We start from the raw sequence: 144,179 nt of genomic DNA on the forward strand, positions 1-144,179 counted from the left end.
AATAACCTCGAAAGACTACTTATTACTTTATTATGTTCTTATATTCGTAATCTGAATGGAAATAATTATATGTAGATGGATTTGTAAGTGCCATGCCAAGAAATATATTGCAGCTGTGCCAGCCATCATAAATTAATAGCAAGATCCAGGACATGAGAACACAATGTATACAACTTTAAGAACTTTAGGATGAATGGATATATAAGAAATGTCCACTATTCCTTGACTTTCCAAATGGAAAATTTCTAAAGAGCGAGAAGAATATGTACACTAGGGCTTGTAAATTAAAGCAATCCAAGATGGTATGCACTATATAATTAGATATTTTAGTTAATTTCTAATATTGTATCTTATATCTTTTTGAGTTGTGATTTATATTGTAAAGACTCGAATTCTACATGACCGATCACATCTTCAAGAAAAGGGCAAAGGGCTTATGGAAGATCAAGGGGCTGATGAAGATGAAGAGGATGATGATGATAAAGGGGCAAAAGTGCCAAAGAAGGTTACCGTGAATGAAGAGAAAGAAGCAAAGGTAGGAGAAGAAGAAGAGGAATCTGATGTCTCTGCATCAAAGAATGACAAAAGCGATTCTAAGGATAACCCTCGGCCCATCAAGGCAACCCCAAAATTTGATGAAATGGATGATGCAGCAACCAATCAAGGCACTCTTTTACTTGTGATTGATTAGTTTTATTATATAAATAGTTGGGATACTAACGTAGATGATTTAGTTATGGGTCCATAGATGCTTGGCAAGAGGTGAGGGGTTTTTATTATTACATAGTTGGAATACTAACATAGATGAATTAGTTATGGGTTTAGATAAGCTTGGTAAGAGGTGAAGAGGCGAAGCACCAAATGCACCATTTGGACATAATAATCCACCTAGCCAAAGTGTTTTGACACCAATCCAAATTAATTTGCCACGTAGGATTTTACTAAATAGTAATGCAGCAACCAATCAAGGCACTCTTTTACTTGTGATTGATTAGTTTTATTATATGAATAGTTGGGATACTAACGTAGATGTTATGGGTCCACAGATGCTTGGCAAGAGGTGAGGGGTTTTTATTATTACATAGTTGGAATACTAACATAGATAAATTAGTTATGGGTTTAGATAATCTTGGTAAGAGGCGAAGAGGCGAAGCACTAAATGCACCATTTGGACATAATAATCCACCTAGCCAAAGTGTTTTGACACCAATCCAAATGAATTTGCCACATAGGATTTTACTAAATAGTAATCCCGATGTCATGTATATGTGTAGTGCATGTATTTACAAAATGTATACTTTGTAGGAGTGTTTCAGTGTACGCTCTTTATAGTAGTCCTTTTCCAAGCATGTTGCAACATCAAAGTGCCAGCTCCTCTATTGTTATAGAAGCCTTGGTGCTGACACATGTACTAATTAATTGTGTAACACGTGTAATAATAGTAAATGTGTGTCTTTTATATCGTGTAATGAGATGATTAATGTTGTGTAACTCTTCTCAACATAGTGTAGCAAGACATAGTTTTTTGAAGGTGAGAGCATTTCTTGGGGATCCTTTCGAGATGGGCTATGCAATTCAGAACCAAGGGTGTCCAAAGGAGCTAGCACATCTTTTTGATATGTTACAAAGCCTGAAAGAGGCAAACTAGACCTTTAATCTTAAAGGTGTCAATACAAGCACAAGATATGATTGTTTTGTAGTGAGGTTGCCCACAGGAGCTTCCGTTTATGGCTACTCCGATGACATTATCCCACCGTGAAATCTCTGGACATGTTAGTTGAGAGATTTTTCAACATTAAGACCTTAGGTGTTATTGTGTTTATGTTGGGTACAAATTCTCATGTTTTATGTCTATGCCATGTAGATGGAGGCAAGTCTTATTGCTTAAGATTTGTGAGACCATCCTAGACGACAATGGCTCCCTTATTATCATTGGTACTATGTATCAAGTGACAACCATGATAGGGAAGGCCGAGCCATATGGTTTTGTATTAGACACCCTACTGAATGTTCGGTGTACAACGAAGATAAGAAAGGCATTTGGACAAGAGGTGAGCAACACTAACCGTAGAGGTGCTTATGATTCTCATAAAAGGTTGCCATTAAACATCACTTTTTGTTACAATAAATCATCTCATTCTCTTGTGTAGACACCTAGACCTGTCTTTGGTGTGTGTCTCTCTTTCTAACTCTATTCCTCTCTCTAAGTCTCATTCTCTCTCTCTTTCTAACTCTCTCCACCTCCCTCCCTCCCTCTCTCCCTCTCTCTCTCTCTCTCTATATATATATATATATCTTTTTTTTTAAACTCTCTAATTCTCTCTCTCTCGTGTTGCATTCTACCGACGTTAATACATCTCTCTCTCTCTCTATAACTTACCCTCTCTCTATAACTTTCTAACCCTAAATCTCTCTCTAACTCACTCTCTCTCTTTCTCTCTCCATCTCCATCCCTCACTCTTTAGCTCTCTCTAACTCTCTCTCTCTAGAAGAAAGAAAGGGAAACTCTACCACGTGGGGCAGTTGGGGGCATCTCTTAACAAAAGAAGAAGAAGACTCTAACTCTCTTGCTAACACACTCAAACTAACTCTCGCTATTTTCTCTTTCTAACTTTTATCCGTGGGACAGCGCTCTTAGTTCTCATATTACCCGTGTCAAATCTAAATCTAACTTTTTTTCTGAGATTTAAGGCCTCCTTATTTTATATATAAGAAATGGGAGTTGGGGTGATCCAACGGCTCTAGATCTATCCAACTAAATTTGGCAATCCAACTATCCGTTTAGCCATTTCGCATCTCTCTCTCTCTCTCTCTCTCACTCTCACTCACACTCAGGTCATGGCTATGGCGGATCGCCCATCTCCTCACAGGCTGTGGAAGTTCTCCTTGTCTGCTAAGGCTAACGGTATCTCTGCCAAACTGCATTTCGCGTCAGGGCAAAAGAAGCAGCAACAGGGCCTTTTCTCCTTCTTCTCCAAGAAGAATAGCTCCCATGATGGTGCCTGCGATGTCTCTCTACGCATCAGAGCTCACCTCTTCTTCTTGAAGATCAAGATCGCAGCGGGGAGGCTTCGAGAGCTCAGGATTCAAACTTGGCATCGCTGCAAGAAGGTCACTGTGTTAGATATTAAGGGTTTCCAGCAAAACACACGAAAACCTACACTACCACCTCCTCCTCCTTCTTCATCTGCTTCCTTTGCTTCACAATGCTCGCAGTTTTTTATGGTAAACACCAATCAAACCCTATTTTTTTTAAAATATTTAATATTGCAGAAGAGACTTTTACCTCTATTGATTTATTGCACTATTATACACTATCAGTTCACTGAATATATTTAGTACAGAGTAAATGATTGACGTTTTTTTCAGTATAAATCTAAAATTTTTAGTTTTCCTTCTTGATTCGAGATTCTGCAGAAATAATTCTAATCAGTTTCAGTAGTTTTTCTTAATTGAATAGATTTTACAGAGTTGAAAGTAATCAATTAATTCTTTTTGGTAGAATAAAATTATAGTTTGTTTTTTTGGCAGAAGATTATAGATTATATGAACAGTTAGATATACATTTATAGATGTACAGATGCATATATATATATATATATATATATATATATATATATATATATGTATGTATGTATGTATGTATGTATGTATGTATGTATGTATGTATGTATCTACAATAAACATATGTATATACAAATATACATATGCGTACATATATATATATATATATATATATATAAATGTTATGTTATTAACATGAACATATTTGTACAGGTGTATACACTTGTATATACATATAAATATGTGTATAAATGTTATGTTATTAACATGAACATATTTGTACAGGTGTATACACTTGTATATACATATAAATATGTGTATGTATGTATATATATATATATATATATATATATATATATATATATATATATATATATATATATATACATATATATATGTATGTGTGTATTCATTTTCATATATATACGTATATGTATGTATGTATGTATGTTTGTATGCATGCATACATGTACAATATATACAAATATACATGTGTACATATATGCTATTAACATAAACATATTTGTACAGGTGTATACATTTGTATATACATATAAATATGTGTATGTATGTATATATATACATATGTATGTGTGTATACATATGCATAGGTATATGTACATAGATACATATGTATGTGTGTATACATATGCATAGGTAAATAAATATGTATGTATGTTTGTTTGTTTGCATGCGTGAAAGTATGTATGTAGAGTATAGAAATATGTGTGTGCAGATTAAATTAATTGGACGGTTTGTAATTATCATTGAATTTTTACTTACACAATGTGCTAGGGCCAAAACAGCGTTCTTTGCTCATATATAAGATTTCAATGCAGGGATCATCATCCTCACCTTCTGCTGAGAGATCATCATCAGTGTTGTCGCCATTCCTCTTTGTGAGGCGGAAAAGAAAGGGAAGTACCTTTGTTTGTGGTGCAGGTGCCTTTGTTCTGTTTCTCTTGCATCATGCCAGTGCTAGGGCTCTTCATTTCCCTGCCTTTGTCAAGGATGCAGGTTTGTTTTTAGTTGGCTTCCTCGTCAAGGTCTTTCATGGAAGATACAACATTGTTGGTTCAGGTGCTGCTCGACTATGGCAAGGCATCCAGAAAGCTGCCACTCTGTGCCAGGTAGGAACTGCCTTTGGTCTCAAGTAAACTTTTTCGTGTTAGGACAAGAGCAAGCTAATTGAAAATGCCTGACTCATCATGCAGATGGTTTTATCAACATTTCAAGGCACGTTTGTCGTTAGTCGATTCATCGTTACAGCAGTCCTCACTGTTTTGATCAGCTTGATATTGGTGGTAAGTTCTTGTTGAACCATCATTGTGCATGACTGAGTGTATGGCTTAATGACATTGGATTTTGAGAGAGAGAGAGAGATCATGTATGGCTTTGACATTGAAGTGTCTGCCGAGGTCAAATACGGCGCATGAGACCTTGGCAACATTTTGTTGTGTACACACAAAGAGTGGAGCATAAGGCTGTGTGCATGTGCATGTGCGTGTGTGTGTGAGAGAGAGAGAGAGAGAGAGTGTTTAAGAAAAGGCTATGTGGGTGTGCCTTTTCACTCTCATGTGTGTGAGAGAGAGAGAGAGAGGGGGGTATTAACGTCGGTAGAATGCAACACGAGGGCATATATGAACAACGGTGGGACTTGAACTCGGGTGGATCATGTGAGAGAGAGAGAGAGAGGGGGGGAGGGGGAGAGAGAGTGTTCCCTGGTATCAGTATGTTGGGGCGAGAGCTGTGTAGATCTACAAAAATTTCCAGCTCTATGCTAGGGTGTAAACATGTCTCTCTTCCTGTGTGGTCACATCAAATTTCAATACTGGGTGGGTTCTACATCAGAACTACTTTACAACATCACGTATTTTTCAAAGTAAGAGCGTATAGATGAAGTATTCAAAGCACAATTGTTTATGCTTGGCAATGCAGGGGAAAGCAAATAAGCTGCAAGATTTATTGACCAAAAAGGAACGCAGCAGCACACTATTCTTGCCAGCAAGAATATTCCTTAGGCTGCTGTTGGTTGCGAGACTGGTTAGTTGAACAAAACTCCTCCTCAACTCTGTAAGTATATGGATTTTTTTTTTTTGCTGTGAGAGAGAGAGAGAGAGAGAGAGAGAGAGAGAGAGAGAGGTTATATATTAAGTGGTGGTCTATTATTCTAAATATATATATATATATATATATAGAGAGAGAGAGAGAGAGAGAGAGAGAGAGAGAGAAGTATGAAGTGGTGGTCTATTATTCTAAACAATTTTGTCATCTCTGTACTAAGCTTCGCATTGCTTTGGGCGTTAATTAACTTTTGATGCATTGATTTTGTATAGCTCAAACACTTTTGGGGTCATATAGGCATGAAGTATGCCTTAATTGTTGTGTTGTTGCTCGCTTTATCGAATGCACTCTCGCGGCTGCAAAAGTACCTTTGAACCTGTCATCTGTAGAAAAAAAGCTGGTTAGTTGGACTCACTGCTTTTAAACTGTCTCAGTAGACATCATTACCATGAAAACCAGAAGCGATTAATATTTGACATCGTTTCTTATGGTTGAATTCTTCAGCTCAGAAGAGTTTTTTTGGTGCTTCAAGGGCAAGAATGATTATGGGATGAGATATTGATTGAGGTTCAAGGGCCTTACAAGGGTAATTTCTTTGGTGCTTTGATTGAGGTTTAAGGGCCTTACAAGGGTAATTTCTTTGGTGCCTTGATCAAGTATAGTTTTGTATTCATTAATTCACCTGCAGCAGGTAAGGATTGGGCCATAGAGGAGATCACATTCCAGTTGGCACTAATGCAGCAGTCATGTGCAATCATGGCGCCACAAATGTGCATGGCCATCACAGCCTGTGGTAGGCTAGGCACCTCAAAAGAGCCACACGAAGATATGTAGAGCAACCGGCCCACGATATAGATATGCTGAAATTGATGTTCTTGTGCATATGGGACTATGTGACCAGTTGGCACCTCAACATGGGCGCACGAGTTTACCAAGAGCGTGGACTGCTTGGACACGGTGCTGCATTTCAACATGACACACCTTCCTAAGCATGGCAGATTGATTTCACAAGGTAGTCTCTCCCTCCCTTCCATATTCATAATTTTATGTTGGAACTCACTATACAAATTTAGCAGTGCATTTGCAATAGCAAGGCTGTGGTTGATTAACTGCCGGTTTTAAGAGATTTTCTGTAACATTTATGCATCCTACTTACACTGCAGCTCATAAAAATTCTGGACGAATTCCAACAGCCATAGCATTTTGAAAAGGCTTTACAGGCCATAAGAAACAATTTACAAGTGTTTCTGAAAATATAGCCTAGAGGCATTGTTTCGAGGGGTATTTCAATCCACTACTCGCACTGAATGGATCACAGGGGTATTTCAATCCACTACTCGCACTGAATGGATCACAGAGCGCCCCCCCCCCCCCCCCTATGACCGCCATCTAGACTAAATAGAATAGAAGGCAACACCCTCTTCCTCCTATGGCCCAACACCTGAAGGCTCGCTTGTTCAAGAAAAAACCCTAACCACAAGTAATGCTCCTCTCTCATCATCTAAAAGACACTCAAAATTCTTCTAGTCAAGTATTGTGGTTGCGGATCAAAAGACACTCAAAATTCTTCTAGTCAAGTATTGTGGTTGCGGATCTCTCCCAGCATGCCCAGTGGTCTGCCAGTATCATCTCTGATAAGGTCATGCCCAGTGGTATGACGTAAAAATATCCGCATACTGCTCCAAGCTTGGATAATGAAAGAAACCACTGGGGAGGATGGGGGCGGTAATCTGCCTTAGAGAAAGCAAAATGCGTGTTGTGCTTCTAGTCACCACCACTTACATGGACACATCTAAGAATATGGTACATGGAGAAATCCTTCCAAGGCTTAGTACTAGGAAGGAATGCTCTAACCACCAACTTGCAAAGGAGGGCTTTGCATTGGATCTTTGGATCAATGATGTTCAATCTCTCTTCATGCCCTTCATGTTGAGAAAGGATAATAGTTTTCCAAGTAACTCTGGCCTTGGTATTTGACAAGGTCATAGCTAAACGTTTCAGTGCTGAAACGAAACGTTGCTGAAACGATTCATTTTAGAATGAAACGTTTCAACACCGGGAGGTGGCCAGTGAAACGATGGACCGAAATGATTATTATATACATAAATTTTAAAATCTGAAGGTTGGGGGGACCAAATCTGAAATTTCAGATTTGGGCTTCCAATTGGAGAGAGGAAGTGCAATCTCCCCCTGCAATGTGGGGGCCCAAATCTGAAATTTCAGATTTGGGCCTTCAAACTTAATTACTATAATAGCGTACAATCAAGAAAACAAAAGTATCAAAATCATATAACCAATCAGTAATTACCAAACAGAAGTTAAAACTACAAGTCTACAATACATTATTGATTGCATCCATGGACAGTGATTTCCTCATACTTAGTCATATATGTAACATTGAAAAAAAGCATGCCTCATGAGGTCATGTCATTGACAAGTCATAAGATCAAGATTTCTAATAACTTAAAGTTTTAACATGATTTAGTGGCAATGGGCATGCACGACTAAATAAGAAATGTAATAGTTAACTTGGTATTACTGGAGTCCAAAAAAGAAAGTGCAATACATCAAAAAAGACCATGACACAAATAAAGTCCTAGGCTCTCCTAGCCTAGTCACTATCATTACTCACACTCAAAGGGAGTGGGAGTAAGTCTGGAGGGTAAAGGATCCATCTCTCTAGTCCATCTAGATGGATTGTCTACATCTCCACGACCTTCTCGGGCGGGTGGCTCCTACTGCAGATGTCTCTCCAATGGATGTCTTCTCATGAGCACGGTGTCATTTGCACAGTGTGTATCTACCGTGTGCTATACGCATGCAAGACTAGTTTCGAGGCTTGGGAAAGCTTGGAACTAGGCAGGTTGATTGACGAGCTGAGTTAGGAAAATACTAACGGGCGGGCACCCAAGTATGGACGGGCGGGCACCCAAGTATGGACGGGCGGGCGCCCAAGTGTGGACGCCCGATGACCGGCCAAGAGCCTATAAAAGGGTGGCCAAGGTTAGTTATTGTATTATAGAGAGTCTCGCGAGTTTGTGAGAGCTCAATGGTCTTGGAGCTTGGATCTAGTGGTGCAGACGTGCACCTGCTTTATATATCCGAGGTCGGCATCGATCTCGAGGCCCGCGAGGGCAGCTTCGTGGCGGTATGGGATGTCGCGAGGAGGAGATTGGTCGGTACGTCAGCCTAGTTAGCTCAGCTCGTGGCTCGGTGGGGACAGCCAAGACTGTGGGCTCGCCCACGACTGTCATGGTTGGGAGGTGAGTCAACCCCTTGCTTGTTTGTTGTTCGTTTGTTTGCAGGATTCGAGTTTCGAACCAAGATCGATCACGAGGGGATCCGTGGGGATTTGACAGTGGTATCAGAGCATACCTCGTGAAATGAGCAAGTCGGTAGGTAGAGAAGAAGAGGTCGAAGAAAGGTATGTGTTAAAAAACTTGCTGTTTTTTCTGTGCATACTGCAGATTTCAGATTTAGTATGTGTTTTTTCATCATCAAAGACACCCATGTTGATGGGAGATGGTAGATTTAGAAGGGTCGCTTGCTTTGCAAGGAAGAGGAGATGGTAGATTTAGAAGGGTCGCTTGCTTTGCAAGGAAGAGGAGTCTTGTTTGTGCAGTCGCATGAGAGAAAACAGAAAAAAGAAAAAAAAGCAGGTTTGCTTTTCTGGTTCGAACGAGAGAGAGAGTGAGAGAGAGAGCGTTTGTGCGCTGGCAGGTACTGGCGTTGTCTATCGAAGGCTGGCGGGTCTCTGTTGGCGGTCCTGCAGGCGGGCGCATGGGCCTACGTGGCCAGGCAGCCAAGCCCATGTAGGCGCCTAGGCCAGGCGGGTAGGCGCCCAGGCCAGGCGGGTCTCTGTTGGCGGTCCTGCAGGCGGGCGCATGGGCCTACGTGGCCAGGCAGCCAGGCCCATGTAGGCGCCTAGGCCAGGCGGACAGGCGCCCAGGCTAGCCCAGGCCTACGCAAGTGCTCTAGCCAGGCAGGCGGTCGGCTCTATGTTGGTAGGCGGGCCCAGTGCAGGTAACGGCTGGCACAGTCGCATCCTGCCGTGAAGGCGTCTGTAGCCCATCTGCTGACGACTGCATCCGCCGAGAGACAAGCATGCGCCGGCAGCTTCAATCGACGGCAGGCAGCACACCGACGGGTTATTCCAGGAGGAGAAAAAAAAAACAAGGAAAGCACGTTTTTTCAAAGCTTTCGTTTTTTTTTTGGGTTTAATTTTTTTTAAAGTTTTAAAAGAACCCTCCTCCAAGGTTTCCAAGGTGTTTTGTTTTTTTAAGACAATAGAATATATATATATATATATATATATATAAAATAAAAAAAACACAAAAGCAAAGCAAAAGCTAAGCCTAGCTTTTGGAGATTTTTTGGCTTTTGGGAAACCTTTATAAACCCCCTCAAGTGGGCTTCTTGCCACACATCTCTCAAGTTCTCAAGTTTTCAAGCTCTCAAGCTCTCAAGTTCGCTCGCACTTTCACTGTGCAAAGATCGAATTTTCTCTCCACGTCCCCTCTTCACAATGTCGACCTAAGAATCAGAGTTGGAGCCCCTTGTGGAACGCGAAGGCTTGTCGGCTAACGAAAGGTACCGATGTCGATCTTTTTGACGATTTTTTGTCAAAATCTGATTTCCAAGAGTTCAAAGTAGCTCTTGAAGCTTCTTCGACGGAACGTCAGGCACAAATCGCAGCCTAGATGTAAGCTTTGCAGAACTCCATCGCTCTCTTGATCACTACCCTCTCTACTTTCTCGGGTATGGATACCTTGGCTTTAGCTTTAGGCCCCAACATTACTCCGGAACCGTTCGGGGGCGAGCAAAAGCAGCGAACCAAGGAGATCGTGGACACGTGGCTACATAAGTGACAAGTTCACTTTCAGTTTTATCCATATGATGATGGAAAGAGGATCCAGCAGGTTTCCTGTCCGGCAAAGCTTTGCTTTGGTGGAAGGAACTCAACCCTAAGCCAACGACTTGGGCACAATTTGAAGATATCTTTAAGAAAGAATTCTTCAAGAAAGAGGATGATTACGATGTTGTTGTCCGGTTTTCAGCTTTGACCATGACCTCGTAGCACCTCACTTATGAGATCTACCTCTAGAAGTTTCGTGACTTGCAGATGAAAGCTACAAAGATGGATCCCACTACTCTTTTGGGATTTTTCGTAGTAGCTGGTTTACCCGATTGTACCGATTACAGGTTAAAAATAACAAATGTAAAACTTTGGACGAGGTCTTTCATTCAGCTCGTATGTAGATGATACGATGGTCTCTTTCAAGTCGAAACCCGTTATCGAGCAGGGGAACAAGCATAAAAGAAAGTTCTCCGCACCTATGGCTAACGCGACAGAGGAAAAGTCTTCGGACCAACCTTCGAAGAATTCAAGTTCGACACCAGCGAAGAAGAAACGACTCCTTAGGGCTTTAAAGCTCAAGAAGGAAGGACGTTGTTTTATCTGCGAAGAAAAAGGACACATGCGTAATGAGTGCCCGAAGCAAAAGGGTACCAAGTCAAACGCAGGACCTAAGCCAAAGGTAGCTAACCAGTTGTCTTTGACAGGTACGTCAATTACTGTACTTTCTCGCCCTAGTACTTGTTCTGATTGTCTGTTCAATTCTAAGGTATTTGGCTTGCATGATCTTCTCCGAGTTTATGGAGAAGTGAATGGCCATAAGATTCACATTCTTTTAGACCCTGGCAGTTCGCATAACTTTGTTAACTACAAACTTGTGCAGAAATTGAGTCTTGATACGACACTCAGCGACCATACCTATGAGGTACGCCTACCTGCGGGAAGGCAAGTTTGGGATCGCAAGGTGGAGATGCTTCCAATCCAGATTCAAGACTACAAAGATACTCTCTGGAATGCTATGTTATGCATCTGGAAAATGTAGACTTGTTATTAGAGATTGAGTGGTTTAAAACTCTTGACGTCCAGATAGATTGGTCTAGTCATATTTTTTCTTTTCAGCATAGGGACACCAAGTATAGTATTTTAGGTGATTGCGATCACTGTGAGATCCCTGTTCCCACCGAGCAACAGATTCGGGGTACTAGTAGCAGAAGTAGCACTTCTCGCGCGAGACAGGGGTCCCACATTCGGGGCCTTGTCAACGGATATCCGGACAAGAGATTAATCCGTCGGTTTTTCCAAAATCGGACTCGAAAAAACTTCCCTTACTCGGAAAGCACGGGCGATTCCACCAGGATAACTTTATACTCTAACGTAGTCAAGATCATTACTGATCAAGCTGATCCGATTGCACCTATAAAGGTACTCTTTCGGATCAAGGAAGAAACTTGCACTTGGATCATTGGAATCAACGCTTTTTTTCCCATCAAGAGGCACAATCGTTGATTCCTATCCATAGACCAATTACTATCCGGGATTTACTTTATCTATCGTAATAACAAAAATTGAGTCTCGATTTATGGATCCATCAGTCCAGCCTAACCCCATCCGATCCCATAGGTTAGCCAACCACCCAACCACTGTAGTGATGGGATCCAATTTGGAATTTGGTTAGGTTTTGTCCCGGGTACCAAGGAAAAGAGTTCCAAGGTCTCCTAGCCGGAAGTTCATGCAAACATAAAATTAGGCACACCACTTACACACCCAATATGAAATTGCCTTTTTCTTAGCATCAGCTAACTTTAAAACAATCCTTTAATGAAACCAAAGTATCACTGATCACAGTCTTCCAAATTATTCGGTTGATTCTCAAATTTCCCATCATTCCTTCATCAGAGTATCTATGGCATCATTGGCAACTAGAACGCTCACCACCTGTCCACTCAGGGGCCTTTTCAATAGTTCCTAGCCCATAATACTCGTCAATATAATCACTTATAAAAATCAAGATGGACTCTCGTTGAAGATCAACAAGATTAACTAATAGATCCATAAAAAGAGCCATGGACTCATCCATTGAAGACCAGCAAGGTCAATCAACCAGATCCATGACCGGTTTCAGAAAAACAACTCTTACTCCTTGTTCCAATATCTTCCTCGACGCACGCGTGGGTATCCTAGGCGACCTAGAGCCCGAGCACCGTATGGTCAGCACCCTCTAGGATCCTTCGCAGGTGACCTAGCGCTTCACTCATAGGCCGCTTCCTTGGTCCATCATCCACCGTACCGGAAGCTCACCATTTTAATCGAACCAAGGCTGGTCAAGACCTCGGCCGACTTTGCTACGCGAGACGTCCTCCATTGACTCTCCGTCAGCAGTTGCAACTTTATCAATTAGGTCTCCACGATCTTAATCACAAGACGGTCAAAATGGTTCCCCAGCATTGTTGACATAAAACAACCATTTACAAACAGCATTTACAAACAGTTTACAAATACAGTTTCTATATTAACTCTTATTTTTCCACATTATCTCTCATTAATCTACATTACTTATTCCACATTCCATTTATATGTGTACTCATCCAATCACCTCATTTTTCATCTCTTCACTTCAGATTTCTTCACATCACATCCATACATCCACATCCACACATCCACATCCACATCCACATCCACATCCACATTCACATCCATACATCCACATCTACATACTTATCTCCATTTTCACATCCTCATTTATACATCCACATCCCATATCCACATTCATACATATACATCCATATCCACATCCACATGCATACATCCATTATCCACATCCACATGCATACATCCATTATCACGTCCTCATTTATACATCCACATCCACATACATATATACATCCACATCCACATTCCCATTCACATCTATACATCCATATCTACATGCACATTCACATCCATACATCCACATCTATATCCTCATTCATATCCATACATCCACATTCATGCATCCACATCTACATGCATATATCCATATACACATCCACATTTACATCCATGCATCCACATCCACATCCTCATTCACATCCGTACATCCACATTCATGCATCCACATCTACATACATCCATACATACCCATCCACATCTACATACATACATCCATACATACCCATCCACATTCACATCCATATTCTCACCTTATTACAACCCATATACATCTTATCCCATCACATATACTTCTTACCTCATCCCATACACATCCTATCACTTCTTAACTCATCTTATCACATCCTAACTCATCTCATGTGCATCTTATAATATCTTATCACTTCCCATATAAAAATTTTACCATGGCTCCGCTGCTATGATGACTGATAAATCTCAATTTTTCTAAGGGATAAAGCTTATCTTTAAGAAAATAATTAGAATGATCCCTAATTGGATCATTAATCCCTAATGGATTGAATCATCAATATTCATGAAATACATAAACTAAAAGCATAGAAAAAAGCCATTAATTTGACCTCAAGCATAGATTAATCTTGGATTAATTTGACCTCAAGCATAGATTAATCTTGGATTAAGAAAAAACTTTATGAAAAGCTTCATTTGGATTGAGAATGGGTCATGAGTATGACCATTTCTTGAGTGAGAGAGAAATTACATAAAAATCATTTCAATTAAACATAAATGAAAATTTATGTAACTCTTAACTATCATTAATCAATTAACTTCAATAGCATTCATCAAATTATGTAACTCTTCACTACCATTCATCAATTAACTTCAATAGCATTCAAAAACCATTCCAATTAAGCTTCTCAAGCTTGAGAGGGGTTGAGAAGTGAGAAGCATTGAGAAATTATAAAAAAGATCAAAATTCACCATTTACCTTACAAATTGCTTGATTCTTTGTTCACGGTAGAGGTCCCCAATCAATCAATTGGTTAAGTATGTTGATGGAGCCACCAATGGGGATTGAAGAAAGAGGGAAGTTTTAATTTTTTCAATTTGGAGAGAATTTTAGAGAATAGTAGAAACTAGCATTATTTCAGTATAACTCTAGTATAGTAAAATTCTTCTCTCATGTTCTATTTATAGGAGAGGGAAGCTCTAACCAAAGCTAACTGAATTGTAGAATTGAATTTCGACTAGATTTGAACCTAGTTCGATTACATTTTGATTCGGTTTGGTTTCATTTTGATTTGGTTTGGTTCAAGAGAGGAGAGATAAAAATATAACATTATTTTAGAGTTTAAAACTCATTCAAGCATGTGAAATATGCGCCTCCTTTAAAGAATTTTCTTTCCTTACATATGTGTCAAAATGGAATCATTATACCCAAAATATCTCATATTTTTAATATTGCTCATAGTTTTTTACTAATAAACCTTGTACATTTTAAACTCTTCATCTTGTGTGAGCATTTACTCATTTTTGGATACCCAAAAATATCTCATATTTTTAATATTGCTCATAGTTTTTTACTAATAAACCTTGTACATTTTCAACTCTTCATCTTATGCGAGCATTTACTCATTTTTGGATACCCAAAATATCTCATATTTTTAATATTGCTCATAGTTTTTTACTAATAAACCTTGTACATTTTCAACTCTTCATCTTATGTAAGCATTTACTCATTTTTGGATATCTTCTTTTACAAATTGGATTTATCTCCTCCCTACACATGGATTGATGCTATTGGTCAATAGGAACCTTAATTGGACCATAATCCAAAAATTTTCGAAAATCTAGATCCTTAGGCTAAGGTCCTTTATACCCATTTTCAATAAATTTCAATTGCACACTGGAAAGTTCTTTTTGAATTTCTGTTTCAGGGGAATTGATTTTAATAAAATGAGAATTTTTTTTATTTAAAATTATTCAAAATCGAAATATTCTCTCTCTAGAATATTTTCTCTCTATGTCAAAATAGGCAAAGACAAGATCTTTTATATTTCTAAAGAGGGGATTGATTACAGAGGAAGATGCTGGACATTTTGAGAGGCATGGAGAGGAATCTTACACTCTCCCACTTGAAAAACGCGAGATGTCCTCATCTCGCAAACTTGGGATAATTTCGCAAGATGCACGAACATGAGACTTAGAGAAAAATTTAATTAAGATTAACCATCAAATAAAAAAGTCTCAAAGAGAGTAAGGGTCAAGACAAGAACTAGATTTAAACTTTATTCATTCTTGGAACATATACAGTAAAGATAGAAGAACTCTTTACACTTCTATAAGTTCGTCCATCATATGATCACAAAAGCAGTACTCACAAGCTGCGTACGTATAAGGTAACTCATCTATGGGAATAATTTTGTTGGTTATTGCCGCACCTATCTCAGTGGTATGAGGTGATCTAACAAAAGGACCTTTGAGAGGCAAGCCAAAAACGGGGTAAAGGCATATCTTCTGATGAGGAAGAAAACACGCTAGTAAGAAGACCCGCTCAGAAAAACTAAGATGCCTTGATCTCATGATGCAGTAGTATCGAGGATCCAAACCCAAAGCTTCAATAACCATGGCCAAGCGGACATTGTTACGAAAGTGCTGCTGTCCCCAGGGTATTACTCTAGTTATGTCTTGATAGGTCCGCCATTTGGTCTGAGCTACAGAAGCTCCTAAGTGAGTAAAAAGTGAGCGCTCATATTGTTCTATAAAATCTTTCTTCACAGACTCGCGTCTTGAAGGTGAGAAATCATCATGGATAAAACTAATTTCTGTTGCCAAGCCATGAAGGAGATTAAGAAGAAGAGAGATCGATGGAAGTAAGATTACTGTGAGCGACAGGTAAAAGTTACGACTTATATCAAGGAAGGAGCTAGTGTAACTTAGAAGCCAACGGTATCTTGTCACTGAAGTTTTACTGTCTTTCCATGATTTGGGTTTGGCACATATTTCTATGAAATACATTAAGAACTTTGAGATGAGGAGGTAAAAGAAGCTTGTAGGCTAAGTCACCTACTTTCATTGAATTCAGATATAAGGCCGTATGGTCAGCACCCTCTAGGATCCTTCGCAGGTGACCTAGCGCTTCACTCATAGGCCGCTTCCTTGGTCCCTCATCCACCGTACCGGAAGCTCACCATTTTAATCGAACCGAGGCTGGTCAAGACCTCGGCCGACTTTGCTACGTTGACTCTCCGTTAGCATTTGCAACTTTATCAATTAGGTCTCCACGATCTTAATCACAAGACGGTCAAAATGGTTCCCCAGCATTCTTGACATAAAACAGCCATTTACAAACAACATTTACAAACAGTTTACAAATACAGTTTCTATATTAACTCTTATTCTTCTACATTATCCCTCATTAATCCACATTACTTATTCCACATTCCATTTATATGTGTACTCATCCAATCACCTCATTTTTCATCTCTTCACTTCAGATTCCTTCACATCACATATCATATATTCACATCCGTATCCACATCCATACATCCACATCCACATCCATATTCAAACTAAAAGCATAGATAAAAAAAACTATTAATTTATTCTCAAGCATAGATTAATCTTGGATTAATTTGGCCTCAAGCATAGATCAATCTTGGATTAAGAAAAAACCTCAAGCATAGATTAATCTTAGATTATCCCAGTATTCTGTTGGGTTGACCAGAATATAAGGAACCCCATAATAAATTGGATCTTAAGAAAAAGAGTTGTCCTCTACTTGGCGAGATGAGGATATCTCGCACTTTTCAAGTGGGGTAGAATGTAAGATTCTTCCCCCAGCCTTCGAGGTATACAGGAGTAAGAACCTCTCTTTCTGATCTTATAATTATTCCCTCTCTAAAATAAAAGAAAGATTCTGTTTAAAAAAGGAAGACCCTTTCCCTAGAATATACTTCTCAAGAGTCACGCCTGTTTTAAGGATTCAGAACAATGAGTTCATAAGTAAAAATCGGTGTTTTGGATACCAAGATTTTGGTTTTCATTCGAGTACGACCCAAAAGTTCTTTATCTCTTGGGGAGTATAAGAAGTTATTCCCCAGATATTGTGGACCTTATACCTGAATTCAATAAAAGTAGGTGACTTAGTCTACAAGCTTCTTTTATCTCCTCATCTCAAAGTTCTTAATGCCTTCTATAGAAAATTGTGCCAAACCCAAATCATGGAAAGACGGTAAAACTTCTGTGGCAAGTTACCGTTGGCTTCTAAGTTACGCTAGCTCCTTCCTTTATATAAGTCGTAACTTTTACCTGTCGCTCATAGTAATCTTACTTCCATCGATCTCCCTTCTTAATCTCCTTCATGGCTTGGCAAGAGGAATTAGTTTTATCCATGATGATTTCTCACCTTCAAGACGCAAGCGAGTCTGTGAAGAAAGATTTTATAGAACAATATGAGCGCTCACTTTTTCCTCACTTGAGAACTTCTGTAGCGCAAACCAAATGGCAGACCTATCAAGACATAACTAGGGTAACACCCTCGGGTCAGCAACATTTTCGTAATAATGTCCGCTTGGCCATGGTTATTGAAGCTTTGGGTTTGGGTCTCCGATACTACTGCGTCATGAGATCAAGGCATCTTGGGTTTTCTGAGCGGGTCTTCTTACTGGCGTGTTTTCTTCCTCATGAGAAGATATGCCTTTACCCCGTTTTTAGCTTGCCTCTCAGAGGTCCTTTTGTTAGATCACCTCATACCACTGAGATAGGTGCGGCAATAACCAACAGAATTATTCCCATAGATGAGTTACCTTATACTTGTGCAGCTTGTGAGTGCTGCTTTTGTGATCATATGATGGACGGCCGGGCTTATGGAAGTGTAAAGAGTTCTTCTATCTTTACTGTATATGTTCCGAGAATGAATAAAGTTTAAAACTTGTTCTTATCTTGAATCTTGCTCTCTTTGAAACTTTTCTTGGTGGTTAATCTTGATTAAAATTTTTCTCTAAGTCTTTATTCGTGCATCTTGCGAAATTATCCCAAGTTGCGAGATGAGGACATCTCGCGTTTTTTAAGTGAGGTAGAATGTAAGATTCCTCTCCCAACTCCCTTTTGATATCTAGTATCTTCCCCTGTAATCAATCCCTCTTCAGAAATATAAAGACCTTATTTTTAACTGTTTTAACTGAGAGAGAGAAAATATTCTAGAGAGAGAATATTCAAATTTTTAATATTTTTGGATAGAAAATTATCTCATCTTATTAAAGTAAGTTCCCCTGAAATAAAAATTCAAAAAGAACTTTCCAATGTGCAATTAGAATTTATTGGAAATGGGTATAAAGGACCTTAGTCTAAGGGTCTAGATTTTCAGAAATTTTTGGATTATGGTCCAATTAAGGTTCCTATGGGCCAATAGCATCAATCCATGTGTAGGGAGGAGATAAATCTAAATTGTAAAAGAAGATACCCAAAAATGAGTAAATGCTCACATAAGATGAAGAGTTGAAAATGTACAAGGTTTATTAGTAAAAAACTATGAGCAATATTAAAAATATGAGATATTTTGGGTATAATGATTCCATTTTGACACATATGTAAGGAAGGGGAGTTCTTTAAAGCAGGTGCATATTTCACATAAGATAAGTTGAAAATGTACAAGATTTATTAGTAAAAAACTATGAGCAATATTAAAAATATGAGATATTTTGGGTATAATGATTTCATTTTGACACATATGCAAGGAAAGAGAGTTCTTTAAAGGAGGTGCATATTTCACATGCTTGAATAAGTTTTAAACTCATAAAAATTGAGATATTTCATCTCTCCTCTCTCTTCATTCAAGTCTAGTTCCAAAAAGTTAGCTTAACTGACCTAAAAATGGTCAAAAAGTGACCAAACTGACTTGAAAAATTCTAGAATCAGTTTGTTTGGTTAGGAGCTCAATTTTTCCTATAAATAGAAGCCTCCCCTTGTTACTCTACTCCACCTAAGCCAAGAACTGTGAATTCTTTAATAATTCACTAGTTTTTGACACTTCTCTCTTTCTTCAATTCCCATTGGTGGCTCCATCAACATGCTAAACCAATTGATTGGTTGGGGGCCTCTACCGTGAATTAAGAATTAAGCAAATTGTAAGGTAAGTATAGTGAATTTTGATCTTTTTTATAATTTCTCAATGTTTCTCTCTTCTCAACCCCTCTCAAGCTTGAGAAGCTTAATTGGTATGGTTTTTGAATGCTATTGAAGTTAATTGATTAATGATAGTAAAGAATTACATAAATTTTTATTTATGTTTAATTCTAATGGTTTTTTTTCTCTCACTTAAAAAATGGTCATACTCATGATCCATTCTTAATCCAAATGAAGCTTTTCATAAAGCTTTTTCTTAATCCAAGATTAATCTATGCTTAAGAACAAATTAATGATTTTTTTATACTATGTATTTTATGATTATTTTTTATTCATTCCATTAAGGGTTGATGATCCAATTAGGGATGATTCTAGTCATTTCCTTAAAGATAAGCCTTATCTTTTAAAATAATTGAGATTTATCAGTTATAGTAGCGGAGTTATGGTAAAATTTTATAAAAATTTACACATAAAATAATTTCATTCAAAGCATGAAAAGAAAATTTGCTACCATATTCTAGGAATTATCATCCTAGATTAATTGAAAGAATTTCATAGTAATCATGGAAAAATTGAATTTTTATATTATGCATAAAAGATAAATATTTTATATATAAAAGAGTTACTTTTAGCATAATTGAAATTCACGGACTTGAACTTGTTGAAATGTGAGCATTGTGATGAGCTATGGTGGATCAAACACTAGAATCAATATCATTAACAAAGTGATTAGCAAATAATTAAGATATAATTAGTGGATAATTAACAAATAGATTAATGCAGGCATGGATACTCAAAAATCAGCAAATTCACATTAGGGCAATGCCTCAATTTATAGAGTTTACATCACGCATCTAATCCCACTGATTTCTCCATGATTCACTCACAGAATATCTCCACCTTTTGCTTGATTCTCTCCATCTCTTCTCTTTTTCCTGAATCTCTCCAAAATAACTCCACACTTCCTAAATTCTCTCATTGTATCCTTTATTCTCTCCCAGTAGATTCTTCTCACCTTTTCACAGGTTCTTTCACAATTACATCTTCTCTTTTACAGCCTCTAACCAAGGGCTTGTTCCCGCACACACCCTATTCACTTGTATTTTCAACACCTCTCCTCAAGTGAATAATCTCTAGCATACCTGGACCCTATACCAAGTTTCCCTCTTACTTGATAGCCCGCGACCAGTGCCTCAAGTCCCTAAACTCCATAGTCCTTGACACTCTCTCTCTATATGTGTCCAAGGCTACTATAAGTGCCCGCGACCTTGACTAAAGTGCTCACACATACATCTACCACTTGGCCTACGTCATCCGTGGCTCAGAGGTGGTTTTACTTTGTTGGGGCAGGTTACATTGGGTTGTGGGGTCTCTCTCTCTCTCTCTCTCTCTCAAAAAAGATGATTCGACTGCACTTCCTTTGGAGCCTCCATGAAGTTTGGCGATGTCGTTTCTTCTCCATTGGGTTTGCTGTAGCAGTCTCTCGCCATGTGTCCTAGCTTTCCACATTTGTGGCAAGTGAAGGTCCTTCCTCCTTCTCTGCCTCTTCCTCGTCCTCGTCCTCGAGAGAATCCTCCTCGGGTGAAGAATGCTTTTTCCTCTCCTGCTGTTGAGTCGAGCCCTTTCTTCTCTTTGCCTCTGCTCTCTTGCTCTAGTAGAGCTGCTTCTATCTCGTGTAGCTTCAATTCAGGTACATTCTTTAGTGTTGCTACAATGTTTTCATAATCACCTTTGTCCACACTCTTCAGAAGTACAGCTAATGCTTCATCATCTTCTACCTTTTTGCCAATAGCTGCTAGCTGTTGCTTAATGCTTTTATATTTGTTCGTGTGTGATTAAAGGTTCACTTTCCTTCATGTCCAATTTGTAGAATTGCATTAACAGATTTATCTTTGAATTTTTTGCTTGTGTACCAAATAATTTATTGAGTTCATCCCATGCATCTTTTGCCCATTGTATCCCTGTGATATGATGAATGATTTCATCATTTAAACTGAGTGCAATAAGTCCCAATGCTTTTTCATTCCCGCTCTTTCACTCATTTTTTCCTCTCTCTGGGCATTCATCTCTCCCTTCAACTAATCTCCACAGATTTTTCCTCATCAGCAAATACATGGTTTTTGTCTACCATGTATAAAACTGCTCCCCATTAAATTTGGCTATTTCTTGTGCTGAACTCATGGTGATGTGAAGGAGGTCTTATCTCTTGATCCAATTTCAAGATTCAAGGGCAGTGTTTTTTACAACCCAATCTGGTGTTTAATAGATGATTACAACAAATTTATCAGCATAAAATCACCAAAAATTACACTAAATCAAGGGTAACCAATTTGTACAGGATGGTTGGAGTATCAAACCAACTCCGATTTGTAATTTGAAGTTATAGGGATCTGTATCAGATACCTAATGGTTAATTTGAATCCTCAATTGCACCAAAATATAGTGATTAGCACTGATTAATCATTGATTAACAAATTAATGCTCTGTTTTGTGTACAAAAAACAGAGTATGCGAGGAGTCCAGATCTGGTGCCTTACACTTCAAATGAGCTCAAATGCTTTCAAAGGCACCAATAGCAATGAGTCTAGTAGAGGATTAAGCCAAGAAACACAAGATTTGACCAAATATTGAAAGCTTAATCTCTGTTTTACCAAAGTCATTTGCAGATTTGATGAAGAGCTTGGATCTCACTGTAGACTTGATGAAATTGAATTCTGTCTTCACCAGCTTGTAGAGCATGCTTGAATACACCTTGGGCTAGGAGGAATTAGAAAGCTTTGATTTGTGAAAGCTGCAATGTTCATTTTCCTCAGAAAAAACGCGCTTGCAAAATCGTCGATTTCTCCTCAACGCGTTGGCGGTTTTCGCTTGCGTTTTCGACTGGCTGAAGCTCAAGGATGTTGGCTACCATATGCTAGAAGCTTTTGCCCTAATTGTGAGTGTGCAAGCTGAATGGACTCCTCCACTGGCTGGGGGTGAAGTGAAAAATAACTAAAATTTGGATTATTTTCTAATTATCTACTAATCTTGATTAATTAAATAATAGACTCATAAACTTGATTGATTCTAGGCATGGCTCTGATACCATGTTGAAATTTGAGCATTGTGATGAGCTATGGTGGATCAAACACTAGAATCAACATCATTATTAAAGTGATTAGCAAATAATTAAGATATAATTAGTGGGTAATTAACAAATAGATTAATGTAAGCATGGATACTCAAAAACCAGCAAATTCTCATTAGGGCAATGCCTCAATTTATAGAGTTTACATCAAGCATCTAATCCCACTGATTTCTCCATGATTCACTCCCAGAATATCTCCACCTCTTGCTTGATTCTCTCCACCTCTTCTCTTTTCCATGAATCTCTCCCAGAATAACTCCACACTTCCTAAATTCTCTCATGCTATCCTTTATTCTCTCCCAGTAGATTTTTCTCATCTTTTCACAAGTTCTTTCACAATTACATCTTCTCTTTTACAACCTCTAACCAAGGACTTGTTCCCGCACACACCCTATTCACTTGTATTTTCAACAGAACTAGGCGGAATTAAAGCCTTTGTTCAAATATTCCGTCAATTGTTTTTCCACGTCCTGTGCCTCGGAGTGGCTTAATCAATTAGCAGGTTTGCTTATAGGTTTTAGACCTGGCATAACTTCGATGCCATGGTCTACTTCTCTAGATGGTGGTAAGCCATCTGGCAAGTCATCAGGAAAACATCTTGAAATTCCTCTAATAAATTCATTAAAGTATCTATGTACTTTTTCTTTAATGTCTCTCTCACCTTGGAATTTTTCTTGTTTGAATCGCATGCATGCCAAACAGGGTTTTCAAACAGTGGGTCTCGTCCAAGGCTATTTTGTTTTCCTTGTTTGTCTACGCAAACATCATCTATAGTTTCATCTACGGAAACAAAATTTAAAAGAGGGTAACAAGCATATACCTCTGCTATCTGGCCTCTATGGATCGCTATGCACAACTCCATGGAGAAAATAAGTGGTGTGGCGAGGACAGTACGATCGCAAGGTAATGACTCTGCCTCCATGCTCAAAACGTAGCGTATTATGTAGGTAACTCCAAGCTAGACCAGGGCCCAAGCCATACAGCCACTCCCTGCTTAGATATACGTCTGCTAGGGCTAAGTGTATGACATGAAAGTCAAGCGGAGCCTCGTAGTCCTGCATAGATAATGGGACCCCCAATACTATGATATTCCATACCGTTTTGTCATACCCGTTGGCTAGGCCAACAGGATACTCATGATCGCTCTGGGTCTCAATCAACCCCAACTTCTTGACTAACGAGTAGTTCAAGAAGTTGTGGCTAGCTCCATCATCGATAAAAACTGTGACTCTATGGCCACCTATGGTGCCATACAAGCGCACGATGTCATGCGGACCTACAGTAGGCTGCCACATCGCTGGTGTCACCTAACAAGGATGATGCTGATGACAATGACACACTGTCACCTCTCTGAACTCTGCAGAATTGAGAGGGAGTCTCTCCATTGTATGCAACTGCTTAGAGGATTTACCATCTCTTTTGGGCTCATTGTCGCTCGTGCTGGCTTTAAGCTTTGGACACTGAGCTTTCGTGTGTCCTACATCGTTGCAATTAAAGCAGCGATTTTTCTTTCGTGCTTTAATACACTCCTCTTTTTTTTGGACTTCACTGTCTCTTTTCTTCCTGGATGGTCGCGGGTTTTTAGACCGATGACCCCCCTGTCCTCCCTGGTCCATCCTTTCCCCCTGCTTATCACTGTGGAACCCTTTTCTTTTAAGGCCTGACCTCCTCTTCTCACTACTGGAGAGATGGAAGACTCTTTACACTTGTAGCAAGAGTAGCATGATCCGCGTGTAGCTCAATCCAATGAGATTTGCATCCCTTTCGGAGCTAGGGATTCAACCCGTATCGGTGCACAGAAGCTTATCCCTTTTGGGAGAGAATGCTATGAACACCACTACCTTGACATAGACTTTACACACACAAGATCAATCTTGCCATAGCTCATTCACTCATCATCCCACTCATTCATGCATCCAATACAAGAAGAAAGCTAAGCTAATGCACACATAAGCTCACTCATAAGCACACAAGCTCAAAGCACACTTCATTCTCAAGCACTTACTTCCCTAGCATGCACACAAACCTTGAAGCTTAATGGAACTCGAAATAAACATGCATTCTCATTCACTACTCAAGCAATGCCTTGCCCATGGATAAGCTACAAGCTATGGAGAAGCTTAAGCTTGAATCCACTACCACACAAAGCCTAATAGAGAATCCACAAGCATCAACAAAGAAGCATGCACACTAGAGAATAGAGATGAGAAGAGAGAAAAACATCATCTCATTGCATTGAATTAGAAGAGCATTGCTCATACAATAGTGTAGATGGGGAGAGAGAAGAGCTTACACCTCTATGAACAAGAGGAAGAGCTAGTCTCAAGAGAGCTCAAGCACGAGTTTAGTCCAATGTGTCTTTGTGAGCTCTCAAATGAGCCACCACTATTTATACTAAAACTACTAAAACTCCCAAAACTTCCCATGTGGGATTATTCTCAAGCCCACTCCCACACTCACCTACAACTTGGAACTCTCTACAAGAGCCCTAAATAAGAATGTCAAGTCTCTTGTTTTCCTACTTCCATCTTTGTGTTGCATCCTTGCATTGATCACCACTCGTCACGCAACATTCCTCCCTTTCTATTTTGCGCACGTCCTCGAGCGCGTAGATGCCAAGGAAGAGTAGCATCTCCAGTGTATACTTGCAAGCAAAATGATAGGTGGTTTGTGTGTTCTTTTTTTTCTTTTTTTTTTGAAAGCAAAAGTATTGACAGACAATAACAAAAACAAGCAATTTTACTAAATAAGACATGGCAATAAACGTCCAATTAGCTGGAGGAAGGAAACATTGAAGCAGTGTAGAGATTGAATAGATTAGTTCAAGCCTTAATAATTACTATCTACAGCTAACTAAAGTAAAGAATGTTTTATGCCAAATGTATTGCTCTTTTCCTAAAAGGCAAAAGACAACAGTTAATCGAGGGACTATTAAGTGGAATACTGAGCCTATGCTAAGTCAAAAATGTCGGTGAAGTACTAATAAATCTAATATAATTATGTAGTGGCAGACTTTTGATATTGCTTAGTGTTAAGGTTTAATATTTTAAGCACAACAGCGACCATCCTGGATTAGACAAGCATTTCTCTTGGTGCCTTTCTGTTCTCTTTTTTTTTTTTGGACAGGACTTTCTTCAAGAGTATGTTTGCGCACCCGCGGTATGGTGATTCCTTGCTACACAAGGCATTGGTCTGCGAAAGGTATAGACCTCCCTCGCCTACCATGAATAACAAGGCAATAGGCCACAAATATATACACTTTTCTTTTATTTTTGTCATGCCAATTTTTGTTATGGAATGTTTATTAGATTGTCCCTAAGCAATGTCCTAGTAAGGGCAAGATATCCACTGACGGTCCTATGATTAATTTAGTCTCTTTGTCCTAGGTCTGGAACTCTACCTTTAGCACAAAACACTAATTATTTTGTATTGATAAACGGGTAAAAACAATTACGATCAAACTTACACTATCAAGTCTAAAGCTACTAAAATGCTATCCCTACTCTAGACCAAAGGAGATGCATATTGCCATGCTTAGTAAAGTAAAATTTATAAACAATCAAGCAACAAGAAAAATACAGAAAACATTAGAGATTGGCATGAGTTCACCTGTTTCTGTTAAAGCGCTTGTTGGTGAAGAATTGTTTGCACTTGATTGTACGACTGTCAGTTTGCGGAACTGAAGCGAAAGATGTAGTTTGGTGCTTGCATTTGTTTTATTCCGACAAAACAAACTAAAGAGAAAGAAAATTAAAAAGACAAAAAATAAAAAACATTGGTGCTAAATATCGGATTTGGCTGAGGAAAAAAACCCAATGGGAAAAAGTGCCCTGGCTTCTAGTTCTTATTAAGAGAGTACAAGTACTAGTCTTGCACTGGGGGTAGATGTATGTCTGCATTCTCAGGTGGGTGGACATCAATAGCTTCAGGATGTAAAGATAACCTAGAACGTAATCCTACCCATGGAGAAGATGGCAAGGGAAGAAGTGCATCTTCACTAACATATGGTATAGGCATAGTAGGAAGGCTAAAGAGGCACCTATGGTTTTGAAACCGTTCTAAAGACTCACTCACGTTGAGCCAAAACTGACATGTAGATTCATAGGGAAGAAGAACCTGCAAAATGGGAGGGTTTAGCAAACGAAGGGTGTCTTCACGCCATGTTTGAGCTCTTTCCTCTTCCAAGAGTCTTTGTTGGTTGGGTCCATGTTGCGGCATTATAATTGCCCAGAGACTGTCGTTGAGGTGTGACCCCCATGATCTGCTGCGTCATACCAGTGCCATAGCGACGGAAGTATGTGCGACACTGCCAACATATATGGGAAGCATTCCCCAATACCATACGAGCACAGTCGCGGCAGTGTGGAAACGGATGATATTGCTGGTAGTATAACTCCACAAATTGTCTTCCACAGCAATCCTCACCTATTGGGGCATAAAAATATCGGGAGTGCGTCTGAAAAGATGCAATGCTGTAGCCCCCTTGATGGTCAGGGTGAGTGCTATCTAGGTCCAAAGATGGACTGCATATGTCCAGCCAAGTCTCCATTTGGCTATTCTACACAACACATAAGGGAGTGTTCAGATTTTTTTATTTAATGCAAGTTGAACGGCGACCACCAGCTGAAGCACCTTTTGGCTATGAGAGATGTTGGAAGGCCGGGCACCGTCTACTTTCATGTCCTTGAAAAGGTCGGAGGGGAACGCACAAAGCTGGCGACGATGGCTCATACAATAGTGTAGATGGGGAGAGAGAAGAGCTTGCACCTCTATGAACAAGAGGGAGAGCTAGTCTCAAGAGAGCTCAAGCATTAGTTTAGCCCAATGTGTCTGTGAGCTCTTAAATGAGCCACTATTTATACTAAAACTCATAAAACTCCCAAAACTTCCCATGTGGGATTATTCTCAAGCCCACTGCCACACTCACCTACAACTTGGAACTCTCTACAAGAGCCCTAAATAAGAATGTCAAGTCTCCTGTTTTCCTGCTTCCATCTTTGTGTTGCATCGTTGCATTGATCACCACTCGTCACGCAACAACTACCCTCGGTCCTGCTCGAACCACCACGCGCACTATGGCGCTTGATGTCATCAAATGTCTGCGCATACTTAATTGCCTCTGCTAAGTCTTTAGGCTGTAAGGGCTCTACGTACTCAAGGTAATCATCTTTGAGGCCGCTTTTAAAGCCTCGCAATGTCTAGAATGCATCGATCCCCTTTAGCATGAGTACTATCTTCTTATAGTCTGAGATGTACTGAGTCAGGGATTTGTTCTTAATCGAGCACTTGTCCCATAACTCCCAGCTTCTCTCCGCCTCATTAACATGCAAAAACTCTTTTCGAAACATCGTTTCAAACTCCATCCACGTGGCAAGACGAGTTGTTAAACTCAACCACCACTTGTACGCTTTGCGAGTTAATGAGAGGCTAGTCTCTACGAGCTGCACTCGGCTAGGCTGCTGTCGCAGTGCGTGCAAGTCTGACCACTTGGCCTAGAAACATGTTGACCGAGTCCTTGTTTCTCTCCTTCTCCTCGCCCCACTAAAACTAGGCATGAATGAGTGGGATGATGAGTGAATGAGCTATGGCAAGATTGAGCTTGTGTGTGTAAAGTCTATGTCAAGGTAGTGGTGTTCATAGCATTCTCTTCCGAAAGGGATAAGCGTCTGTGCACCGGTGCACGGGTTGAATCTCTAGCTCCAAAGGGATGCAAATCCCATTGGATTGAGCTACACGCGGATCATGCTACTCTTGCTACAAGTGTAAAGAGTCTTCCGTCTCTCCATTGGCGCCGCCTGGCGAGAAGACTCAAAACCGGTTGAGAAGCTTGCATTACTACCACTAATTATTTTTGTTTTTAGGTTTAGGGTTAGCACGAGTGTGGAATCTCGGAGCTAGTGATTAGAAGAGAAAAGGTAGATTAGTATTTACTTGTGCGGTTGAGATCTACTCCCACTAATGTTTTTTTGTTTATTGCAATGCTTTCATTCATGTTTATGCTTTCCTTGGCTTGGCTTCAGCATAGCAAGACTTTTTCATTTTCTCCATAGCCAAACCTTCAAATCAATGGCCGACTATGGTAAACGTAGTGGTAGTCGTAGTCAGCCAAGGCCCTTGTCTTGGAGGGGGCACGTGAAGGCAGTCATCGTCGCCAGCTTTGTGCGTTCCCCTCCGACCTTTTCAAGGACATGAAAGTAGACGGTGCCCGGCCTTCCAACATCTCTCATAGCCAAAAGGTGCTTCAGCTGGTGGCCGCTGTTCAACTTGCATTAAATAAAAAAATCTGAACACTCCCTTATGTGTTGTGTAGAATAACCAAATGGAGACTTGGCTGGACACATGCAGTCCATCTTTGGACCTAGATAGCACTCACCCTGACCATCAAGGGGGCTACAGCATTGCACCTTTTCAGACGCACTCTCGATATTTTTATGCCCCAGTAGGTGAGGATTGCTGTGGAAGACAATTTGTGGAGTTATACTACCAGCAACATCATCCGTTTCCACACTGTCGCCGCGACTGTGCTCGTATGGTATTGGAGAATGCTTCCCAAATATGTTGGCAGTGTCGCACATACTTCCGTCGCTATGGCACTGGTATGACGCAGCAGATCATGGGGGTCACACCTCAACGACAGTCTCTGGGCAATTATAATGCCGCAACATGGACCCAACCAACAAAGACTCTTGGAAGAGGAAAGAGCTCAAACATGGCGTGAAGACATCCTTCGTTTGCTAAACCCTCCCATTTTGCAGGTTCTTCTTCCCCATGAATCTACATGTCAGTTTTGGCTCAACGTGAGTGAGTCTTTAGAACGGTTTCAAAACCATAGGTGCCTCTTTAGCCTTCCTACTGTGCCCATACCATATGTTAGTGAAGATGCACTTCTTCCCTTGCCATCTTCTCCATGGGTAGGATTACGTTCTAGGTTATCTTTACATCCTGAAGCTATTGATGTCCACCCACCTGAGAATGCAGACATACATCTACCCCCAGTGCAAGACTAGTACTTGTACTCTCTTAATAAGAACTAGAAGCCAGGGCACTTTTTCCCATTGGGTTTTTTTCCTCGGCCAAATCCGATATTTAGCACCAATGTTTTTTATTTTTTGTCTTTTTAATTTTCTTTCTCTTTAGTTTGTTTTGTCGGAATAAAACAAATGCAAGCACCAAACTACATCTTTCGCTTCAGTTCCGCAAGCTGACAGTCGTACAATCAAGTGCAAACAATTCTTCACCAACAAGCGCTTTAACAGAAACAGGTGAACTCATGCCAATCTCTAATGTTTTCTGTATTTTTCTTGTTGCTTGATTGTTTATAAATTTCACTTTACTAAGCATGGCAATATGTATCTCCTTTGGTCTAGAGTAGGGATAGCATTTTAGTAGCTTTAGACTTGATAGTGTAAGTTCGATCGTAATTGTTTTTACTCGTTTATCAATACAAAATAATTAGTGTTTTGTGCTAAAGGTAGAGTTCCAGACCTAGGACAAAGAGACTAAATTAATCATAGGACCGTCAGTGGATATCTTGCCCTTACTAGGACATTGCTTAGGGACAATCTAATAAACATTCCATAACAAAAATTGGCATGACAAAAATAAAGAAAAAGTGTATATGTTTGTGGTCTATTGCCTTGTTATTCATGGTAGGCGAGGGAGGTCTATATCTTTTCCAGACCAATGCCTTGTGTAGCAAGGAATAGCCATACCGCGGGTGCGCAAACATACTCTTGAAGAAAGTCCTGTCCAAAAAAAAAAAGAGAACAGAAAGACACCAAGAGAAATGCTTGTCTAATCCAGGATGGTCGCTGTTGTGCTTAAAATATTAAACCTTAACACTAAGCAATATCAAAAGTCTGCCACTACATAATTATGTTAGATTTATTAGTACTTTACCGACATTTTTGACTTAGCATAGGCTCGGTATTCCACTTAATAGTCCCTCGATTAACTATTGTCTTTTGCCTTCTAGGAAAAGAACAATACATTTGGCATAAAACATTCTTTACTTTAGTTAGCTGTAGGTGAACTAATCTATTCAATCTCTACACTGCTTCAATGTTTCCTTCCTCTAGCTAATTGGACGTTTATTGCCATGTCTTATTTAGTAAAATTGCTTGTTTTTGTTATTGTCTGTGAGTACTTTTGCTTTCAAAAAAAAAGAAAAAAAAGAACACACAAACCACCTATCGTTTTGCTTGCAAGTATACACTGGAGATGCTACTCTTCCTTGGCATCTACGCGCTCGAGGACGTGCGCAAAATAGGAAGGGGGGAATGTTGCGTGACAAGTGGTGATCAATGCAAGGATGCAACACAAAGATGGAAGCAGGAAGGGGGGAATGTTGCGTGACAAGTGGTGATCAATGCAAGGATGCAACACAAAGATGGAAGCAGGAAAACAAGAGACTTGACATTCTTATTTAGGGCTCTTGTAGAGAGTTCCAAGTTATAGGTGAGTGTGGGAGTGGGCTTGAGAATAATCCCACATGGGAAGTTTTGGGAGTTTTAGGAGTTTTAGTATAAATAGTGGCTCATTTGAGAGCTCACAAAGACACATTGGACTAAACTCATGCTTGAGCTCTCTTGAGACTAGGTCTCCCTCTTGTTCATAGAGGTGCAAGCTCTTCTCTCTCCCCATCTACACTATTGTATGAGCAATGCTCTTCTAATTCAATGCAATGAGATGATGTTTTTCTCTCTTCTCATCTCTATTCTCTAGTGTGCATGCTTCTTTGTTGATGCTTGTGGATTCTCTATCAGGCTTTGTGTGGTAGTGGATTCAAGCTTAAGCTTCTCAATAGCTTGTAGCTTATCCATGGACAAGGCATTGCTTGAGTAGTGAATGAGAATGCATGTTTATTTCGAGTTCTATTAAGCTTCAAGGTTTGTGTGCATGCTAGGGAATGAAGTGTGCTTTGAGCTTGTGTGCTTATGAGTGAGCTTATGTGTGCATTAGCTTAGCTTTCGTCTTGTATTGGATGCATGAATGAGTGGGATGATGAGTGAATGAGCTATGGCAAGATTGAGCTTGTGTGTGTAAAGTCTATGTTAAGGTAGTGGTGTTCATAGCATTCTCTCCCGAAAGGGATAAGCTTCCGTGCACCGGTACGGGTTGAATCCCTAGCTTCAAAAGGGATGTAAATGCCATTGGATTGAGCTACACGCGGATCATGCTACTCTTGCTACAAGTGTAAAGAGTCTTCCGTCTCTCAATCCTTACTTCAATATGAAAGGGATCTACAAAGTCTTCATCATCATTCAAGTGGATGGCCATGATAGCTGCCTTGCGGCGCTCTCGTGCTAGTGCTACTCTAGCCTTAGCTTCTTCTTTTGCTTGACTTTGTAACAAAGCTTGAGCTTTTTTACGTGTCTGACTAGCATGTATGCGTATCAGCATATCATCTGTCAGAGGTTCTTCATAGCGCTTCAAGCGGCTACCATTGATGAAGTTAGTCATTGGCTCTCCATCTAAGGTTTCCAACCTTACTGCACCACTCGCACTAAGCTCGTTAATCACAAATGGACCAAGTCCTCGCATTTTCAGCTTGCGTTTTTGTTTCTTCAATGTGTAAAGCAACACTAGATCACCTCTCCTGAAGCGACCTTTCTTCACATGCGTATCATGCCAACGCTTTTGGCGTCGTTTTTCAGCATACATGCCAATGTCTGCTAATAGCCTGTCTTCATCTAGCCTCTCCAATTCATCGATCCGTGTAGAGAATTCATGATCCGTCCACTCAAGTTGTTTTGCAACTCGAAGTGTAGGTACAATAAATTCTATCGGAAGGATAGCGTCCAATCCAAAAACTAGATTGAAAGGTGTCGTGCCTATGGACGTCAATTCGGTAAGCCCATAGAATTGAGTGAAGTTCCTGTTCCCAATCTGTTCTATGTCCCTCAACAATCTTTGTAAGCGCAGTGCAAAGAGTCTTGTTTGTGCTCTCAGCTTAACCATTTGCTTGCGGGTGATAAGGTGCTGACCTCTTATGGATGACCATAAAGTCTTCCAAAAGAAAGGTAATGACTTCATTGATAAAATGCACACCTTGATCACTCACAATCTCAATAGGTAAACCGTAGCGTGTAAACACATGTTCGTATAAAAACTTTGCAGTGGTCCTAGCATCGTTTTTTACTGTGGCTTTTGCTTCTACCCACTTCGTAAGATAATCTGTGGCTACAATGATATACTCAGCATGTGTATGGCGTGCTGGTGGTTTAATCGGTCCCACAAAATCAATTCCCCATTTGGCAAAAGCTCTAACCCCCATAATTGGTCTCAATGACATGTCCTCATACTTGGTAGGAGGTTTGGCTCTTTGACATTGATCACATCGTTTGACATACTCTGTTGCATCATGAAAAAGCGTAGGCCACCATAGTCCTGACCATAGTATAAGTTTGGCAGTTGTTTCTCCACATAAATGTCCACCCCCAACTCCTGATGAATGTGCATGAGTTAATACGCTAAGGTAATCACTCTCACAAACACAAGTCCGTAGGTTTCCATCTTTGCCCCCTTTTGTACAGCTGGCCTTCAATAATCTGAAAACTCGCTGCTTCTACCTCTATGGCTCTCTTTCTATGCCTAGGCATCTTATCGTCCGTATGATCCTGTGTCAAATACTTCACAATGTACGAACTCCAATTGGGTGTTGTTGAAATATAAAATAGAGTCACATGAGGAAAGGGTTTCCTTTGTTGACAAATTTTACAATTACGTACTCTTCTGTATCAGCATGAAGTGTTGGCCACCAATATCCTTCCCACAAAACTCTTTTAATCGTATCCTTTCCAGAGACATGTCTGCCTCCTAAGCTCACGTGGACAGATGAGATAATCTCATCATATTGATCAGGGTCAGGGCATAGACGAAGTATTCCATCTTTTTCTAATTTATACAATCGTCCAAAAAGAAGCTTACAAGGAGCACAATGCTCTAATGTCATTATTTTTTCATTGGTGGGACTAATGGAGTTAACAAATCCTGTCGTTAAAACTTGAATGATGGGTTCTGCCCATCTTGGTACTGTCTCAACCAAGAATAGAGTAGCGTCATGAATATCATCATCTATATCAATGGGTGCTTCTCCTGAAGTTATCCTGGAAAGATGATCAGTCCGCTGCTGATGCATTCTTCCCTTCTTTACCGCAACTTCAAATTCAAGTAGAATAACAAACCAGCGTACAATCCTTCAAATTCAAATTCAAGTAGAATAACAAACCAGCGTACAATCCTTCCGGTTGCACATGGCTTGTTCACAAGGTAAAGCAAAGCTTGATGATCTACGAAGAATGTAAATTTTTGGCCAAAGGGTAATGCCGAAACTTCTTCACAGCATAGATCATAGCTAAGCCTTCTCTTTCCGTGGTGGTGTAATTCTTTTCAGCATTATTCAACTGGCGGCTAGCATATGAGACTGGAAAGTCCATTTTGTTCTCGCCTGGTTGAGCTAAAATACAGCCAATTGCAAAAGCCGAAGCATCTATATGTACGTGGAATAAATTATCCTAATCCGGCGGCTTGAGAATAGGTGTCATCACTAATGCTTTTGTTCTCGCCTGGTTGAGCTAAAATACAGCCAATTGCAAAAGCCGAAGCATCTATATGTATGTGGAATAAATTATCCTAATCCGGTGGCTTGAGAATAGGTGTCGTCACTAATGCTTTCTTCAGCTTTTCAAAGGCTTCTTCACAATCCTCTGTCCATTCAAATACAACAAGGAGTGCGTACAATGGCCGTGCTATTTCAGCGTACATGTAGATAAATCTACGATAGTAGCCGCAATGACCCATGAAAACTTATACCCCTTTTGCATTGTAAGGTCTGGGTAGCTCAACAATAACAGCTATCTTTTCTGCATCCGTGGATATACCATTCCTAGACACAATGTGGCCTAGAATCTTCCCTTGCCTAACCATAAACTTGCATTTATCAGGGTTAAGGCATATGCGATACACTCTGCATTTCTCAAAGATTTTTTTGAGATGCTCTATGTGTTCTTCTCTGTTTATGGAATGCACACACAAGTCATCCATGAATATTTCAAGAAATAATCGCAGGTATTCTTTGAACACATGGCTCATGAGCCTCTGAAAGGTGGCTGGAGCGTTAGTCAAACCAAAAGGCATGATTATATGCAAACACTCCCCATTCTGTAGCAAATGCGATTTTGTGTTGATCCTTGGGATCAATAGATACCTAGTTGTAGCCCGAAAATCCATCAAGAAAACTGTATGCCTTCTTACCAGCTACCCTCTCCAATACATAATCAGTGAGTGGAAGTGGATAGTGGTCCCGGACAGTAGCAGCATTTACTTTCTTTAGATTGACACATACTCGTAGTTTTCCATTCTTCTTAGGTACTACCACAATCGGTGAAACCCATTCTGTATGTTCAATCTCATAAATAAATTCAGCCGCTAACAGCTTGTCAATCTCTTCTTTGATCTTTTTGGCAAAATTATCGTTATGTGTAAGGACGCTACTTGGACGGCTTGGCGTCTTCTCGCATGGGAATTCTATGCTGGCAGATCTTTGGATCTACCCCCTTAAGGTCTTTGTAACTCCAAGCAAATATATCTCGATACTCTCTCAAAGTAGAGATTAGCAATTCTTCCTCCGCTTGGGTTAAGTCTGTGGCAATCCACACGTTGTTGTACACAAAGGAGAGATCCAGAATGATAACAATTGCTCAGTTACCTTAGTGGCTACGTATGGAGCTTCTAATTTTGATGTAGCTTTGTCTACTCCGCTTGAGCTCATGAATGTTTGAGTTGCGAAAGTAGTACTTAAATGCCTTTGGGAAGAGCTCTATGGAAGTGGCACCTAAAGGGCAGATCCAGAATGATAACAATGGCTCAATTGCTTTAGTGGCTACATATGGAGCTTCTAATTTTGATGTAGATTTGTCTACCTCGCATGAACTGATGAATGTTTGAGTTGCGAAAGGAGTAGTTAAATGCCTTTGGGAAGAGATCCATGGAAGTGGCACCCAAAGGGGAGATCCAGAATGATAACAATGGCTCAATTGCCTTAGTGGCTACGTGTGGAGCTTCAAATTCTGATATAGCTTTGTCTACCCCGCTTGAGCTGTTGCGAAACACCTTGCTCGATCAAGGTGGTCTCCCACAAGACACCCAAGCTCTAAATGTCTACATAATATTACGAACATATACAAGCACATTGAGAAAAATCAGATTGGTTGTAAGGAGTACTTAAATTCCTTTTGGAAAGAGATCCATGGAAGTGGCATCCAAAGAGGAGGTGGTTGTAAGATAAGGGCCACCACTTTTGACAGTTGAGCGCTTTGAAGGTAGTTATGTTTGGAATTTAGTGGCATGGTGTTTGGGACACATTATACATATAATGGGTGTTCAAATGGCACCCCTGATCGAAAATCCAATTTATTTTAGTGATTGTTTCATTGCACGGAAGTTTAGAAATTTGCATTGTCCAACTTTCTTTACGGCAGTATATGTCACACATACAATGCTTAGTATTTTTCCATCCCAAGTCCAATGATCATCCCAATTCGTACATAAATGAGAGCTTAACTTGATTTATTGAGAATTTATTTTGCTATGTAACTATTTTTTATAAATATTTTTTCGCTGCTTTATATTGTAAAGCAACATGTGATTTTCTATTCAAGATCTTGGCAAATGTGAAGCTCATCATTGAAGATCCAACGGTGAGAAGTTTGACAAATATGTATATAATGTGGCCATATTTTTGAATTTCTTTCGATCTTCTATAGAAAATTCATTCAGTCTCTTAGAAGGCCAACAAAAGTTTAATAATTTAATTATATAAATTTATATGACCCTCATTGCACTTCAATTTCTTGTGGATCAAAATACTTGTCATGATGATTTTTTTTTAAAAAATGGAGTAAATTTTAATAAGGGAAGCCTATTTTCCAGTTATCTTAATGAAATTTTCACTGTTTGTTCGCCCAAAGTCTAAAATAAAGGAACCCTATTAGGCTTATTAGTGTTTCACTAGGGCCTAGAGAGTGCCATTTGTCTAGCAATTGAGCTATGGTAACATAGTCTTAGTCCTACATATACATGTCACATCATATCGTGGAGACTCCAGATAAGCATCTTGTCATCTCATCATGCTTTGTAATTATGTCACCTCAACTTAGTCAACAAGGTTGACTCCTTAAAGCCTACATGGTATGCCACATCAAATGCATACATGACTTTTTTACGTAATCAAGAATGTCCATGTTATCTTGTCAGCTCAGCACAGTCAACTTGGTTGACTTTTTTACGTAATCAAGAATGTCCATGTTATCTTGTCAGCTCAGCACAGTCAACTTTGTTGACTTTATGTGTCTACATGGCATCACAGATCATGTACATGCATGGCATTGCGATGTTACACTTGAGTATGAGGAATGTCCACATGGAGGTTCCAACGCCTCCCACCTCACCATTATATTTCGTGATTTAATTAATACGAAATAATGCATACATGATATTTCCACGTAATCAAGAATGTCCATGTTATCTTGTCAGCTTGTGCTGAGCTGACACTAAAGTCAACTTGGTTGACTTTAGTGTCTACATGGCATCACTGATTATATACATGCATGGCATTGCGATCTTACACTTGAGAATGAGGAATGTCCACGTGGAGGTTCCAACGCCTATCACCTCACCATTATATTTCGTGATTTAATAAAAATAAAAAATCATTTTAAAATAATTTCTTTAATAAAAAAATTAAAAATAAAATTATATAATAAAATTTTAAGGCTCTCTTGATTTTTTAAATCTAATAAATATTATTTATTAAATAAAATATATTTTTTAAAATAAAATATTTATTTTATTTTTTAATCAAGTGAATATTTTGATATAATGAAATAAATTCTTACTATTTAAAAATTTTATATTTGTTAAAAATCTTTTTTTAAAAAAAAAACTTAAAATATATTTAAAGAATTTTAATATTATTTATTAATCAAATAAAATTTATGTTATATAAATAAATTTTATTTGTTAAATAAATAAAAAATATTTATCACTTAATAAATAATTAATTCATCATATAAATCATGATTTGTAAAAGTTTGGATTTTATCCATAATCTAATTTAACCAATGAAATGCTAACTAGCTTGGTATATAAAGCCTAATTTTTGGAGTCTCCCTCATTCTTAGAGCTTCACCAACTTTGGAGATAGCTCCATTTCAAGCATATGTTAATCTTGTTTTGGTATTACTTTATTCTTAATAATCTTCAATTTTTTGCTTAATCTCTTTCTTTCTTACTTCTTATCATGGGTTCACAAAGTCGTAGGAGTAGAAAAAGCAATAGACAATGGGATCCACCTTGTTCATGTGAAGAGCAAGCAAGGGTTCGCGTGAAAGATAGAAGAAGAAGAGATCATGCGCAAAGCAAGGACTCGAGCATTGAAATGCATGCTGACTTCGATTGGTGAGGCATCATCTCCTCCCTCCACACATTCATCTTTTTCCATGTCCCCACTCCACCTCCTTATCCTCCACATTCTCCCACAATTCTTTCTCCACACTATTTTGAGCTCTTTTGCCACTCTTCTCTTGCAACTTACTTATGCGGTTATCACGCCACCCTCGGGCACCGCCCATGAGGTGGAGACTCCCATCTTCGGTGCCTCTCCACCCTTTGGCACCTCCTTCGAGTTTGGCACTTCTCTCTTGGTGTTTCCCATCATGCTAGCCACTCCTCCATTGGGTGCCTTTTTATCTTTGGGTGCACCATTCGAGCTTGAGACTCCTTTGTTGGGCGTCTCCCATGAGCTTGCCACTCCTCTACCCGTTGCCTCTCTAGCCTCGGATATGGTCCATGAGTTTGCCTCACCTCTCTTGGGTGATATCTATGATCTCGATACTCCTTCATCTAGTGTAGCGTATGACCTTGATGCCGCTTTTCTCGATGTGGTGCACATGCTCTTCGTGTTGTCGTCGGCACTCCTCACTTCAGCGATGCCGATGACACTGTCGACCGTGTGCTTGCCACTCCACCCTCCGGTGTCGTTCATGAGGCATCTTCTCATGGGAAATCCCTTTCCAAGTCTGGTGCCGAAATCGTATCAATGCTATCTTCGACAAGTACTTTGTTGACCTCGATGTAGCATCACAGTCTAGTGTGCTAGATGCGTTGCTACAGTACTCGCGCATGGCATAGTGTACCATTGCTTCCGTGATTTGCAATCCACATTCGAGGAGGGACGATGCTAGTGTGCTACTAAGCTTGAGGTAGTCCTACACCACAGTCAAGCGTAAGATATATCGAGATGGATTGGTTGCAAGACGTGTTCTTACACAGAGTGTTTGTTTCTAGTAGTGTCTTGCCAGGTACACATCGCGTCACTTCTCGCATACTTCAGATTCGTCGTTGAGCACTTCATGCAAGATTTGTGAGGAGATAGAGGATTTGCAGTCCACATTCGAGGAGGGCCAGTGGTAGTGTGTTACTAAGCTTGAGACAATCTTACATCATAGTCAAGCGTAAGATGCATCTAGATGGATTGCCCTTATTACAGAGTTTGTTTCCAACGGTGTCTTACTAGGTACGCATTATGCCACTTCTCGCATACTTCAGATTCGTTGTTGAGCACTTCATGCGGGGTTTGTGAGGAGAAAGAGCTTGGACACTGGGATTGAGAGTGCTCTATGGCTAGTAGTAGCTGTGCACCTAGATGCAGCCGTTTATTGGGCCTTGACATGAGGGCGCTGATAGATAGGTTTTGGGAGGACCAGTCGTGCATCACCAGAGTATAAGACCCTTACAGCGTTTGTTTCCAGCGGTGTCTTACCAGGTATGCATTGCGCCACTTCTCGCATACTTCAGATTCGTCGTCGAGCACTTCATGCAAGGTTTGTGAGGAGACAGAGCTTGGACAATGGGATTGAGGGTGCTCTATGGTGGCTAGTAGTAGCCGTGCACCTAGATGCAACCGTCTATTGGGCCTTGACATGAGGGTGCTGATAGAGAGGTTTTGGGAGGAGCATTGTCGTGCATCACCAGAGTATAAGAAGGCATTGCGACATAGGATTCGTCGTGGGGAGTAAGTAGTGAATGCCCCGGGGCTTACATTCTTGAGATGACACAGACAGAGTTGTACTTTGAGTTCAGGTTTGCACACCCTGAGATCACCATTAGCCAGCGTTCATTTGAGGCTTGCAAGCCTTGGTTTGTGGGCTACTCGAGGCAGCGTGACGTCTTTGTAGGTACCATGTTGGTTTTCATGCTCACAGTGCCAAGTGGAAAGACCGTCAGTTTCGTGCCATCCTACAATAGTTTCTTATTAGTGTACTCGTCTCTGTGGTTGCCTTCGGAGAGTAACACACTGGCACCACAACAGGAGATCCAGACAAAACACTACATTTCTGAGCAGGTATTGCATGAGACATTGCCTCATTTTCAATTTAAGGTCTTAAAGATATTTTATATTGATGTTGTTCATGAATCTAGGAATTTCTATTCTTGTGTGCTTGACTAGGTGGTCGTCATGGTGTATATTAGTTATCGGCATGCAAAGACAACAGTAGATGGCATAACGAGCACTCTAGAGGAGCGAGTCATTAGTAGCGAGTCACTTTTACATTAGTGATGATCACTCTCACAACGCCCAGTTTATGCAGCATTGCTTCTATCGTCATGATGACTTTTTTGAGAGAGCATGGAGTCACATGGACTGGGCGGTGGATATGGTTTGATGGATGCGGGGCACAATTCAAGAGTACTCGTTAGTTTTATGTTAGCTATATTCTTGGCATCGCATGATAGTCTACTAGGTGATTTGGAGCTTCTTCGAGACGGCATGGAAAGGGAGAGCACGATGGTGCGGGTGCGTGTGTCAAAGGAGCCCTCAGACGTCACCAGCTCCATTGTGACAGTGAGCGCTTTCGAGATGCACAACATGTAGTGGATTGGTGTAATGCGCATTTGACCACTAGTGGTGTCTCATCCTTCCCTTAGTGAGATGGCTAGATTTTCAGGAGGTTCTTTTGGTGTTTCGACAATAGTGTCCTTGATGGTGCTTCTCCAGATTGTGCGACTGTGGAGGATGGCACATTTAGACTACAATCCATTAGGAGCACATCGATGGTGACTACTCAACTGTGTGAGATACGAGAGTGGGCTGATTCGTGGTTGTAGCAGGTATTGAGGCCAGAGCACGGAGCATTACTTCCCATCACTTCTGATCTTCTCACACTACCTTAGGGGACATATCATGATTCTTTGATAGATATTTTGACACTGGGTGATGTTTTTACAGTCATTGTCCATAGGAGAGCAATGAGAAGGAGGTGAATGATTGTGATTATGGTTCTCATTCGATGCCCACAGCATGAGTGGTAGGTCACTACTATGCGTAAGGGCATATAGGCGCAAGGGCAGCATTGAGTTTGTGTAGTATGAGTGGAGCAAGAGGCAATCATATACTCTCATCTAGTTCTTGTTGTGAAACTTACGCTTCGACGAGTTAACAACAAAAAGGTAGGCGTCCCACGGTGGAGACTTTAGTCCAGCACGACCATTTGAGCATCTTGGAGACCTTCAGAGCTAGAGAGTTTGTGGATTCTTATTTGTTGTATCGACTACCGTGCATTTTGTATCTTTCTCTCAGTTTGTATCTTATATCCATATATATTATGAGTTGGCTTTTCACTTGTGCTCATATATATTGTATCCTTCAGTTAATGGTTTTGAGGGTGAAACTTTGCAAGTGAGTGCTGTTCGAGATGGTGGTGAAACTTTGTGAGCGGGTCCACGGGACTGTTATCTCCCCACTTGTAAAGTTTCATTGCCATCGGAGGTCGAATGGGTGGGATGGTGTGTTGCCATCTGCTATTTTTTCGTATAGTGCCCAAGGGGTCCTATGCAAAACAATAGCAGGTTTGGGTGGGGTATCATTCTTATATGGTGTTCGATGGTAGTGAAACTTTGCATATGGGTTCATCGCTCACTAAGTTTGTATGTTGGTGGATGGGCGGGACGGTGTGTTGCCACCCGCTACTTTTTTGCATAGTACCCAAGGGTCCCTTATGCAAATAATAGCGGGTTTGTGTGGCGTTTCATTATCATATGGTGTTCGATGGTGGTGAAAATTTGCGAGTAGTTCCATGGGGATGCTATCTCTCTGCTTGCAAAGTTTTATCACCACATCGGACACCGGATGAGGTGTGTTGACACACTCGGTTTTTTTTTTTTTGCAGTGTTGTCCAAGGAATCCCTTATGCAAAAAATAGCAGGTTTAGGTGGGGCATCATTATCATATGGTGTCCGATGATGGTAAAACATTGCGAGCATGATGTCCCACCCAAACTCGTTATTGTTTTTTATAGGACTCCTTGGGTACTATACGAAAAAATAGCAGGTGGGCAACACACCATCTCGCTCATTCGGCCTGTGATGGTAGTGAAACTTTGCATCTGGGTTCATCGCTTCGAATAATAATAGCGGGTTTGTGTGGAGCATCATTATCATATGGTATCCGATGATGGTAGTGAAACTTTGCGAGCAGTTCTATGGGGCTGCTACTTCTCCGCTTGCAAAGTTTCATCACCATTAGATACCGGATAGGCGAGACGGTGTCTTGGCACTTGTTTTCTTTTTTTTGCATAGTACCGAAGAGGTCCGATGGTGGTAAAACTTTGCGAGCATGATTCTCCACCCAAACCTGCTATTGTTTTGCATAGGACGCCTTGGGCACTGCGAAAAAATAGCACGTGGTAACACACCATCTCGTCCATTTGGCCTCTGATGGTAAAACTTTGTGTCTTGGTTCATCGCTCGCGAAGTTTCACCACTATCATCGGCTGGATGGGCGGGATGGTGTGTTGCCACCCGCTACTTTTTTGCATAGTATCCAAGGAGTCTCTTAATGCAAATAATAGCGGGTTTGTGGTGGGGTATCGTTATCATATGGTGTCCGATGGTGGTGAAAGTTTGCGAGCAGTTTCACGGGACTGCTACCTCTCCGCTTACAAAGTTTCATCACCATCGGACACCGGATGGGCAAGACGGGGAGTGTTGGCACTTTGTTTTTACAGTGTCCAAGGGGTCCCTTATGCTAAAAATAGCAGGTTTAGGTGGGGCATCATTATCATACGGTGTTCGATATGCGAGCGAGTTGCCATCCGCTATTTTTTGCATAATGCCTAAGGAGTTCTCTATGCAAAAAATAGCAGGCTTGGGTGAGGTATCATTATCATACGATGTCCGAAAGTGGTGAAACTTTGCGAGCGGGTCCATGAGACTCTTACCTCTCCACTTGTAAAGTTTTACCACCACCATCAGACGTCTAATGGGCGGGACGATGTGCTACCACCCGTTATTTATTATATATAGTGTAGAAGGGGTCCCCTATGCAAAAAATAGCGGGGTTGGGTGGGACATCATTATCATACGATGTCCAATGATGGTAAAATTTGCAAGTAGGTTGCATGGGGTTGTTACCCAGCCGCTCATAAAGTTATGTCACCATCAGATGCCTGATGATGGACGGGACGTTATGTTGCTACCCGTTATATTTTGCTCATAAGAAATAGTGGGTTTGGATGGGGCATTATTATCATAGTGTCCGATGGTGGTGACACTTTGCCAGCGGGCGGGTCCATGGAACTTCTTCCTCTCCACTCGTAAAGTTTCACCACTATTAGAGGGCGGATGGAACGGTGTGTTGCCATTCTGCATAGTGCCCAAGGGGTCTCCTATGCAAAAAATAGCGGATTTGGGTGTGGCATTATTAACATATGACGTTCGATGCTAGTGAAACTTTGTGAGCGGATCTATGGGGTTGCTACCTTTTCGCTCGCAAAGTTTCACTATACCATCGGACGTCGGATGGGCTATTTTACCACTCGTTATCTTTCCCCTATGCAAAAAATAGTAGGTTGGGTGGGACATCATTATCATATGTTGTCCGATGGTGGTGAAACTTTGTGAGCATGAAAAAAATAGCGAGTTTATTCTTTATACAAAAAATAGTAGGTTGGGTGGTGGTGAAAGTTTCTGAGCGTGTCCATAGGGGTTGCTACCTTTTTGCTCGCAAAGTTTGACTACCATCAGACGTCAGATGAGCGGGACGGTCTGTTACCAAGGGGGTCCCCTATGTAAAGAATAGCAGGGTTGGGTGGGGCATCATTATCATGTGGTGTACGATGGTGGTGAAACTTTTCGAGCGGGTTCATGGGAATGCTACCCATCCGCTCGCAAAGTTTTGCCACCATTGGACGTCAGATGGGCGGGATGGTGTGTTGCCACCTGCTATTTTTTGCATTGTGCCCAAGGGGTCCCTTATGTAAAAAATAGCGTGTTTGGGCGGGGCATCAGACGTCGAATGGGTGGGACGGTCTGTTACCAAGGGGTCCCCTATGTAAAAAATAGCAGAGTTGGGTGGGGCATTATTATCATATGGTGTTAAATGGTGGTGAAACTTTGTGAGTGGGTCCATGGGGTTGCTACCCATCCACTTGCAAAGTTTTGCCACCACCGGACGCCGGATGGGCGGGACGATGTTTTGCTATCCACTATTTTTTGCATCGTGCCCAAGGGGTTCCCATCATCATTATCATATGATGTCCGATGGTGGTGAAACTTTGTGAGCGGGTCCATGGGGCTCCTACCTCTCCACTCTAAAGGTTTCACTTTCACCACTACTGGATGCAGGATACGCGGAACGGTGTGTTGTCATCCTCACTATTTTTTGCATAGTGTCCATGGGGTCCCCTATGCAAAAAAAAGAGGGTTTGTGGGGCAATGGTGGTGAAACTTTGTGAGCAGGTCCGAGGGGCTCCTACCTTTCCACTCGCAACGTTTCACCACCATCGGACGCAGGATGGGCGAAACGGTGTGGCCATTTTCGCTATTTTTTGCATAGTTCCCAACAACAGATTCTCTATGCAAAAAAGGGAGTTTGGGTGGGACATCATTAACATATCGCATCCGACAGTACTCATCCGACGTCGGACGTAATGCAAAAAATAGTAAGTGGCAACACACTGTCTCCAATCCGACGTTCGATAGTGGGAAAACTTTATGAGCGGATGGGTAGAAGCCCATGGGCTCGCTCGTAAAGTTTCACCACCATCGGACATCATATGATAATGATGCCCTACCCAACCTCGCTATTTTTTGCATAGGAGACCCCTTCTACACTATGCAAAAAAATAAACGGGTGGTAACACACCGTCCCGTCCATCCGACATCTGATGATAGTAAAACTTTGCGAGCGAAAGTGTAAGAACCCCATGGACCCACTTTCAAAGTTTTACCACCATCTAATGTGGGATGGGCAGAACGGTGTGTTGCCACTTGCTATTTTTTGCATAGGAGACCCCTTGAACTCTATGCAAAAAATAGCAGGTGTGGCAACACAGTGTCCCACCCATCCGACGTCCCGATGGTGGTGAAACTTTTCGAGTGGAGGGGTAGCAGTCCCGTGGGCTCGCTCACAAAGCTTCACCACCATCGAACACCGTCTGATAATGATGCCCACCCAACCCCGCTATTTTTTGCATAGTGCGTGGCAATACATCGTCTCGCCCATCCAATGTCCGAAGGTGAATAAAAATTACGAGTGGAGAGGTAGCAGTCCTATTTTTTGAATAAGGGACCCCTTGAGTACTATGCGAAAAATAGCGGATGACAACACATCGTCCTACCTATCCAACGTCCGATGGTAGTGAAACTTTGCGAGCGCAAGGGTAGCAACCCCATGGACCCACTCCCAAAGTTTCACCGAGACGGTGTGTTACCACCCACTTTTTTTTTTGCATAGTGTAGAAGGGGTCGACCTCCTATGCAAAAAATAGCCGGGTTGGGTGGGGCATCATTATCATACGGTGTCCGATGGTGGTGAAACTTTGCGAGCAGGCCCATGGGCTTCTATCCATCAACTCGCAAAGTTTTGCCACCATCGGACGTTGGATTGGCGGGACGGTGTGTTGCCACTTGCTATTTTTTGCATTATGTCAAATGAGTCTCATATGCAAAAAATAGCGAGTTTACCTACTTTTTTGTTTTATAGGGGACCCCTTAGGTGTCATGTGAAAAATAACGGGTGGTAACACACCGTCCCGCCCATCCGGCATCCGATGGTGATGAAACTTTGCGAGTGGCAAGGTAGTTGTATGTTAATGATTCCCCACCCAAATCCACTATTTTTTACATGGAAACCCCTTAGGCACTATGCGAAAAAATAGCGAGTAGCAATGCACCATCCCGTCCATTCGGCGTCTGATGGTGGTGAAACTGTGCGAGTGGAGAAAAGCAGCCCCGTGGACCCAATCACAAAGTTTCACCACCATCGCATGCCGGATGGGCGAGACGGTGTGTCCAAGGGTCTCCTCTACAAAAAGTAGCAGGTTTGCGTGCACGTCGACGGGGCGCCTACTCCGCCAGTCACAAAGTATCACGACCGTATGGTGTGTTGCCACCCGTTATTTTTTCGCACAATGCCCAAGGGGTCTCCTATGTAAAAAATAATAGGTTTGGGTGGGGTATCATTATCATACAGTGTCCGATGGTGGTGAAACTTTGCGAGCATGTCCATGGGAGTGCTATCCCACCACTCACAAAACATCACCACCATCAGACATCGACGAATGGGTGGGACGGTGTGTTGAACCTCCTATTTTTCGCAGTGTCCAAGGACTCCCCTATGTAAAAAATAAGGGGTTTTGGTGGGGCATCATTATCATACGGTGTTTGATGGTGGTGAAACTTTGGGAACGGGTTGACCTTGCGTACGAGTCGCCTATCCCTCAAAGGCGATATAGGCCAAACTCTACATTGCGCCAACAAGTCGGACACCTAGCAGTCATCATGAATGAGTGGACAAGGCAGTAAACATGAAACTAGTGGTGGCACCCTAAAGTGTGAAACTGTGCGAGGCCTTGCACAAACAAGATAACATATACGTGGATAACTTCTCAATGTAGAAATACACATCATAATTGAATTACTCTAGAAGTGTTTGGAAGAATACTGTGCTAGTGGTTGGCTCCGATAAGAGAGCCATGACGTGTCGAAAAGACTTTGTAGCACGATGGAACAGGTGACCGATTTGCACACCTAGCTCATGCATTGTGGCGAATGGTAGCATCTCCAATCCAGGCGGTGTCCGAAGTGCATGTGGGAGACGCCTAGCTTGGTCACAAATTCTCTTGTGTTGGTCTTGAAGCACCGTGGCCAGGAGAGGGTCGACGATCATGACAATGTACCTCGAGCCCCAACACAAACTCTGCATCTAACTGCTGTGCATAGTAGACTCGAATCTCATGATGATGGGACAAGGCATCATAATACGCCACATATCATGGTAGACTGTGGGTTGCCATAATTGCATGGGTGCACCAGGCCGCCTAAAGCGGCCCTGCAATTGTCGCGACTCCCCCATCCTCGCAAAGGAATAGCTGGAATGTCCTCTCTCTGATAGAGGGTAGTCGCGACTTATCTCTCGATGAGATAAGTCGTGACGTACATGTCCACCCTGTCCACTCTGTCGTGTCTCTAGCCATGCTGTCAAAAGACCCTACATCATCGAGAGAACATAGAGTCTTCAGCATGTTCTCCAACAATGCAACAAAATGCATGGTGGAGGGATGTTGATCTCTTTGTCCGCGAAGCGGACTGCATATGAAGCCTCTAAGAGTGCAACCATCTTGAGAATGGTCTTTGGACGTGTCTCTAGCCATGCTGTCGAAGACTCTATGTCATCGAGAGAACGTAGAGTCTTCAGCATGTTCTCCAACAATGCAACAAACTGCATGGTGGAGGGATGTGGATCTCTCTGTCCGCGAAGCTGACTGCATATGAAGCCTCTAAGAGTGCGACCATCTTGAGAATGGTCTCTGGACGTGCCTCACGAGCCATGATAAAAACTGTAGGGTGCCACATAATTGAAAGTCATCTCTCTCTCTCTCTCTCTCTCCCTCTCCCTCTCCCTCTAAGAGTGCGACCATCTTGAGAATGGTCTCTAGAGACGTGGCTCACGAGCCATGATAAAAACTGTAGGGTGCCACATAATCGAAAGTCATCTCTCTCTCTCTCTCTCTCCCTCTCACGCGCTCTCTACTTCTCAATAGTTTTGTGATGCAGCTACACTTGAGGGAGATGGGATCAACAAGATACTACTACTCAGACTTTTGTAACATTCATATCAGGATAGTCATTGGGAAATAGCTAGTGGATTGGTAAGTCTGAATGGTTAAAACCATGAAATCATAATTTTCCCAGAGCTAGTTCTAAGACCTATCTTAAAGACATCATCCCCTTAGATTGTCTCAACCTATAAGGTTCTTTAAAAAATGGTTGTGCCTCGAGGTATATCTATGGGGTGGGAATTACGAGTTCTAGTTTTTACCATTTGGACTTGCCAATGCACTCTATTTTCCAGTGGCTATCCTGATATCTTGTTGATCCCATCTCTCTTGAGTGTAGCTGCATCACAAAACTATTGAGAGAGAGAGAGAGAGAGAGAGAGAGAGAGAGAGAGAGAGAGAGAGATGACTTTTCAGTTACGTGGCACGCTGTAGTTTTTATCATGACTTGTGAGGCACGTCTAGAAACCATCTCGGAGATGGTCGCACTCTTAGAGGCTTCGCGGACAGAGAGATCCACATCCCTCCACCATGCATCTTGTTGCATCATTGGAGCGCATGCTAGACTCTACGTTTTCTTGACGACATAGAGTCTTTGACGGCATGGCCTCCAATGATGTAACAAGAGTGAACGAGTACGTCGCGGCTTGTCTCATCAAGAGGTATCCTGACTACCCTCTATTAGAGAGAGGAGATTACAGCTGTTCGTTCGTGTGAGGATAGGTGAGTCGTGACAACTGCAGGGTTACTTAAGGCAGCTTGGTGCATATAGTAGTCCACATTCTATCGTGATATGTGGTGTATTATGGTACACCTTGCCCCATCATCATGAGATTCCAATCTACTTTACATAGCAGTTATATATACAGAGTTCGTGTTGGGGCTCAAGGTAAATTATCATAATCGTCGACCCGACGCTAGCCATGGTGTGGGCCGGTCTCCTAGGTTGGGCATCTCCCACCCACAATTCGGATACCTCGTGGATTAGTGATGCTACCATTCGCACAGTGCATGAGCTAGATGTGCAGATCAGTGGACCGGTCACAGTTTCATTATGCTACAAAGTCTATTCGACACGTCGTGTCTCTCTTATCGAAACCGATCACTAGCACGGTATTCTCCCAAACCCTTCTATTGTAATTCAATTATGATGTGTATTTCTACATTGGGGTCCACGTATATTTTATCTTATTTGTGCCAGGCTTCGCACAGTTTCACACCCAGGCTTCTACTTCAGGCCAAGCCGAGGAGAGAGTCGGGGCAGCATTACCAGCATCTCCTAGGCCATGTGAGAACATTGTTTAAATTATTTTCCCATCGCTCAAGTATGCTTTCTTGTAACTGTCTTTATATTGATCACTTTTACTTTTCAGGATATTGAGCCAGATGAGCTTCATCGATAGGTGTCACAACTCAGATGAGCTTCGTTTGACAGGTGTCACAACTCACTCTAGAGTTGCACGAGTCACACAACGAGATCGCGCCCAAAGACAATTAGTCCGTAAGGTAGATGTGGAGAGACGAATCACATACTATCTATCCTTATCCGCCAGACTCTTTGGTTACGAGACCACGTGTAGACACTGGTACTGAAGTTTGTGGAGTTTGTCTCGATGAGTTTAATGCTTGGAGGTGGTACACATTAGGGTGCCACTACCAGTTTCATCTTTACTGCCTTGTGCACTCATTGGCGATGACTGCTAGGTGTCCGACTTGTTGGTGCAATGTAGAGTTTGGTCTATATCGCCTTTGAGGGTCAAGAGCGATTGTGGATCTCATCTCATGGAGACCCATCGGTAGTACTGATCATTGGTAGGCTATCCTAGATATCATGGGAGATGATGGATATCTTGTTGAGGATATGTTGCTAAAGATATGCCTGAGGATTTTGAGATTCACGTAGAGAGGGATTTATCACCAGAGGAGGAGGAGGAGGAGACATAGAGAGTACGATGGGCCCGCATCGATGAGTTTATCTTACAAGCTTGACAAACTGCTTTACGCGCCCTAGTTGGAGCGCATGGAGTTTGGTGGACCGAGGTCTCGAGGCATGTATCAGGTCGGTGGAGCAGTCTACACATGGTCGTTTTGCTGCTCGTGTGTACGTTGACCTACGCTTATAGGAGATGAGGCATGAGCATAGAGACCAGGTGATTAACCAGGAGGCTGCTGTTGCTACACATGGTGAGTCCTCAACCATGGTAGAGGAGCATCTTTCTCAGAGGACCATCGTAGAGTGGGTTGTACATGAGCTGAGGAGGAGTCGGCAGGCACGTTATCGTGGAGCCATTTGTATTTATGATCTCATGTTTCTATGTACATCACTAGTTGTATCACATTTTGTTTTATATATTACACGTTGTCTTTTGTGATTTTGTGTTTCTATAAAGTTTTATATATTAGACTATGTCTTTTGTGATGTTGTATTTCTATAAAGTTTGTACATGTAAGGTACCATGCTATTCTTTGCATAGGGGACTCCTTGGGCACTTTGAAAAAATAGCGTGTGGTAACACACTGTCTCGTCCATCCAACGTCCGATGATGGTGAAACTTTGTAAGTGGAGAGGTAGCGATTCCTATTGCAAAGTCTCATCACCACTAGATGCCCTATGATAATGATGCCTCACACAAACCCGCTATTTTTTGCATAAAAGAATCCTTGGACACTATGCAAAAAAATAGCGGGTGGTAACACACTATCCTGCCCATTCGACGTTTGATGATAGTGAAACTTTGCGAGTTGCAGGGTAGCAGCCCCTGAACTCGCTTGCAAAGTTTCATCACCACTAGATTCCTATTGCAAAGTCTCATCACCACTAGATGCCCTATGATAATGATGCCTCACACAAACCCGCTATTTTTTGCATAAAAGAATCCTTGGACACTATGCAAAAAAATAGCGGGTGGTAACACACTATCCTGCCCATTCGACGTTTGATGATAGTGAAACTTTGCGAGTTGCAGGGTAGCAGTGCCTGAACTCGCTTGCAAAGTTTCACTACCATTCGACGCTTGATGATAGTGAAACTTTGCGAGTTGCGGGGTAGCAGTCCCGTGAACTTGCTTGCAAAGTTTCACTACCATTGGACATCGTATGATAATGATGCTCCACCCAAACCTATTACTTTTTGCATAGGGGACCCGTTGGACACTATGCAAAAAATTAGCAGGTGGCAATACACTATTCCACCCTTCCGAAGTCTGATGGTGATGAAATTTTGTAAGTGGAGGGGCAGCAGCCCCATGGACCTGCTCGTAAAGTTTCACTGCCATTGGACACCGTATGATAATGATGCCTGTAAGATTTTCCCTATTTAGGAAACCTTAAGATAGTCCACTAGATCTAACAAGAATTTTTTTTTGGCTACTCGTCAATATCTCGACCATGTAAAGATGTGAAGATACGAATAATAGGTAAGACCTGCAGGAGCGTGGTCTCCTAAATAATTCTTAAAATCAAATCACCCATAGTGTGATTGACTTTAACTTGGGCAACCTCTATTTTTGTTTCCTAGAGAACGCTTTTTTTCCTATCTATGCGAGGTATACTCGATGGCCTAATCCTCTAGAGTAGGATTGCCTAGGGACATATTTACCTAATGTAGAGCTTTCAATTCATTCTATTGGAAAGCTACCTAACTAATGGGGTCCACCCGTCTCTGCAGGATGGTGTCGTCTCAGCGCATTCCATCCTCGCACTTTTCACCTAACTCATGCATCAATTTTGTTTTTTAATTAGTCATACCATGCTATGTGACATATATAAACAAGTTCCTTAATTATTGACCTTACATTGTTCGTTTAAACAATCCTTACAATGATACAACACTATTGCAAACAAGAAATTTAATAAAAAAGTAAATACAATGTTCAACTCTATCCATAGCCAAATTCAGGCTCTCTTATTCTTTTACATTATTTTGTCAATGATCTAGAATTTGATCTTCTAGCCTCTATAGACTGGGCAATCACCATACACCTCATAGTTGGTATTTGGCGAGGACTCAAGCCGGCTTGTCACCCTCTCAGGCTCAATCGCTTGATCCTCCCGCTCCTCAAGGGATGTCTACACGCTAGGGTGGGCTTATTCACCGCACTAGCTTAGGCCCGCAGAACTAGGCAGCATTTATAACACTCGCCTAAACTGGCGAGTCTTATCTTCCCAATGGTAGGAGGGATACCTTGGGCCGACTTCGGGCCTCGCTAACATCCCCGCTCGGCTACACAAGCACGGAATCGACATTAGCATCAAGACAGGGAGAAGAACACAATTGCTTAACTAAACCATAGGATATAAGATACATCGTCTTCTCAAAAAAGCAACAATTTCACAAGAATTTTGGTATTTCAAGGCAAAGAAAAGTAGCACTTTCTTTCTTGCTTAATTAATGATGCTATCATTAAAAGTCAATAAAAAAGAATCACTATGACATGAGGTATTGTGTAATGGGCTTGGTAACTGATTTAAACTTTAAGTAATGAGGTTCACTCTTTATTTTAAGTATTTTGGTTGCTACGTCTACAAAATATTCAGGTTTCTATGACTGTTTATTACAAATGTTTACGTACCTAAAAATTTGTTCCATACAGAAGTACGTTTCGTACGTACTGATAGCGTGCTGTACAATACGTACCTTCCTACCTTGGGTGAAGGTAACCAAGCATTCATAAACATTTACAACATTCTAACATAGCTTAGAACAATCCACCATCTTCTTTTCTCAGCCTCAGGTGTGCAGCCATTCCTCATGCCCTTGGGAAGAGTGCATAGGCTCGAGATCAGTTCATCGAGGTGTTTCTACAACCGTGTACAATTTAGCCAAGCTTCCGATCCTCCAAGATCTTGCGTTTGGCTTATCTACAGTCCACAGTCATTCTCTCTAAAGAAATAAAGCAAATACTATCTCGGTATCGAGATAGGGGACCCTTCAGTGGGTAATTCAGGACCCAATCTGGTATACAGTTTGCATATCTCTTTAAAGTTTTAAGTATTAAAGTGGATTACTAAACTCACGAAACTCAGGATACTACAGAAGACGGTGTGAGCATTTGTGTGACAGGATCTTCTAATACAAAGACTTCCGCTGCATATCACACAAGAGTAGCTCTCTGTTACTTGGAAAATATAATAAGCTCACCCCAAGATACTATGGACTCTATACAATCATCAGGTGTCTGGGTAGAAGGGCCTATAAGCTGAAGCTCCCAACCCATATTAAAGCCTTTTGTACCCAGTCTCGATCATATTCTTGATGATCAGCAAGTTGTAATCGCAACTCAAGAGGTACTTGAGTTGCAGCCTAGTAGGATCATAGATTCTAGAGAAAGCAAACTCCAAAATAGAACTCTTATAGAACATATACTACAATGGAAAGATTACCCCCCTCAAGAGGATGCAACTAGGGAAGATAAAGCTACACTGTTAAAAGATTACCCCAAATTCATGACGAGATGAGGACATCCCGATTTCTTTAAGGGGGGAAAGAAGTAACATGTCCATCTTCAATAATAATATGTGTCTATTTGATAGTTGAAATTATGGTCTTTTTATAGTGTAAAAATCATCAATTTTAATAATTGAGCTATTTCCACTTGGAATCTTAGCATTCTGAGTCTAAATTAAAAATCTGCACGCAATTTTACCGAAATATAAGATTATACATCGCTTAAAACAAACATCGGATTAAGCCTCTTCGTAAATTCTAGTTATTTTTAGTTAAAGTATGGTAAATCTCCAGCCTTAACAAAGCATCTCCGAGTGTCCGATTGACGAACGGACTGCACCCCTACGACCAGGGAAACACCCTGAACAATTTTCCCCAAAAAACACTTTCTCAGCCCCGCCACTGTGTAAACCAGCACGCATATTGAGGTCGACGTCCCAACAAAGGGATCCCCGCTCCTCCAAAAAGATGTCGTACACATACCCAAGCCCCGTACAATGACCGTATAACTACCAAAGGCCGACCGCCCTAGCGTACAATCCCCACTGGCTGCCATGTGAACACCCATGTGACCACTGACCCAAAAGGTACGTGCATATCAAGGCCGACGTCTCAACAAAGGGATCCCCGCTCCAAGAGGATGTCGTACACATACTCGAGCCCCCATACAACAGTGGTATAAGGACCTAAGGCTGACCACCCGAACGTACGGTCCCCACTGGCCGCCACATGGACACTTATGTGACCACTGACCCAGAAAGTACATGCATATCTCACCTTTTGCCCGTGTACAAGCACCGTCCCTTTTTCCTGACTCATGCAACCACAAACCGGTGTACTTTCACCTTTGCACCCCGATTTACTCTTCCTTTCCCTGCACCCATATCTATACCAACTCCTATATAAACCTCCACCCTCATTTCCCTTATATGGCCGGTACTCCGACACCCTGCACCACCTGTACCCAACACTCTGTGCAGAGACTATACCCAACATTCCGTACTCGACACTCTGTGCGAGATTGTACCCGATAACCCTCTACAGCTCCTCTCCGAGCAAGTCCTTTTTAGTTCATCTCCAAGTAGGCTCTACAGAATTGTTTTTCAATATCTCACCCTTGTGTTGAGAAGAGGGTGTCCTTAGCTGCTCCCACTCCCCCCGATGTGAATAGACTTAAGGGAGAACTCCCCTTCTCTCCCTCTAACTGTAGGCTTTTTTCCCCATTCCAGTTTAAGGACACCTTTGCCTACTATCCCTCCCTCCCATTAGCGGTGACTTTAGTAAGCATACTTTGGCTCTTAGAGGTGGTTCTCACATAAGGGTTTTATACTTCTAGAGTGAGCAAACGAACTCCGATTCGCAATCTGACTGAAGCATTGAGTTTGCGGCGACGTGGGCTACGAAAAGGTGGAAATAATGGCACCTCCTTGAAGACACCAAAATACTACCTCTACAAGCATGCATAATAACGACCCTACAAGAAATGCCCCAGATACGGTCCCAACTCTCCCCTTGGGAATCCCAAAAGGAACTAATGACCAAGTTAGATTAATAATCGTTTAAAAAGAGATATAAGCAAGAACCATGAAAGTCATAGATGATAAAAGAGAGTACAAATATCATGTCTACAACACATGTCCTGGTCCACAAGTGCAAAAAGCAAAACAATGAAACACTACAGTTGTCTAGACTCTAGACGCAAGAGTCTCAAATCTCATCATCAAATGAAGATGATGAGTCTTCTGAAGAGAGCATGACTCCATCATTGATACCATTGCCCTCTTCATCGAACTCTGGTTCAGCAACAACAAGCTCCAGTGTATCCTCGTCATGTGCCTCCGGAATTTGAGTGTGAATGAGTTGGATAGCCTCATTTGCACGCCTCTGCTAGGTGCGACGAACTGGAAGCTTTCCCCTGCGATTTTCCCTGTGAATGCTCTCTCGTCTCGTAGAGCCTGGATCTGGAACTGCCTGGCGTAGAGGAATGTTGAGAGATCGTGCACGTGAGCGGGTCACACAACGATCCACACTCTTAAGCTCTCTATGTAAAACTCTCAAAATCTCATCTTGCTCATCTCTAATCTGCCGATCCACAAGCTCCGGGCTAGGTTCATCTACCAATTTGAGTAGTGTTGGATCAACGTGTTTAAACATGCCACAAATTGCATATTGGATATTCATTGAACTAGAAATAATTTTCTACTTCTAAGTTCTTCTTGAGTCCAATTTATACCTGCTTCGGTGACCCCAAAGCATGGTAGCTTCGCACGAGCCTCATGTTAGCTCTGTAGTACACCAACTTCTCTAATTGAGAAGTACTAAGGTGATTCCGAATCTTGGTGTGTATAAGAGAGTATGAGCTCTAGCAGTTCGGGTTAGTCTTGTGCGGCATGATGAAGTCTGGGCGGGAGAGAGAGCAAGGAAAGGACTTGTGGGAGACTCGATTTTGCAAGGACACACAAAATGCCCAAAATAAAGTGCAACGTGGTCGCTTATCTACAATCACCTGAATTTGGGCCTCGCCACACGCCTCGCCACACGCCACAGATTTTTTATTTTTTTAAATGACTGCGTAGTACGGACTCGTCCAGTACGGTACGGTACGGTACGTACGATTGTACCATACTCTACGAATCCGTACGTACGTACGGCAGCAACCTTGCCTTCACCAGAGGGTTGGTGTATGACTGAATGATGCATGGAAGGCTGAATATTGATGTAAACTGCTATAGGATTCAAAACGCATGAAAGGACTGCTGGAAATCTGCAAACGCAAGACTGTGGAGTGGTTTTTTGACGTTGGACTGATGCTGAACTAAAACGCAATGCTACTGGGCTGTTGTTGGATAGAAACGTTGACCTGAAGGGCTAAAAATCTGTAAACGCAGGTTGATTTGGAAGCGACTGATTCACATGTAGAAAACGGACGTGTTTATGCTGAATTGGGGCTGATCCAATGCGCTTATGGCTGTAGGGACTGCTGAATACCATGCGTTGGAGAACCAAGGTTGGGTGAAGCAAACTCAAGCTCTCCAAGGGGCTGGATGAGACTAGTCTAGTGCTGAAGGCAAGGGAACTCCTAGGGTTGGATGAGACTAGTCTAGTGCTGAAGGCAAGGGAACTCCTAGGGCTGATGAGGAAAGCTGAAGAGACTAAATAAGAAACTAAGCCCTATGTAAGCCTATTTATACTAACTAGAGGCTGGTCAAGTTGGCTGGTCATTTAATAAAGTTTATATTGATAAATGACAATAAATGGTAAATAAATACTATAAAATATGAAAAAATACTAGATAAATCCTAGTAAATTCCCTAAGGCTTCTGGGATATTCTAAATGATGCACATGCATATAAATCCATATTATGCGGAATGCAGAGTGCTTTCTGATGCAAACCCTAAGGCTTCTACTGACTTTATATGCACGAATGATTATCTCCAAGTGGGTTAAGGGACTTGACTGACTGACTGACCTGCTAAGGCTGAGGAATGACCTACGTAGCTCATGCCTGACTTATCCTGGATTGAGGATGTACAATGGGTCACAGCAACATACAACAATTATCATCCTACTGGGGTCTAATAATGTACAACTGTTGCACTGCTGATGACGAGCCATCTTGTCATCATGCACTGAGTGGAGAGTGCATGTGACAGCTTGGGTCGCACCCGCAGAAGAACTTTGCCTTCTTCCTTGAAGATCCTTTCAGACCTGCTTTTATCGGCATAATGCTTTTACTAATCTTGAGTAGCTTTAATATCTTTCTCGATAGCCTTGGTTTGTTCTTTCATCTCCTCGAGCATTTTTCTGGAGGCTTCGACTCTTAAGATTGGATCAAAGAAATTTAGAGGAGATAAGCATTCCTGTCCATAGAGTGGTTTAAACGGTGACATCCCTATGGTCTGGTGATGAGATGTATTATAGGTAAATTCTACTAGAGAAAGCTATTGAATCCATCTTCATGGCTCCTGTCCCACAATAGGCTTTGAGAATATCTTCAATTGCTTGGTTGACTCTCTTAGTCTAGCCATTGGTCTCTTGATGGTCTCTTGATGATAAGCTCTTCTCTGAAGCAAAGTTGAGTACCAAGGGCTTGAAAAATAAGGACTGCCAGATTTTAAAAGTGAAGTGAGAATCTCGGTCACTGACTATCCTCTTTGGTAGACTATGAAGCTTGACGACCTCCTTGATAAATAATCGAGCAGCATCGAAAGCTTTGAACGTTTTCTCTGCTGGTGTGAGACTTGCTACTTTGGTGAGCAATTGCTGTCCACCACCATATTAATGCATTCCCACTTCATTTGGAGAATATCCAAGGGTTGAAGATTTCCAGGGATCTTGACTCTTTCAGCTTTGATCCTTTGACATGAGAGGCAATGCTTCAAGTATCGAAGGACATCATTTTTCAAGCCCGCCCAATGATAGCTCCTCCTTACAGCATTCACTAGCTAAGATCCTTAGGAATACACTAGCTAGTTATACGATCATTTTCATAGCTGGTTTGTAAGATTCCTCCCCCAACTCCCTTTTAATGTCTAGTATCTTCCCCTGTAATCAATCCCTCTTCAGAAATATAAAGACCTTGTTTCTAACTGTTTTAACCTAGAGAGAGAAAATATTCTAGAGAGAATATTCAGATTTTGAATATTTTTGGATAAAAAAATATCACCTTATTAAAATAAATTTCCTTGAAACAGAAATTCAGAAAGAATTTTTCAATGTGCAATTGGAATTAATTGAAAATAGGTATAAAGAGTCTTAGTCTAATTAAGGTTCCTATGGGCCAATAGCATCAATCCATGTGTAGGGAGGAGATAAATTCTATTTGTAAAAGAAGATACCCAAAAATGAGTAAATGCTCACATAAGATGAAGAGTTGAAAATGTGCAAGGTTTATTAGAAAAAAAACTATGAGTAATATAAAAAAATGAGATAAATTGAGTATCTAAAAATGAGTAAATGCTCACATAAGATGAAGAGTTGAAAATGTACAAGGTTTATTAGTAAAAACTATGAGCAATATTAAAAATATGAGATATTTTGGGTATCCAAAAATGAGTAAATGCTCACATAAGATGAAGAGTTGAAAATGTACAAGGTTTATTAGTAAAAAACTATGAGCAATATTAAAAATATGAGATATTTTGGGTATAATGATTCCATTTTGACACATATGTAGAAGGGGAATTCTTTAAAGGAGGTGCATATTTCACATGCTTGAATGAGTTTTAAACTAAAAAATAATGTGATATTTTTATCTCTCATCTCTCTTGAACCAAACCAAATCAAAATGGAATCAAACCGAATCAAAAAGTAACCAAACTAGGTCCAAATCTAGTTCAAATTTAACCAAACTGACTTGGAAAATTCTAGAATTAGTTTGTTTGGTTAGGAGCTCAATTTTTTCTATAAATAGGAACCCCCCCTTGTTGAAAAAAATATAGTGTCTTATGTATTGTTACTCTACTCCACCTAAGCAAAGAATTGTGAATTCTTTAATAATTCACTAGTTTTTGACACTTCTCTCTTTCTTCAATCTCCATTGGTGGCTCCATCAACATACTAAACCAATTGATTGGTTGGGAGCCTCTACCATGAACAAAGAATCAAGCAAATTATAAGATAAGTATAGTGAATTTTGATCTTTTCTATAATTTCTCAATGATTCTCTCTTCTCAACCCCTCTCAAGCTTGAGAAGCTTAATTGGTATGGTTTTTGAAATGTTATTGAAGTTAATTAATTAATGATAGTAAAGAATTACATAAATTTTTATTTATGTTTAATTCTAATGGTTTTTTTTCTCTCTCACTTAAGAAATGGTCATACTCATGATCCATTCTCAATCCAAATGAAGCTTTTCATAAAGCTTTTTCTTAATCTAAGATTAATCTATGCTTGAGAATAAATTAATAGTTTTTTTAATGTTTTTAGTTTATGATTATTTTTGATTTAATCTTTTAAGGGTTAATGATCCAATTAGAGATCATTCTAATCATTCCCTTAAAGATAACCTATCTTTTAAAATAATTGAGATCTATTAGTTATAGTAGCGGAGCTATGACAAAATTTTATAAAAATATACACATAAAATAATTTCATTAAAGCATGAAAAGAGGATTTCCTACCATATTCTAGGAACTATCATCCTAGATTAATTAAAAGAATTTTATTATGCATAGAGATGTAGATGTTTGCATGTAGATGTAGATGTATGGATGTGAGTGTGAATGTGGATGTATGCATGGAGATGTGGATGTATGCATGTAGATGTAGATGTATAAATGTAAATGTGAATGGAGATATGGATGTATGCATGTAGATGTAGATGTAGATGTATAGATGTGGATGTGAACGGAGATGTGGATGTATGCATGTATATATATAGATGTGGATCTGAATGGAGATGTGGATATATGTATGTAGATATAGATGTATAGATGTGGATGTGAACGTAGAGGTGGATGTATGCATGTAGACGTAGATGTATGGATGTGAATGTGAATGTGAATGTGAATGTGGATGTGTGCATGGAGATGTGGATGTATGCATGTAGATGTAGATGTATGGATGTGAGTGTGAATGTGGATGTGGATGTATGCATGGAGATGTGGATGTATGTATGTAGATGTAGATGTAAAGATGTGGATGTGAATGTGGAGGTGGATGTATGCATGTAGATGTAGATGTATGGATGTGAATGTGAATGTGGAGGTGGATGTATGCATGTAGATGTAGATGTATGGATGTGAATGTGAATGTGGAGGTGGATGTATGCATGGAGATGTGGATGTATGCATGTAGAAGTAGATGTATAGATGTGGATGTGGATGGATGCATGTAGATGTAGATGTATAGATGTGGATGTGAATGGAGATGTGGATGTATGCATGTAGATGTAGATGTATAGATGTGGATGTGAATGGAGATGTGGATGTATGCATGTAGATGTAGATGTATAGATGTGGATGTATGCATGTAGATGTAGATGTATAGATGTGGATGTGAATGTGGAGGTGGATGTATGCATGTAGATGTAGATGTATAGAAGTGGATGTGAATGTAGAGGTGGATGTATGCATGTAGATGTAGATGTATGGAGGTGAATGTGAATGTGGATGTGGATGTATACATAGAGATGTGGATGTATGCATGTAGATGTGAATGTACGTATATAGATGTGAATGTATGGATGTGAATGTGCATGTAGATGTGGATGTATGGATGAGGATGCATGAATGTGCATGTAGATGTGGATGTGAAAATAGATGTATGGATGTAGATGTGGATGTATGGATGTGAATGTGGATGTGGATATATGTATGGATGTGAATATATGTATGGATGTGGATGTGGATATATGTATGGATGTGAATATATGATATGTGATGTGAAGGAATCTGAAGTGATGAGATGGAAAATAATGTAATGGGATGAGTATACATATAAATGGAATATGGAATAAGTAATGTGGATTGAGATAATGTGAAAAAATGAGAATTAATATAGAAACTGTATTGTAAACTGTTTGTAAATGACTATTTTATGTCAAGAATGCTGGGAAAGCATTTTAACCATCTTGTGATTAAGGTCGTGGAGACGTAACTGATAAAGTTGCAACTGCTGGACGGAGAGTCAATGGAGGACGTCTCGCGTAGCAAGGTCGGCCGAGGTCTTGACCAGCCTTGGTGCGATTAAAATGGGGAGCTTCCGGTACGGTGGATGAGGGGCCAAGGAAGCGGCCTATGAGTGAAGCGCTAGGTCACCTGCGAAGGATCCTAGAGGGTGCTGACCATACGGTGCTCGGGCTCTGGGTCGCCCAGGATACCCACGCGTGCGTCGATGAAGATATTGAAACAAGGAGTAAGAGTTGTTTTCTGAAATCGGGCATGGATCTGGTTAATTGGTCTTCAATGGATGAGTCCATGGCTCTTTATATGGATCTATTAGTTGATCTTGCTGATCTTCAACGAGAGTCCATCTTGATAAGTGATTATATTACCGAGTATTATGGGCTAGGAAACTAGGAAACGGTCCCTGAGTGGACAGGTGGTGAGCGTCCTAGTTGCCAATGATGCCATAGATACTCTGATGAAGGAATGATGGGAAAATTAAGAATCAACCGGATAAATTGGAAGATTGTGATCAGTGATACTATGGTTTTATTAAAGGATTGTTTTAAACTGGTTGAATCTGTGAAAAGGTAATTTCATATTGGGTGTATGAGTGGTGTGACTAGTTTTATTTTTGCATGAACATCCGGCTAGGGGGCCTTGAAACTCTTTTCCTTGGTACCCGGGACAAAACCTAACCAAATTCTTAATTGGATCCCATCACTACAATGGTTGGGCGGTTGGCTAACCCATGGAATTGGATGGGGTTAGGCTGGACTGATGGATCCGTTAATTGAGACTCAAACTTTTGTTTTTACGATAGATAAAATAAATCCCGGACAGTAACTGTTCTATGGATAGGAATCAACGGCGGTTGTGTCTCTTGAATGGGAAAAAAAGCGTTGATCCCAATGATCCAAGTGCAAGTTTCTTCCTTGATCTGACCAAGTATCTTATAGATGTAATTGGATCAGCTCGATCAGAAATGATCTTGACTACGTTAGAGTAAAAAGTTATCCTGGTGGAATCGCCCGTGCTTTCCGGTAAATGAAGTTTTTTCGCGTTCGGTTTTGGAACAACCGACGGATTAGTCTCTTATCCGGATATCCGTGGGTGAGGCCCGGAATGTGGGACCCCTGTCCCGCGCGAGAAGTGCTACTTCCGCTCTGCTAGTATCCCGAATCTGTTGCTCGGTGGGAACAGGGATCTTATAGTTGGTATCAGAGCATTTGGTTAATAAAGATCAACTGAGAAGACAAATATGTCAAAAATTTATCAAGAAAGACAAAAAGGTTATAATTGTGTGATATAATTCATACAAATTGATATTCAAACTGAAACTCGTAATTTGGTAATTGGGTCTTCAAATGGAAGTACCGCAATTATATAGAATCCCTGACTTGCTTGAGGCCTAGACATGATGGTATTTACCTTATAATTCCAAGGGTCGTGACTACCGTATATACCGAGAGTATAACTGCAGCTCTTTACTGACAGTATATACGAGTAAATCTAAGACTTGAAATTATAAGCGTTAATGCTATCCAAATGATGATTTCGAATGTGATTGATATGATTTTTAATTCTGTTTGAGAATTGATGAATTGATTTGGATTCTGATTGAAAACTCCGATTGAAAAATGATGATTTTTGAAATTAGTTGAAATATAATAATCTGAACAAAACCACAATGAGGATTAATGGGACGAGTCCGTATGATGATACTCATATAACTGGAATGATAATAATGAATTCAGCAAATCCCTATGAGATTAGTAGATTGTGTTGTCAGATTGCTACTGTTAACACTTGACTCGGTAGATCAAGTTAACGGATGACAAATAAGTAGTATCAGTTCAGGGGAAGACAAGTAAACCTAAGTCTAGGGTAGTCAAGGTAAAGCATCTTCTCAAGGGAGCACGTAAGGGACAACAAGTTTTTCTAGTTAAGCTCAACAAAGCTGTTGGCAACTTTCCCAACTAATTGAGTAAGGATTTGTACACTCCAACAGCTCTTCTTTGGAGTACCCGTTCTTTTCCAAAACAAGTTCAAGGATGACACTCTTCATCTCTGCATAGATTATCGAAGACTAAATCAAGTCACTATCAAGAATAAGTATCCTATCCCTCGCATCAACGAGCTTCTTGATAGGCTTCATGGGACCAAAGTTTTCTAAGAAATAGACTTGGGATTTGGTTACTACCAGATTAGAGTCAAGGAAGTAGATATACCCAAAATAGCTTTCAATACCCGTTATGGCTACTATGAGTTTACTGTAATGTCATTTGGGTTAACCAATGCTCCTGCAACTTTCAACTGTCTAATGCAAGATATATTTTGTGCCTACTTGGATGAATTTGTGCTTGTCTTCTTTGATGACATCTTAGTCTACTCCAAGTTGGTGGAAGAGCATTGAGACGCATGTGCGTAGAGTTTTGTAATTGTTGCACAGACATAAATTTTATGCTAAGAAGAGTAAATGTACCTTCTTTACTCATCAGATTAAGTATCTTGGATTCATTGTCTTCTAAAGACCTTGAATGTTGTAAGGAGGAGCTATCATTGGGCAGGCTTGAAAAATGATGTCCTTCGGTAATTGAAGCACTGTCTCTCATGTTAAAGGATCAAAGCTGAAAGAGTTAAGATGCCTGGGAAGCGTCAACCCTTGGATATGTCCCAAATGAAGTGGGAATGCATTACTTTGGATTTTATCACAAGTCTCCTCATTGAACAAGGAGGATATGATTTCATTTTAGTGGACTTGCTTACTAAAGTAGCTCATCTTATACCATTGAACAAGGAGGATATGATTTCATTTTATCACAAGTCTCCTCATTGAACAAGGAGGATATGATTTCATTTTAGTGGTGGTGGACTTGCTTACTAAAGTAGCTCATCTTATACCAACAAAGAAAACCTTCAAAGCTTCAGATATTGCCCGATTATTCATCAAGGATGTAAGATTCCTTTCCAGTCCCTCAAGATGTCCAGTTTCTTTCCTTGTAATCAATCCCCTTTTAAGAATAATAAAAGATCTTGCTTCTACCTATTTTGGCCTAGAGAGAGAAAATATTCTAGAGAGATAATTCAGTTTTTATTATATCTTTCGATGGAAAAATATCTCTTCTTATTAAAATAAATTTTCTCGAAACAGAAGTTTAAGAAGAAATTCCTAAGGTGCATTAGAAATAAATTATAATGTGCACAAAAGACCTTAGCCTAAGGTTTGACAGGCCAATGAGATTAATGCAAATGTAGGGAGGAGATAAATTGAAGAATAAAAGAAAAACCTGCCCAAAAATGAATAAATACTCACATAAGATGAAGAGTGGACTAAGAACCAAAGAAAAGAAAAAAATTGATTTTTGACAGCTCAGTGTGGGGATCTCTCTTCATGAAGTAGACACCTTTTTCTCATCATTACTTCCAATTTTTAATCAATAAAATGAGATATTTTCCTCTCTCTTCTTTTTTGTTTCAAATCTAGATCCAAAAAGTAAGCTAAATTGACCAAAAAATGGTCAGAAATCGACCAAACTGATCTAGAAAATTCTAGAGTTAGTTTGCTTGGTTAGAGGCTCACTTTTTCATATAAATAGAAGCCTCCTTCTTTGTAAAAGCTTAATGGTGGTTATGCACTCTTACTTTACTCCTGTCCTGAGCCATCTACATTGAATTTTTTAATAATTCAATTGTTTTTGGTCTAATCCTTTCCAAAGTGAATTGGTTGCCACTATTGCTTCAAACAAGAGTAGAACCTTAATCCCTCAAGCCAAAGGAGAGCTTATACAAGCTCACATGTAAGCTAATTTTCTTACTTTGTTTATAAATTTTAATGAAAAATCTATGGTTTTCTTTTTTTTTTAAATATTTTACAAATGATTGAATTAAATTCAAATGCTATATAGGCCTTTGATGAAAAGGCCACCCCCTTATCTTCTTTACATTCCAACCTTTTTTAAATCTTTGAAAGATTAACTAAGTGATTAATTAAACTCATATAATTATTTACTCTCTTGAATTTAGAAAATTATGTAGGTTATAGGGTGAGTTTTATAATTCTATATTGGGTTAATTAAGTTAAGTGAAGAAAGATAAAAATGAGAAATGGTCAGTCATACTAAGAAGATTATGGTAAATTTTTTTAGAATTTTGTGAAAAAGAAAGTTTATTTTTATGTTGTTCCAAAAGAGTAATTCTCACTATTTTTGCATCTAAAAGAAATATTCTAATTACTCAATGTATATATTTATTTATGAATATGCATGGATATCACTGATATGAATTATTAAATTTGATTTTTATGCATAGAAAGATAGATAAAAGAATTTTTTTTATTACAAAAGTGTTATTTTTATTAAAGTTGATTTCTATGCATAGAAAGATGCATAAAGAAAATTTTATTATAAAAGTGTTATTTTTATTAAATTTGATTTCTATACATAGAAAAATGCATAAAAGAATTTTTTGATTACAAAAGAGTTATTCTTATTAAATTTGATTTTTATGCATAGAAAGATGCATAAAAGAATTTTTTTAATTACAAAAGTGTTATTCTTATTTAATTTGATTTTTATACATAAAAAGATGCATAAAGAATTTTTTTATTTAATTTGATTTTTATTCTTATTTAATTTGATTTTCATACATAGAAAGATGCATAAAGAATTTTTTAATTATAAAAGCGTTATTCTTATAAAAATTAATTTTTATACATAAATAGATGCATAAAGAAAATCTTGTTATTTTAGAAGTGTTATTCTTATTAAATTTGATTTTATGCACAAATAGATGCATAAAAAGATTTTTTTTATAAAAGTGTTATTCCCATTGAAGTTTATTTTTATGCATAAATAGATACATAAAGAATTTTTATTTCAAAATTAGAATTCTTCTGAATTCTATGTTTAAATTCTATGAGTATTTTATAAATGAATAATTAAATACTCTAAGAGAAATTTGTATTGTTTTATATTCAAACGGATTGTGAAAAGAAAATTCAAGAAATCTATCGAGATTGAAATATTCAGTTAAATGACTAATTTATTTCTCATTGAAATTTGTAACTAATTTAGAAATCAGTTAAGTGAATATTCAAAGAAAGAAATCTTATCCGACTCGAACCTTGAATCAGACTATGACCAAGATCAAACTCTTTCGTCAGTTCTTCAAGAAGAATCTTATCCGACTCGAACCTTAAATCAGACTATGACCAAGACGAAACTCTTTCGTCAGTTTCGAGGAAAGAAGGTGTGACCAGTTTAAAAAAATACACTCAAAACTCCCGCCAAATCTAAAACTAAGTTTGAGACCCTTCGAATTGATCTGTGGATCAAAGTTATAGAATTCGAGAAATTTTTGTTTGAAATTCATAATTTCGATCAAGAAGTTTTGGTGGGGATACTGATTCAAGAAATACTTCTTGTATTTAAAAGAAAATCAAACAGAAAACTTGCACAGAAACCTTGTTTTCTTAAAGGACTGTCTTACGCTAGAATGCTGGAGGGAGCATTTGGTATATGTTTTTCTAAGGAAAGTTCTATTACAACAGCTGGTGGGGAGTGTTCAAAGGACGGCTCACGCGGCAAAGCTTGCCTAGGTCTTGATCAGCCTCGGTATGTTTGAAAAATGGTGAGTTTCTGGTACGATGGATGAGGCTTGACGAAGCGGTCCCTGAGTAAAGTGCCAAGACATGTAAGGAGGATCCTGGAGGGTTCTGACCAGGAGATACACGGACTCGCGGTGTCTATGACACCCATGCGTATGTCGTAAGATATGTATGATGGACGAAATGATTATTGTAATCTGTTTGCTGACAAGTTGGTCTCAACGGAGAGTCCAGAGTGATACTGTTTTTTGAGAAACAAGAGATTGGATGGAATTTATGAGTTATGAGATTTGGAATGAATAACTGTTTATCAATGGATTATTTTATATGTTAAAGTTTTAAAGAGAAGTGTGTGCGTATCTATATTCGAAAGCAAAAGTTAAGAAAGGCATTCAAATATAGGTGGGTGAGTAATTGTCTGGTTCTATGGATTCTAGTGGTTGGGTGGTGTGGCTAACCCATGGGTCGGATGGGGTTAGGCTAGAATCAGTGGAGTTTTAATAATTAAATTCAAATAATAGCAATACGCTTAGAATTCGAGTAGTTAAATAAAAACCTGAAGAATTTCTCAAATGAGTAGATCAATGGTTATGCTTGACTTTCGGTTAAGAAAAGAGCGTTGATTTCCTTAAATGATTAGATCAACGTGCCTGAATTCGGTTAAGAAAAAAACGTTGATTTCGTCAAACTAAGTCAGTGATAGTTTTCCTTCTCTCGTTTAAGTAGAGGAAGGATAGTTTAGTCTCTTCACCCCATTAGAAAATTTGTTAAGAAGATAAAAAAGATGGAATCGTCCTCGTTTTTCAGGCAAGGAAAATTTTCTCAGTTTCGGTTTCAGAATGACTACCAGATTAGTCTCGTGTCCGGACATTCGAGGGCGAGGCCCCGAGTGGGAAACCCTGCTCCGCGTAAGAGAAAGCTGCTTTCGCCTACTACCAGTTGGGAATCCGGTGCGCGGAGGGGACAGAGAGGTCTCAGAGCTGGTATCAGAGCTCTGCTATAAACTTATGAAACAACAGCAGAAATTGCCTAAAATTTTAAAGTAAATCTAGGAAATAATGTTTTCACCTGTTAAGATTATGTTTGAAATGAACTTTATAAATTGAAAACTGATAAATTGAACTGGATTTTTAAAAGAGGATACCCCAAATCTGTCCAGCATTCCTGGACTCTCCGAGAGTCAGGATATGATCGCCTTTGCCTTCGAAAATCTCAACAACTCCACTACAACCTGAGGAAGCAGAGTGAGACTCGCTCGTCACTTTGAGGATCTTTACTTTCCTGATCCAGTAGAGCGACATCAGTATATGTGGTTCTCTAGAGGGCAAAGCATTCACGTCAATACCAATCAATGATAGAGACTCAGACAGAATATCTCACTAGGCCATGATCTTGATAAGACTAGGAGTTGTTTATTGTGTATACGACTTTATAATCACTCATCCCGAAATTTTAGAATTTTTTGCCGTATTTTTAGACTTCTTAGCCGCTTTATTCCTAGGAGAAGAATTACAGCACCATTATCAGTGATGAATCGTGTATATCATAGCATGTCTCCATCGTAGTATCACCTTTTTATGCGTAAGCGATTAAGGCAGAGACTTTCAGAGCCGAGACGCTCTATATTTATATAAAAAACTTTTGATAATAAATGATGTTTTGCAAAAGATTCCAAATTGTTTTCGTGGTTGTGAATATTGGTTAATAAATTTATCAAAGTAAATCTTGTTTTCAAGAATTATGATGGAATATTTATTTGTTTAGAAATAAATCTCAAAAATTAAAGTCGTAAATCTGATGATAAAGTTAAGTTGACAAAAATATCGTTTTGTCAGAATCATGAGGCACGCGGCCCGTGGGTAGGCAGCCGGATCCTCTTACCGATGATGAAGAGTAGATCCGGACGTTCGTAAAGCCCTGCGTCGATCCCAACCTGGTTCCTTCATCAAGGGTGAAGGAGAAGAGTAGCAGAAGTAGTGGAAAAATGGATCAAGGCAATGGAGTATTTTGATGTAACTGGTTATAACGAGAACAGCAAGATGGCTCTCGCGAGATTAAAAATTATAGAAACGGCCAGGGTCGTATGGAGGAACCATTGCGAGACAACCCATCTCGATCTAAATACCCAGACCTGGTGAGATCTTAAAGCTTATCTCAGGAAGAGGTTCTGTCCCGGGCTTCCTAGAAACCAAAATGAATGAGTTCTTGGAACTGAAGCAGGATAGCCGAACGATTGAAGAATACCATCAGGCATTTGCTCTTCTCCTCAAATATTCTCCACTGTTGGGATGAAGAGCAGTTGATGGCCAGATTCATTCGAGGGATGAACGATCCATTGGACACTTTAGTGAAAAATGCTAAACCAGTATCAATGGTAGAAGCTGTCAGAATGGCAAAGGACTTCGCCAAAGCATTTATTGTTAAGGTCCCATTGAAGCCTGCACCCTCAAACTTTAAAAGGTTTCAAACCCCCGGAAGTGCTTCAAACTTTCCACTCCCAAAGAGGCTGCAAATCAAAATCAAGATGCTGGGAAATTCATAAGTAAAGAAAGACCCTTCCATCAGAACACTTGCTCAGGAGTCCCATCTTTTTCAAGGATTCAGAGGGATGAGCTTAGAAGTGAGAATACGTGTTTTGGGTGTGAGGGTTTCGGTCACCAGCTTAAAGACTTTTCGACTCCTACCATGTCAAGAGAACAGGGAAGTCAAGGACCCAGAGTGCAGAGACCAGCACCTTCGTATCAGTCAAATCAAGGTTCGTCTCGCTAAAATCAGGGCAATCCCAGCTCAACCATCTACCTCTGTTCAGAGTAATCTCACAACTCCCTTCAGAACTGGGGTAACCCAAGAGAAAGAGTTTCGCCCCAATCTGCAGAAAGCAGCCAGAGTAGTTACGATAGTAGAAGTAGAAGTAGTGGAAGAGGACGAGGTTAGATTTATGCCGCGATTGAAAACCAAGGGCTAAATCGTCAATTCTCTGTCATGCACCCAGCTGAGTATAAGGGTAAGCCATTTAAGCTTTTGATTCAGGCCAGCTGTACTTATTCATTTATTTTCCCAGGATGCTTGCGTAAACTAGTCTTAGAACAAAAATCAGGGAAACCTATGCAAGTTGAATTGGCCAATGGGAAGATTCTTTTCACTCACAATGAGACAGATCATATTCAGTTTAATCTAGATTGGAATGTAACTGACTGCGAGTTTAGAGTCTTACCTTTGGGAGTTTTCAAGAACGGAATCCTTGGAATAGATTGGCTCCACAAAAATCAAGCTGACATTCACTGTCACAATGGAACCATTTTCTTTCGTGACCTTCACGGGAACAAAGTTCAAGGAACTAGAATTTCTGGATCCCCAGATCTGCAATTAGTAAAAGCTTCTAGGTTACTGAAAGGACTTAGAAAGAAGCAGCTCCTTTATGTTGTCAAAATGAATCTAGTAGACACAAAGTTAAAGGCTAAAGAATCATAATGGTTAAGTGAGTATGATGATTTTTCCCAGCAGAGCTAACTGAGATGCCTCCGATTCGGGAAGTAGATTAGAGATAGAATTGACCCCTAGAGCTCAGCCAGTAGCCCAGTCGACATACAAAATGCCAGTCCTTGAAGCCATTGAACTCAAGGAACAGTTTAGGCAGTTGTTAGAACAAGGGTTTGTAAGACCCAGTGTTTCACCTTGGGGAGCACTAGTTCTCTTTCAGAAAAAGAAGGATGGAACGTTAAGACTCTGTGTGGATTACAGAGGTCTCAATCAGCTGACAGTTAAGAATAAGTATCCTATCCCGAGAATTGATAAGCTTCTGGACAGGCTAAATGGAGCCTAGATCTTCACAAAAATAGATCTCAAATCAGGGTATTACCAGATCAGGATTAATGATCAAGATATCCCGAAGATAGCCATCAATACTCGCTATGGGCACACTATGAATTTACTCTCATGCCGTTTGGATTGACTAATGCCACAGCTACATTTAATCGCCTAATGCAAGACATTCTCAGAGAATACTTGGATGATTTTGTTCTTGTTTTCTTTGATGATATTCTTATTTACTCAAAGAATGCAGCTGACCATGAAGCTCACGTCCGTAAAGTTCTTGAGATTCTAAGGAAGCACCAACTCTTTGCAAAAAAGAGAAAATGCACTTTCTCTGTCGACCATGTTGAATACTTCGGCTTTCTGGTATCCAAAAACGGAATTTCTCCGGATTTCGTAAAAGTCCAAGCAGGTATGCTCTTATAGCTTCCCCCCTGACTAATCTTCTCAAGAAGAATACCCCGTTTCAATGGTCTGCCAGGTGTCAGAGCGCCTTGGTAACCAATCCCATTATGAAGTTGCCAAATTTCTCTCTACCCTTTGAGGTAGTAAATGATGCCAGTGGTTTTGCCCTAGGAGGTGCGCTCATGCATGAAGGTCATGTAGTGGCCTATGAATCCCGAGAACTTAGAACGTATGAGAGAAATTATGCTGTTCATGACCTGGAGCTACTTTCAGTAGTCTACGCCATGAAGTTGTAAAGACATTACCTACTGGGTCAAAGATTCACTTTATAGAGCCAACACGATGATAAGTAGTATCATGAATTCAAAAATTAAATCCACCTTCCCTCTAGTGAACTGATTATCGAGATGAGCACCTAGTGAAACGAATGCTAAGAAATTGTTATAAGAGCATATATTCTTTATGTATTTCTTGCTCACATTATCATCACTAAAGTAATAGATCAACCAATGTAGGAGGAGGATTTTCCAAAGACCGTAAAGAGATGTTTTCACTTGCACAACAATATTTACCTACATATTATCTAAGCTTTCTTGACAACTCACATTCTCAAATTAGCGCAATATAAAAATCGCACTTATAATAAGCAAGGACCCCTAAAGAGTGAAGAGTGAAAACTCCAAAACATAATACCATGGTGGGTGCTTAACATTGTGACGAAACGAAAACACACTTTATAAAATGACATTCAGGTTTAATACCTTTTCACTTCGCTTGACAACATAGGAAATAAGTCAAAATTTTTCAATATGACCAACCTCATCTATAGGTAGCTCATTTAAATCAAAAGAAAGAGAACCTCCTTCCATATCTCTATGTGCCTAAACATTTTGATGTTCATTTGATAGGTTCTTGAAGGACGGTAGAGCAGGTAGAAGTTACTATGTTATATAAATCTAAGTAAATTTTGTCATAAATTTCTCTATACTTCTCCTCATCTTCAACACTTCCAAATGTTTTAATTTCATTTACATTAAAATACTTCTTTAAATTAGCATCAGTTTATTTTATAATGCAAGCCCTTGTTTGCAAAAAATTACGGTTAGATACGCGTGTTGCATCCAAAATTCAAAGCCAAGAACTTGGTTCAAACTTAGATATATACAGCTCTTAACCATCTTTAACCTCATTCAAAAAACAAAAAGGCAAATAGTAATTTACTGATTTAACTTTTACAAACATTCTTAACTTCAAAATGATGACAAAATATTATCTTATCACATTTATTCTACTTCAAGTGTCATTATCCTCACATATGATCTTGGAGGCCTATATCTCGAAAGAGAACCTACACTCCGGGACAGAATCTGCACAATAGAAAACATGATGTAATTATTATAGCAATAGAAAGAGAGATATAAAGACAATGAGAAAATAGAGAATTCATAAATATCACCACAAAGAAGCCAAAGCTAAAAATTTGTAATAAGATTTTTCATTTAAACAAATACATCAATTCTGAAGCTTCCAAGAAAAGGTCATTACTCTCACCCTATCTCTAGGCAACTACCTTGGTTTACAACATACGGCTAATCTTTTTTCATAATAGCATTGAGTCAGTTTTAACAGATATCTTTAGACTCAATACCTCTAAGTTTAGAGTATATACTTGCTCTCTTAAAGAATTGGCTTGTTCTTTACATTTCCTATTACATCCACCTAAACATTCCCCAATTTCAACATGTAAGTTTAGAGTATATACTTGCTCTCTTAAAGAATTGGCTTGTTCTTTACATTTCCTATTACATCCACCTAAACATTCCCCAATTTCAACATGTAAATTTTTCATTATAGAAATCATGGTTGTGTGGCCTCCATGCGACCACTACTATCAAGAACATAATGAAGATGATGTGTCAACTCATCTCTTAGCAGATCTATAGGTGGTTGCAAGATAAGGGGCACCACTTTCGACAATTGAATGCCTTGAAGGTAGCCTGAAAAAAGACATCTTCACAACTTAAAGGTCCAATCCCTCGTAGTTATGTTTGGAATTAAGTAGCATAGTGTTTGGAGCACATTATACATATAGTGAGTGTCCAAATGGCACCACCTGATCGGAAATCCAATTTATTTTAGTGATTGTTTCATAGCACGTAAGTTTTGGCACTTGCATTTTTTAACTTTCTTTACTCAATGTATATGTCATACATATAATGCTTAGTACTTCAACATCCCAAGTCCAATGACCATCCCAATTTGTACATGAATGTAACTTATTACATAGAGCTTAGCTTGATTTATTAGGAGTTTTTTTGCTATTTAATTATTTTTTATAAATATTTATCATTGCTTTATATTGTAAAGCAACATGTGATTTTCTATTGAAGATCTTGGCAAATGTGAAGCTCATCATTAAAGATCCAACGGTGAGAAGCTAGACAAATATGTATTGAATGTGGCCATATTGTCAAATTGCAATTTAATGGTTGCATTTCTTCCGATCTTCTGTAGAAAATTCACTCAGTCTCTTAGAGGGATTGAAGAAGTTTAATAATTTAATTATATAAATTTTATATGACCCTCATTACACTTCAATTTCTTGTGGATCAAAGTACTTGTCATGATGAATTTAACAAAAAAAATAAAGTGAATTGAGTAATAGAAGCCCATTTTTTCAGCCATCTTAATCAAATTTTCATTGTTTGTCTGCCCAAAGTCTAAAACAAAGGAACCCTATTAAGCTTGGTGTTTCACCAAGCCTAGAGAGTATGCCATTTATCAAGCAATTAAGCTATGGTAACATAGTCTTAGTCCTACATGTACATGCCACATCATATGGAGAAGACTCCACATAAGCATCTTATCATCTCATCGTACCTTGTCATCATGCCACCTCAACTTAGTCAACAAGGTTGACTCCCTAAAGCCTACATGGCATGCCACATCAAATGCATACATGACATTTCCACGTAATCAAGAATGTCCACGTAATCAAGAATGTCCATGTCATCTTGCTAACTCAACATAGTCAACTTGGTTGACTTTCTATACGTGAGAGATCATATATACGCCTGGTATTACCACCTCACACTTGAGCATAATGAATGCACACGTGGAGGTTCCATGTTAGCAAAATTTTATCATGTGACAAAATGCCTGCCACCTCACCATTATATTTCATGAATTAATTAATATAAAAAAATATTTTAAAATAATTTCTTTAATTAAAAAATTATGTAATATAATTTCTCTCCTCTAAAAAAAGAAAAAAGAAATATAAAATTTTTATCAAATAAATATTATTTATTAAACAAAATATTATTACTTATTAAATAAAATATATTATTAAAATTAAATATTTTTTTTCAATCAAGTGAATATTTTGATATAATTAAATAAATTCTTACTATCTAAAAATTTATTATTTTAAAAAATATTTTTTGAAGTATGTTTAAAGAAATTTTAATATTATTTATTAATCAAATAAATTTTATTTATTAAATAAATAAATAAAATATTGATCACTTAAAATAATTAATTCATTCATCATTTCTAAAAATTATAATTATCTTTTAATATATTTTAGTATTTTATAAAAAAAATATCATTGTGTGAAAATCTAAATTTTATCCATAATCTAATTGAATTAATGAAATACTAAACTAGTTTGGTATATATAGCCGAATTTTTGGAGTCTCTCTCATTCTTAGAGCTTCACCAACTTTGGAGATAGCTCCATTCTAAGTATATGTTAATGTTGTATTAGTATTACTTTAACCTTAATTATTCTCAATTTTTTGCTTAATCTCTTTTTTCCTACTTCGTAGCATGGGTTCACAAAGTCGTAGAAGTAGAAAAAGCAATAGGCAATGGGATCCCCCAATCCACCTTGCTCTCATGAGAAGCAAGCAAGGGTTCACATGGAAGATAGGAGAAGAAGACATCGTGAGTGCAAAAGTAAGGCCTCAAGCATTGCAACGCACAGTGGCTTCGATTGACGAGGCATCATCTCCTCTACCCACACATTCTCCATATCTTTCCCATTGTTGAGATGTCAAGCTTAAGATGAGTTGACACTCACGAGACGCCTGCATGATCGTTCATTACTGGGGGGTTTGTTAAGCTGAGATTCTACAATTGGACTACACCAACTATTCCACACCTACCCACTCCACTTAGCATGTTCACATTATGGACCACTTGTATATACTCTATTATGTCTTTTAGTCACTTTATCTTCTTTGTATACCTCTTTTGTTGTGTGAAGAAGAAGAAGAATTTTCAACTTCTCACCTTGTGTGTTCTCTTCTAAGGTTTGTATGAGTGTGTGTGTGCTTGCAAGAGCTCAAGCTCTCTTCTCCCCTACATCTTTTCATGGTATCAGAGCCTGGTTTATACTAAGGGCTGAGCGACAAGCAAGAGAAGCATAAGAAACGGTATGAGGATAAGAGCTTTATCTACTCTTCCCTCTTTATGTTGGATATTACACCCTCGGGAGACACTGGCAAATGAACTCTGAGCTTTCTTCGTGGAGGCAGAGCTACAAGGTAACTATACTATTCATTGGACTAAGCTTTTGGAGCCAAAAACGTGTTTTGGGTGCATCTAGACCTCCGTTTTCAGTTCCAAGCGTTCATGGGCACTCTGCTATGGGTAAGTTTCGATTCTCTATAGAACTCTCTTTTTGGAACTGTAGGAAGGGTGATTGGTTGTTCAGACACTGTGTGTACTACAAAGAGGTCTCAAAGTTGCCATTGGATATATGCATGCAAATTGAGGTCAGTAGTTGTGACAGTTTGGGTGCAGTATAGTACCGCTAGAATACATCAGTTTGTGTGTAGGTCAAACAAGAGTGTTGTTTTTGGTAAATTTGTGTTACAGACAAGATGTCGAATGATGGAATAAATCATATTGTTGTAGACAAGCTTGACAAGAACAAGTTCTATGCTTAGAGGTTTAGATTGACAAATTTCCTTGTAAGATTCCTCCCTCCAGCTTTTGAGATGTCAAGGTGTAAGAACCTCCCCTTTTGTTCTTGTAATTATTCTCCTCTTTGAAATAGAAGAAAGATCTTGTTTTACCCTATTTTCATCTAGAGAGAGAAAATATGAAAGATCCCTATCCCCACCGCGCAACAAATTCAGGGGTACTAGCACAGTGGAAGTAGCACTTCTTGCGCGGGGCAGGGTCCCTCACTCGAGGCCTCACCCACAGATATCCGGACAAGAGACTAATCCCTCAGTTCTTCCAAAATTGAACTCGGAAAAACTTTCCTCGCCGCTCGAAAAACACGGGCGATTCCTCCAAGATATTTTTACTCTAACGTAGTCAAAAGCCTTAACTAACTGAACTGATCTGACCAAACCTGTAAGTCCCATAGTCAGATCAAGGAAAAGATTGCACTTGGATCATAGAGACCAACACTTTTCTCCTCATTGAGAGGCACAACCATTGATTCTTCCATATAACAATTTTTATCCAGGATTTACTTCATCTAGCGTACCATAACAGAATTGAGACTCATTTTAGGAATCCATCAGTCGAGCCTAACCCCATCCAGTCCTTTGGGTTAGCCAACCACCCAACCACTGTAGTGATGGGATCCAATTAGGAATTTGGTTAGGTTTTGTCCCGGGTACTAGGGAAAAGACTAGCCGGATATTCATGCAAACTTAAAACTAGTCACACCACTTACACACCCAATATGAAATTGCCTTTTTCACAGAATCAGCTGTCTTTAAAACAATCATTTAATGAAATCATAGTGTCACTAATCATAGTGTCACTAATCATAATCCTCAAAATCTCCAGTTGAATCCTTATTTCTAATCATTCCTTTATCGATGTACCTATGGCATCATTGGCAACCAGAACGCTCACCACCTGTCCACTCAGGGGCCTTTTCGATGGTTCCTAGCTCATAGTACTCGACAATATATTCACATATCAAAATGGAATCTCCGTTGAAGATCAGCAAGATCAACCAACAGATCCATATAAAAGAATCATGGACTCATCCGTTGAGGACCAGCGAGGTCAATCAACCAGATCCATGCCCGAATTCAGAAAATAACTCTTACTCCTTGTTCCAATATCTTCCACGACACACGTGTGGGTATCTTCGGCGACCCAGAGCCCGAGCACCGTATGGTCAGCACCCTCTAGGATCCTTCACAGGTCACCTAGCGCTTCACTCATAGGCCACTTCCTTGGTCCCTCATCCACCATACCGGAAGCTCACCATTTAAATCGAACCGAGGCTGGTCAAGACCGAGGCCGACGACCTTGCTACGTGGGACGTCCTCCATTGACTCCCCGTTAGCTGTTGCAACTTTATTAGATTAGGTCTCCACGACCTCATTCACAAGACGGTCAAAATGCTTCCCGAGCATTCTTGACATAAAACAGTCATTTTAAAAACATGTCATAAAATACAATTTTTATAGCGAACTCTCGTCTTTCCACATTGTTCCACATCAATCCTCACTTATTTCATATGTATTTCCATTCTCATCACATCAAAATCATTCACATCACATATCACATCTATCCCAATTTACATCACATCTCATTCATTCACATCCCGATTCACATGACATCATATCTCCTTCATTCACATCCCGATTCACATCACATCACATCTATTCACGTCCATCACATTCATTTACATCCATCACATCACATCCATTTACATCCATCACATCACATTCATTCATATCATCACATTTGTTCATTCATATCCACCACATACATTCTCATAACCATCCCATCACATACATTCTATCCACATTATATCACATCACTTCTATCTACATCATATCTCATTCATACACATCCTTGCAATCGTTCACCTGTACGACTACCCACATCTATTCATACATTCATATCTATTACTTCACATCTATTCATACATTCATATCTATTACTTCACATCCACATATATTCATGTCACATCACATCTCTTTTCATCGCATCACATTCTTTCGCATACACATTCACATCACATACATTCACATCCATTCTTTCACATACATCCACTCACATCCCATATCAATCATTTACATCCTGATTCACATGACATCACATCTCATCCATTTATTCACATTTATCTGATTCACATCACATCTATTCACCTCACATCTCATCACCTCTATTCACATTACATCCATTCATCTATTCATTCACATCTATTTCATAGAATTTAAACATAGAATTTAAGAGAATTTTAATTTTGATATAAAGATTCTTTACGCATCTATTTATGCATAAAAATCAACTTCAATTGGGAATAACACTTTTATAAAAATCCTTTTATACATCTATTTATGCATAAATTAAAATTTAAGGAAAATAACACTTTTGAAATAAAAATAAATCCTTTGTGCATCTTTCTATGCATAAAATCAATTTTAATGAGAATAACACTTTTGAAATAAAAATAAATCCTTTATGCATCTTTTTATGCATAAAATCAATTTTAATGAGAATAACACTTTTTAAATAAAAATAAATCATTTATGCATCTTTCTATGCATAAATCAATTTTAATGAGAATAACACTTTTGAAATAAAAATAAATCCTTTATGCATCTTTTTATGCATAAAATTAAATTTAAGAAAAATAATACTTTTATAATAATAATAAAAATTTCATTATGCATCTTTCTATGCATAAAAATTAAATTCAATGAAAATAATACTTTTATAATTAAAACAAATTTCATTATGCATCTTTCTATGCATAGAATTTACATTTAATAAAAATAACACTTTATAGTAAAAAATTTTCATTATGCATCTTTCTATGCATCAAAATTAAATTTAATGAAAATAACACTTTTATAATAAAAAATTTTCCATTATGCATCTTTCTATGCATAAAAATTAAATTCAATAAAAATAACACTTTTATAATAATAAAAATTTTTCATTATGCATCTTTTTATGCATAGAAGTTAAATTCAATGAAAATAACACTTTTAAAATAAAATAATTTTTATTATGCATCTTTCTATGCATAGAAATTAATTTTAATAATTAATATCGGTGATATCCATGCATATTCATAGGTGAATATATACATGGAGTAAATTAGAATATTTCTTTTAGAATGCACAAACGGTGGGAATTGCTCTTTTGGAATAACATAAAAATAAACTTTATTTTTTCATAAAATTCTAGAAAATTTTACCATAATCTCCTTTGTATGGCTGACCATTTCTTATTTTGTTCATTCTAAATTTCAACTTAAATTAACCCAATCTAGATGTATAGGACTCTAATCTACTCAATTTTTAAAAATCAAGAGAGTAAACAATAAGAAAAGTTTAATTAATCTTTTTGTTAATCATTCTAGGATAAAGAAAGGCTAAATTGTAAAGAACAGAAGGGGGTGGCCTTTTCCTCAAGGCATAGCATTAGAATGTACTTCAATCAATTATAAAACAAGAAAATCAAGAAAACCATAGATTTAAAATTAAAAAGTAAGAAAAATTTAGCTTACATGGAGTTGTAAACTTTCCTTTGGCTTGAGGAATTGAGGGTTCTACTCTTGTTTGAAGCAAGAGTGGCCACCAATTTCTTTGGAGAGGATTAAGCCAAAAATAATTGAATTATCAAGAAAATTCAATGTAAATGGCTCTGGGGGGTAGGAGTAGAGTAACATTGCATAAACACCATTAAGCTTTTTCAAAGCGGGAGGCTTTTATTTATAGAAAAAAGTGAGCCTCTAATCAAGCAAACTGATTCTAGAATTTTCTAGATCAATTTGGTCAATTTTCGACCATTTTTAGGTCAGTTTAGCTTACTTTTTGGATCTAGTTGAAACAGGAGAGAGGAGAGATAAAAATATCTCATTATTTTTTAGTTTCAAACTCCTCCACACATGTGAAATAGGCACCTCCTTCATGAGGGGAGATCCCCACAATGAGGTGTCAAAAATGCATCATTTCCTCTAAATATCTCTTGATTTTTAACTAATAAACCTTGTACTCAGTCAACTCTTCATCTTATGTGAGCATTTACTCATTTTTGGGGGGTTTTTTTTAATTCTTCAATTTATCTCCTCCCTACATTTGGATTAATCTTATTGGTCCATAGAAACCTTAATTGGAGCATAATTCTAAAAATTTTGAAAATGTGGACGCTTAGACTAAGGTCTTTTATACCTATTTTTAATTAATTCCAATTGCACATTGGAAAGTTCTTTTTGAATTTATGTTTCAAGGGAAATCATTTTAGACACTAGGAGGATTTTTATATCCGAAAATATCTCAATTTGAATTACCTCTCTCTAGGCCAAAATAGAAAGAAACAAGATCTGTTATTATTCTGAAAAGGGGATTGATTACAGGGGGAGAAACTAGACATCTTGAGAGGCTAGAGATAAATCTTACAAAATATCTAGAGAGAGGTAACTCAAAATATCTTTATCTTTGGATACAAAAATCCTCCTAATGTCTAAAATAGATTGCCCTGAAATAGAAGTTCAAAATGAACTTTCCAATGTGAATTAGGGATTAATTGAAAATGGTATAAGAGACCTTAGCCTAAGGGTCTAGATTTTTAAAAAAAATTAAATTATGATTCAATTAAGGTTCCAATGGGCCAATTGGATTAATCCAAGCGTTGGGATGAGATAAATCCAAAGAATAAAAGAAAATATCCAAAAATGAGTAAATGCTCACATAAGATGAAGAGTTGACTGAGTACAAGATTTATTAGTTAAAAATTAAGAGATAATTATTTATGCATAATTATTTGATTATGAGAAAAGAGTAATTTTTGATAAATTTATTTTTACGCAAAAAGAGGAATTTCCATGATACTAGAGATCCAAACAATTAAATCTTAAAAGAGAAATTTTGGGCATAATTCAAATTATGAGTATTTATCAAAAGTGAAATTTTGAGTGTTATCATTTTTATTGAGAAATATGGGTAGAATTGATTTTGTAAATCCCATGAATCTTTTATTTAAAAGAAGAATATTGAATATATCTTATTTGATAAATTTGAGAAAGAATGTGAAAATATCCATCAAGAAAACTTAGATAATTTTTCAGAAAAGGAAATCTAGAATTCTCGGGGGGATCGAGAATCCAATACGTAAACGGAAGTTTAGAATTAGTTCTCATTAATGAAATTTAAGGAATGAAAATACAATACGTAAATGCTCTTTCTAAGTTTTTACTATTCAATTCTAATAAGATTTATTTTCTCTTTTTTAACTGTGGACAATACCTTGATACTTAGATTTAATGGGATGAAGAAAAAGTTACGTTTAACTAAGTCAAGCAATTGGCATAGAAACTTAGAAAAGTTGTATCAATATCAAAAATAGAGTATCCATACTGGATGTGAATGTGATGAGCCGTGAGTAGATGTGATGAGGTGGGATGGGATGTGATGTGATGTGAATGGATGTGATGAGATGTAAATGGATGTGGATGTAGATGTGAATGTGATGTGATGTGATGTAAATGGATGTGGATGTAGATGTGAATGTGATGTGATGTGAATGGATGTGGATGTAGATGTGAATGTGATGTGATGTGATGTGATGTGATGAGATGTAAATGGATGTGCATGTGAATGTGGTGAGATGTGATGGGATGTGGATGTGAATGTGACGAGATGTGATCGTATGTGAATGGGTGTAATGAGATGTGAATGCATGAGATGTGATGTGGATGGATGTGATGTGATGAGAAGTGGATCTGAGTGAATATAAATGGATATGATGTGATATGAATAGATGGATGAGATGTAATATAGATGAATATGATGTGGATCTAGGTAGATGTGAATGGATGTGATGAGATGTAAATGGATGTGAATATGGATCTAGGTAGATGTAAATGGATGTGAATGTGATATGATGAGATGTGAATGAATGAGATGTGATGTGTATGGATGTGATGTGATGAGATGTGGATCTGAATGAATATAAATCGATGTGATGTGATGTGAATAGATGGATGAGATGTAATGTGGATGAATGTGATGTGGACAGATGTGATGTGATGTGATGTAGAGAGATGTGATGTGATGTGATATGGACTTGGAGAGATGTGAATGGATAAGATGTGATGTGGATGGATGTGACGTGATGTAATGAGGATAGATCTAGATAGATGTGATGAGATGTAATATAATGTGATTGGATGAGAATGGATGGACAATGGGATTAGATATGACTGGATGTGGAATAAGCAACGTGACATCTCCCAAGAACCATCTTTTTTTGTACCAAAAGCACTGGTGAACAATAGGGCGAAGAGCTCAGCTGAATTAACCCTTTGTCCAACAGATCACACACTTGGCTCATAATCTCTTCTTGTTGGGCTGCATTCACCCTATAAGGTGGCTTATTCGGTGGTGAACTTCTAGGAATCAAATCAATCCCATGATCCTTAGGCCTAGCAGGCGGCAACTCCCCTGGCAAAGCCTCTGAAAAACAATCTTGAAAACTTTTGAGAAAATCCATTCTTTCCTTGTCCAACTCAGACATGTTGGAATCTGTGGTATCCTAATTTTCTTTAACAAACACTAAGTAAACAGAAAGATGTTTCTTTATTAAACGAGAAATGGCTGAGGTTGATACAACAAGAATAGATTCTCCTTTAAGCTTTACATCAAGAGTGTGTTCCTTATTCTTGTGAGTGAGATAAATTTTCCTATTGAAAGTATCTACCATCGCTTTAACTTTATGGCATCAAGGCATACCTAACAAAACATCACAACCCTCCAACGGCATAATGTAGAAATCATCCTCTTTGTCCGTGTAAGTCTGCACACTGAGACGCAGTTTCCCAATGATCGGTGTAACCTGAACCGAATGTCCAGGACAAGCCAAAGTAGCCTCATGCAACACACCCATCTCCTCTAGTTTGATGCCCAACTTTGCCGCAAGCCGGGGGTGATGAAGTTTGCACGAGCCCCAAGATCGAAAAAGATCAAAACCTCCTGATCTCGAAGTCTTCCCCATGCTCTGCATAACTCTGAAGATGCATCTCCTTACTTCAACCCTATCAAGTCAGGTACTAGTCCAGCAGAGGGTTTTTGTTTCTTTGCTTTAGGTTCTTCTTGTGAATCATGTGCGTTTTTAAGTGCTCTCTTCGGACACCTAAAGTACCGATATCCCTCTTCACCACCACAAGAGAAACATTTGTTGTTGGCAGCTATAAGTTCTTTCTTTTCTTCATTTGTTCTTTGAGGTAAGGGCTGAAATTTCCTCTTCTTGGATTGCTCTCTCGTGGTTCAGTGTCTTTGTTGTCCTTTGACTCCTTTGTCTCTTTAAATGCTTTCTTTAAGAAGAGACATTGATCCTGACATCCTGACATCTGACCAATAAGCATGGCATATCCAGTCTGAGCATTTTCTATCATCTGAGTCATATTGATGACCTTTGCTCTAATGCAATAGTCACGAAGCTCCTTGGGTAAACCCACAACAATATGTCTTTACTTGCTCAACCATTGACACGGGCCTAAAGGATGTGACGGCTAGTAGAGCATCCCAAAATTTCTTGTTATATTATTTCAAATTACTACAATCTCTGGAATCTAAGCGATGCCAAGCCGTCATAACTTCCACCTCAAAAGTCGGTGTCACCCATAAAGAAGAGAAGATTTGCTTGAACTCCACCCAAGTGCTAGGTGCTATTCCCTGATGAAGAAGTGTCTACCACCATTGAAGAGCATTTCCCTTTAGGAAAGAAGCTGCCTTCCGTACCTTAGATGCCTCTGTGAAGTTACCACCAGAAAATGTCGCATCAAACTGTTGAAAATAAAGGTGAGAGCCTTCAAACGATCCTTTGCACCACTAAAAGTATCAAACTTTACTGCAGCACCACCCTCTTTATAATCTTTTGGCTTCTCGCGCCTGTAACAAGATTATCATAGGGATGTGGTTTGAGAAAAGAATTGCACACAGCATTTGATCCCATGCCCATCATACCACCTCCCATACCAGGCATACCAAAAGCACTTCTGCCACCACCACCATAAGTTCCATACATACCTCGTGGCATACCTCCATACATACGTCCATACATACCTGGATGCATATCATAGCTCCCAGTCATGCCCATGTTGGGTACACCTGTCATGGAATGAAAGACAGAGCCTCCGCCAAAGTAACTGGGATGAGAAGCATTAAAAGGGTTTCCATGGGTAGGTGGGGAAAAAGAAGAAGAAGAATCGGGGTATGGCTGAAAATTTGGGTAGATGGGAACCAAATGTTGAGGCTTAGGTTTCTTCTCAGACCCCTGCTTCCGTGGTTTAGAATTAACTTTGAAGTTTTGTGGAAAATGTGAATCCTTCGCGAGTTCCATTAATCCCTCCATCAAACTTTGCATCTTTGCTTCATAGGTGGCATCATTATCTTCAAATTTTGGCATATCGGGAGGTATTTCTTGCTCGCTTTCCTCATCTTCTTCAAAGTAGTCATCCTCTTTTGAAGATGAATCCTTCATGTCTGCACTAGTTCTAGCCATAGAATTAAATGTATTGACCATAGGCTCGCCCTCTTGAAAAAGTTGATGATGAATCTTGGCAATGGAACCTTGAAACCAGCCTTCAGAATCTTGACGGGCGGTGAGCACACTTAATCACACTTAAGACTCTTTATGAACTGGAACAATAAACTTGGAAGACGAAGAAAACGAATAACTGGAGCTAGAGTGCTCCTGCACAAAAGACCAATTGGCCCCAAAGTGTGGCATCCCCGTAGGTATTTATTTATCACTCGAAGTTGGCGTATCCCTTGTACGATTCCCGAGAAGATGCCTCCTTGCTTTATGTGGAGGAGATCTCCTTGCACTTTCACCCAGTTTGTGTTGTGGGAAAACAAGAGCCTTGGCCCCCTTTTTATATAAGAGTAGGGATGAAAAGCATAGCTTTTTTCCCTTAAAAAAAAACTATTACAAGTGCTTTTTCAAAAGACTCTTCGAATAGATTTTTCCCTTCTCATAAAAAAATAAAAAAATAAAAATAAAAAATACACATGGCGCTTAGCGTTTTCTTTTTCGAAAATCCACGCTTGCGTTTTGGACTCCCCGATGCTTTTTCTCCATTGCTTTTTTATCTTTACATTTAACTGCTGCCCGATGCCTTCGCTTCTTGGTGCTCATCGCCTCTCTCGTGCACTGAGTGCATATGTCTGCCTATGTGGCAGCGCCTGCAGCCAGCCGCCATGTGCACCTGTAGTCCTACCTCTACAGCTAGCCGCCATATGCACCTGCAGTCCTGCCTGTGCAGCCAACCACCACTTGCAGTCCAGCCATACGTGCACTTCTCATCACCTGCAACCAGCTACACATTAGCGCGTGTCATCCCCTGCAGCTAGTCGCCTGTGCAGTCAGCCATACGTCACCTGTCCCTGTGTCACGTGTGCCATGTGGCAGTGCCATGTCAGCTACTTGTACATGTGCGCTACAATGCCATGTGTCAGTTTTGTTGACTGGCTATGCTTGTAGGGTTGACCCACAAGTTGCCTTAGTTGCTACTCCTGCAAAACAAGGTAAGAGAAAGACCAAAAATACATGCACATGAACAAACATATGAACATGCACACACATGTACACACACACACCAAACATGTATCGGCATCCACACATGTGTACAAACTTACATATGCACATACAAAATTTAAACATGATCAGTGAATGCTAAACATGTTTAAACATAATCACAGTGCTTTAAGAAAAAGGTAAAATACTCAGTCCTGTAACACCATCGTGCTTGCCCTTTCCATGTCCTTTCTCAAAGAAGCTCCAAATCACCTGGTAGCCTATCATGTGATGCCTGTCCTTGGTGAGAATTTGCAAGTGGAGGGGTTGTAGTCCCATGGATCCGCTGGCAAAATTTTACCACCATTGGACACCGTATGGTAATGATGCCCCAAACCGCTATATTTTGCATAGGAGACCCCTTGGACACTATGCAAAAAAATAGCGGGTGACAATACACCATCTTGCCCATCGGGCATTTGATGGTGGTAAACCTTAATGAGCGGGGTAGCAGCCTTGTGGACCTGCTCGCAAAGTTTTACCACCATTGGACACTGTATAATAATGATGCCCCACCCAAACCTGCTATTTTTTACATAGGAGACCCCTTGGACATTATGCGAGAAAATAGCGAGTGTGGCAACACAATGTCTCACCCTTTCGGTATCTGACTGTGGTTAAAACTCTGCGAGTGGTGGGATAGGGGACCCATAGATCCACTTGCAATGTTTCACCACCTTCGAACACCGTATGATAAAACGATGCCCCACCCATGGTGGGGTAGTAGCCTCATGGACTCACTTGCAAAGTTTCACCACCATTGGACATTGTATGATAATGATGCCCACCTAAATCCATATTTTTTTTTTGCATAGGAGACCCCTTGGGCACGATGCGAAAAATAGTGGGTGGCAACACACCGTCCCACCCATTTGGTAGCCGATGGTGGTAAAACTTTGCAAGTGGAGGAGTACCAACCCCATGGACTCTCTTGCAAAGTTTTATCACCATCGAATGCGTCATTGATAAAGATGCCCCACCCAAACCTGCTAGGGATCCCTTGTGTATTATGCAAAAAAATATTCGATGGCAACATACCGTCCTGCTCATCCTCCATTCGATGGTTGGTGAAAATTTATGAGTGGAGGGGTAGGAGTCCCATGGCTCTGCTACCAAAGTTTGACCACCATTCGATGGTTGGTGAAAATTTGTGAGTGGAGGGGTAGGGGTCCCATGGCCCTGCTCCCAAAGTTTGACCACCATTGGACTACGTATGATAACGATGCCCATCCAACTCATTATTTTTTGCATAGGGGACCCCTTGGGTAGAGTATGCAAAAAATAGTAGGTGGCAATACACCGTTCCGCCCATCCAGTAGATGGTGGTGAAACTTTGCGAGCGGAGGGGTAGCAATCTCACAGACTTGATCGCAAAGTTTCACCACCATCAGACACTATATGATAATGATGCCCCACCCAAACATGCTATTTTTTGCACATAGGGGACCCCTTGGGCACTATGCAAACAAATAGCGGGTGACGACACACTGTCCCACCCTGGATGGTGGTGAAAATTTACGAGTGGAGGGGTAGGAGCCCCATGGACTTGGTTGCAAAGTTTCACCATCATTGGATACCTATCACTCGCAAAGTTTCACCATCATTGGATACCTATCACTCGCAAAGTTTCACTCCCAAACCATTAAAATAGAAGGATAGAAAATATATGGGCAAAACTAAAAAACCAACTCATAATATATATGGGTAGAAGATACAAACTGAGAGAAAGATACAAAATGAAGGGTAGTAGATACAACAAATAAGAGGGATGAGGCTACAATACCAATCTGCAAACTCTCTAGCTTTAAGGGTCTCCGAGATGCTCACATGCTCATGCCAGGCTGGGGGGCTTGTCTTCTTGCTATTAACTTGCCGAAGGGTGAGTTTCATAGCAAGAACTAGATGAGAGTATATGATCACCTCCTTGCTCCACTCATATTGCACAAACTTAATGTCGTCACATTGCACATCTTACCCTGCACATAATAGTAGTGCCCTGCCACTATCATGCTTTGGGAATCAAATGAGAATCCATAATCATCAGTCACATCACACTCAAGGGTGCACTTGGGCCTAGTGCACCTCATAATGTAGTAGTCCACCACCTCCTCATTGCCCTTCTGTGCAATGATTGCAAAAACATCATAATCAAAAGGCTTATGAATTGGCTACTAAAACCTTGGCTTCTTTCAAAGTAGCTACTCTTGCATTAATGGATACAGGTTGGCCTGAGCTCCAAGATGTTCAACACTATTTAGATACAGGATACTTCCCTCCTGGATTGAATCCTCAACAGAAGCAAAGGCTTACCAGGAAAGCTCATCCTTACACAATTCTAGGGGATGTTCTTTACAAGCAAGGTAAGGATAAGATCCTTAGTAGGAGGGTAGTGAGCCTGGAAGAATCTAAAAGGATTATGGAATTATGTCATGAATGTTTAGGTCACTTTGCCTCAGCCAGCATAACTTGGAGGATCCTTAACACAGTGTATTATTGGCCTCGACTCAGCAAAGATGTCTATGAGTGGTGCAAAAGCTGTGAAGTATGCCAGGCATATGGGCATATGGGCATAAGCAATTGGTTCCCGGACCCTTAAACCCTATCCCAGCATATGGTCCATTTGAAAGGTGGGGATTAGATTTTGTGGACCCACTTCCTCGTTCCTCACATGGGAAGTATTACATATTGGTGGCCACAGATTATGCAACAAGGTGGGCAGACGCAAAGGCAATGGTCAATAATAAAGCAGTGGCTGTGGCATCCTTTCTTAGGGAATATATATGTGCTCGATTTGGGTGTCCATTAGAAATCCTTACGGATGGGGGGAGGTCTTTTAGGAATGACTTGATTGAAGCTTTGGTGCAGAAATTAAAAATAAAGCATGCTATGTCAACTCCCTATTATCCCCAATGTAATGGTTTAGTGAAAAAAACTAATGGACTGCTTTGTGGATCTTTGTGTAAGCTAGTGGATACTATGAAGAGAAAGTGGGATGTGCATTTGCCAGAGGTCCTATGGGCCTATAGGACAACTCACAAACTCTCTCTTGGTTTCACACCTTTTCAGTTAGTTTATGGAATGGAGGCTATTTGCCCAATAGAATTGGAAATCACAAGCCTTCGCACATCTTTTGCACGCTTGAATAATGAAGAAGAAACACATGCCCAACGCCTAGCACAACTGGAGATCTTGGATGAGAGGCGACTTCAGGCACTTCAAAATTTGGAGGCTGCACAACAACGGCGTAAGGCAAGGCATGACACTCTCACGAGGAAGAAGGAGAAGCCACAACTCAAGCAAGGAAGCTTAGTCATGAGGTATGATGGCCGTGTGGAGAAACGGCTAGATAAGAAGCTTCTTCGACGATGGGAAGGCCCCTTCAGGATAAAGCAAAAGTTCAAAAATAACACCTATCTTTTAGAGGATGCAAGTGGCCAGGAGGTTCCCGGACGTGCCAATGAGTACCGGCTAAAGATATTTTACCCTCGAGCACCATGGCCAGCAGACCCCCAAGACAAGCATGGAGGATCTGCTGGGGGGGAAGATGTGACATGAAAAATTGATATCTTTCATTTTCAATTTTGTGTATATTTTGATGGTTTCTCAATGGTAAATAATAAGATGGAAGCTTGGCCAAGAAGATTGCGGCGCCCACAATGGAATAACAGCGTGGTGATGCGGCGGATTGGCGGCTACCTTGATAACAACATTCTATCTTCAAATATAATGGTTTTACTTGATTTAGGATGCGCACATTGTAAATGCCACAAGTATGCTTGATAAATACTTTGGTATGGTAGATAGGCTAGTGATGTGGAAAGTAAAAGTGGGCCTTCATGCTCACATGGATTTTTATTGTATTATTAATATGGTATTCACCATAAGGCTACAAGTTGGGGAGTATGGAAGGCATGTGGAGGAGTGTGTGTAGGTGCATAATTGGGAAAGATTCCTCTAGAATGCCTACATGAAAGAGGAGAATTCTGCCATGTGTAAGTGGGATCTCCACCTACATGCCACTTAGACTTGGCTATTATCTCATCACACTTTCAAAGTAAAAAAGTCTTCAATTTAATAATCAATAGAAGACTTAGGCTAAGAGGGCAATTGATGGTGATATCTACCCTTATGTCACTGAAGGGTTGAAGATTTTTATGTTGTAATTTGTAACAATGGAAGAGAGGGTGATTCTCCGCCTATAAAAGGAGCCCTCCTCTCCCTTTCAAATCAATGAATGAAGCCTCCTCAATTGAGCATTTTGTGTCATTGCCATTCTCTTATCTTTTAAACCCTTATTCAAATACTCTCTTTACAAACCCTTATATTCAAACACTCTCTTTATATTACATGTGAATATCTCATTTAGCATTAGCTCCTCATGCTTAACCCAATTTTGGACCTCTTTGATGATTCATAATAAGTGGGATAAGGAGTTATTATCTTGGTGGGCTTGTGACTTCTCAAGGAAGCCCTTGCCTTATTGCCGCCCTCCTTTGGAGGTACCAATGGTTTTAGCAGTAATGAGCATGTGGAAAGACTTTGGGGACCATAGGTAAATCTTTACGATTGTCCACCACTGAGCAATGTTAACCCTTACCCTCTAGCTTGAATCATGAAGGAGATGAGAAGCAAGAGGCTATGTGAAAATTGAGGTTTCATGCAAAGAGAGGGAAGTGCAGTTTTTGTGGTCCAATACCCAAATTTCAACCGGTAATTACTCATCACTTGGGTATTGATTTCTAAAATTGATCATATGGCTAGGAAGCTCTTTATATGCTCTTTTCACTCATGTAACTAATTTCTTAATCCTTTACTTCATTGATGATTAGAATTTCTCCCAAAGTTGCTAACTTTTAGGCGAATTTTGACAGTTTTATAGTCTTGTAGTAAAATGCTCATAACTTTTTGCTCGGTTGTCCGTTTTTGAAAGTTCTTATATGGGCGCGAAGCTCTCTTCAAGCTCTACGCATCTATGTAATCCTCTTTTGTACATTCTTTATGCATAGTCTTTATGGATTTAAAACTGCAATTCTCTGTGTATCTCTATTTTTATATACTTTTGGCCATTCTTTCTTCTTAATAATGATTAATTTCTCTTAATCTCTTATCTCAAAAGGCCAATCCCATGTGTCTTATCCTCTTGTAAGTAATTGCTATATTCTTTTGCTTTAATATGTTCCGTCTAAATTGCTATATTCTTTTGCTTTAATATGTTCCGTCTAAATTGCCCAATTCGAACGGATGAACCTTACCAACATTCCCCGTATGTTTCCGTTCACATAATCCTGAGTCGGAAGATTTTCTTTCAACAAAGAATTGCCCTCTTGTTTGGAGCTGCCAGACTGGCAGTAATTCTTGCTTCTCCTGAGCCTTTCATCTTTCCTTCCATGAATTATGATCTCACCTTTGTTGATGTGTATATCTTTATCTTAACCTAGGGAGAGAAAGGGAGGTGAGGAGGCTGTGAGGTTTCATACAAGTGTGTTTTGATTCTAAGAAGTGATCGAAGTCCAAACCCCAACTTCGTGTCACAATGCCATAGGTACACCAGTGAAGGAATGATTGGAAATTAGAATTCAAGCTAGATATTTTGGAGGATTATGATCAATGATACTATGGTTTCATTAAAAGACTATGTTTTAAGACAACTGAATCTGTGAAACATGCAATTTCATATTTTGGAGGATTATGATCAATGATACTATGGTTTCATTAAAAGACTATGTTTTAAGACAACTGAATCTGTGAAACATGCAATTTCATATTGGGTGTGTAAGTGGTGTGACTAGCTTTTGAAGCACCGGCTAGTTGACCTGAGAACTCTTTTCCTTGGTACCCGGGGTAAAAAAAACATAACCAAATTTCTAAATCGATCCTATCATCACTGCATTGGTTGGGCGGTTAGCTAGGGCGGTTGGCTAACCCATGGGATTGGATGTGAGGTTAGGCTGGACTGATGGATCCCAAAATGAGACTCAATTCTGTTAAGTTACGATAGTTGAAGTAAAATCTCGGATAACCCTTGTTCTATGGAAAAGAATCAATGGCTATGCCTCTTGATGAAAAAAAAAGTGTTGGTCTCTATGATCCAAGTGCAAGTCTCTTTCTTGATCTAACCATTTGACTTACAGGTTCGGTCAGATCAGTTTGGTTGATTAAGGCTCTTGACTACATTAGAATAGATTTTTCTCGGTGGAATCACCTATGTCTGCTGGGCGAGGGAAGTTTTTTCAAATTCATTTTTGGAAGAACCAAGGGATTAGTCTCTCGTCTGGATATCCGTAGGCAAGGCCTCGAGTGGGAGACTTTGCCCTATGCAAGAAGTGCTACTTCTGCTGCTAGCACTCCTGAATTCGTTACGCTGAGGAGGCAGGGATCTTTCAGCTGGTATCAGAGCGAATTAGCTAAAGTGGAACAACCGAGAAGCCAAAAATGTCAAAAATTTATGAAGTACCAGTAAAAGATTGTGATTGTGTGATGAAATTCATACAAATTGATATTCAAAATAAAGATTCACAAATAGGAAATTTGGTCTTCAGATGGAAGTACCACAATTGTGTGGAATCCTTGACTTTCTTAAGGCCTAGATATGATGGTATTTACCTTATAGTTCCAAGGACCGTGATTACCCGTATATACCATGGGTATAACTGCAGCTCTTTAACAGGCAATATATACGAGTAAATCTAAGACCTTGAAATTATAAGCAAAAATGCTATCTAGATGATGAATTCGAATGTTGGTTGATATGATTTTAGAATTCTGGTTGAGAATTGATAAAGTTATTTGGATTCTAATTGAAAGATGATGATTTCTGAATTCTTGTTAAAAGAAGATAAGTTGAACAAAGCCACAATGAGGATGAATGAGAAGAATCCCAATGATGATGTTAGTAAACTGGAAGATAATTATGACTTCAGTAGATCACTATGAGATTAGTGGAGTGTGCTAACAGATTGTTGCTATTTAATCTTTGACCCAGTGAGGAATAATAAATTGAAAACTTGCATAACTGAAATTTTTGTGGAAAATGTTCAAATGGAACTTCCGATCTGATGGACCATTATTGTGTTAAGAATATGAATGAATTATTCTCTGGTAATGAGTTCTGTATGTTCTTCTTGTAGAAGGGATCTTTATCCCAAGATTCTATGGGGGACTGACTAAACAATAAAGAACCTCAGAATCAGTTGGATCTAAAGTCGGATTTGAATTATAAAGAAATTGGTCTTTTCACCTGAGCGGCTTGGTTAGTATGGAAAAAAAGGGACTTAACAAGAATTTTTGCATTGATAGGATCATGGATCCAGGACATCGTGGTAGGAATGTTAACCCTCAACTCGATGAGGAAGAGCTCGACCTGGATGTTCGTAAAACTCTTCATAGATCGCAGCCTACCTTTCAAGGGTGAAGGGAAAAACTTGGGTGAGGCTGTGGAGAAGTGGATCGAAGCAATGGAAGAATACTTCGATGTTACCGGCGGGTACAACAAGAAAAGTAAAATGGCTCTTGTAAGGCTAAAGATAGTAGAAACTACCAAAGTGGCATGGAGAAACCACTGCGAGACAAACCGTTTGGATCGGAACACCTAGACATGGAATGATCTCAAGATTTACCTAAGGAAGAGATTATGTCTTTCCGGCTTTTTGAAAACCAAGATGAATGAATTCTTAGAGTTAACCCAGGGGAGCAGAACTTTTGGAGTGTATCACCAAGCGTTCGCTCTCCTCAATTACTCACCACCGCTGGATGAGGAACAGCTGATGGCCAGGTTTATTCGGGGAATGAACGAACCTTTGAATAACCTGGTGAAGAATGCCAAGTCAGTTTCTATAGCTGAAGTCGTACGTATGGCGAAGGATTTTGCCAAAGCCTTTGTTATCAAGGTCCCACCGAAGCCAGCACCATCATCTTTCGAAAGCTTTCTAGCTTTGGAAGGTGATTCCAACTTTCCACCACCTAAGAGACAACAAGGTCAATCTTAGGATATGGGAGAAGTTCCAGAATAGAAGAAAGGTCCTTTTCCCGGAACTCAATCCCTTGGAATTCAACTTCAAAAGTTCCACCCTTGAACAAAGAAGTGAAATGTTATAATTTTCAAGGACTTAGACATCGCAGTATGGATTGCCCAACTTCTTTTGGATCAATGTTCTTGGGGCAGGGAAGTCAGGGACCAAGATTCCAGACTCCAGCTCCTTCCTTCCAGAGTAATCACGTTCCTTTCCATCAAAATCAGGGAAATCCTAAAGGTAGACCCTCTAGCCAATCCTCAGCTTCAGTAGAAAGTAATGCAAGACCTCCACCTCAGAATAGGGAAAGTGAAGAGAGATGTTCCAAGATCGGTTGTCCACTTCCAAGGCAGTAACGCTGGAAGTGATTGAAGAAGAAGAAGATGAAAGAGATTATCCTCCACCTACGAGATTATCCTCCACCTACGAGATGAGGACATCTCCCATTTTTAAAGTGGGGTAGGATGTAAGATTCCTCCCTCCAACTTTTGAGATGTAAAGATGTAATTATTCCCCTCTCTGAAATAGAAGAAAGATCTTGTTTTACCCTGTTTTGGCCTAGAGGAGAGAGAAAATATCTAGAGAGAGGTAATTCAAAATTGAGATATCTTTGGATACAAAAATCCTCCTAATGTCTAAAATGGATTCCTCTGAAACACAAGTTCAAAATAAACTTTCCAATTTGCATTAGGAATTAATTGAAAATGGTATAAGGGACCTTAGCCTAAGGGTCCAGATTTTCAGAAATTTTTGGATTATGGTTCAATTAAGATTCTAATGGACCAATTAGATTAATCCAAATGTTGGGATGAGATAAATCCAAGGATAAAATAAAATACACAAAAATGAGTAAATGCTCACATAAGATGAAGAGTTGACTAAGTATAATGTTTATTAGTTAAAAATTAAGAGATATTAGATTTAAAAATGAGATATTTTGAAGAAATGATGCATTTTTGACACCTTGGTAAAGAGAGGGGTACTCTTGAGGTAGGCGCCTTTTTCACATGTGTGGTTGGGTTTTTTAATTAAAAAAATGTGATATTTTTATCTCTCCTCTCTCTTGGATCAAACTAGATCAAAAAGGGAGCCAAACTGGTCCAAATCTTGTCCAAATTGAGTCAAATTGAACCTGAAAAATTCTAGAACCCAATTGGACTTGGTTCGTAGCCTCCCTCACCTATAAATAGACCCTCATTCCTTTGTATTTTCATATTGGAGCTATACCATGCCAGTTTATCTTAAAATAATCAAGATTTTATTATTTCTTAAATTTTCATCTCTTGGGAGCTTGGAGCTTCTCTCTCTCTCCAACAACTCTTGAAGTTGCTCTTCTCCTCTTGGTGGACCAATTGATTGGTTGTTGGGGACTTCACTGCTGCTGCTAATAAAGAATCAAGTCAAACTTGGAGGTAAAACTGATTTATATGGTTTTTTCAAATTATCTCAGGACTTTCTTCTTCTCAACCCCTCTCAAGCTTGAGAAGCTTTCAAAATGCTAGTTTTTATTCAAATCAAGATTTTTCTAAGTTTCTTAATGTTTGATTAGCATTAAGTTAATCTTTATGCTTATTTGTAATGCTTTCTTTAGGTAAATCTCTCTCTCTAAAAGAGTAGCCATCTTTATGGCTAAATCTCTTGAAAAAGGATGCTTCTCAATGATAGCCTCTTAATTCAAATCTAAACTCTAGGCTCGATGCGCTAGAGGATAAGAATTGATATTTTCATGATTTTGAATTAGTGAAAATAATGGTTAATCCTTATTAGATTGTTTATGAGTAAATAAAGATTACTTTAATTCATTTCTAACTGAGAAAAGGATTATCCTAGTAAATTGAAAAAAGAGGAATATCTAAATTAACTTCATCTAGTGGAACAATCATAATTATGTTTATAGTTATGGTTAAAATTATGAATACATAGTTTGATTTTAAGCATAAAAGAAGAACTACTATCATATTTTCATTACAAGCTTTTATTCTTTTAGAAAAAATTGAGAATTATCAGTAATAGCAAAAACAAAGCTATGGTAAAATTTTAGAAAATAATACATATCTTATTTTTATGCATAATGCTAAAAGAGAACTTCCTACCATATTCTAGAATTAGACACCTTATGCAAAAAGAATGATTTTCATCATATTCATGAAAAATAATTTTTTTGTATTATTGCATAATTATTTCATTATGAGAAAAGAGTAATTTTTGATAAATTTATTTTAATGCAAAAAGAGAAATTTCCATGATATTCGAGATCCAAACAATTAAATGTTAAAAGAGAAATTTTGGGCATAATTCAAATTATGATTATTTATCAAAAGTAAGATTTTGAGTATTGTGATTTTTATTGAGAAATATAGGTAGAATTGATTTTTGTAAATCCCATGAATTTTTTACTTAAAATAACAATATTGAATATATCTTATTTGAGAAATTTGAGAAAGAATGTGAAAATATCCATCGAGAAAACTTAGATAATTCTTATTCAGAAAAGGGAATCTGGAATCCCTGTGGGGGGGAACCCTCGATCCAATAAGTAAACGGAAGTTTAGAATTAGTTCTCATTAATAAAGCCTAAAGGAATGAAAATACAATACGTAAATGCTCTTTTTGAGTTTTTACTATTCAATTTTGATAAGGTTTATTTTCTCTTTTTATATCTTGAACAACACTCTGATACTTAGATTTAATGGGATCGAGAAAAAGTTACCTTTAACTAAGTCAAGCAATTGGCACAGAAACTTAGAAAAGTTCTATCAGTATCGAAACTTAGAAAAGTTCTATCAGTATCGAAAATAGAGTATCCGTAATAACTGGATGTGAATGTGATGAGACGTGAGTAGATGTGATGAGATGGGATATGATGTGATGTGATGTAAATGGATGTGATGGGATGTGGATGTGAATGTGATGTGATGGGATGGGATGTAAATGGATGTGGATGTGGTGAGATGTGATAGGATGTAAATGGATGTGGATGTGAATGTGGTGAGATGTGATAGGATATAAATGGATGTGGATGTGAATGTGGTGAGATGTGATGGGATGTAAATGGATGTGGATGTGAATGTGATGAGATGTGATCATATGTGAATGTGATGAGATGTGATCATATGTGAATGGGTGTGATGGGATGTGAATGGATGAGATGTGATGTGGATGGATGTGATGTGATGAGATGTGGATCTGAATGAATATAAATGGATATGATGTGATGTGAATAGATGGATGAGATGTAATGTGGATGAATGTGATGTGATGTGTGGATCTGGGTAGATATGAATGGATGTGAATGTGATGTGAATGATATGTGATGTGATGTAAATGGATGTGAATGTGATGTGATGAGATATGAATGGATGATATGTGATGTGGATGGATGTGATGTGATAAGATGTGGATCTGAATGAATATAAATGGATGTGATGTGATGTGACTAGATGGATGAGATATAATGTGGATGAATGTGATGTGGATCTGGGTAGATATGAATGGATGAGATGTGATGTGGACAGATGTGATGTGATGTGATGTGCACTTAGATAGATGTGAATGGATAAGATGTGATGTGGATGGATGTGACATGAAGTAATGAGGATAGATATGGATAGATGTGATGAGATGTAATATGATGTGATTGGATGAGAATAGATGAAGGAGGACAATGGGATTATATGACTGGATGTGGAATAAGCAACGTGAATTAATAACTAGAAATGATGTGATTGGATGAGAATAGATGAAGGACAATGGGATTAGATATGGATGTGGAATAAGCAACGTGAATTAATAACGAGAAATGATGTGAAACCATGTGGAAAGATGAGAGTTCGTTAGAAACTGTATTTATGAAACTTGTTTTTTAAATGACCATCTTGACCATCTTGTGAATGAGGTCATGGAGTCCTAAGTGATAAAGTTACAACGGTCGACAGAGAGTCAATGGAGGACGTCTCGCGTAGCAAGGTCTACTAAGGTCTTGACCAGCCTCGGTTCGATTTAAATGGTGAGCTTTCGGTACGGTGGATGAGGGACCAAGGAAGCGGCCTATGAGTGAAGTGCTAGGTGACCTGCGAAGGAGCCTAGAGAGTGCTGACCATACAGTGCTCGGGCTCTGGATCGTTGAAGATACCCGCGCATGCATCGGGGAAGAAAATGGAACAAGGAGTTAGAGTTGTTTTCTGAACTTGGGCATGGATCTGGTTGTTGGCCTTGCTGGTCCAACGAATGAGTCCATGGCTCTTTTATATGGATCTATTGGTGGTTGATCTTGCTGATCTTCAATGTAGAGTCCATCTAGATTTTTCTTATGTGATTATATTTTCGAGTACTATAAGCTAGGAACTATTGAAAAGGCCCCCGAGTGAACAGTGGTGAGTATTCTGGTTGCCAATGATGCCATAGGTACACCGATGAAGGAATGATTGGAAATTAGAATTCAAGCTAGATATTTTGGGTGGAGGATTTTAATTAGTGATACTATGGTTTCATTAAAAGACTATGTTTTAAGACAACTGAATCTATGAAACAGGCAATTTCATATTGGGTGTGTAAGTGGTGTGACTATCTTGAAGTTTGCTTGAAGCGCCGGCTAGGGGGCCTGGGAACTCTTTTCCCTGGTACCCGGGGTAAAACATAACCAAATTTCTAAATGGATCCTATCACCAGTGGTTGGGCCGTTGGCTAACCCATGGGATTGGCTGGACTGATGGATCCCTAAAATGAGACTCAATTTTGCTAAGTTACGATACTGAAGTAAAATCCTGGATAACCCTTGTTCTATGGAAAAGAATTAACGGCTGTGCCTTGATGAGGAAAAACGCATTGGTCTCTATGATCCAAGTGTAAGTCTCTTCCTTGATCTGACCATGTGACTTCAAGGTTCAATCGGATCAGTTTGGTTAGTTAAGGCTCTTGACTACGTTAGAATAGATTTTTCCCAGTGGAATCACCTATGTCTACTGGGCGAGGGAAGTTTTTCCAACTTCGATTTTGGAAGAACCGAGGGATTAGTCTCTTGTTCGGATATTCATGGTGGGTGAGGCCTCGAGTGGGAGACTTTGCCCTGCGTAAGAAGTGCTACTTCTGCTGCTAGCACCCCTGAATTTGTTGCACTGAGGGGGCATGAATCTTTAATTCCTGATGGGAAAAGGTTACTGGGACACCATTAAAGGTGAACATGAGGAGGCACCAGAGATACCGGAGATTAATCCAATTGCTGCAAATGTAAAAGAATTCAAGGATTGGAATCAAGGAGCAAGGAAAGTCATGTATTGGCTTTCTATCAGCATACAAGACACTATGATTAAACATATATAGGATGCCAAGTCACCTAAGAAGACATGGGACACCTTGGTAAAGCTATATAAAACTAATACCAAAGCATAAAAGATTCAGTTAAAGAATGAGCTTCATACTGTGGAGAAGAAAAATATGTCTATGAATGATTATGCCTTGAAGATTAAGGGCATTATGGAATCCCTTGTATCAATTGGTGTTTCTGTTGATGATGATAAGGTGAAAGTGTCTATGAATGATTATGCCTTGAAGATTAAGGGCATTATGGAATCCCTTGTATCAATTGGTGTTTCTGTTGATGATGATGATAAGGTGAAAGTGTCTACGTGGTCTTGGGCCACAACACGAGGCGTTCAAGATGTCTATTCAAACTCGGGAGAACATTCCCAACTTCACAGATTTGGTGTCAATGCTGATCATTGAAGAGAAGAATTTGGGTGAAGATCAACAGTCTTCACAAAACAAAAACAGTTAGAGCAGCATGCCTTCTACACAAATTCAGGTAGAGGATGAGGTAGAGGTCGTGGACGTGGCCAAGGTAGTGGCTGAACAGGTAATCAAAATTATGGTAAGCAGCAGCAACAATCCCATGATTCGCAACAACACACAGGTGAAAGAGGCTAGTTTAGAGGCAAGGAGACTCAAAGAGATTGCTGTAATTGGTAAAGGCAGCATAATAATACACGAGGTGGTTTTTACTGTGGTAAGCATGGACACGTGTAGGCAGATTGCTATAAGAAGCAGAGTGACATGCGAAATGAAAAAGTGTAGCAAAACAACTATGCATCCTCTAATAGAAATAATGAGGATAATGAGAGGTTGTTTGTTATGCAACCCTTGTAAGCAAATCTGCAAGAGAGGCCCTAGTGGTGTTTTCTGTAATAAAAGTGAAAGAGAATTCTTGAAGCTCACAAATTTACTTTGCAAACTTCCCTCCTGCAGGATTGGGTTTGCAGACCAAGAATTGTACAGAAGGTTGAGATGTGAGGAAGAAAAAAGGGCGAGGTAACAAGTATGACTTAAACTTCTTTACTGCAAAAACAAGAGACAAACCACCTTTCTCCATTTCACCATACCTCTCCTTGGCATCAGTCAGTTGACGGCTTGCATAATACACTGGTTGCATGCGCCCTTGCTCTCCCTTTTGCAAGAGTATAGCACCTACTGAATGTGATGAGACACTTGGGTTCACATAAAAGTCCTCCCCACCTAGGAGGCTACACAATTGGACTTTGGCTCATGCATTCCTTGAGCAAACAAAAAGATTGAATTTGATCGGACCCCCATTGGAAAGAAACATTCTTCTTTGTTAACAGATTTATAGGATACATCTTCTCAGAGAACATGTCAATGGTAATACTTTGTTTTACCTAAAATCCTCCTTACCTCCCTTACATTGGTAGGTAGTGGGAGGGCCACGATTGCCTGCACCTTCTCAAGATCCATCTCTATGCCTTCTTTTGAGATAACATGTCCCAAGAGAACCACCTTCCTTCGTGCCAAGCGGCATTTTCTAGGATTAAGACACCCTTTTGCATCATCAATACTTTGCAAGGCCAACCTCAACTTTTCCAAGTGATCCATGCGGCTTGAATAAATGCAAAAATCATCCAGAAAGACTCTTATAAACTTTCCCAAGTAAGGTGCAAATACCTGACTCATGAAGCGTTGAAAAGTTGCTGGTGCATTGGTCAAGCCAAATGGCATCACCCTACAGGCATATACTCCCCAAGGGGTGATAAATGAGGTTTTCCTTTGATCTTCTGCACAAATCCAGATTTGAAAGTATCCAGAGTATCCATCACACACTGAATACAACTCATGACCTGCAACTTGATCCAAAATCTCATCTTGAAAGGGTAGAGGACAATAATCCCTCTTTGTGCATGCATTCAGAGGGTGAAAGTCCACACACACATGCCATTTTCCACCCTTTTTGGGAGTGACTACAACTGGGAAAATCCACTCTGAATTCTCTACTGGAAAAATAAATCCATCTTCAAGCAAATTAGTTATCTCCTTCTTAAGCACCTCTGCAAATTAGTTATCTCCTTCTTAAGCACCTCTGCTTGCACTACTCCCAAACGCCTTAGCCGTTGTATCACTGGCTTACTTTGGGGCTTGAGATCAATCTTGTGCTCTATTAGGGTAACTTGGCGTACTTGTGAGTAGCTATTTGCAAAAAGGTTAGGAAATCCATCCAACATTTTTAAGTAATTCTCCCTTTCAGTACCTGCTATGGACTCATCAAGAAGAAGCTCATATTGTTAGTGAAGACTAGTGAGGTCCACATCTCCTTTCTTGCACATGGTTGAAGAAGCTTCCCCTTCCAAGGCTCCATTGTCTTCAGCATCCCCTCGATCCCTTCCCAGGGAAAGACCAAATGCAACTCCCTCCACCTCCCCTTCTGAGATGGAATCCTCGGAGCTACCACTTGTCTCCTCTTCATCGGATGACTCTGACTCTGAACTTTCGGAAGTTGAAGGTTCACCTCTTACCACTTTCTTGCACGACTCTTGATGTTGTAGTGGACCTTCTTATTCTCACCTTGTAGAATAAGATCACCTGTCTCCCACTTTTGAATTGCCTTCACTTGGCGAAGCCATGGCCTACCCAATATCAATGGGTAAGTCCTAGCATCAGGCTTTGTAGGAATGACCTGGAAAGTTGTAGGCACAGAAATACCACATACATCCACTCCCAAATTCTTGACAATTCCTAAGGTTTTCACCCTAGTATTACCAGCAAGTTTGATGCGATAGGGAGAGTTAGAAGAAAACTTTAAATCGGCATCTTTCATTGTTTTTTCACTCATGACATTGATTGACGCACCTCCATCAATGTATGCATTAGAAATTGTTTGCCCCTCAATGATGACATCAATCTTCACAGGCACATCATCTCCTACATCAATATCCACCTTTTGAACCATAGGAGTCCCATTATCCCTCTTCTTCTTTTTCTTAGATTCCCTTGTGCTAGCCAGCTTACCCCATTCCTTTCTGAGCTTTGGAGAGAGTGCCAAAAGCTACCCAAATGTGATTTGTGCCGTTTTCTCCCTAAGATCTGTTAAGAGGTCATAACTAAGAGATTCTTGTCCAAGAGGAAAGTCAGATTGTCTAATTTTTCTCCTAGACGACTTCTTCTTCTTCTTATTTTTCTCCTCTTCTTCAGATTTATCTTCTTGTTCTTCTTCTTGGCTCCTAGTTTTACGACCCCTTTTTGCCATTAATGGCATCAATGTTTCCTCTTCTTCTTCTAAGCATGTTTCCTCTAAAAGTGCTAAACTTTTATCCTCTCTTTTCCTCAATTATGGACACTCAGTGAGATAGTGCCCCTTCTCTTGACATTCATAGCATGTGACACTACTTTTATCCCTAGGTTTATCCTCAGCTCGTGGAGCCCTAGGTGGCCTTGCATTGACTAAGTGTAACTTCAAATCAGCAAATTCTGCCACATAAGTTGTGCAATGTTATGATCCAAGGATGAAGCTTGTACCTAAGATGTTGAGGCTATCTCTACTCATGGTGGGGTTGGCACACTCGGAGAAGATTGGAATGTGGACTCAATATGAAGAGTGGCCTCCTTCTTCAAAGCAATACAAAGAGCCTCTTTAAAATTAGTGGAATCTTTGCTGCTAAGAACTTTTCCATGGCAAGCGGGGATCCAAAGCCCTGATAAACTTGCCCATCTTAAGGTGCTCCATTACTAAAGAACTCTTTGAATCTTCCATAGAAGGTGAAGAAGAAGAAGCAACAACATGTAAAGCAGCTTGTTGATATTTGATGAATAAGGCTTCATACCTCACTGAAAAGACAGAAACTGACTCTCCTTCCTTTTGAAAAATTTGATCCAATTGCAATAGTAAAGCATTTGGTGACTCCACTGTCCCAAATCTCTCCTTCATTACTTTGGTCAACCTTTTCAATCATTCTTGGACTCCTCTGCTGGCAAAGCCTCATGCCAAGTTAAGGCCACACCCTCCAAGAAATTTGGAAGTATTTCTACCCTCTCCTTCATAGACCAACCCGTCAAGCGGCATGCTCGGTTAAACTCTCGGAGATAACTCTCCGGGTCTTCTCCTTCCGATCCTTGGAACACCGGAATGTTGAACATCTTGCACCAAAAGATGAGTAGCAACAAGGGAAATTTACTTTTTTCAAAATAACTTTTCTTTAATCATGCGGGACCTTGAGGTTAAAATAGAATAATTCTAAGTAAAACCTGCCCGTCAACTCCACCAAAAGATGTGACACGAAGTTGGGGTTTGGACTTCGGTCACTTCTTAGAATCAAAACACACTTGTATGAAACCTCACAGCCTCCTCACCTCCCTTTCTCTCCCTAGGTTAAGATAAAGATATACATATCAAAGGTGAGATCATAATTCATGGTAGGAAAGATGAAAGGCTCAGGAGAAGCAAGAATTTCTGTCAGTCTGGCAGCTCCAAACAAGAGGGCAATTCTTTGTTTATGTGAACGGAAACATACGGGGAATGTTGGTAAGGGTCATCCGTTCGAATTGGGCGAGAAGCATATGAGATGGGCAAACTTTTTGTCCATGTTTCACTTTCAGATTGTTCATGTGGATAGCAAAAAGAATGTGGTTGCGGATGCCTTATCTAGGAAACCACATGTGGCTGCCATCTCTATTATCTTTCATGAACTTGATGATATGCAAGAACAGTATACTCGTGACACAAATTTTGAGTGGATTTTTGATCGTTTGACTGAAGGAGAGCGAGTTGATCATTATTCTCTCAAAGAAGGATTTTTGATGATGCATGACAAATTGTGTGTCACATCTCAGTTGAGGTAGAAGGTTTTGACAGAATTTCATGCTCTGCCTTACGCAAGCCATCGTGGTATTGAGGCTACAGTAAAAGCTTTGGAGGCATTCTTTTATTGGCCTACTATGCGCAGGGATGCTGATGCTTTTGTTTGTGATTGTATCATTTGCCAGAAGGTGAAGTATGACCGTCAAAAGACACCTGGGTTACTTCATCCTTTGCCTATTCCAGATAGACCGTGGGAGAGTATTGCTATGGATTTTATCTTTGATCTTCCTAGGACAAAGAGTTGGAATGATGGCATCTGGATTATCATGGATTGTTTCAGCAAGCAGGCCCATTTCATTCGTCAGGAAGAAGATTAATGCAGAGCAAATGGTGAGGATATTTTTGACAAATATTTTCAAGTACCATGGGATGCCCACATCTATTATTAGTGACCGAGATCCTCAAATGACGAGTTTATTTTGGAAAGCATTGTTCGAGAACATGAAGACTTCGTTGAAGTTCTCATCGTCTTTTCATCCACAAACAGATGGGAAATCGGAAATTGCCAACTCACTTATATTTTAAAGTGTTATATTCCGTATCATAAGAAGCAGTGGGAAAAGTATCTTCCTTTGGTGGAGTTTACTTATTACAACAACACCATTCACACTTCGATAGGTAAGGCACCTTTCGAGATTGTGGAAGGCGGGAAGAAAGTACCTCCGATCCTGCATACAAAAGATAAGATCTTCAAGGCAGATCATTTTGTGGAGAATATAGATGAGGCTTACAAGAAGGTCAAGTTGGCTCTTCAAAGGACTCAAGAGAAATAGAGGAAAGCAGCAAACCTTCACAGTCGATCATTGGTTTTTAATTTGGGTGATTGGGTGCTTTTAAGATTTGAGAAGGCTAGACTCAAGAAAATGAAGGGTAAACAGCACTTATATCCTAAACTGAGTATGCAGTACTATGGGCCTTTTCAGGTGATTGAGAAGATGAGTGATGTTTCTTATCGTCTTCAGCTACCGGCAGATCATTGGAGGATTCATAATGCATTCCATGTGAGTCTTCTTAAACCTTTCAGAGGTGAGGTGCCTACAGATCAGGTTGATGAGCCACAACCAGAAGTCGAAGAACTAGATGAGATTCTTCAACCGTAACAGATTTTGGCACATAAAGAAAGAAAAGTCAGAGGAAAAGTTTCATGTCGATATCTGGTGAAGTTTGTGAACTATTCACCTTTGGATTCGAAGTGGATGGAGGAGGGTGTCTTGGCAAATTCATCGAGGATACTAAAACTTTACCTTGAGGCTTTTGGTTTGGAGCCTATCTTAGAAAGTGCTTCAACAGGTTCAGTTGTGGATTCTGGAGTACTACCTGGTACTCAAGAGGGGGGGTGACTCCGCTCCCTTGTCATAGAGTTCACTTGGATGAGATCTAGAAGTACCCGAGATACTGAACTGACAGTATATCTATCTATTGGATTTCTATGATATATGTGTACTAGTCACATCGTTGATTCATGGATATACGGATCTTTTTGAGAGAATGGGGACGCCTATTCTAGACTTTCATTTGATATGCATGTGTTTACACATGTTCATGATGTACTGCTGATCGTGGGTCCTGTGGGATGGCCATGAGCGGAGTAGGTAAAGCATCCAAGGGGACATGAATATTCACGAGGTGGATGCTCTTGATTTATGTTATTCAGATGTTCTGTTTCAGTTGGTAGGACATAGCTTTCTCGTTGCTCTCTTAGGTTCTGTTTCAGTTTGGCAGATCCTTTGTATGAACAATCGAGGACCATTGCTTTGTTTTAAGAGGGGGTATGTTATACGACTGAGTATTTTACCTCTTTTCTTAAGCACTATGATTATGTTTAAACATGTTTAGCATTCACTAATCATGTTTAAATTCTGTATGTGCATGTTTAAATTCTGTATGTGCATGTGTAAGTTTGTACATGTGTGTGGATGCAGATACATGTTTGGTGTGTGTGTGTACATGTCTGTGCATGCTCATATGTTTCATGTGCATGTATTTTTGGTCTTTCTCTTACCTTGTTGCAGGAGCAGCAACTGAGGCAACTTGTGGGTCAACCCTAGAAGCATAGCCAGTCAACAGTTGACACGTGGCACTGTAGCATAGGTACAGGCAGCTCACGTGGCACTGCTAATGTGACACAGGCAGGTGATGTGGCATAGGTGGCAGACAGGTGACGTATGGCTGACTGCACAGGCGACTGGCTGCAGGGGATGACAAGCGCTGATGTGTAGCTGGTTGCAGGCGATGAGCACGTATGGCTAGATTGCAGGTGGCGGCTGGCTGCACAGGCAGGACTGCAGATGCATATTGCGGCTGGCTGCTGTAGAGGCAAGACTGCAGGTGCACATGGCAGCTGGCTGCAGAGCAGGCGCTGCCACATAGGCGGGCATGCACACTCAGCGCAAGAGAGAGGCGATGGGCACCAAGAAGCGAAGGCGTCGGGCAGCAAAAAAGCGATGAAGAAAAAGCGTCGGGCAGCAAGAGCGTGGATTTTCGAAAACGAAAACGCTATGCGCCGTGTATTTTTATTTTTTATTTTTATTTTTTTAATAAAAAAAGAGAAGGGAAAAAGCTATTCGAAGAGTCTTTTGGAAAAGCACTTGTAATAGTTTTTTTTAAAGGGGGAAAAGCTATGCTTTTCACCCCTAATCTTGTATAAAAAGGGGGCCAAGGCTTTTGTTTCCCCACAACACAAACTGGGTGAAAGTGCAACGAGATCTCCTCCATGTGAAGCAAGGAGGCATCTTCTCGGGAATCGTACACTCGTATATCCAAAGAAGATGGGATAGAGATTACTTTTGGAATCGTGCACCAAGGTACTTTATCATCCAAGCAGACTATATTGGGAACCTCACCACCGGATTCATTAGATCGAGAAACTGAAGATGGTCTGCTTATTTCGGTTCATGGGTACTCCGAGACCCGATAACTATGTGACCATGGAGGGGAATCGTATAATACCATAGAATCGTTGGATATATGACCAAGTAATGCAAGTCTTACCTGCCGCGACAAAGTAGCTATTATGAAACACAACACAATCCAGAGCCTGCCTCCCCTACCATTAGTCTTCCGTATCTTAGAAACCACAGCGGAACCCCCATACTTCACCTATGTGGACCGCTCAAGTCTTATGCTTTAGTTGAGCCTAGGATTCTTTTTTATGATGAATAGGACTAATTATATTAGTCTCAAATCTTTATAATAAATCTTGTCCTTGTAAATATTTGAGAAATAAAGTGATTTCAAAGTTTTACTTTTAAAATCATGAGCGTAGTGTAAAGTATGAATCTCGTGATCCTAAATTTAATCTTGTGATGATGGTCAAGACGATTAGCCTCTTCTCCCCAATGCGCTACACAAATACCCAAGAGAAGAATCTCCTACTCAAATAGATGCAACCTCCCTCCTTTAAGGGAGAAGGTTTAAAAATTATGAAGGATGCCGAAGTATGGATTGAAGCAATGGATGATTATTTCTCAGCTGCTGTCGGTACTAGAGCGACGAACTAGTCCATGCTTGCACGATTTTGCCTCACTGGGGATACTAAACTCTGGTGGAAGCAATGATGCCGTGAGACAAAGGAGTCACTGAACACTCCCAAACATGGGATACCATCAAGCAAGCTGTGAAGTAGTGGTATCTCTCCCATCTCATGAATCTATCAAGATGAATAGGTTCTTTAGCCTTAAGTAGCTCAGTTTAGCCCTTGAAGAATACTACTCGAAGTTCATCACTCTCTGGAAGTATGCCCCATCCATGATAACCTCTATTCTTGACTTCTATAAACAACGTTTTTTTCCTCATCTATGCAAGGCATAGTGTAATGAAGTAATAGGTTTGGGTGCACATGCACATGAGGAATGGGGCCTAGGCACTTGAGCTTAGGGACATTTACATGTGTACCTTTAGGGGACTCTATATGAGGCATAGGGATGATGGGCATTGTACCTTTTTTATCATTATACTTTTTGATATCTTTTGATATTGGTCATCTCATTACTCTTGGAGCCTCATGGCTTTCAACCTAGGCCTATGGAAGACTGTTTCTATCCTCTCGGTGGGAGGTTAACTCACTTAAGTATCATGGCCATTGTATGAGATTATCCTTAATCTTGTATTAATCCATGATAATTTATCCCTAATCTGAGCTTTATGATTCCTTCATTCCAATTAGTATCAGAGCTCTTGGCTTAGATCCCTAGAATTAGAACCTTTGGCTTAAGTCCTTACTTAGGGAGTGATTAGTGTTGTTAATCATTTTTGAAATTGATTTTCACACAGTTTTCATATTTATTAATTTCTTGTTTGACAAGATTAGCAAAGAGATTTCTTGTTTGACAAGATTAGCAAAGAGATTTCTGTTAATCATTTTTGAATTTATATTAAATATTATTTTCTGAACCCTAATCTAGTTTATTGTTTCGTTCTTGAATTTCTTGATCTTCTTGATCTTGATTTTCTTGATTTTCGAATTAAGGTTTACAGAGATTTTAACAACCAAAATTGAGACATTTTCTTGCATTATCTTGCTTAAATAGCTTACAGTTCCAATTATTAATCCATTAAACCTCTATTTCTGTTCTATTTTTCAAAATCTTGTAGTTCTTGGAGTAGATTTACAAGAAGATGGTTTCTTAAGCAGTTTTGCAGAAAATTCCATTGCAATTTCAAAGATTGCTGCAGTTTTCAGATTTCCGTGCATATTATTGTGCAGAGTACATATTGCTGTGCAGTTTTCAGATTTATATGCAGATTATTGTGCAGAGTGCAGATTGTTGTGCAGAACAGAATTCTAGTGTAGATTATTATAACAGTTGTAGATTCTATGTAGAAAATTGAAGATTACTCCAGTTCATTGAAGTTTGTGCAGTTTCTTGAAGTTTGTACAGTTTCTTGAAGTTTGTGCAAAGTTTTATGTAACTATGCAAAGTTCCTTGAAACAGTGACAATCAATGCAAAGATTATAAAAAAGAAAACAGTGCAGAGTGAAGAACTTAAGTGTTTAATGCAAGATTGGTGCAAAACTTTACATCAGTAGTAGGTGATCTTTACCCTAAACTTTATTCTATTCTTGATTTTCTTATTTTAGTGTAAGAAAAAGTGTTCAACAAGTTGATCTTGGCAAGAAAGTTCAAAAATATAGCAATCCCTCTCAAAATTGAACTGAGATCATTGGCAAGCCAATGTGTTAACATTTACACCAAGAGATTCTACTGCTATACAAGAATTGGCAAGAAAGTTGATCTTGGCAAGAAAGTTCAAAAATATAGCAATCCCTCTCAAAATTGAACTGAGATCATTGGCAAGCCAATGTGTTAACATTTACACCAAGAGATTCTACTGCTATACAAGAATTGGCAGATGTTACTAGATATCCAGCAAACAAGTCAAACAGTTATACATCTTTCTACAATCAGGGCAGTTGCAAGCAAATCTTGATGAATGCTTAGCTAGAATGGTCTGAAATCAGTCCAAGATTGACAAATTTATAGACAATTGAATGTGTGCATGAAGAAACTAGTGAAATGCATCTATGCAGACAGTTTACAAGCCATCTATGGAGATGGTTTACAAGCCATCTATTGGATGTATGCTTGTGTGTCACTGACCGATATCAAGAAAAAGCAACAGAGAGTGCAGATTTTTGAATTTGTGCAGAACTTTACAAAGTCTATTCAAGAAAGCTTCAAGAAAACCCTAACTGCAGTTGAGTAAGTAAAGAACTTAGATTTGAACAAGCACTGAAGGGCCAGAAGTTACAGCAATCAGAGTTGGGAAGACAATAAGATCAACACATTAGTGTCATAACTACTCTAAAAGAGACACAAAGATCATCCTCAAACTACTTGGAGATCAAAGATGATCAAATAGGCATGAACTAACAACTGAGTGAATCAATGCATATTTGGAAAGAAGCACAGATCAACAGTAGTGCTAACATGTGTGAACATCAAGGCAGTGTGGAATAAGATCAGGATGCGTACTCCACACATAGTTTTATCAAGCATGGTTTACAGCGCTTAGGCAAGCACAGGCAGCATCATTAAAGCTGCTGGCGTTTATGCATTAAGCGCAAGCTTACCAGCATCACATGCACAGCAAATCGCATCATTTGCATTAATAACAGATCGCACCATTCGCATGACAGTAGATCGCGCAGCCTACATAGTTAATCGCAGCCTACATAGTACATCGCAGTTCGCTGGTGATTAGATCGTTCAGACCTGCAGCATAATTCAAAGCCGACCTGTGCCTTGGCAACGCGGTTCAACGTTGGCACGCTGGTGAACAGGGGGAGGCGCAAACGGCTACAACCAGCGGCTGTAACCAGCACAGGAAGAGGCACAGCAATTCAGCAACCGCCAGTGACTGGGCGCGAAGTTGGTTACTCAGCACAGGGAGAGGCGCAGCACGATTCATCCAGGAGGCAGTAGCAGCAGAGAGCAGCTAACCAGCCTTCAAGAAATCCTGCACTGCTGCTGTTGCGTGGAGGCTGAGAGTACTGGGGAGGGGGTACAACAGGAGGCGGTTGCTCTGTTAATAGCCCTGGGGAGCATAGCTGTAATGCTTCACCTCCAACTGATCGTAGCTGTAATGTTTCAGTGCGCAGGTGGAAGTGGAAGAAAGTGCGGCGACTCAGCAACTGAGGCTCACCTCATCAAACGCCTCATCGCCTTCCTACTACAAGCTCAGCAAAGAGTTCATTGTTTAGCAAACAAACGTATTATTCAAGAGCAGCAAGCAGACGTTTTTATTACAGCAACCAACAAAAACAAAAACAACAAGCTACTCTACACAAAACAAAAACAACAAGCTACTCTACACAGGCATTCATGGTATTAAAAAAAAAAAAAAGATAGCATCATAGAGCTTTGCAGCTCTCAATGGAATCCCTGACTGCTTGAGACCTAGACATGATGGTATTTACCTTATAGTTCCAAGAACCGTGACTACCCGTATATACTGAGGGTATAACTGGTAGTATATACGAGTAAATCTAAAACTTAAGATGATGAATTTGAATGTGGTTGTTATGATTTTTAAATTCTGGTTGTGAACTGATGAGTTGATTTGGATTCTGATTGAAAAATGATGATTCCTGAAATTTAGTTGAAATGTAATAAACTGAGCAAAACCACAATGAGGATGAATGGGACGAGTCCCTATGAGATGATGTTCATAATTGGAATGACATTAATAACTACAACAAATCACTATGAGATTAGTGGATTGTGCTTAGCCCGTAATTGTGAGTATTGTGTGAGATGAAGAATAAGTGTGAGAGAGAGAAAGAAGAAGCAATTGTGAGTGTTGTGTGAGATGAAGAATAAGTGTGAGAGAGAGAAAGAAGAAAGTTTAGTCACCTTTTGATTAAACCCTATTCTCACTTACATCTCCACCCTCCATCTACTTTACATCTTAACCCTTCATTCCTTTTTCACATTAGCCCATCTTGCCTATACATTTCCCATTAGATCCCTTGGCCATTTACACCCCAACCCTTGATCTTTTGACCATTCCACACCCTTAACCTTTGGATTCTTTGTCCATTCCACACTCTAACTCTTGTCATACCACCTTGCTTGTGCTAGTGGTAGTTTCCACACATGTTAGTATACCATTGAGTTAGAGGTGTTCACATGCGGTGATGGAGTTCGCCATCATGCCTTGAGTTTGTGGGGATAGTTCGTGTGTAGTGTTGGCATATTGGGTGATTATTCACACGTGTGAGGTGTGTTACACACGTTGATACTTTTATTTTGGATTGTTCACATGTTTTGAGCTCATGAAGATGGTTAGTGTGACGTATGGTCAATTTGGTACATTTTTGGCATTCACGTGCACACTTTGTGCCATTTTAGTGTATTTTAGGAGTTCATGTGCACACTTTGGGCCATTTTAATGTATTTTGGGCGTTCACGTGTATATTTTAGGCCATTTGGTGTATTTTAGGCATTCACACGTGCATTTTAGCTCTTATTCATGCACAGTTGGTCATCTTGAGCACATTGGTGCTTTTCCACACGCAGTGTGGAATTCTTGAGTACATTTAGTGGTGTTTTCACACTTTTGAGCTTTGGCGGGACGACATGAGTTCCCATAATTACTACTTCTACCCCACCTATGATCGTCATGTTACCCACCATCTTCGTCGTCGACATCACTAGATGTCTCCATCCCAGACCATGATCATGCGATATCTGCTCGTATCCTATCATTATGGCTTCATCACCATTATCTTGATTTGCCATTTCAGGTGAGGAGTTACATATCATTTGTCGAGTTCATACATGCATTTAGTACATTCTGGATCCTTCTTCATCGACATCATGTTATGATGATACATCATATTCATGTCACATATGGATGTTTGAGCTTCAGATGTTATTACCTAGCCAGTGTAGAGATTTATTTGATGAGGAGGATGTTGGTGCTAGATGGTCTAGACATTCTACACATGGTGATTTTGTTGAGGATCTATGTGGATATCTTTACATGGATGGTTCGGCATTGATTGCATGGGAGGATGTATATGGGGATTTGATTGAGTACCCTATAGTTGTGAGCAGAGATGATTATATACGTGAGGATGGGTATCATATGACATGCATTCAGTGGGGACGATAAGGAGGTAGTGATGATGATCATCATGTTGATGTGATGTTATTGATGTTGATACTTGTACACATGGTCATAGTCATACACATATATGTGATAACATTGATATATCACACCCACATACCTATGATGATGTATCGTGCACACATGATGACATTGATGTATCACACACATACACATGATGATAGTGATACACGTGCACATAATGCCCACTGACACATATGTACATGATGATGTATGTGATAGTGATAGTGAGAGTGAGAGTGATGTGTGTGAGTCAGATCATGTGGGCATGATCTTGATGGGAAAGATGCAGCGAGCACATCGAGCATTACGAGCATCATAGAGCTACCTATCTCTATTTCTAGTGATCATGGGATATATTTCTAATGGTCATAGGGATACATTAGATGACCATAGTGATGCATTCCATGATCTTGATTGTGAGATCCCCCCTTCAGGGTTCCGACGGCGGCGGAAGCAGTGTCGGCCTCCCGCATGGGGTGGGGATCCACACTCGGGGCCTCACCTACGGATGTCCGAACGAGAGACTAGCCCGATGGTTCCTCCGAAACCGAAAACGAACCCGAAAAAGCTCCCCTCGCCCCCGACGATTCCACCATGGGAAAATCTTCTAACAGGAAATTACTCTAACGAGTCAAAATCTCAACTAGTTAAAATCATCTGACCGAACCTGAAGTCACATGGTCAGATCAAGAAGAGACTTGCACTTGGTCCATGGAATCACGGCTTTTTTCCTCTTTTAACGAGGCACAGCCGCCGCTGATCCTCTCCCACAGAACAAGATCTTCTCAGGACTTAATCTAGCTATTGTAACTAATCGCATCTAGTTGTTTCACAGGAATCCTCCGATAAGCCTACCAACCGGCCCATGGATTAGTCAATCATCCGACCACTGTATTGGTGGGATTCTTTTATAAAGATTTGATTGTGTTTTGCCCGAGTACCGAGGAAAAGAGTTCCCAAGCCCCCTAGCCAGCGATTCATGCAAACATTAAGGTAGGCATACCACGTACACATCTAATATGAAATTGCCATTTATAACAGATTCGGCTAGCTTTAAAACAATCCTTCAATAGAAATCATAATATTACTGATCATCATCCTCCAAAATTATGAGTCCATTGTATTACAAAATGTGTCCTCTCTGGACTCTCCGTTGAAGACCAAGACCAGCTGGCCAACCAACGAGATCCAGTATCAAAATTTGATTCACAAAAATCTTTTCTTTTAGTCCATCCGAATCTTCCTTAACGTATGCATGGATGTCCTAGTAGCAACCGCGAGCCCATGCATCGCCTGGTCAGAACCCTCTAGGATCCTCCTTAGGTATCCTAGCACTTCACTCAGGGACCGCTTCGTCGGTCCTCGCCCATCGTACTTTATCGAAAGCGTACCGAGGCTGGTCAAGACCTCGGCACGCTTTGCTGCTGCGAGCGACGTCCCTTGTGACAACTCCCCGCCAGTTGTTCCAATGAACCTCCTCTTAGTAAAACACATGCCAAATGCTGCCTCCAACATTCTGACGTAAAACAGTTCTTTAAATGAAAAACAGAGGTTCCAATGCAAGTAAAATTCTCAGTTTGAGAGTGGTTCCACAAAACTCTTTTTTTCCATAATTCTCAGTTTCATAATGAGGATCCTTGATCTCTCATCAAGGTAATCTACCCATCGTCTAACTGATTGTCCAACTAGATTCTTGGTGAGTTCGATCAAAGGAAAATTAGTTTAGTTCAATGGTAGTCTATTCTTTGTATTTAGGAACTGGAATTGGTTACACGAAGTTTTTGCTTGATTCAGATGAAGAGATGGACAAGTAGGTTTACTGTCCGTCTAACCAAATTCATTTGGCTTAGTTCAAACAAGGATTCTCTTCAGATAAACATCTATTTTTGGGTAAATATCAATTTAGTGATTTAATCAATTAAAATATCTAAAGATATTCTTTCTACCATATAGTTTCTCGACCTTAATTTCTTGGATAATTATGGTGCAAATTCATCTTTTGACATTAATTCAAATTCTTTTTTTCTTAAATATCATAAAAATTCTTCTTTTGACTAAATACCAATATCTTCTTTTTTTTATAAACTTGAAATCTCTCTTTTTCTCATTTAATGAGTGCAATCTAAATATCATGGAAATTCCTATTTTATCATAATTTAAATCTATCTAAAATTTCTCTTTAAATTAAAAAAATATTCAATATTCTAAATATACCTAGAATTCTTCTTTAAATTAAAATATTTAGAATATTGAATATTTAAATCTATCTAAAATTTCTCTTTAAATTAAAATTTCTCTTTAAATTAAATAAAAATATTCAATATTCTAAATATACCAAGAATTCTTCTTTTTTAATTTAAATGATTAAATTCTAAATATGATAAAAATGCTCTTTCATCATTGAAATCTATTCATGCATAAAATAATCTCTTAAAAATTACATAAAAATATCCATTAATTTTATTATACTAGAAATTCTACTTTTCTCATTTAAATGATTGAATTCTAAATATGGTGAAAATTCCTCTTTCATTATTTAAATTTATCTATGCATAAAAATAAATTTAACTAAATTTTCTCTTAAAAAGTAAATAAAAATCTCCATTAATTTCATTACACTAGAAATTTCACTTTTCAAATTCAAATGATTGAATTCCAACAAATATGGTAAGAATTCCTCTTTCATCATTTAAATTTATTCATGCATAAAATAATAAATTTAACTAAAATTCTTCCTTAATTTTTAAATAAAATATCCATTATGTTAGTATTCCATATTTTCTCTTTCTTCATTGGAATATATGGATTTTTATCGTCATGAAAATTTCACTTTTATCATAAAAATAAATTACTAGAAATTTCTATTTTTTAATTAACTAATTATACATAAACATTAAAATCATCTTTTTCATGTTATACATGAAATTGATTTATGTGTTAATTTTTTAAAAATTTTACCATAGCTGTGCTATTACTGATAATTTTTAATAATTTTAAAAAGCATAAAGTTTAATAATAAAATATGATAGAATTACTATCATTTGGATCAATATCCGATTTCTAAGTTTTTCACAATTTAAATAGCATAAAAGCATTAAAAAGCCACTTGTTTGGCCTCTAATTTGATAAGCATAGAGTTTACTATTAGAATTAAGAACTGCTCCATGAGAAGCATCATTTGAATATAGAATAGGTCATAAGAATGACCATTCTTTGGGAGAGAGAGAGATATGCTTAAAAAAATTATTTTAATTAAGCATAAATGTAAACTTTATATGTTTAATTACTAAAATTTATTAGAGAGTTTCATTTGCATTGAAGAATCATTCCATTGAATATTTCTCAAGCTTTTGAGGGATTGAAAAGTGAAAAACATTTAGAGATTAAGAAACAAATCAGTCACACTTCACCTCCTATTTTGCTTGATTCTTTAGTCTTAAGAGAGGTCCCCAACCAATCAATTAGTTTAGTATGTTGATGAAGAAGGTGGAAGAGAGAGAAGCTCCAATCTCTCCAAATTGTAGAGGATTTTTAGAGGATAATAGAAAATATGCTTATTTTAGAGTAATACTAGCATGGTCTAGTTCACAGATAAGAAGTCAAAAATGAATGATTACTCCAAAATATCTCATTTTTTAGTAATATTTCATAATTTTTAACTAATAAATCTTGTACTCGGTCAACTCTTCATCTTATGTGGGCATTTACTCATTTTTGGGTATTTTCTTTTATTCATTAGATTTATCTCATCCCAACACTTGGATTAATATTATTGGTCCATAGGAACCTTAATTGGACCATAATCCAAAATTTTTAGAAAATCTGAACCCTTAGGCTAAGGTCTTTTAAATCATTTTTAATTAATTTCAATTGTACCTTGAAAGATTTATTTTGATTTTCTGTTTCAGAGAAACATATTTTTGATATTTGTAAATTTTATATATCCAAAAATATCTCAATATTGATTTATCACTCTCTAGAAATTTTCATCTCACTACGTAAAACACAGAAAAAATAATATTTTCTTGTATTCAGAAAGAGAGAATGATTATAACAGGAAATTGAAGTAAAGGCTTATTCATTATTCAGGCTGAGGAGGAATCTTACATCCTCTCCCACTTAAAAAACGCGAGATGTCCTCATCTCGCAAAGTGGGGGTAATCTTTCACCAACTCTTCTTCTTTCTCCCAGGTGGCATCTTCTAGAGAGGGAAGAACTTTCACTTTACTAAAAATTCTCTGAGAACTCTGCTCCTGAGAATCTTCTCCCAAATGTCAAGGATTTCTTCAGGTTGGAGTACCATCTGGCCTTGAGTGTCGGAGAAATCAATTGTTCATCCTCATCAAAGCATGTGACTCGGGCTGGGGTACATATTTCTTAAGCAAACTGACATGGAATACATTATGTACCTTGAGATGGGGAGACAAAAGAAGTTTGTAGACGATCGCCCACTTTCTTTATAACTGTATATATGACCCACAGTATCTGGGAGAGAGCTTCTTGTACTTCCCTAAGGATAAAGAACTTCTTTTTGGTCGTACTCAAATGAAGACCATATCTGATTCTTCAAACTTTCTCTTTGATCTCTTTTTATCACACTCGGGGTCTCTCACCTGCATGCAGATGTCTGGACGAGAGACTAGCCCGGCAGTTCCTCCGAAACCGAGCCCGAAAAAACTCACCTCGCCCGGAAGACACGAGCGATTCCACCATGGAAAAATCTTCTAATGGGGAATTACTCTAACGAGTCAGAATCTTAACTAGTTAAACTGATCTGACCAAACCTGAAGTCACATGGTCAGATCAAGAAGAGACTTGCACTTGGTCCATGGAATCCCCGCTTTTTTCCTCCTTTAACGAGACACAGCTTCGCTGATCCCCTCCCAACAACAGAACAAGGTCTTCTCAGGACCTAATCTAGCTATCGTAACTAATCGCATCTAGTTGTTTCGCAAGAATCCTCCGCCGATCCAGCCAGCCCATGAATTAGCCAACCACCCGACCACTGTATTGGTGGGATTCTTTTATAAAGATTTGATTGTTTTTTGCCCGAGTACCAAGGAAAAGAGTTTCCAGGCCCCCTAACCGACAATTCATGCAAAAATTAAGGTAGGCATACCATGTACACACCCAATATGAAATTGCCATTTATAACAGATTCGGCTACCTTTAAAACAATCTTTCAATAGAAATCCTCCAAAATTTTGAGTCCATTGTATAACAAAATGTGTCCTCTCTCTGGACTCTCTGTTGAAGACTAGGTGGCCAACAACTAAGATCTAGTATCAAAAATATGAGTCACAAAATGTGTCCTCTCTCTGGACTCTCTGTTGAAGACTAGGTGGCCAACAACTAAGATCTAGTATCAAAATATGAGTCACAAAAAATCTTTCCGTTTAAACAATCCAAATCTTTCTCGACGTATGCATGGGTGTCCTAGCAACCACGAACCCGTGCCATCGCCTGGTCAGAACCCTCTAGGATCCTCCTTAGGTGTCCTAGCACTTCACTAAGGGACCGCTTCGTCGGTCCTCGCCTATCGTACCGAAAGCGTACCATTTTAATCGTACCGAGGCTGGTCAAAACCTCGACAGACTTTGCCGCGAGCGACGTTCCTTGACGACTCTCCCAGCCAGCTATTCCAACGAACCTCCTCTTAGTAAAACACATGCTAAATGCTTCCTCCAGCATTTTGGCGTAAAACAGTCCTTTAAATAAAAAACAAAGGTTCCAATGCAATTTAAATTCCCAGTTTGAGAGTGGTTCCACAAAACCCCTTTTTTCATAATTCTCAGTTTCATAATGAGGATCCTTGATCTCTCATGAAGGTAATCTACCCATCGTCTAACTGATTGTCCAACTAGATTCTTGGTGAGTTCGATCAATGAAAAACTAGTTTAGTTCAATGGTAGTCTATTCTTTGTATTTAGGACTGAAATTGGTCACGAAGTTTTTGCTTGAAAGAGATGGACAAGTAGGTTTACTGTCCGTCTCACCAAATTCATTCGGTTTAGTTCAAACAAGGATTCTCTTCAGATAAACATCTATTTTTGGATAAATACCAATTTAGTGATTTAACCAATTAAAATATCTAAAGATGTTCTTTTTGTCACATAATTTCTCGACCTTAATTCCTTGGGTCCAAATTCATCTTTTGACATTAATTCAAATCCTTAAATATCATCTTTTGATATTAATTCAAATCCTTAAATATCATCTTTTGACATTAATTCAAATTCTTTTTTCCTTAAATATCATCAAAAATTTTCTTTTGACTAAATACCAATATCTATTTTTTTTAATAAACTTGAAATCTCTCCTTTTCTCCATTTAATGAGTGCAATCTAAATATCATGGAAATTTCTATTTTATCATAATTTAAATCTAAAATTTTACTTTAAATTAAATAAAAATATTTAATATTTCAAATATATCAAGAATTTTTCTTTTTCCATTTAAATGATTAAATTTCAAATATGATGAGAATTTCTCTTCAATCATTAAAATCTCTTCATGCATAAAATAATCTCTTAAAAATTACATAAAAATATCTATTAAATCCATTATACTAGAAATTTTACTTTTCTCATATAAATGATTGAATTTGAAATATGGTGAAAATTTCTCTTTCATCATTTAAATTTATCTATGCATAAAAATAAATTTAACAAAATTTTCTCTTAAAAATTAAATAAATATCTCCATTAATTTCTTTACACTAAAAATTTCACTTTTCTCATTTAAATGATTGAATTCTAAATATGGTGAGAATTCATCTTTCATCATTTAAATCTATTCATGCATAAAATAATAAATTTAACTAAAATTCTTCTTTAATTTTTAAATAAAATATCCATTATTTTAGTATTCCAAATTTTCTCTTTCTTCATTGGAATACATGGATTTTCATCGTCATGAAAATTTCTCTTTTATCATAAAAAAGAATTACTAGAAATTTCTTTTTTTTTCTAATTAACTAATTATACATAAATATTAAAATCTATTTTTTTATGGTTATGATGAGAATTATTCAATTAACCTAGGATGACTAATCCTAGAATATAGTAGGAAAGCCTATTTTCATATTATGCATGAAATTGAGTTGTGTTAATTTTTTAAAAATTGTCATAACTCCACTGTTACTATTATTGATAATTTTTAATAATTTTAAAAAGCATAAAGTTTAATAATACAATATGATAGAATTACTATTATTTCGATCAATATCCAACTATGGACTTGATTTCTAAGGTTTTCATAATTTAAATAGCATAAAAGCATTAAAAAACCACTTCTTTGACCTCTAATTTGGCAAGCATAAAGTTTACTCTTAGAATTAAGAATTGCTCCATGAGAAGCATCATTTGAATATAGAATAGGTCATAGGAATGACCATTCTTTGGGAGAGAGAGAGAGAGATATGCTTTTAAAAAATATTTTAATTAAGCATAAATATAAACTTTATGTGTTTAATCACTAAAATTCATTAGAGAGTTTCATTTGCATTGAAGAATCATTCAATTGAATACTTCTCAAGCATGAGAGGGGTTGAGAAGTGAAAAATATTTAGAGATTAAGAAAAAAATCATAAAGTCACACTTTACCTCCTGTTTTGCTTGATTCTTTAGTCTTTAGTCTTAGGAGAGACCCCCAACCAATCAATTTGTTTAGTATGTTGATAAAGACTCTAAGAAGGTAGAAGAGAGAGAGAAGCTCTAATCTCTCCAATTTGTAGATGATTTTTAGAGGATAATAGAAAATATGCTTATTTTAGAGTAATACTAGCATGGTCTAGTTCACAGATAAGAATACAAAAGAATGAGGGTCTATTTATAGGTGAGGGAGGCCACTAACTGAGTCCAACTAAGTTCTAGAATTTTTCAACTTTAGTTTGTCTGAATTTTATTTGGACCAGTTTGGCTCCCTTTTTTATTTGGTTTCATCGAGGAGAGAGGAGAGATAAAAATATCTTATTATTTTTTAGTTTAAAACTCTACACATGTGAAATAAGCGTCTCCTTGAAGGCTCCCCCTTTCCTTACCAAGGTGTCAAAATGGTATGATTACTCCAAAATATCTCATTTTTTAGTAATATTTTATAATTTTTAACTAATAAATCATGTCCTAAGTTAACTCTTCATCTTATGTGAAGAGTTACTCATTTTTGGATATTTTCTTTTATTCATTGAATTTATCTCATCCAAACACTTGATTGAATTAATCTTATTGGTCCATAGGAACCTTAATTGAATCATAATCCAAAATTATAAGATTCCTCAACTTGAATAATAAATAAGTCTTTACTTCAATCCCTTGTAATCATTTCCTATTTGTGAATACAAGATAAATTTATTTTTTCTTATTTTATCTAGTGAGCTAAAAATTTCTAGAGTGGTAAATCAATATTGAGATATTTTTTGAAATAAACATTCTACAAATATCAAAAATATGTTTCCCTGAAATAAAAAATCAAAATACATTTTCCAAGGTACAAATTAGAATAAATTAAAAATAATTTAAAAGGCCTTAGTCTAAGGATCAAAATTTTTTAAAAATTTTAGATTATGATCTAAAATTTTAGATTATGATCTAATTAAGGTTCTTATGGACCAATAAGATTAATTCAAATGTTGGGATAAGATAAATTCAATGAATAAAAGAAAATATCTAAAAATGAGTAAATGCTCACATAAGATGAAGAGTTGACTGAGTACATGATTTATTAGTTAAAAATTATGAAATATTACTAAAAAATAAGATATTTTAGAGTAATCATACCATTTTAATACCTGGTGTAAGGAAAGATAGAGCCTTCAAGGAGATGCCTATTTCACATGTGAGAAGGAGTTTTAAACTCAAAAATAATAAGATATTTTTAACTCTCCTCTCTCTTAGATCAAACCAAATCAAAAAGCGAGCCAAACTGGTCCAAATCTTGTCCAAATTCAACCAAATCTTATCCAAATTCAGTCAAACTGAAGCTGAATAATTCTAGAACTTAGTTGGACTCAATTAGTGACCTCCCTTATCTATAAATAGACCCTCATTCTTTTGTATTCTTATTTGTGAACTAGACCATGCCAATATTACTCTAAAATAAGCATATTTTCTATTATCCTCTAAAAATGCTCTAAAAATTGGAGAGATTGGAGCTTCTCTCTCTCTTCTACCTTCTTAGAGTTTTCATCAACATACTAAACCAATTGATTGGTTGAGGACCTCTCCTAAGACAAAAGAATCAAACAAAACAGAAGGTATAGTGTGACTATGATTTTTTTCTTAATCTCTAAATATTTTTCACTTCTCAACCCCTCTCATGCTTGAGAAGTATTCAATTGAATTTTTTTCGATACAAATGAAACTCTCTAATGAATTTTAGTGATTAAACACATAAAGTTTACATTTCTGCTTAATTAAAATATTTTTTTAAGCATATCTCTCTCTCTCTCTCTCTCTCCCAAAGAATGGTCATTCCTATGATCTATTCTATTTTCAAATGATGCTTCTGATGGAGCAATTCTTAATTCTAAGAGTAAACTCTATGCTTGTCAAATTAGAGACCAAAGAAGTGGCTTTTTAATGCTTTTATGCTATTTAAATTATGAAAACCTTAGAAATCAAGTCCATAATTCGATATTGATCCAAATGATAGTAGTTCTATCATATTGTATTATTAAACTTTATCTTTTTTAAAATTATTGAAAATTATAATAATAGCAACGGAGCTACGATAAATTTTTTTAAAAAATAATACATAAATCATTTTCATGCATAATATGAAAAGAGAACTTCCTACCATAATCTAAGATTAGTCATCCTAGGTTAATTGAATAATTCTCATCATAACCATGAAAAAATTGATTTTAATGTTTATGCATAAATAGTTAATTAAGAAAAAGAGAAATTTCTAGTAATTCATTGAAAGAAAAATTTTCATGACAATGAAAATCTGTGTATTCCAATGGAGAAAGAGAAAAATTTAGAATACTAAACCAATAAATATTTTATTTAAAAACTAAATAAAAAATTTTATTTAAATTTATTATTATGTATAAATAAATTTAAATGAAGAAAGAGAAATTTTCACCATATTTGAAATTCAATCGTTTAAATGAAAAAAGTCAAATTTACTATAAAAGAATTAATGGAGATTTTTATTTAATTTTTTAATTAAATTTATTTTTATGCATAGATAGATTTAAATGATAAAAGAGGAATTCCCACCATATTTGGAATTCAATCATTTAAATGAAAAAAGAGAAATTTCTAGTGTAAAGGAATTAATGGAGACTTTTTTTAATTTTTAAGAGAAAATTTAATTAAATTTATTTTTATGCATAGATAGATTTAAATGATGAAAGAGGAATTCCCATCATATTTAAAATTCAATCATTTAAATGAGAAAAGTGAAATTTCTAGTATAATAAAATTAATGGATATTTTTATGTAATTTTTAAGAGAAATTATTTTATGCATGGATAGATTTAATTTATAATAAAAGAGAAATTTCCATGATATTTAAATTGCACTCATTAAAGGAAAAAAAGAGAGATTTCAAGTTTATTCAGAAAAAATAGATATTGGTATTTAGTCAAAAGAAGAATTCTTATCATATTGAAGAAAAGAAGGATTTGAATTAATGTCAAAAGATGAATTTCCACCATAATTCTACGTAAGGAATTAAGATCGAGAAACTATGTGTGGCAAAAAGAATCTTTAGATATTTTAATTGGTTAAATCACTAAATTTGTATTTGCCCAAAAAAAGATGCTTATCTGAAGAGAATCCTTGTTAGAACTAAACCGAATGAAATTGGTTAAACTACGAGAGGGACGGACAGTAAACCTACTTGTCCATCTCTCGATCTGGAATCAAGTAAAAACTTCGTGACCAATTTCAGTTCCTAAATATAAAGAATAGATTACCGTTAAACTAAACTAGTTTTCCTTTGATCGAACTCACCAAGAATCTAGTTAGACAATCAGTTAGACGATGGCTACATTACCCTGATGAGAGATCAAGGATCCTCATTATGAAACTGAGAATTATGGAAAAAGGGGTTTTGTGAAACCAATCTCAAACTGGAAATTTTACTAGCATTGAAACCTCTGTTTTTCATTTAAAGGACTGTTTTACGTCAAAATGCTGGAGAAAGCCTTTGGCATGTGTTTTACTAAGAGGAGGTTCGTTGGAACAGCTGGAAGGGAGTCATCAAGGAACGTCACTCGCGCGGCAAAGCGTGCCGAGATCTTGAGACCAGCCTCGGTACGGTTAAAATGGTGCGCTTCCGGTACGATGGGCGAGGACCGAAGAAGCGATCTCTAAATGAAGTGCTAGGATACCTAAGGAGGATCCTAGAAGGTTCTGACCACGCGATGCACGTGCTCGCGGTTGCTAGGACACCAATGCGTACGTTGAGGAGAAGATTCGGATGGACTAAAAGGAAAGATTTTTGTGAATCAAATTTTGATACTGGATCTCGTTGGTTGGCCAGCTGGTCTTCAACGGAGAGTCCATAGGACACATTTTGTAATATAATGGACTCGGAATTTTGGAAGATGATGATCAGTAATATTATGATTTCTATTGAAGAATTGTTTTAAAGCCAACCGAATCTGTTATAAATGGTAATTTCATATTGGGTGTGTGTGAAATGCCTACCTTAATTTTTGTATGAAACGCCGACCTGGGAACTATTTTCCTCTCGGTACTCGGGTAAAACACAACCAAATCTTTATAAAGGAATCTACCAATACAGTGGTCGGGTGGTTGGTTGGCTAACCCATGGACCGTTAGGCTGGATCGGAGGATTCCTACGAAACAACTACATGCGATTAGTTACGATAGCTAGATTAAGTCCTGAGAAGACCTTATTCTATGGGAGGGGATCAGCGGCTGTGCTTCGTTTTAAAGGAGAAAAAAAGCGATGATTCCATGGACCAAGTGTAAGTCTCTTCTTGATCTGACCATGTGACTTCAGGTTCGGTCAGATCAGTTTAACTAGTTAAGACTTTGACTCATAGGATAATTCCCTTATTAGAAGATTTTTCCCATGGCGGAATCGCCCATGCCTTCCAGGCAAGGGGAGTTTTTTCAGGCTCGGTTTCGGAGGAATCTCCAGGCTAGTCTCTCGTCTGGACATCCATGGGCGAGGCGCCGAGTGTGGATCCCCGCCCCGCAGCAGCACGGGAGGCCGATGCTGCTTCAACCGGCCGCTGGGGAACTGCGGCGGAGGAGGAGACATGGGTCTCACAGCTTGTATCAGAGCTTTGTTGAAAGCTAATAAGGATAAACGAATTCTTATTAGAATTTGATAATAAAAACTCAGAAAAAGCATTTTCATATTGTTTTTTCATTCCGTAAGCTTCATTAATGAAGAATTTTTAATCAAAGAAGTTATTTTTATAGATGAAAGTTCCACACTTATCTGGTATTCCCGACCTCACCCAGTCACTCACAAGACATGACTGCATTCGCCTTCGAGCATCTCATCTCTTTCGCTATAACTCGAACAAGCCGAGTTAGACTCGCACGCCATTTCGACGATCTATATTTTCCTAACCCAACGTGGAGAGACGACATCACAAGTGGTTTGGAGGGCAGTATATCCACGCCTCTTGTGACCAGCGTCGTGCGATGCTAAGGCAGAATCTCTTATTGGCCATGATTCTGATGAAGTTGAAATTGATACATGGTGTCATTTTATATCACTCAACGCCTCGAAATTTCAGACTTTCTTGCCAAATCTACAGACTCCTTAGTCGCTTTATTTCTAAGGAGATTTTCACTTCTGGAGCCGAGCTGCTCTATGTACATATTGTAACTTTTATATAAATAAAGAAATGTTTTCTGGAGAAAAATTCCCTGTTGTATAAGTGATTGTGCATGGACGAACTGATAAAGAAAAATCTGTTACCGACATATGTTATAGATCTCCAATAAGATCATTTATCTTGTTTAGGAAATTGTTTTCTGAACCTCTTAAGTCTTAGGATCTCGTGGACGATACCAAAATAAAAATTTAATAATATATCATTTTTGACTGAATCATGAGACGAGGAAACCATGGCCATCAGCCAAACCCTCTCTCTGAAGATGAAGAGCTTGACCCACACGTTCACAAGGCTCTTCAGAGAACTCAACCAGGACCGTTCAAAGGAGAAGGGAAGAACCTGGGCGAGACTGTGGAGAAATGGATCGAAGCTAGCTCTGGGGATCCAAAAATTCCAGTTCCTTGAACTTTGTTCCTGTGAAGGTCACGGAAGGAAATGGTTCCATTGTGACAGTGAATGTCAGCTTGATTTTTGTGGAGCCAATCCATTCCAAGGATTCCGTCAAAAAATCCCAAAGGCAAGACTCTGAACTGGCAGTCAGTTACATTCCCATCTAGATTAAACTGAATACGATCTGTCTCATGGTGAGTGAAAAGAATCTTCCCACTTGCCAATTCAACTTGCATAGGTTTCCCCGATTTCTGTTCTAAGACTAGCTTACGCAAGCATCCTGGGAAAATAAATGAATGAGTATTGCCTGAATCAATCAAAAGTTTAAATGGCTTACCCTTATACTCAGCTGGAGCATGGATAACAGAGAATTGACGATTTTGCCCTTGGTTTTCAATCACAGCATAAATCTGACCTCTTTCCACTTCCACTACTTCTGCTATCATAACTGCTCTGGCTGCTGTTGTTGCAGATTGGGACGGAACTCTTTCCACTTCCACTACTTCTGCTATCATAACTGCTCTGGCTGCTGTTGCAGATTGGGACGGAACTCTTTCTCTTTGGTTACCCCAATTCTGGGGAGAGAGTTTTGAGATTACTCTGAACAGAGACAGATGGTTGAGCTGGAGTCCTCCTGGGATTGCCCTGATTTTAGCATGATGGTACCTGATTTCACTGATACGAAGGGACTTGTCTCTACACTCTAGGTCCTTGACTTTCCTGTCATCTTGACATGGCAGGAGTCGAGTAGTCTTTAAGCTAGTGACCAAAACCCTGACACCCAAAACACTTGTTCTCCCTTCTAAGCTCATCCCTCTCAATCCTTGAAAGAGATGGGGCTCCTGAGAAAGTATTTTGAGGGAAGGGTCTTCCTTCACTTCTGAATTTCCCAGCATCTTGATTCTTATTAGAGCCTTGCTGCCTCTTTGGGGGTGGAAAGTTTGAAGCACTTCCGAGGGTTTGGAACCTTTTAAAGTTTGAGGGTGCAGGCTTCGATGGGACCTTAACAACAAATGCTTTGGCGACGTCCTTTGCCATTCTGACAGCTTTTGCCATTGAGACTGGTTTGGCATTTTTCACTAAAGTGTCCAATGGCTCATTCATCCCTCGAATGAATCTCGCCACCATCAACTGCTCTTCATCCAACAGTGGAGAATATTTGAGGAGAATGGCAAATGCCTGATGATATTCTTCAATCGTTTGACTATCCTGCTTTAGTTCCAAGAACTCATTCATTTTGGTTTCCAAGAAACCCAGAGGACAGAATCTCTTCCTCCTAAGGTAAGCTTTAAGATCTGACCAGGTTAGGGTATTTCGGTCGAGACGGTTTGTCTCACAATGGTTCCTCCATGTGACCCTAGCCGTTTTCACAATTTTCAATCTAGGGAGAGCCATCTTGCTCTTCTTGTTATAATCGGTTACATCAAAATACTCTTCTATTGTCTCGATCCATTTTTCCACTACTTCTCCTAACTGTTCTCCTTCACCCTTGAATAGACCAGGTTGGGATCGGTACGCAGGGCTTTACGAACGTCCGGATCTAACTTTTCATCATCGGTAAGATATTTCGACTGCCTACCACCACGGGCCGTGCACCATCTCATGATTCTGACAAAATGATATTTTTGTCAACTTACCTTTATCATCAGATTTATGACTTTAATTTTTGAGATTTATTTCTAAAGAAATGAATATTCCATCATAATTCTTGAAAACAAGATTCACTCTGATAATTTTATTAACCAATATTCACAACCACGAAAACAATTTGAAATCTTTTGTATTTATTAACAAAAGTTTTTGATATATACATAGAGCTTCTCGGCCCCAAAAGTCACCGCCACAATCGTGTATGCATAAAAAGGCGATACTGCGATGGAGACATGCTATGATATACACGATTCTTCTCACTGATAATGGTGCTGTAACTTTTCTCCTAGTAGGAATAAAGCGGCTAAGAAGTCTAAAATTATGACAACCACATATACTAACATCGCTCTATTGGATTAGGAAAGTATAGATCCTCAAAGTGACGAGCGAGTCTCAATCTGCTAAACTCAGGTTGTAGCGGAGTTAGCGGAGTTAATGAGATTTTCGAAGGCAAAGGCAATCATATCCTGACTCTGGGAGAGTCCAGGAATGCTAGACAGATTTGGGGTATCCATCTAAAAATCCTGTTCAATTTATGAGTTTTCAATTTATGAAGTTTATTTCAAACATAATCTTAATAAGTGAAAACATTATTTCCTAGATTTACTTGAAAATTTTAAGCAATTTTTGCTGCTGTTTCGTAAGTTTACAACAGCGCTCTGATGGAATCAGTGGAGTTTCAATACTTAAATTAAAATAAATAAGAATACGCTTAGAATTCGAGTAGTTATATAAAAACCTGAAGAATTTCTCAAATGAGTATATTAATGGCTGTGCTTGACTTCGGTTAGGAAAAAAAGCGTTGATTTTCTCAAATGATTAGATCAACGACTGTGCCTGATTTCGGTTAGGAAAAAAGTGTTGATTTCTTCAAACTAAGCGAGTGTGATAGTTTTTCTTCTACCTGGTTTAATTAGGTGAAGGATAGTTTAGTCTCTTGACCCCGTTAGAAATTTCGTTAAGAAAATCAAAAAGGTGTAATCATCTCCGTTTTTTGGGCAAGGAAAATTCTCCCAATTTCGGTTCCGGAATGACCACCAGATTAGTCTCATGTCCGGACATTTGAGGACGAGGCCCCGAGTGGGAAACCCTGCCCTGTGTAAGCGAAAGCTACTTCCGCTGCTGCTAGCAATCGGGAATCCGGTGCGTGAAGGGGGTACACGGGTCTCACAATTGGTATCAGAGCGATGTTGTAAACTTACGAAACAGCAGCAGAAATTACCTAAAATTTTAAAGTAAATCTGGGAAATAATGTTTTCATTTGTTTAAATTAAAAACTCATAAATTGAACTGGATTTTTAGATGGATACCCCAAATCTGTCCAGCATTCGTGGACTCTCCCAGAGTCAGGATATGATCGCCTTTGCCTTCGAAAATCTCATCAACTCTGCTGCTACAATCCGAGGAGGCAGAGTGAGGCTCGCTCTTCACTTTAAGGATCTATACTTTCCTAATCCAGTAGAGCGATGTCAGCATATGTGGTTCTCTAGAGGGCAAAGTATTCGCGTCAATACCAATCAACGATAGACTCAGATAGAATATCTCACATGATCTTGATAAGGCTAGGAGTTGTTCATTATGTACAACTCTATAATCACTTACCCCAGAATTTTAGAATTTCTTGTCGTATTTTTAGACTTCTTAGCCGCTTTATTCTTAGGAGAAGAATTACAGCACCATTATCAGTGATAAATCATGTATATCATAGCATGTCTCCATCGCAGTATCGCCATTTTAAGTGTACGCGATTGAGGCAGTGACTTTTGGAGCAGACGCTCTATGTATATATCAAAAACTTTTGATAATAAATTAAGTTTTGAAAAAGATTCTAAATTATTTTCGTGGTTGTGAATATTGGTTAATAAAATTATCAGACTGAATCTTGTTTTCAAGAATTATGATGGAATATTTATTTATTTAAGAAATAAATCTCAAAAATTAAAGTCATAAATCTCATGACAAAGTTAAGTTGACAAAAATATCGTTTTGTTAGAATCATGAGACGTGCGGCCCGTGGTAGGTAGCCGAATCCTCTTACCGATAATGAAGAGTTAGATCCGGACATTCGTAAAGCGCTGCACCAATCCCAACCTGGTCCCTTTAAGGGTGAAGGGGAACAGTTAGGAGAAGTAGAGGAAAAATGGATCGAGGCAATGGAAGAGTATTTTGATGTAACCGATTATAACGAGAAGAGCAAGATGGCTCTCGCCAGATTGAAAATTGTGGAAACGGCCAGGGTCGCCAGGGTCGCATGGAGAAACCATTTGCGAGAAAAACCGTCTCGACCGAAATAAACAGACCTGGTCAGATCTTAAAGCTTACCTGTCCTACGGGCTTCCTGGAAACCAAAATGAATGAGTTCTTGGAAACTGAAGCAAGATAGCCAGATGATTGAAAAATACCATCAGGCATTTGCCATTCTCCTCAAATATTCTCCACTTTTTGGATGAAGAGCAGCTATTCATTCGAGGGATGAACGAGCCATTGGACACTTTAGTGAGAAATGCCAAACCAGTATCAATGGCAGAAGCTGTCAGAATGGCAAAGGACTTTACCAAAGCATTTGTTGTTTTATTAAGGTCCCGCCGAAGCCTGCACCCTCAAACTTAAAAAGGTTCCAAACCTCCACCTCCAAAGAGGCAACAAGGCCCTAATCAGAATCAAGATGCTGGGAAATTCATAAGTGAAGGAAGACCCTTCCCTCAAAACAAATTTCTCAGAAACCCCACCTTTTTCAAGGATTCAGAGGAATGAGCTTACAAGCGAGAACAGGTGTTTTGGGTGTCAGGGTTTCGGTCACCAGCTTAAAGACTGCCCGACTCCTGCTTAACAAGAGGACAGGGAAGTCAAGGACCCAAAGTACAGAGACCAGCTCCTTCATATCAGTCAAATCTTCCCACCCCAAAATCAGGGCAATCCTAGGAGGACTCGAGCTCTACTCGAGCTCAACCATCTATCTCTGTTCAGAGTAATCTCAGAACTCCCTCCCAGAATTGGAGTAACCAAAGAGAAAGAGTTCCGCCCCAATCTGTAGCAACCAGAGCAGTTACGATAGCAGAAGTAGTGGAAGAGGAAAGGTCAGATTTATGCCGCAATTGAAAACCAAGGGCCAATTCGTGAATTTTTTGTTATCCATGCTCCAGCTGAGTATAAGGGTAAGCTATTTAAGCTTTTGATTGATTCAGGCAGTACTCATTCATTTATTTCTCCAGGATGCTTGCGTAAGCTAGTCTTAGAACAGAAATCAGGGAAACCTATGCAAGTTGAATTGGCCGGTGGGAAGATTCTTTTCACTCACTATGAGACAGATCGTATTCACTTTAATCTAGATAGGAATGTAACTGACTGCTAGTTCAGAGTCTTACCTTTGGGAGTTTTCGACGGAATCCTTGGAATAGATTGGCTCCACAAAAATCATCATACTCACTTAACCATTCTGGTTCTTTAGCCTTTGACTTTGTGTCTACCGGATCCATTTTGACAACATAAATGAGCTGCTTCTTTCTAAGTCCTTTTAGTAACCTAGAAGCTTTTACTAATTATAGATCTGGGGATCCAGAATTTCAGTTCCTTGAAAGGGCTCATCCCAATACTTCGGTCATAAGAAGCATTGTAGGTGAATTCGACTAGGTGCAGATAGCTTAGCAACTTCTTGGGTTCCCTGCCCCACAGCATGACCGAAGTATATCTTCGATTACTTGGTTCACCCTTTCTCATTAACCATCGGTCTTGGGGTGGTAAGTTGTGCTGATATTCTTACTACTTCGAAGAATGCAGTCCAGAATCTTGATGTGAATTTGGGATCTCGATCACTTACTATTTCCTTGGGTAGGCCATGCAATCTGAAGATTTCCTTGAGGAACACGCTGGCCACATCCACTACAGTGTAGGTTTCTTTTACTGGAATCAGATGAGCAACTTTGGTTAGTCTGTCAACTACCACGAAGATGGAGTTGTAGCTTGATTGCACTGAAGGTAGTCTAGTAATAAAATCCATACTGATATATTTCCACTTCATTTGGGGGATGTCTAATGGATGTAACTTCCCAGGCATTTTTACTCTCTCGGCTTTGACTTTCTAACATATCAGGCATTGACGTACATGATTAAGTACATCCTTTTTTAGTCCAGGCCAAAAGAAGCTTTTCTTTACAAACATGTAGGTCATGATGAAACCTAGATGTCCTGCTCTATAAGGCTATCATGGGCTTCATTCAGAATTTGACCCTTAGTTCCCTCATCATTGGGAATGTATAGCTTGCTATTATAATACATAATTCCTTCATCCACGCTGTACCCTTGAACTCGTTTCAACTCGTAAGGAGTTTTGTTTTCCTGCATAACCAGGGTAGCAATAGGGCCAAAGAATCTATCATGCATGATCTTCTCTCTTGCTTCATTAATCAATGGATTTGACACCACTGTGATTGCAAGAAAGGAATATGAGATATGGCTTGTCAATTTGCTCAATTATATGTGTGATACGGAGCATGAATTGGAGAATAGACTTCATGGGATGCCTTCTTTAAATTATAACGTGCTTAAAAGATTATAAACAGTAATGTATGAACATAATCCATATGCATGTGCATTTCGTACAATGAGAGAAATGTTATAGTCTAGTCCACATGTAGATTTGAGAATGGTTATCACTGAAGTTCAATTAACCTCAAGGCAATACTTGGTTTCTATACGGATAGTGAGGTAGTTATTATCGTGCCGAGTCAAGGGGATGATTTTTATGTAGCTCATAGAGATATTCAAACAATGTCTCGCATAGATACAATAAAAAGAATATGTAACTAGCATCATTCTTATATGCCGCTATTATATATTCTTTTGTTTCTTCGAGGACAGGATGGTTGGCATGTTAGAATTCCACTCCATGGTAGGAATAGACAAGGTTCAAATGAGGAGACATAGTGTAACTCAGCGGCGACAATATTATGCATGTTGATTAGAAATAAGAGAAGATATAAATATGTGCCTTCTATGTGGTGGTCAACTTTTGCAACAATACGTTGTTGATGCATATAGCAGCATTGAAGAATCAATATTATGCATGTTGATTAGAAATACAAGAAGATATAAATATGTGCCTTCTATGTGGTGGTCAACTTTTGCAACAATACGTTGTTGATGCATATAGCAACATTGAAGAATCAATATTAGAATGGATACGTAATAACCAGAAACCATTGCATGTTGAAGTATACCAATGAAAGACTTGCAGATATAGTTAATATAAGTGATGGGGTCAATAGAGTCTCTAGTGTCATTAGTGGACGAAGGATAGTTCTACCATCTATATTTATTGGGGGACCTCGATATATGTATCAACTGTATCAAGTTTCAATGCTAATTATTACAAATATGGGTAAACTTGACCTCTTTATTACCTTTACTTGTAATCATAAGTAGGATGAAATAAGCAATGCTTTACTCTCGGGTTAGGCTACCCAAGATCCACTGACTTGACTGCACGGGTATTCTATGAGAATCATAAGGATATGATACATTTATTGGTGAAAAAAACATTATTTGTTGAAAGGATAGTGGGATTTATTTCTATTATTGAATTTCAAAAAAGAGGCTTATTACATGCATATATATTATTGATATTGGAAAGCGGATGTAAATCGACTAAGATTACTCACTATGAAAATTTGGTATGTGCTGAACTTCCATATAAGGCGATGTTTCTTGAGTCTGCGCAACATAATCAGTCTCACTGTTGTATCCATGGATCATGTGGAGAACTAAATATGGGCTCTCTTTGCATAGCTAATGAGACTTACATACATTGTTATCCTCGAAAGTTTTTTGAGACTATTATCGTTGATAACAATGTGTATCCAACTTCCATGTGGGTGAGACGATGGTAGTTTTATACAAGTAAAGGATCATAAGGTGGGGGTCATTCCATATACCCTTTTCTCTCTATGAGATACAAAGTCCATATTAACAGAGAAGTATGCTCTATCATTATAGTCACTGTTATGTCCATGGATCATGTGGGGAACTAAATATGAGCTCTTCTTGTATAGTTAATGGGACTTACAAACATTGTTATCCTCAAAAGTTTTTTGAGACTATTATCATTGATTACAATGTGTATCCAACTTACGTGTGGGCGAGACGATAGTAGTTTTATATAACTAAAGGGTCATAAGGTGGATAGTCAATGGGTTGTTTCATGTAACCCTTTTCTCTCTATGAGATACAAAGTCCATATTAACACAGAAGTATGCTCTACCATTATAGATGTGAAAAGTTTATATAAGTATGTATACAAAGGACATGATAGAGCTACTATAGAGTTGTAAGATACACATGGGGTTATTGATGAGATTAGTCAACATCTGGATGTACGGTATGTGTCTGCGTTAGAGATAAGTTGGTGCTTATAATAATATGATTTGCATGATGAAAAGCCAGATATACAAAGGTTACATGTTCATATTCCAATGTAAAATTTTGTTATATTCAATGACCATGATGTAATTGGAAGCTAATCAATTACATGATGTAGATATAAATAGCTTGGTATATGTTGATTTCCCTTACAAGTGGTTGTGGTAGCTTCTCATGGACTAAAAGAAAAAGAAAAAATATGATTGGATATGTGTATAATGTTTGCCCGAGTCCAGGTGCGTAATACTACCTACGTATATTACTCATACTGTGTAAAGGTTGCAAATATTTTGAGGATATACGAACAGTGAATGGAAATTTGTATTCGTGTTTTAAGGCTGCATGTGAAGCCAGAGAAATGCTGGAGAGTGATGAGGAGTCGTATATATGTCTTTAAGAAGTTGGATTTCAAAAAGCAGGATTCTAACTGCGTCAACTTTTTGCTAAGTATTCTAGTTTTTTTGTGAGCCTGTATCTCCCGGATAGCTTTGAAACAAATTCTCTATCGAACTTTCAGATGTTTTTTTTCATGGCTTGCAAAGAAGGGGTGCTGACATTGGTATTTGTCATTCTATAACTAAGATTACACATGCAAGATCTCTTATAACAATATGAAAAACGTCTACATGATTTTGAAGGGTTGCCTCTTTCTGATAGATTAAGTGTTGCTACTATTGTCAACGATGGAAGAGATTATTTTTGATTCTATGACAGGTTGATTTGGCTCTTTCAATGGAAAGGAGTCTTAATAGTTGTCAATTAAGAGCATTCGGTACCATCCTTGAGGCCATTTATTTGAACAATGGTGGTGTTTTTTTCCTTGATAGACCGGGTGGATTAGGCAAAACATATCTTTATAATGCCTTGCTATCTTGATTATGTGGAGAGAATCAAGTTTCTTTGGCACGTGCATCTTCTGGAATAGCTGCTTTATTACTTTTTGGAGATCCAAGGTCTTAATTATGTTCATTAGCCTTCCCTTTAATCATCCATGCATTCATTGCATCAAAACGATGGAGAAGTTAGGGTATCTTTATTGAAACAGGGTTTAAGGACAAATCCAATAAAATTAGGGTTTTATTTGGGGGTTTCTTGGTTTCTAATGCATAATCACATTCCCATTGACTTCATTGATCATGACTTACATAGCTTTTAGCTTTGAGAATATCATATATCAAGTTTTTACTTATTGAGACCAAGTGATCTTCATCTTTAGGGTTTTTTTGATGCATTCATGTATAGCAAGCTTATTGCATATATGCGTTGAGCTATTTTGATAAAGACATTGAAGACATAAACAAGTGGTGGAGAAGAATTCAAGCAAGAAGATGTTGCATGACCATTAAGCCTCATTATCAACATAAAACCCTTGTATTGGTTGAGTTGTATGGCATGCATCTATAAATGCCTTGGATGTAAGTGATTCTTTTCATTAGCATTTAATCATTGGCTCTCATATACATTTGCAAATATCTTTCAATTTAAAAGCTAGCTAGATTGTGTGTGAGGGTACCTTGACATTTGGAGGAGAGACCAAGGGGAGCATGTGGTCTAATTCAGGGTTTGAGTCTGGAAAGGTTCTCCCTGAACTATCTTTCTCGAAGGGTAATATTTCAATTACAACTTGACTAAATTTCATTCATTGAGTATTTTGCTTAACTGAATTCAAAACTAGTCATGAATTCCTATGAGGAATAAATTAATCATTTACCTAAATTTTCGATTTCGATAGTTTTTTTGAATTTTCTCATTACCATCCTAGAGAATATAAAATGGTATTTTTTGATATAGAAATTCTGTATGTATCTATTTATGCATGAAATCCAACTTCTATGGAAATCTATGCATGAAATCCAACTTCTATGGAAATACCACTTTTATATAAAAGAAAATCCTTTTATGCAAAAAAATCAATTTTGATGAAAGTAACACTTTTATAATAAAAAAAATTCTTTTATGCATAAAGATCAATATTGGTGAAAGTAACACTTTTGCAATAAAAAAGAATTCTTCTATGCATCATTTTATGCATAAAAATCAATATTGGTGAAAGTAACACTTTTATAATAATAAAAAATTCTTTTATGCATTTATTTATGCATAAAAATCAATATTGATAAAAGTAACACTTTTATAATTAAAAAAATTCTTTTATGCATAAAAATCAATATTGGTGAAAATAACACTTTTATAATAAAAAATTTATCCAATATACATCTTTCTATGTATAGAATTTAAATCTAATGTAAATCGCTCTTTTATAAGTAAAAAAATTATCAATATGCATCTTTCTATGCATAGAATTTAAATCTAATGAAAATCACTCTTTTATAATAAAAAACTAATAATCAATATGCATCTTTCTATGCATAGAATTTAAATCTAATGAAAAACACTCTTTTATAATAAAAATAATAATCAATATGCATCTTTCTATGCATAGAATTTAAATCTAATAGAAATAACACTTTTGTAATAAAAATATTTCTACTATGCATTTTTCTAAGCATAGAATGAAAATAACACTTTTAGAATACACAAATGATGGGGATTACTCTTTTTGAATAATAAAAGGTAATACTTATTTCACAAAATTTAAGAAAATTTTGCCATAACCTCCTTTGTAAGACTGACCATTTTTCAAATTTTCCTATTCTTAATTTACTTAAAAATTATCCCCGATTGGTTTAAAGCATCCTAAGCTAATCAAATTCCACTTTTAAAAGAGAAACAATATGAAAAGTTTAATTCAAACAATTTGATTACTTAACTAGGATAAAGAAGGGCTGAATTTAAGAATGAGAGAGGGGGAAAGCCTTTCCAGCAAGGCATAGCATCAGATTATCATTTTTAAGGTAACAAAAAATTAGAAAACCATTAAAAGAATAAGAAAAAGTAGGATTTCTAACTTACATGAAATTCTGGGAGCTTTCCTTTGGCTTGATGGTTTGAGGGATCTACTCTTGTTTGCAAGAAGAGTGGCCACCAATTCTTTAGAAGAGGGAATGGACAAAAACTAGTGAATTACTAATAAATTCACAGTTTTTGGCTCTCGGGAGGAGTAGAGTAACAGTGCATAAAACACTATTAAGCTTCAACAAAGGGGGAGGCTTCTATTTATAGGAAAAAGTGAGCTTCTAACCAAGCAAACTGATTCTAGAATTTTCCAGATCAGTTTGGTCAATTTTTGACCATTTTTGGGTCAGTTTAGCTTACTTTTTGGAACTAGACTTGAATTAGGATAGAGGAGAGATGAAATATCTCAATTTTTGGGATTTTTAAACTCCACCACACATGTGAAATAGGTGCCTCCTTCATGAGGGGAAATCCCCACTCTGAGGTGTCAAAAATTCGTTTTTTTAGTATTTCCTTTGGTCCTTAGGCCACTCTTCATCTTATGTGAGTATTTATTCATTTTTGGGGGGATTTTCTTTATTTTTTCTATTTATCTCCTCCGCACATTTGGATGAATCTGATTGGTCCCTCAAAACCTTAATTTAAAATTTTGAGAAAATCTGGACCCCTAGGATAAGGCCTTTTGAACAAATTATAATTGATTTCTAATGCACCTTTTGAAAATATTTTTAAACTTCTCATTCGGGGGAGTTTATTTTAATAAGAAGCGATATTTTTCCATCCAAAAATATCTAAAATCTGAAGAACCTCTCTCTAGAATATTTTCTCTCTCTAAGCCAAAATAGGTAGAAACAAGATCTTTTATATATCTAAAGAGGGATTTGATTACAGGGGAAGATACTGGACATCTTAAGAGACTGGGGAGGAATCTTACATTCTCTTCCACTTGAAAAACGTGAGATGTCCTCATCTCGCAAACTGGGAGTAATCCCGCAACAGTTCGACTTCTTTCTCCTCCCAGGTGGCATCTTCTTCAAAAGGATAGAACTTCCATTTAACCAATAATTCTCTTAGAATTCTATTCCTGAGAACCTTTTCTCGAACATCAAGGATTTCTTCAGCTTGGAGTTCCATCTACCCTTGGGTTGAAGAAGTTAAGATTTCATTATCAAGCACATGATTTGGGCTTGGTATATACTTTTTAAGAAGGCTGACCTGAAATACATTATGTACTTGGAGATAAGGAGGCAGAAGAAGCTCGTAGGCTAAGTCACCTAATTTCTTTGTAATCAAATATGGTCCACAATATTTGGGGGATAACTTCTTGTACTTCCCAAGAGATAGAGAACTTCTTTTCGGGCGTACTCGAATGAAGACCATATCTGCTTCTTCGAATTTTCTATCTGACCTCTTCTTATCTGCATACTACTTCTGTCTATCTTGGGCAGCTTTTATATCTTTGCGAATTGACTACATCTGCTACTCCATGTTGTCAAGCATCTGTCTGGACATCTCGACCCTAATCAATGGGTCGGACCAAGTTAATGGAGTTAAGCAATCTTGTCCATACAAAGCTTTGAAAGGGCTCATCCCAATACTTCTCTGATAAGAAGCATTGTAGGCAAACTCGACAGCTTAGCCACTTCTTGGGTTCCCTACCACACAGCATGACCAAAGTATATCTTCGATTACTTGGTTCACCCTTTCAGTTTGACCATCGGTCTCGAGGTGGCAAGCTGTGCTAAGATCCAAGAAAGTTCCTACTGCTTCAAAAAATGCAGTCCAGAATCTTGACGTGAATTTGGGATCTCGATCACTTACTATTCTTTTGGTTGGGTGGGCCATGCAATCTGAAGATTTCTTTGAGAAACACTCTTGCCACATCCACTATAGTGTAGGTTTTTTTAACTAGAATCAGATGGACAACTTTGGTTGTTAGTCTATCGACTACCACAAAGATGGAGTTGTAACCTAATTGCACTGAGGGTAATCCAGTAATAAAATCCATATTGATGCATTCCCACTTCATCTGGGGATGTCTAATGGACAGGTCAGACATTGACGTACATGATTAAGCACATCCTTTTTTAGACTAGGCAAAAAGAATCTTTTCTTCATAGACATCCAGGTTTTGATGAAACCTGGATGTCCTGCAACAATAAGGCTATCATGGGCTTCATTCAGAATTTGACCCTTAGTTCCCTCATCATTGGGAATGCATTTGCAAGGCTGTCATTGGGAATGCATAGTTTGCAACAAGTATAATACATTATTCCATCATCTAGGCTGTACCCTTGAACTCGGTTTAACTCCTATGGAGTTTTGCTTTCCTGTATAAGTAGGGTAGCAATAGGGCCAAAGAATCTATCCTGCATGATCTTCTCGCTTCAATAATCAAAGGATTTGACACTACTTGCAAGCAAGGAGGCTTTTCTACTGAGGGCATCTGCTACCACATTTTCTTTGCATGGGCGGTACTTGATTTCAAAATCAAATTCCTGCAGGGTTTTCATCCACCTTCTTTGGCGCATGTTGAGATCCTTCTAAGTGAAGATCCACTTTGAGCTCTGATGATCTGTCACATCAAAGTGAATCTTTGACCTAGTAGGTAATGTCTCCACAATTTCATGGCATATACTACTGAAAGTAGTTCCAGGTCATGGATAGCATAATTTCTCTCATGCGTTCTGAGTTTTCGGGATTCATAGGCCATTGTATGACCTTCCTGCATGAGTGCACCTCCCAGGGCAAAACCACTGGCAACCACTGGCATCAGTTTACTACCTCAAAGGGTAGAGAGAAATCTGGCAGCTTTAGAACGGGATTGGTTACCAAGGTGGTCTTCAGCTTATCAAAAGCACTCTGGTACCTGGCAGACCATTGAAACAGAATATTCTTCTTGAGAAGATTAGTCAAGGGGGAAGCTATGAGAGCATACTTTGGTATAAGAGTTCTATACCAACCAGTCAATCCCAAGAATCCGTTGACTTCTTTCACCGACTTTGGTTCAGGCCAATCTATGACTGCTTGGATGGAATCTGGAGAAATTCCATCTTTGGATACCAAAAAGCCCAAGTATTCAACATGGTCGGCAGAGAAAGTGCATTTGCTCTTTTTTGCAAAGAGTTGGTGCTTCCTTAGAATCTCAAGAACTTTTCTGACATGAGCTTCATGGTCAGCTGTATTCTTTGAGTAAATCAGAATATCATCAAAGAAAAAAAGAACAAAATCATCCAAGTATTCTTTGAGAATGTCCTGCATTAATCGATTGAATGTAGGTGGGGCATTAGTCGATTGAATGTAGGTGGGACATTTGTCAATCCAAATGGCATGACAGTGAATTCATAATGCCCATACCGAGTATTGATGGCTATCTTCGAGATATCTTGCTCATTAATCCTGATCTAATAATACCTTGATTTGAGATCTATCTTTGTGAAGATCTGGGCTCCACTAAGCCTGTCCACAAAAGCTCATCAATTCTGGGGATAGGATTCTTATTCTTAACAGCTGAATGCCACCTCTGTTGTCCACACAGAGTCTTAGCGTTTCATCTTTCTTTTTCTGAAAGAGAACTGGCACACCCCAAGGTGAAACACTGGGTCTTACAAACCCTTGTTCTAACAGCTGTCTAAGATGTTCCTTAAGTTCGACGGCTTCAGGAACTGGCATTTTATATGTGCGCATTTATATGTGCTGCGCAGGACTATTGGCTAAGCTCCGGGGGTCAATTATATCACATGATCTACTTCTTGAATTGAAGGCATCCCTGATAATTCTATTGGGAATAAATCATCATAATCACTTAACCATTCAGGTTCTTTAGCTTTAAACTATGAGTCTACTGGATTCAGGTTCTTTAGCTTTTAACTTTGAGTCTACTGGATTCATTTTGACAACATAAATGAGCTACTTCTTTCTAAGTCCTTGTAGTAACTTAGAAGCCTTTACTAACTGACTTGGGGATCCTGAAATTCCGGTTCCTTGAAGTTTATTTCCGTGGAGGTTACGAAAGGAAATGGTTCCATTATGACAGTGAATGTCAACTTGATTTTTATGGATCCAATCCATTCTAAGGATCCCATGTTTGGAATCTTTTAAAGTAAGAGGGTGCAAGCTTTGCGGGACCTTAACAACAAAGGCTTTGGCAAAGTCTTTTGCCATTCTTACTGCTTCGGCCATTGAGACGATAGGTTTGGCATTCTTTACTAAGGTGTCCAATGGCTCATTCATTCCTCGAATGAATCTGGCCATTAGCTGCTCTTCAGCAGGAATATTTGAGGAGAAGGGCAAAAGCTTGATGGTACTCTTCATTATAGTGATTATTATATTGACATTCTTCTCCTCATTATGGTGATTATTTCTTTTATTGTGTGGAAAGATTCATTTTGTGTTAGAAAACTTACAAAAATACTCAAAAGTATTTAGTAATACTAAATAGAATAAAGTACATCAGTAGTAGCATTGTAGAATTTAACAAAATTAGTAGTGAAGGTAGTAATGCAACCTAAAGGCTACATTATCAAAATAAAGACACTTCAAAAAGTGTATGAATATTAGCATAAATTTACGGATGGATAAATTTTATATTAATAAATTTATAAAAGATAAAAAAGTTCATTGAGTATAATATCTAAAACATATAAGTATAAATAATATGTGGTAGATATAGATAAAACATAGTAACTAATTGTATTTAATTAGTTATAGAAATTGACATATATAAAAAATTATATAGGTTGATAGTTATTTCAATTTAAGAAATATAAAACTAATATATAGTAAATAATCAAGTGAAGTAACTATAAAGGTTTGACATAAAAAAGTGCACGAAAAATTGCAAAACATATAACTATAAGGTTTGACATAAAAAATGCATGAAAATTCACAAAACATATAAGGTAGATTAACATATGATAAGAATATAAAAGATCAAAAGAGACAAATTGTAAGCTTTACAATATCTTTCGTTTTTTGAAAAGCACAAGATGGAGGTGATCAATGTTGGAGCTTAAAACAAAGTGCAGGGGGTCCACCACAATGGGACAATAGTCTTCATTTACACAACACCAAATACATGTTATGAGAATTGATGAATAAATAATCTAATGAATGCTCGAACATGTTAAGTTTACTTACAAATCCCAAGAGGTCTGCCTCATCATCTTTTAAACTCTCTGACCCCCTGCTCTTGGGTCTGACTATGCGAAGGGGTCACTTGCTCTTTGCCTTGGGCATGGGATTGCCGCTTAGCTTCATGCTTATCATCCTTGGAATGGATGTCCTCTCATCTAAATCATCCCCTTTCCACTCTGGCTAAATTTTTTTTAAGATGATGGAGGAATGGATTTCTTCTCGGGTGTTAATTCTTGCTCAGTGGGGGCAGGCTTCTTGCCCTTTCTGGCCACTGCATTCAACCAACATTAGACCTTTAAATTCTCAAAAAACATGCTTCATACTTCATACAAATTAAATTCTATACACAAGGGAACGTACTCTGAAATTGCTCTGCCTCCTCTGGAGGAAACTTACCCTCTGGGTAGCTTAGCCACCATGGGCAAAGTATCCATGTGTCCTTGCCCCAAAGAGAGGGCGAGCATTTAGGGGTTGAGATAGAGAGAGAGGAGGCGATTGTTTAGGGCTCTTTTGTGAGCCCTCAATGTTGAGGGCTCTTTTGTGAGCCCTCAATGTTGACTATGAATTGTACGTGGTAGCCATGCATGGTGTGGCCATATAGCACGTAGCCACGCCATGCATGGCATGTGCCGTGCGGCATGCATGCCACCGACCACTCGTCGTAGGCTGGTGGCATGAAGGCGGCCTATGGCATGGCCTGCATGCCACAAGCCGCGCTGGAGGAGGGCCCAAGCGCCACTTCCTACCAAGCGTCCCCTCCACCTCCTCCCAAGTGCCCCCTCCTCCCAAGCGTCCCCTCTCCTCTCGCCCTCTCCAAGCGCCCCCTCTTCTATCACTGTGCAAGTAATTTAGGATGAATTTCTCTTGATTCTCCACCATTAGCATGTGAACGCCCACTTCCTATCACCCTCTCCAAGCACCCCCTCTCCTGGCAATGATAGGTATGTTCGAGCTCAGAATATCAAGTGCAATTGCTTACTGGAGGACATACAGAGTCATCAATGATGAGAATGAGTAATTAATTAGGAATACGGCCCAATCAATGGTTGCATGTCATAGCTCAGCCTATAATGAGTGTGTTTTCTAAGTATTGAGGTTTGTAATAATGATGGCATTACTTCATAATGCCAACTTCTTTGATGTAGTAATAATGCTAGCACTACTTCATAATGCCAACTTCTTTAATGTAGTAATAATGTTGGCACTACTTTATAATGCCAACTTGTTTGATGTAGTAGTAATGTTGACACTACTTCGTAGTACCAACTTCTTTAATGTATTTGTCCAATTTTTTATAGCTTAATGATGGTTATGTTTTTTGATGTTCATCTCGTAAACTATGATGAAGGAGAGAGAGGAGAGAGATGTACGGATGCTTATTTATGGAAAATATATATATATGATATATATTTATATTTTTAGATTTTTTAAAATTTAAAAAATATAATTAAATTATAATGGGTCGAATTAAAAACAGTCAACTTTTTTAAGGCTGTTAATCACCATTCAGTACTTGTGTACTCCCTACCTATTGTGCCATTCTTTTTTGTTTGTATACTTCATTTTTGCTCCTCTTTCCAATGAGTTATACAATCACATTTCCATCTTCTAAGAAAGAACTGAGTTTCAACAATAAGGGACGGGTTGTGGATGAGTGTAAATTTCTTACATGAGCAAGTAGCTCTCCACTGATTTTATGGATTGCAGCCATAGTAAGTATTGGGACCCAAGAGTTGCACATCCCTCTGGAGGAAACCTCTAGTCATGAGGGAGAGGAGTTCTACATACTTGATTACTTTCTATCAGCCAATTACTTGGCAATATTTGATTCTTCATTGAACTCAAACACGCAACCAATAGCCATCTTAGACAACCTGCTGCCTAGAGGTCTTCCAACTCAGAAGAATGTGATAGATTTATGCAGCTCCTTTTAAGATAACAACAAAACCGATACATCAGTGTTGCAAGAGAACATGGTAAGAGAATTTTAGAATTCCTTTTTAACATGAATAAGGGAAACACATTAACAAAGATTTTGTTAAATGTCAAAGAGGTTATCAAAGCCGTGGAGATTCCTAGACAATATAATGGTGATATTGCATTTGATTTCCCACTGACCATGGGAATACGCTCAAGAATGGACTCCATGGAGCATGAGTATGATCCCCACTGGTGGTCAAAGCCGCAAACCTCTAACATTGCCTTCTTTGGAGTATGTCAGCCATCGCCTAGGTAGTTTGAAGTGTGTTAATGAAGTTTTCCCATGTTCAAAGAACCACAGGGTGTCAAATACATCACATTTTATTGGAAACATGCTAAAGGCACCAACCATTGGAGAGGAGTACAACAATGCATTTGAAAAGATCCTTTGCCATTACTGCTCAGTTCCAACGATGTGCATTGCTACATGCAAGTGTTACATCTATTATGTGATGCCCTCCAACGAGACGATGAGCAGATTAATGATACACATCGGCACCCATCAACATAATGTACGTGCAGGCACATCAAAGGTACTAACTAATAGATAAGGCAAATGGTGTCCAGGGGTGTATCACAATGTTGGGGCAAGGAAGGTACCAATGTGTGTGGCAAAATAAATCATAATGGCAACACTACTGCTGCAAGAAGGTGGCTCCTCACATTTCATTAGGGAACAAGAGTTCATCAACATTGCAGAGGAGATGGGACCACTAGTGGAAGACAACTGGTAGGCTAATCTAGTTAGGAAATTAGGTTTGTGTAAAAGAACTCCACACTATTCGAATCCTATTTTGAGGAGTCACACCATCTTTATGTAAGATAATTATACTCACTAGAGTGAAACAACATGAACTCCATACTATTAGAATCTTGTTTTGAGGAGTGCCAGCTTTACACATGTAAAGAACAAGTTGAAAAATGTATATAAAGACTTCACTTCCT

At 38.7% G+C, this 144,179-nt stretch overlaps 1 protein-coding gene across 10 annotated transcripts; it reads left to right on the plus strand.

The window, feature by feature from the left end:
- The first annotated feature begins 2,662 nt into the window (after positions 1–2,662).
- Positions 2,663–108,297, plus strand: LOC147625052 (uncharacterized). 10 transcript variants are annotated; one of them, XM_086818314.1, is made up of 9 exons: positions 2,675–3,225; positions 4,404–4,694; positions 4,779–4,868; positions 5,503–5,607; positions 5,901–6,028; positions 6,133–6,214; positions 6,320–6,421; positions 6,530–6,640; positions 66,347–66,690. In XM_086818314.1, exons 1-5 carry the CDS (start codon positions 2,839–2,841, stop codon positions 6,000–6,002), a joined length of 975 nt encoding a protein of 324 aa, XP_086674440.1. In that variant the 5' UTR covers positions 2,675–2,838; the 3' UTR covers positions 6,003–6,028; positions 6,133–6,214; positions 6,320–6,421; positions 6,530–6,640; positions 66,347–66,690. The 10 variants fall into 10 exon arrangements, with proteins under 10 accessions (XP_086674443.1, XP_086674440.1, XP_086674436.1 ...); XM_086818310.1 differs by lacking the exon at positions 66,347–66,690 and adding exons at positions 48,942–49,028; positions 49,114–50,187 and having other exon boundaries at positions 6,320–6,640; XM_086818313.1 differs by lacking the exon at positions 66,347–66,690 and adding an exon at positions 6,792–6,942.
- Positions 108,298–144,179: the final 35,882 nt, after the last annotated feature.

The sequence above is a fragment of the Cibotium barometz genome, chromosome 24 (assembly GCF_041138505.1).
Source record: "Cibotium barometz isolate CiBa-2024 chromosome 24, ASM4113850v1, whole genome shotgun sequence".
Classification (NCBI taxonomy): domain Eukaryota; kingdom Viridiplantae; phylum Streptophyta; class Polypodiopsida; order Cyatheales; family Cibotiaceae; genus Cibotium; species Cibotium barometz.

Bases quoted from the DNA above. Each gene is read 5' to 3' on its own strand.
- LOC147625052 (XM_086818311.1), top strand. From the start codon at position 2,839: ATGGCTATGGCGGATCGCCCATCTCCTCACAGGCTGTGGAAGTTCTCC. The intron at 3,226-4,403 runs GTAAACACCAAT...ATTTCAATGCAG, and splicing joins AATGCTCGCAGTTTTTTATG to GGATCATCATCCTCACCTTC. The intron at 5,608-5,900 runs GTTAGTTGAACA...GATTTTGTATAG, and splicing joins TGCTGTTGGTTGCGAGACTG to CTCAAACACTTTTGGGGTCA.